At 42.4% G+C, this 108,080-nt stretch overlaps 1 protein-coding gene across 2 annotated transcripts; it reads left to right on the forward strand.

The window, feature by feature from the left end:
* The first annotated feature begins 33,434 nt into the window (after positions 1 to 33,434).
* On the forward strand, positions 33,435 to 105,181 carry CDHR3 (cadherin related family member 3). Of its 2 annotated transcripts, none has more exons than XM_054564079.1 (19): positions 33,435 to 33,480; positions 43,020 to 43,222; positions 56,502 to 56,667; positions 60,048 to 60,145; positions 72,543 to 72,637; positions 73,426 to 73,530; positions 79,020 to 79,168; positions 81,225 to 81,414; positions 87,860 to 88,031; positions 89,307 to 89,409; positions 90,313 to 90,411; positions 92,018 to 92,244; positions 94,138 to 94,309; positions 95,825 to 96,075; positions 97,963 to 98,144; positions 100,211 to 100,224; positions 101,449 to 101,486; positions 103,237 to 103,285; positions 104,790 to 105,181. In XM_054564079.1, exons 1-19 carry the CDS (start codon positions 33,435 to 33,437, stop codon positions 105,092 to 105,094), a joined length of 2,664 nt encoding a protein of 887 aa, XP_054420054.1. In that variant the 3' UTR covers positions 105,095 to 105,181. The 2 variants fall into 2 exon arrangements, with proteins under 2 accessions (XP_054420054.1, XP_054420053.1); XM_054564078.1 differs by having other exon boundaries at positions 101,449 to 101,477.
* The last annotated feature ends 2,899 nt before the right edge of the window (positions 105,182 to 108,080 follow it).

Genomic DNA, 108,080 nt, shown 5'->3' on the forward strand with positions numbered 1-108,080 from the left:
TCCCTCCCTTCCTTCTTTCCTCCCTTACTCCTTTTAAACCATGATTACCACCACAAAACTCATTGTATGCTCATGTCAGACTTCACAAGAGTCATTGTAAAGATTAAGATACAAATGTGAAAGGAAATTTTTAATCAAGTGACTTTGATAATCATAATTTTTAAAAATGTTCAATTGTAGACACTTTAAAACATATACATGTCCATCTAATATAATGAACCCTTTATATCTGTCTCCCAGCTTCAAAAGATGTTCACACATGGTCAGTCTCCTGTTATCTGTCTTCCCAACTCCATTCTTGCTGTCTTCCTCATCCCACCCCAGATTCCTTAACAACCTAAAGGCAGTGAGGCAGAATAGTAAGAAACTAGGAAAATTCCTTGGCAAGTGGAATAGGGAAACTGAGAGAGATAGCTGAACATAATGGCCAAGCAATTTACAGCCAGATGCAGAAGGTCGCCTACCTAGAGAAAACATCCAGGCCACAGTTGTATTTCAGCTCCAGGCCCAGAAAAGCAGCAAAACCAGGTGGGCAAAGCCACCAGCTACAATCATACATGATCCCCTGCCCTGTCACTGACCAATAGTGGAGGCCACAACCCTGAAAGAACACACCTGGAAAACTGATAAATATTTTGCTGAAACCCTCCCTTGAGACCTCCCCTAAGATCCATGTCTGTGAGAGAGAAAAGCTTCAAGACAAAGGACCCAGCATCTTTCCCTCTGACGAGCAGCCCGCACCATTCCCTTCCTCCTCCTCTTCCCTCTCTTCTTCCCCCACAGGTGTGCATCTCCTAAACTCTAAGGGACCCTTAGAACCTTAGAATCAGGGGAGCAATGGGTAGCGGCAGCTCATCCCAGGCTAACCCCCTGAACCTGTCCCCAAGGACCCCTCTTCTCTGACTCCCCAGTGAGCTAAGGCAGCCCAGCCTAGGTTCTCCCATTACTTCTTCTATGCTAAGCCCTTCCTTGTTTCACTCTCCTCAGCTTTAATAAATGCATCCTCATAGTCACCTGGACCATGTTGTGAAATCTTCCCTCCACGAAGTCCAGAACCCATACACTCCGGCCGGCCCTAGGCAGACCCGCTCAGTGCCAGGCCCTGTCCAGTGATGGCATCATCATATTGTTTCATCTGTAAACACTTGAGTAGTATCTCTAAGAGATAAGGTCTATCTTTTTTTGTTTTTTAAATATATTCACAATACTATCATCATATCTAGAAAATAATGGTAACTTGCTTACATTAAAAATATTTGGGCAGTGTTCAAATTTCCTCAATTATCTCATGATTTCTTTTTATTCCTTGGCTTACTCAAATCAGAATCCAAATAAGATCCATACACTGCATTCAGTTGATATGTCCCTTGTCTTTTAAAATATGTTTATTGATTTTAGAGGGGGAGGGGAGAGAAACATTGATATGAGAGTGAAACATCACTTGATTGCCTCACATACATGACCTGACCGGGGATTGAACCCACAGCCTTTTGGGGTAGGGGAAGATGCTCCAACCAGTTGAGCCACACTGGCCCGGATTTTTGTCTTTTTTAATCTATAGACCTCCTTGCCCTCTTCCCCCCCAGCTTGCCATTTATTTATTAAATAAGCTGGGCTATTTGCCTTGTGGAATTTTCAACATTCTTGATTTTGCTGATTGCATCCTCATGCTATTGTTTAACATGTTCCTCTATTGCCTGTAGCTCCTATAAGCTGATAGTTATGTCTGGAGGCCTGTCATCATTATTAGTAACATCAACTTCACTTCTAAGAGGGACAATTTTCGTGCATGGCACCTTGCCACAGTGAGGGAGGTGGGTCCCAAACTCTCCGGAGGCCACAAAAAAAGGGTAATTACTTTTTGGTAATGTCTAGTCCCTGTCAACTTAACACACACACAGAAACCTGACTAGACCCTGTCATTAGGTCCATGTCAGCTAGAATGTGCTGGGCCTTCCCTCTGTGCATGAGAATGAGCGTAGACAGGTGAAAAGAAGGGGAACCTGGGAGTCAAGCAGCCCTAGATTTGAATTTTGATTTTGTCTTTTATTAAGTACTTGCCCTTTCTAGTTACTTAATGTTTTTTGTCTCAGATTCTTTATACATAGGATAATATTTATCTCACCGAGCTGAGAGATGCACCTGAGATGTGGCGTGTTTGTTTCTTTTCCAGCATAAGTTAAAAATAAGAATTTGTATCTAAACCTACAAATCTGTAGGGTTTGTTTAGATCCCTACAAATGCAAATATGGCATTCTCCGCCTTCCTAAATAATAGAGAAAGAAGGTTTTTATGCGTGTACTTAGGAAAGGACACACAGAAAGGGAAAGGATATGAGAACTGGAAATGCTGCTCTCCTTCCTTCTTATAATCAGAAAATCCAGGAAATTCTTTCCAAAGAAAGTATGACCCATTTTAACCTAAAACTTTGCTGTTCTCTGGACTGTGCTAGCTTGAGAACATATTTCTTTTACCAAAAGATGAGTTCACAGTAAATGACTCAGAAACATATGGATGAAATTTCCCTTAAGCCACTCAGGGGATTAGAAATTAAGGAAAAGAGTGCTTGGCAAAATGCATTTGGGGTTTTGCCAAACCTAAACCAACTGAGAAATAGTTAAGACACAAGGCAGATCTAGAATGCTGCCAAGTTTACCCATCTTAGCAGGACAGGGATTTATAATTAGAGCTGCTCAGAAAGCACTGCCTCATGGGGGGCAAAGGACAGAAAAGCCTTTGTCCTTAGCATCTCAACGGGGCTGCTCTTTCCCAGATGGACTTTTTGCAATGTGCACACCCTCTTAAATCATGAGGATCTACAAAGCCACCTCCTGGCCACACGGTTCCACTTCCACACCAGGCCCCCAACATCCTCTACAGGCTTCTTTTGTTTCTAGGCCAGGCTGGCTGTTTCTCGCAGTGAATTCCTGGATGAGGGAGAACAAATCTTGACAGCTCTTCTTGAATTACAGTGAAGAGCAATTTCCTTCTCTGACACAGTTTTTGGGTTTGTTTTCTCTCACCTTTGTCACCTTTCCACATTTCTCTGCTTTCCATGGGTTTCTTTCTCTATAAGAAGAGATTGGATGAGCTGATTTCAAACTGTGCTGTCCGGAGCCTTTTAAAGCCTTGGCTGGGATCGATGGAGAGACTGAGAGGGGCTCTCTGCAGAAAGGCGAGGGGCTCCAGCTTAGGAGTTCAAATGAACCAAGGGCTCTGGGGTCAAACAATTTGAGAATCGTAAGGCTGGACAAAGTCTCATGTCCCTTCTGATGAGAGAGTTTTGGTGTCATATGTCACATTTCTCAGTCTCCACTCCCAACACCAAATACCATTAAAGATGTACACCAGTTTTTCTCTCTAACATTTGGCAGAGTGTGACTGTGGGCCAGGCACTGTGCTAAGCCCTGGGAATTTGGCAATGAACAAAACAAACCTAGTCCCTGCCCCATGGACCTAACAGGCTAATCAGGGAGGCTGGTGTTAAACAAACATATGAACATGCAACTCTAAATCAAGATATATATATTCCATGAAAAACAAAACTGAGGTTGAAGTTTGAGCAGGCCTGCAGTTTGAGAGATACTATAGAATGCTTCCTGTTCAAAACCCCACCTCGCGAGCCTGGCTTGCCACTCTGTAGATTTGCTGATCACTGTTAAGTCATTGAAGCTTCCTGTTAAAAATATACCTCTTCCACTTGACAGAGGAGAGTGAAGAAACACAGCTGGCAGTGCAAAAGGCAAAGAGGACAGACTTGAGAGAAAGATGTGGGGCTTTAAATGGGCGATGACAGAAAGGTTTACTGCTCAGTGGGCCTGGAAGGGAATGAGAGGTTCACAAATGGTGGTGATGCAAAGTGCAAGCAACGGCCATACCATTGACTACCTTCACTTATTTCACAGTTGTATCTAGAACTCAGCTAATTTTTTCCCCCATTTCTCACTGAGTTTATTATATACAGTGTTAACTTATTACTAAATCTTAATCCTATTGCTATGTCTAAAAATTTTTTCTGACGGTATTTGCTCCCGGCACACAAAAGCCCAGGGCTGGACGGTTTCACAGGAGAATTTTACAAAACATTTAAGGAAGAGCTAACCCCTGTCCTTCTCAGACTATTCCAAAAAATCCAAAAGGAGGGAAGACTCCCAACTCTTTTTATGAGGCTAGCATCACCTTAATCCCAAAACCAGATAAAGACCCTACAAAGAAAGAAAACTACAGGCCAATTTCGCTGATTAACATAGATGCTAAAATCCTCAACAAAATATTGGCAAACTGCATCCAGCAATACATTAAAAAGATTATCCACCACGATCAAGTGGGATTCATCCCAGGGATGCAGGGATGGTTCAATATACGGAAGTCAATAAATGTAATACATCACATAAATAAAAGAAAAGACAACCACACGATCATCTCGATAGACGCAGAAAAAGCATTTGATAAGGTATAGCACCCATTTATGATCAAAATACTCAGCAAAATGGGAATAAATGGGGTATTCCTCAATGTAATAAAGGCCATATATGAAAAACCTACAGCCAACATCATACTCAATGGGCAAAAACTGAAAGCTTTCCCACTAAGATTGGGAACATGATAAGGATGTCTGCTTTCACCACTTCTTTTCAACATCGTATTGGAAGTCCTAGCCACAGCAGTCAGACAAGAAAAAGAAATAAAAGGCATCCAAATAGGAAAGGAGGAAGTAAAGCTATCATTGTTTGCAGATGACATGATAGTGTACATAGAAAACCCTGTGGACTCTACCAAAAAACTCCTCAACCTAATAAGTGAATTTGGCAAAACAGCAGGATACAAAGTCAACATTCAGAAATCAAAGGCATTTTTGTACACCAGCAATGAAATAGAAGAAGAAGAAATCAGACAAAAAGTACCATTCAATATAGCAACAAGAAAAATAAAGTACCTAGGAATAAATTTAACCAAGGAGGTAAAAGACCTGTAAGCAGGAAACTATACGACATTGAAGAAAGAAATTAAGGAAGACACAAATAAATGGAAGCATATACCATGCTCATGGATTGGAAGAATTAATATCCTCAAAATGTCCATAACTACCCAAAGCAATTTATAGATTCAACGCAATCCCTATTAAGATACCAATGACATATTTCACAGAAATAGAACAGACATTTCAAAAACATATGGAATCATAAATGACTCCGAATAGCCACAATTTTGAGAAAGAAAAACAAAGTAGGAGGGATCACAATACCAGACATCAAACTGTACTACAAAGCCACTATACTCAAAACAATCTGGTACTGGCACAAGAACAGACCCATAGACCAGTGGAACAGAACAGAAAGCCCAGAAATAAGCCCAGGTCTCTGTGGGCATCTAATATTTGAGAAAGGGGGCAGAAGCATAAAATGGAGCAATAATAGCCTCTTCAACAAATGGTGCTGGGAGAGCTGGGCGGCAACATGCAAAAAATTGAAATTGGATCATCAGCTGACACCATACACAAAAATAAACTCAAGATGGATAAAAGACTTAAATATAAGTCGCAACACCATCAAAGTCCTAGAGGAGAACATTGGCAGGAAACTTTCAGATATCCCACGCAGCAATTTTTTCACTGATATGTCTCCTAAAGTAACGGACATAAAGGAAAGAATAAACACGTGGGACCTCATCAAAATAAGAAGCTTCTGCACAGCTAAAGAAAACATCAGCAAAATGAAAAGGGAGCCAACCGTATGGGACAATATCTTTGCTAATGATACATCAGATAGAGGTTTGATCTCCAAGATATATAAAGAACTCACACGACTCCACTCCAAGAAGACAAATGATCCAATCAAAAAATGGGCAAAGGACCTGGACAGACGCTTTTCCAAGGAGGAGATACAGAAGGCCCAGAGACATTTGAAAGGATGCTCAGCATCACTAGCCATCAGAGAAATGCAGATCAAAACCACCATGAGGTACCACCTCACATCGGTCAGAATGGCCATATTAAACAGATCATCAAACAGCAGGTGCTGGCAAGGCTGTGGAGAAAAGGGAACCCTAGTACACTGTTGGTGGGAATGCAGACTGGCGCAGCCATTGTGGAAAGCAGTGTGGAATTTCTTCAAAAAGCTGAAAATGGAACTGCCTTTTGATCCAATGATTCCCCTGCTCGGACTAAACCCTAAGAATCCCAAAATGCCAATTCAAAAGAACCTATGCACCCCAATGTTCATAGCAGCACAATTTACAATTGCCAAGTGTTGGAAGCAACCTAAATGCCCATCAGTAGATGATTGGATCAAAAAACTATGGTACATTTACACAATGGAATACTACACAGCAGAAAGAAAAAAAGAACTACTATACTTCGTGACAGCATGGATGGAACTAGAGAGCATTATGCTAAGCAAAATAAGCCAGGGGCAAAAGACAAATACCATATGATCTCCCCTATAAGCGGAACCTAACCAACGATACAAAGATGCAAGGAAAATGAGACCAGAAACCCTGAAAAGAAAGGAAACCAACAGAGACAAGAGGGAAGGGGGGGTGGGGCGGGGAAAAGGAAGGGAAGGGGAAAGTCAAGGAACATATAGCAAGGACTCATGGACAAAACCAAAGGGGAAGGGTTGAGAGAGGGAGGAGGGGGCAAGGGAAAGTGGTGGGGGGTAGTCAGAGACAAATGTATTTGAAAAAAATAAATTAAAAAATTTTTTCCGACGGTATTTGCATTGTTTCTACAGTAGGTTAGTGGGCAATATCTACCAGTTTTTGGCGTATGGTGTACCTGACTGCTTATCTTGGCTGGGATGGGAGAGGAACTAGGCAGAGAGAGACTGGTTCATTGGCTTAAAGAGTTAAGACTCCTATGAGGCACTGGATGGCAATATTTCTCCAAATCTAAACTTAGCAAAAGCAAGGACATGTTAAGAGAAGATCAACTCTGTACGGCCGCCAATCCCAACACATTCTATGAAAACTGAACTTGTAGAGAAGATTGAAACCGGAGATGGTGGAAGAGGGATCCTCAGTAGTTCACCTTTCAGGGCCAGTGGTCCATGGAAGGGCTTAGTGGTGTTAACTATGACTACTCTGCCACCACCGCCATCCCAATCATCACCACCACCACCTCCAGCATCACACCCACAATGACTACCACCGTCACAATAATGACCACCACCATCACCATTGTTACTGAACAAAAAAAGGGATTCATCTCCCTGATGCCACCAAAGCCAAGCTTATGAGGCAGATGCTGGTGAAAAAGGAAAGAGGTTTTACTCAGGTGCTGCAGGACCCAGGAGAATTGGGGACTCCTATATCAAAGCTCCCCTCCTCAGCAAAACCATGGAAAAGGTCCAACTGTCCTCAGCAAGACTGAAACAAAAGCCAGTGTCCAGGGTTCCTGCTCCACTTCAAAGTGCAGTCCTTTGGAACCTGCAAGTGGCTGCTAAGTGGTCCAGGTAGCTTAGCTTGCTCCTTGCTGCGGTCCATTTCAGGCTCCCTCCTGGAGGCCACGTGTGGAGCCGGCACAGCTGTGGGCCATGCAGCTGCTAGGACCATAAGGCTGCATGGATGCTCCAGTGAATGTGTCACCTGGTCAGCAATAGAGCAAGAGAGGTTTCCTCTTGGAGGCTATGGGCCACATGGCCTCTAAGGCCAGATGACCCACAGAGAAAACAGGCAAATGCACCATGCAAGTGCAGGTCATGAGCAAGCCAGCCACAAGCTGAGAGTGTTTCTTTGTTCCCCTGGGTCATATATTAGTTTTGAGGTGTGGGATGGACCAAGGTCTTTCTCATGCTTCAGGTAGGTCCATCTCCCAACCAATCCCTTCTTTCCCCAGGCTATACTGATCTCTTTGGTCCAGCACCTCTCTCTGCCACCATTTTGATTTCTATGGCTCATGTGCTTACCTTTCTGGGTCCTACACCCAAACTCACACTGGAAAGTGGGAGGAGGGATTTTCCCTCTATCCAATTATCTTGCTAGCCGTGCACATGCTCAGTGTAAGAACCTCCCCTGCCACCATCTTGGCCAATGGGGGAGACTCCCTTGGCACTCCATCAACTCCATGTCCCCCATGCCTTTGTCCATACATGTGGTGAGTTTTCCACACTTGGGGCCAACTGACAGAGAGTGACTGAACCAAAGACTTAAATGAAAGAACCCTAGAAACCCTGCATGGCTTCTCAGACAGCACTAAAAGCAGCCTCAGTGGGAGCAGCGGGTGTCTGCAGCCAGGAGTAGTGTGTCTGGAATGCACTCAGTTCCCTGGGCAACACAGCCTCACTGGCAGAAGGCCAACCTGACACTGTGCTGCTGAACTCAATGCCCTCAGTGTGACCCCAGGTGTTTGTTAGGGATCCCCAGTCTCCAGGCTATGGATGGTACCAGTTTGTGGCCTGTTAGCAACTGGGCCACACAGGAAGAGGTAAACTAGAATGTATCGCACTTGAATCATCCCCAGTCGGTGGAAAAATTGTCTGCCATGAAACTAGTCACTGGTGCCAAAAAGGTTGGGGACCGCAGGTTCATGAAGCCATTCTTTGGCTGGCTGCATGCCCCTCGTCCGCACCTCTGACACCTGCCTACCACTAATGCTATCACTACCATCACCGCCACTGTATGTAGTTAAAGGTACATATCTTTTCCTTTCTTTTTTATTTGCAAATATATGCTACAACTAGATTAGCAGACTGCTACCTGGTATAGAAACTTAGGAGAATTACTGTAATAAAGAATGATTTGTATTTGATATTAATTTTTTGTAGATAAGTCATTTCTTATCTACTTAAACAATATTTGAAAACAGAGGGTCCTTCTGTGCAGGCTGAAAATATCCTCTGGAGTTTTGTTTGCATTATCAATTTATTTAGCACACTCTTTCTGCTTGGCAGGCACCCCCACTCCCCAGGCCCTATCCTTTTAATTAACAACCTGTCACTGTATTTCAGTGTTTCTGTTGAGGCACACCAACTGAGCCATGGAGAGTCAAAACATATCACTTCACATAAAAACAGCATTTGCTAAACTTCTCATACAATTGGGCTGGTCAGATGGACTGCTTCTTGGGGACCAGCAATTGAACCTAGGTGAGCTTATGTCAAAGACTGGGGATCAAGGTGTGCAGAGGGTGAGGATGGCAAGGGGTGAGGGTAGCAAGGCAGAGTTTTGGACCAAAAGTTGATATCTGGCCACTTATTTTAAGCTGTCTCTTTTGAGCCTTAAAACCCCAGTGCCTTATAGCAGACACCTCACAGAAGTAAATTTTGCATAGGTCCATCCATGTGTTCAATCAACATATAATGATTAGCTTCTAACATATGCCCAGTACATTTCCATGCTCTAGGAATATAGCAATGAGCAAGGCCTCTGCCCTAACAATGCTTACATATTGTCAGAAGAGAAGAACCAATAAAGAAATTGTTAAATATAATTCAGGTTTGATAATTGTCAATAAGAGGAATGAAGCAGGATTTGGACATAATCACAGAAGATGGAATATGTGTGCGAGAGTATGTATGTGTGTTTCTACTGGCTAATTCAGTTTGCTTCATCAAGGAAGATCAAGGAAGGTTCGTTGGAAGGGACAACATTTGAATGGTCAGACCTGAATGAAGCAGAAAAGAGTCATGTGAGTTTCCCTGAGCTAAAATGAAACCACGTATCACCATTATTGTGAACTGACCTAAGCCAGTTTGGTCACGGTACATGCTATTTTGGTCACGGTATGTGCTATTAGGTTCTTGATAGCTGAGGATGGCTACTGAAAGAAAATCAGGGTTAACAACTCCCCTACAACTTTCCTCCAGATTTGTAAAGAAAGCAAATCTCCTATCAAACTCAATAATTCATACAGAAATTTATCATGTTAAGCAGTTTTTTATTATTAGGTTCAAATACTGTAGTATGCACAAATTGACAAACTCAGTGGAGACCCAGAACTCTGTCCCTTTAGGAGCCCTGAGTGAGAGGGTCACTTGAAGTAGAGGCAACAGCATATCAAAGACAGAGTCCTGCTGCACTGAAACTCAGCAACAGGTGAACAGATCTCTTCCTAACCAAGACACAGGCAGTGGACTGCACAGGATCAAGCCTCAGGACCCATGCTTAAGGGTACACACTTGTGATAGTTAATTTTATGTTTCAGCTTGGCTAGACTATAGTGCCCAGTTGCTTGGTCAAACACCAAGGTGTTACTATTACTGTGAAAGCATTTTTAGATGTGATTAACACCCTAAATTAGTAAACTTTGGGTAGGGCAAATAACTCTCCATGATGTGGGTGAGCCTCATCCGATTGGTTGAAGGCTTTAAGAACAAAGACTAAGATATCTTAAAGAAGAAGGAATTCAGACTCCAGATCGCAACATAAAGTTTCCAGTCTTTTGACTCATGAATTGACTCAAGAGTTGCAACAGTAACTCTTACTTGAATTACGAGATTGCCCTTCAGATTTTGAAGTTTCTACCCACCACAGTCACATGAGCTAATTCCTTAATATCCTATCTTCTCTTTCTCTTTCTCCCTTATTGGTTCTGTTTCTGCAGAGAACCCTGACTCATACAGTTTGTAGTAGTGGGAAGTAGGGTGCACCTGTATCAAACACAAAAAATGTAAAAGTAGCTTTGGACTTGGGTAAGAGTAGGGGCTGGACAAATTTAAAGTGCATGATAGAAAAAGCCTGGATTGCCTTGAAGAGACTGTTGGTAGAAATCTGAATGTTAAAGGAGATTCTGGTGAGAGCTCAGAAAGACAAGAACTATAGAGAAAGTCTCTATTGTCTTAGAGAATGCATCTAGCAACATAAACAGAATGTTGCTAGAAATGTGAGTGTTATGGTACTTGTGAGGTTTCAGATATTGGGACACAGACACAGGCAGACATGGAGGCAAGATGATGTGAAAAACACAAGGAGAAGAGAGCCACCCACAAGCCAACGGGAGAGGCTCAGGACAGATGCTTTCCTCACAGCCTTCAGAAGGAGCCAAACCTGCCAGCATCTTGATTTTGGATTTCTAGCCTCCAGAACTGTGTGACAATACGTATCTGCCGTTGAAGCCACCCAATCTGTGGCGCTTTGTTCTGGCAGCCCCAGCACACTGATACAGAGCTATAAGGCTCAGTGGTTTCTTACACTCCATTTGTCACCAGTCAAGCTCTCCAGGAGCAGGTGCTGAGGCAATATGTGGTGTGCAAAATGTTTTGTTAGGGATCAAACCCTGTAAAAGAAAGGGGGAAGGAACCATCATCAGAAACAAATGCAAATGAAAGGAAACCAGCTAGAATATATAGCCTGCTAGTTCTGCTTTATAAAAAAGCTCAAAATAATTGAATATCAGGAAAAGTATAGATGATCATTTACACCTATTACACTTGATTTCCTTTTCTTGTTTATAAAGTGTATGATATAATTGGGGGTTTATTTATCTTCATATGGCTGGAGCTTTATAATCTACAACTTGAAGAGAATTTTTAATGCTAATAACAATATATTATGAATGTTAATAAGATAATAATACAATTTGGTTTGGATAATTTAAGTTAAATAAAATTTAAGGAAAATTTTTCTTAAAAGAAGTGGGAAGGAATCAAGATTGGGTGGAGGGAAAAGTTGAATGATAATACATTTTCAAGGAGGCCTCAAGCAACACGATGTTGAGCTCTGGACTGAATATTGCCCATCGGAGTTGTCTCGCATTGGTCAAAATCACTGGGACTTTGTCTCCACCTGGCTCAGTCACTGGATAAAGTCATTGCCCCAGGAAGGGTGGCCTCTGGCAAGGAGGCTCTGCAACTGAAGCCGACCCTGAAGGAGTGGGCAGTTCGAGGTTTCTGCTGAACGCAGCCGGGCAGTGAGCCCTTCCTTGAAGGGAGGATGTGTCTACACATCTCGTGTCTACCATGCTGCTCATGGACTAGAGAGCAGTACAGAGCTAGAATATTTTAGCCAATCTATATATCTTGAGTACCTTTAATTTCATCAAGAAGAGTCCATTTCTAATATTCATCACACTTGTTAACAATGAACTAATTTCAACAATTAAAATTCATTTCTGACATTCATATACTAATTAACAAAGCCTCAGGTATTCAGTGAGACATGAAACACAGAAGCTCTTCAGGTGGCTGCCTCTAGAGTGTGGCTTTTCTGATGAAATACTGACTGACTACCTTGGAGGAGAATTTTCCATTTAAAGCAGGCTGATGGCCCTTCAAGTAAAAGCTAAAGCCTAAACAAAAGAGCACATATATAATATGACTAATTCTGCCTTACAGAAGTATTTTAAAGTAAGTCACAGACATCCCAACAACTTTCACTTAGATATGCTTGTCCTTGGGTCTTTGACACCTACTCTCTCATCTTGTCCAAGTAAACAGTCTCAGGGATTATTTGGTTGCAAAGAACAGACCCTGCTAGAATTAGTTGGAGTTTAATGGTAGTTAGTGTCAGGATAAAAGGATTTGACAGGCAGCTCCCAGGCACTGAGATTGACAATGAAGGCCCTTTGGACCACTCAGAATGGATCTGGGGTGTTGGGACCCCAGGTTTTCCCTGCCTCTCATGGGCCCCCTGTTCTTCTTCTCTCTCCTTTTCTCTGTGTATCTGCTCCTGTATTCTGCTTTTCTCTGCCTTTCCACTCATTGGCACACTTCCCCAGTCTTGAGTCTACAAAACCACCATCATTTCACCAACTCTCTGTCTCAGGTCAATGTGTTGAGAGAAAAAAAGGAGAAAATACAACTGGCACAACCCTGCCTATGGCCTGGGGTCTCTTGACTTAGCTGAACATTGCTGTGCAGTCACCTGTGGCTAGGGGTACGGTATGAGCAGGGTAAATGAGTCTCTTTCTTCTAGGGTCACTGGAGGACAAATTCCCTAAGAAGAGAGTGAATAAGGGGAGGCTCTGACCAGCATCTCTGACATGGCCATCTCAATGCTAATTACTGGTAGTGTAGTATCTTGACAGAAAATCCCCTCACATGGACACTCCTATACATGTCTATGTGCACATGCACATGTATGTACACACATTGCACGCACACACCACATGTAGTGGATTAAACCAGAGTTACTGCCATGTATTCAAATTATAATATTCAAACATACACATAATGTGTCTTCCTTGATTTGGCTGATAAAGAAATGCCTTGTTGTCTTTCTCTGAAACCTCACCTGCTACAGATACCACCTCCTCAGTTGTAACCCAAAGAATTGATTCTTTCTAAGTGATGGCTACTCCTATGAACTCTGGGTGCCACCCCCATGGATAGAATGGCACTGTCTCCCCCTCACAGATTACACACTGTCAAAGGCTGGGAGTCAAGTAGCTCACAGCAAAGCCTATTCTAGAGTAGACTCTCGGAGGAAACTCTGGCCTCTGTCCCAGCTCTAACAACTAGGCCTCAGCATAAGCTATCAGCTCAGGGATTTGATTCATAAAAGCAGAGCACTCCATTAGCCTGGGTACATAGAAACCTCAGATTGTTCTCAGTGTTTTCTTTCATGCTTATAGCATCATTTGGAATTGCCCAGGGATACTGGTGTGTGAACTAATCTTATCGGCTAAGCATTCTTAAGCAGGCATAGCAGTGAATGGAAGAGAACCCTGTGTCAGCTTCCTAGAGCCACTTGTCTATGTCTAGGCAGAGACAGGGCAGCCCCTGACCAGACTCAACAGGCTCTCTCATTCCCCCTGTTCTTTCCCCTGTGCCTCATATCTTTTCAACAGGGGAAGAGCCTTTTCCCCGGTCAGAGAAAATGCAGAAGTGGAGACAGCTCATGAAGAAAGAACCCTAACAAATTGGTTCTTTTCCAGGCCCCCTTTGTTAAGGGTGATTGTTGGGAAACACCCCACCTGGTTTCAGGGACTGTAGCCTCACCAACAGGCAAGAGGGCCCCAAGGCTGGAAATCAAAGAGGCCTTGGGAAAACAGGCCACTGAGGAGATGAAACCTGTCCCCCTGGCAGGGGTGCAGCCCCTGCCTCCCTCACATCACCCTGCTTGGCCCTGTGATGGTCGGTTGTCAATGATGGGCAAGATTTCTCAAGAGGAGGGATGACCTAAGACAAACATCGGCTGGTACAGGCAGCAGACAAGGACTTGGGGGACATGGAGAAAGGGCAGAAAGGCCCGCACCCCTCTGCTCGGCTCAGGGTCCTCATTCTATTTGAAAGAAGTCTCCTTATCTCTGGGTGGCTCTGCACTGCCTGCCTGGCTCGGGCTAAAGACCGGTAAGGCCCTAAACTGGATAGGGTGGTTACTGGGGACAATCAGGCCTAGAAGTAAGTTCCTTTAAGCATGCTTTGTTCTTCCCTCAAAAGCTATGATAACTGGCTCATACTGGGAAGGTGATTTACATTACTCATAGACCCTGACCTGAGGCAGATCTCTTGTGTTCCTCCAGTTGTTATCTATGATCTCCATTTGTTTTCTGTAAACATAACCTTTTGACATTGATTGATGAGCTTTGCATCTGTGTGCTTATGGTTCCCCTATGAGAACCCCTGTGCATATGAGAACCCCTGTGCATATGGTTCTCAATAAAAGCCTTTGGACACGGGTTCAGGGCCTTCCCCACTAGAGGGAAGAGCCATGTCCCCTTTCCTGGCAAACAGAGCAGTGTTTGCGACGACTCCTGTTTATTCCCTCATCCGTGACAACCCCGGGATGGACTCTGTGGGATTCAGAGTCCCACTCCCTCCTCAGCTGGCTCCAGACAGTGACCCTCAGATCTAGGAGTGCCCCACACTCTCTGCAATGTGTTGCCCCACTGCGACAGGTGAGAATAGGAGATACCTGAGTAAGAACCTATATTATCTATGTCCCCTTCTACATCAAATTCATGTGCCTGGAGACTTCCATAAATAATTATATAAGTGTTTTTTAGAATATTCTCTTCTGAAAAGCCTGTTGGAGAGTTGTCCAAATCTGATGGCACTGAATAAAAACTTTCTTCTTTTCAATGTTACCTCAACCTGGCTGCCTGGGCAAGTATTCTCAAGGTGCCAAAGGGTCCAGACCTGTGTGATTAGGCCAATAGTACCATGTGGCCCAGGAGAACTTCACCAGTGATACGGCAGGGTCACAGGGCTCTCAGCTCCCAGGTGTCTGTCTAGGTCTGTGAGCTATTCCACATGCCAACTTTTCCATGGAGCCCCTTGCTTGAAAAAGAGTCCCATGGCTCTCACACTAGCCCTGCCTTTAGAGGTCACCTTGCTGCCAAGGCCCTGGACTGGCTGGCTCAGACATCTATCTTCATAGCCCCACTTTTCCAGGCTTTTGTCTAGGGATCCACAGGGATTGGGCCTGTTCTTATCTCCTCAAACAAAGCCCACAAAACATTTATTCACCTGCCCCCTTTCCCCACAATCTGGTGTTTGATTGTCAAGTGCAGATAGCCCATTAGGATCCCTGATTTTAAAATACCAAAGAGCCTGTCCCCATCTCTCTGAGAGGCACGAGCACCCATACCCCAGAAACTCGTTCCATTCCTTCTGAAGGAACAACTCTTTTTCACCTGCTTGCTCAGTGATTGACAGTGGGTCTTGGTATACCTGCAAATAACAAACAAACAAAGGAAAGAACAGATCAAAAGCAAACCAGATTTAATTCTCAGTTCTGCAGGTTCTTTCTCTAAACCCCTCCTACATAAAAACACCTTTTCCAGTTACTTTTCTTTCCAAAGACTACAAGAGTAGGAATAAGAGAGAAGAGGTGGTAGGAAAGGGGGTACATTTCTATTTATACAGACACATGTTCTATACAGTCCAATGACTGCAGACAGAGGGACTACCAGTGTAGTGATCTGTAACCCAGACTCTGGAGCCCAGTTGCCCAGGTCTGAATCCTAGCTCTCTCACCTCCTTGATTTGTAACCTTGAGCTAGTTACTGAAATTTTCTGTGGCTTAATGCACAGAAAAATTCAGGAACTATTAATTACTGTTTCATAATGTTGTTATGAGGACTAAACAAGTTAACAATTATTCAGTGTGTAGAAAAGTGTCTGACCCATAGAAATATTGGATAAAATGCTTGTTCTGTTATTATAGGTAACTATAATACAGTATTTCCATTTCTGTCACTATCAACTTGATCATCACAGTTTATAAATGGGGGGGGGAGTCTAAATTATTGTTTATTTGTAATGAATACCTGACTACTTCCAAAAAAAGATTTAAATTGGCTGAACAAATATAATAACTGGACAATTTATTGTTGAGGGCCTTTTTAGTAGTTCTTTTGTAAAGGATAATAATTTTTGACCAGAGAGAAAAACTGCCTTCCTTTTTGTTTGTTTATGGTGCTGGGGTACTTGAAAGCCCTCTAATCCTTAAAAGTGTAGACCTTGATAAAGTAATGGGAATGAGCAGTGCTTGATAACTCTGGTGGAGTGCAAGGATACTGTCTGGAGCACCTATGATGTGCCAGTACTAGACACTGCACAGAAGACCACTTTGATTCTCAAAATCAGCTCTGTAATGGAAAAGGCACTGTTATTCTCATGTTGCAGATGAGGAAGCAAAGTGAGGGGGTTTAGGTGACCTGCCCAATTCACAAAACAGGTAAGTGCAAGGCAAAGTCCAAGACCAAAGGCTTTCTGCTCTGCCCACACCTACCTCCTGACTGGGTAAGACACTTAGCTTTTCCAGATTCTACAGAGGAAAAATTTGAGGAACTGGTACATCCTGAATCCTTACATCTGGATGAGGAAAGATAGCTCTGTTGCCTGGGCATCTGGCAATTTAAGCTTGTGGAATTCACATCAATTTTTGATATGGGAAAGAGGGCATAAACCATGAGCCCAACCTTAATTCAAACACTAAGTGATTATGTATGACAAAGAAATGTAAATGGGGTGGGGTGGGGGCAAGATGGTGGAGGAGAAAGTGGAAGCTGAACTAATCTCCTCCTAGTACCAATCTAGAATTACAGCTAAATTGTAGAGAAATCATCCTGAATAACCAATTGAACATGAGCTGGAGAGAAGCCTTATAACCAAGGGCAGACAGAAGAAACCACTTCACCACAACATGACTGGTAGGGAGTGTGGAGGAGGCAAGAGAGGGCTGGCTGGGCTCCCATGGGCAGCAGCTGAAGTTCTGGAGGGATATTTCAGTGGCCAGGAGGTTCTCCCTTAGAAGTGTGGGGACTAAACCCCAAGCTGGGCTCCTCAGCAAACAACACCAGAGCTGGAAAGGAACCCAGATAATATCCAGATGTGAAAAGCAGCAGAGTTTCTGTCTGCCAGGGAGAGATGGCTGGAGACACAGAGAGTCTCTTAAAGGGCCAAAGCACAAAATTTTGTTTGCATCCACATACCCAGTGCTCTGGCAGAGGTAGGGCAGGGTGGACTAGAGATGCTTGAGGAGAGTCTGGAGCTGGTGGCTCTGAGAGGAGAACTGAAAGAACAGCCACCAGGATCCCTGTGTTCAGTCATTCCCCATACTGCAAGAGCCATCTTCCTCAGGCAGAGCACTCCTCTCCATGTGGCATCAGCCTGAGAGGAAGCAATAGTCCTGCCTGCAGGAACTAATCTGACCCACCCTGTGACCCATCTCAAGTTGAAAGATACACACAGACTAAAAGTAAAGGGGTGGAAAAAGATGTTTCATGCAAATGGAAAAAAAAAAAAAAGCTGGAGTAGCAGTACTTACGAGGAATAGCCAACAAAATAGACTTTAAAACCAAGATATGGTAAGAGACAAAGGAGGACACTACATAATATAAAGAGAACAATTCAACAAGAGGATAAATCCCTAATAAACATTTTAGCACCAACATAGGAGCACTTAAATATGCGAAGCAAATCTTGTTGGACACAAAGGGAGAGGTTGAAAGAAACACAGTCACAGATTTTAACACCCCATTGACTTCAGTGGATAGATCTTCTGGACAGAAAGTCAACAAGGAGACAGCAGCCTTAAATGATATGCTAGATCAAATGAATTTAATTGATATCCTCAGAGCATTTCATCCCAAAGCAGCAGAATATAAATACTTTTCAAGTGCACATGGAACATTTTCTAGGATAGACCACATGTTCGGACATAAAAAAAGTCTCAATAAATTTAAGAAGATTGAAATCATATCAAGCATTTTCTCTGACCACAGTGCTATGAGACTAGAAATCCATGACAAGAACACTGAAAAACATGCAAATATATGAAAGCTAAATAACTTGTTCTTAAACATGAATGGGTCAACAACAAGATCAATGAAGAAATCAAATGATATCTTGAAACAAATGAAAATGAGGACACAACAAATCAAAGTCTTTGGGACACAGGGAAAGCCTTGCTAAGAGGGAAATCCAGAGCATTACAGGCCTATCTCAGAAAAACAAGAAAAAGCTCAAATAAAAAATCAAACTTCACACTTAAAGGAACCTGAAAAAGAACAGCAAACAAAGCCCATAGTGAGTAGAAGAAAGGAAAGGACATAATGAAAATCAGAGCAGAAATAAACAAAATAGAGTCTACAAAAAACCCATACAAAAGGTCAATGAATTCAAGAGATGTTTCTTTGAAAAGATAAACAAGATTGACAAACCTTTTACTAGACTCATCAAGAAAAAAAAGAGAGAGGCCCCAAATAAATAAAGTCAGAAATGAAAGAGGAGAAATAACAACTGGCACCAAAGAAATGTAAAGGGTTGTAAGAAAATATTATGGATAACTACATGGCAACAAACTGGACGACCTGGATGAAATGGATAAATTTATAGAAACATGTAATCTTCCAAATCTAAATGAGGAAGAATCAGATAATCTGAACAATTTATATCTGATGAAATTGAAGCAGCAATCAACAAACTCCAACAAAATATGCTAATAGAAACAAAGAGCAAAGGATGGTTACCAGAGGGGAGGGGAAGGGATTGGGTAAAAGGGGGAATGAGGATATAGTTAATAATATTGTGATAACTTTGCAAGATGACAGACGATTACTAGAACTAGTGGAGTGATCACATTGTGATGTATAAAAATGCCAAATAACTATATTGTAAATTTGAAACTAATGTAACCAATATAAGATTGTATAACAACTATAGTTAAATTAAACATATTAAACAAACAAACAAACAAAAAAACTCCTAACAAACCAAAGCCCTGGACCAGATGACTTCACAGGGGAATTTTATAAAACATTCAAAGAAGAACTAACATCTCTCCTTCTCAAAATATTTCATAAAATTCAAGAGGAAAAAAAGCTTCCAAACTCATTTTACAAGGCCAGCTTTATCCTAATTCCAAAACCAGATAAAGACACTATAAAGAAAGAAAATTATAGGTCAACATCCCTGATGAACAGAGACAATAAAATCCTCAATGAAATATTAGTCAACCAAATACAACAATGCATCAAAAAGTTCATACACCATGATCAAGTGGGATTTATTCTGAATATGCAAGGTTGGTACCACATTCACAAATCAATAAATATGAGTCAGCACATAAACAAAATGAAGGATAGAAACCACATGATAATATCAATAGATACAGAAAAAGCATTTGATAAAATCCAGCACCCATTTATGATTAAAAAAACAACTCTCAGCAAAGTGGGAGTAGAAGAAACATACCTAAACATAATAAAGGCCATATATGACAAACTTACTGCCAGCGTCTACTCAATGGGCAAAAACTACAAGTGTTCCCCTTTAAGACTGGGAACAAGACAGAGATACCCACTTTCCACTCTCTTGTTCAATATAGTACTGGAAGTTTGAGCCATAGAAATTAGACAAGAAGAAGAAATAAAAGGCATCCAAATTGGAAAGAAAGCAGTAAAACTGTAATTGTTGCAGATGACATGATACTGTATGTAGAGAACCCCAAAGATTCCACCAAGAAACTACTAAAACCGATAAATAAGTTCAGCAAAGTAGCAGGATACAAAACTAATATCCAGAAATCAGTTGCATCTTTATATGCCAATAATGAACTAACATAAAGGGAAATTAAACAACTAATACCATTCACAATTGCTTTAAAAAGAATAAAATACCTAGGAAGAAACATTACCAAGAGTGTAAAAGACCTGTGTTTGGAAAATGATAAGACACTGCAGAAAGAAATTGAAGCAGATACAAATAAGTGGAAGCACATACCTTGTTCATGGATAGGATGAATTAACATCATTAAAATGTCCATTCTAGCCAAAGCAATTTATAGATTCAATGCAATCCCTATTAAGATATCAATGATGTTATTCACAGAACTAGAACAAATATTTCAAAAATTTATGTGGAACCACAAAAAGCCCTGCATAGCAACTGTGACCCTGAGAAAGAACATCTTTGGAGAAATCATGCTACCTAATATCAAACGACACTATAAGGCTATATTAATCAAAACAGCATTGTGCTGGCATAAAAACAGAGACATAGATCAATGGGGCAGAATAGAAAGCCCAGAAATAAACCCACACCTTTATAGTCAATTAATAATGGACAGAGGAAGCAAGCACATACAATGGGCTAAAGATAGCTTATTCAATAAATGGTATTGGGAAAACTGGACAGATACATGCAGAAAAGTGAAACTAGACCACCTTCTTACACCATCGTCAAGAAATAATTCAAAATGGATCAAGGACTTAAATGTTAGACCTGAAGCCATAAAAACAGTAGAAGAAAGCATAGGTAGTAAAACCTCAGACATTGTTTGTGGCAATATTTTATTGGATTTATCTCCCCAGGCAAGAGAAACAAAAGAAAAAAATAGACAAATGGGACTATATCAAACTAAAAATTTTTGCACAGCAAAAGAAATTATCAACATAATAAAAAGATAAACCACAGAATGGTAGAACATATCACCAGTACATCTGTTAAGAGGTTAATATTCAAAACTTATAAAGAACTTATGAAACTCAACACCAAAAAAAGGAAACAAACAACCCAATTGAAAAAATGAGCAAAAGACCTGAACAGACACTTCTCCAAAGAGGACATACAGATGGCCAATAGAAAAGATGCTCATCACTAATCATCAATGAAATGCAAATTAAAACCACAATGAGATATCTTGCACCTGCCAGAATGGTTGTCATTAATAAATCAACAAAAACAAGTGCTGGAGAGGATGGAGAGAATAGGGAACCCTTTTGCACTGTTGGTGAGAATGAAGATTGGTGCAGCCACTGTGGAAAGCAGTATGAAGATACCTCAAAACATTAAAAATGAATCAGCTTTTTGACCCAGCTATCCCACTTCTGGGAATATATCTAAAGGAACCCAAAATACTAATTTGAAAGAACATAAGCACCCCTATGTTCATTGCAGCATTATTTACAATATCCAAGATATGGAAGCAGCTCAAGTGTCTATCAGTAGATGAGTGGATAAAACAACTATGGGACACGTCCACAATGGAATACTACTTGGTCGTAAAAAAGAAAAAAGTTTTACCCTTTGTGACAGTGTAGATGGACCTGGAGGAGATGATGCTAAGTAAAATAAGCCAGTCAGAGAAAGGCAAATACTATATGATTTAACTCATATGTGGAATCTAATGAACAAACTGAACTAACAAAGAAAATGTGGACAGACTCATAGAGAGCAGAATGACAGCTATTTGGTGGGAAGGTTAAGGGATGAGGGATTGAGCAAAATAGAAAAAGGACTTATAGACACAGACAACAGTATGGTGATTTTTAGGGGGGATATAAAGAGACCAAATGGTAATAGAAAAAATACAATAAAGATTAAATTAAGAAAAGAAATGTAAACAGGGATTTAATTGATTTATGTGTTTGCAATTGCTGGTTCATTTATTACTGTATCTTCTGTAATAGCCCCTGTCTGTGATCTAGGGACAGGGTTGCTACATAGAACTTTGTCACTAGTTTAAGCTCAGGTCCAACATTTGTTCATTGACTATTTCAATTGTTTAACAAGTTAATGGTGCTGTGGTCTGCACTGGGCTACTGTCAGGAACAAAGCAGACTGGCCCTGCTTCATAGTGCTCACGGTCTGATGGGCTATAAAATGACCCATGAAGAAATATATAGTGAAAATTGTGATAAGAGCCATGATTAAAGGAATGAAAGTGCCTGGTGGAAGAGTGATCAGGAGTGGGTGGTCAGGGAAGGTCTCTTTGAAGAGGAATATTTAATCAGAGATGTGTGAGTTAAAAAGGAGAAAGAGGAGAATATTTTCTGTAATGTAACATACACGTATTAGTCATTTACTGTGTTGCTCCTACTATTATTAACAATAGTTTTTAGAGTAGGAGAAGGATAAGCAGGGCTAAGAATCTGGAGGCCTGCATCTATTTCTGGACCTCTATTAATTGGCTTTGTGAGATAAGGCGTCATTTAAATTGTTTTCTTATCTAGAAAGTGCAAAGCTTACCTAGCACTCAACTAGAACACCTCCATGCTCTGTGTAGCCTTGAAAATTCCATAGTTCTACACAGTTTTTACATTTTCCAGTTGTTTGAGGAAACCTGTGAATATAATCACCTAGAAGTGCAGGAAACTTTTCATGAAGGGTAGATCTGTTAGCTCAGAGGACAGAGAGTTTTCATGTTTTTAATATAGTAGAGGCTTTAAATACAGGTTAAAGAAAGTCCACGGGAACACAGAGGCTGTTTATAGCCCAACTGCTTGAATTGGAACTTATTATTGAATGTGGGTTTTTCCACCATACAAACATACAAAATGCATACACACAAATTTTTCTCATATTAAGAAATAATGTGTCTGACAGATTAACAGCTGAGGGAGACGGTCACAGGTAGTAGATTCCTAGAAGTCTCAAACAGGTTGCCTAAGGTCAGACAGGATCAATGTCTGACATCATCAGAGACAGATCCAGAAATAAAAAATGTGGTCTCCTACCATAGAAGTTCACACCACAAAGTTAGGAAATCAAGACAGATCATTTTAAGAAGCAGAAGCAAAAAGAAGAGTCTCACAAATAATGGGGAGACAAAGAAACACCCTCCAGATGAAGGGAAAGGAGGAATCCTCGCAAATACAACTAAATGAAATAGAGGCAAGTAAACTATCAGATACTGAGTTCCAAACAACGGTTCTAAGAAAGCTCAATGAGGTCAGTGAGCTCAGAGAGAATTACAAAAAACTACAGGGAAACTACGAGGAACTTACTATAAACTATATCAGCATGACAAAGGACATATAAACTGTCAAGAGACAAGAAGAAATGAAGCATATAACTTCTGAATTGAAGAACACAGTAGAAGGAATCAAAAGCAGGCTAGATGAAGCAGAGGATCAAATCAGTGATCTGGAGGATAAGGTAGAAAAAAGCTCTCAGAAAGAGCAAGAAAGTGAAAAAAGACTAAAAAAGAATGAAGAGACATTGAGAGAAATGCAGTACAACCTGAAATGTAATAATATCCATATAATAAGGACACCAGCAGGGGAAGAGGATGAAGAAGGGATAGAGAACCTGTTGAAAAAAGTCATGATGGAAAACGTCCCTAATTTGAGGAAGAAAAAGACACAAGTCCAGGAAGCATGGAGGGTCCCATTTAAGAGGAGCTCAATGAGGCCCACTCCAAGACACATCATCATTAAAATGGCAGCTATCAAAGACAAACAGAGAATCCTAAAGGCAGCAAGGGAGAAAGAGGTTGTAACATATAAGGGAGCCCCTGTACGGCTAGCAGCTGACTTCTCAACAGAAACACTACAAGCCAGAGGGAATGGCAAGAAATATTCCAAGTCATGAAAAGCAAAGGCCAGCAACCAAGACTGCTCTACCCAGTAAGGCTCACAATTAAAATGGAAGGCAAAATAAGGAGGTTCCCAGACAAAAGAAGGCTAAAAGAATACACCTCCTCCAAACCAGCATTGCAAGATATGCTAAAGGGACTGCTTTAAGAAGATGAAGAAAAAGAGTCTATGAATACTCAGTTCCTTTCCCAGTCACCGATACTTGATATTACCAATATTTTTAATACTGATTAATCTGTTTGGGACAATGATGTGTTATTTTAAGTGTTCCTTTATTATTTGTTGAAACTAAACCTGTTTTTTTTTATATCTCTTGCCTCTTTCTATTATTTTTAAAAAGCTTTACATGACTTTTCAGTGTTCTTTATCCATTTTTTGATTAAAGTTTTGTAGAATTTTTTCCCCTAAAAATAAATATTAACCCTTTTCTAGATGTGTGGTAAATACTTTCCTATTCTATCACTAGTCCTTTATTTTTTTATATGTATATTACTGTATAGTCTTAAATGTTTAATATAGTCATATTGTCAATATTTTACTTTATAGCTTCTGGGTTTGAATATTTTTCTTCAGGGTAAGAAAAATATTAGTTTGTATTTTCTCCTTAAACTCCTTAGATTTTACATATTGATTTTTAGTTCACCTAAATATCTGTTGTATAATCTTTCAAGTAATAGTGGTCCATGCATCTTATTTGTTGAGTAAACCTTATTTTCCCCATTGATTCGAAATATCAGTTTAACCATATATTCCATTGTTAGACAGACATATATGTTCATTTCTAGAATGCTCATTATATTTCATTGATCTACTTGATTATTTCTGTGCTGGTGTCATGTTCTTTTAATTGCTGAGACTTTATAATGGATTTAAATTTTTGAATATTTCAGGATGGATTTTGACATAAAAAATAAATAAAATTAACTTGCATTTTTTAAAAAAAGAAAGAAAGAAGGAACTCCTATCTTTTGCGACAAGATGGGTGGAACTGGAGAATATTATGCTAAATGAAATAAGCCAGTCGGTGAAAGACAAATACCATATGATCTCACCTATAACTGGAATCTGTTCAACAAAATAAACTAACGAACAAAATAAACCACAGACATGGAAACACGGAGCAGACTGAAAGTGACCAGAAGGAACGGGGAAGGATGGCAATGGTGAAAAGAAGAAGGGACTAGACAAAGAACATGTATGAATGACCCATGGACATGGACAACAGAGTGGGATTGACTGTGGGAGAGGGGGGCGGGGTGGGATGGGTGGAGGAGGGCAAAGGGGGGAAAATGGAGACAACTGTAATAGAATAAACATGATTTAAAAATGTAAAAATGTAATATGTCTGAGAATTTGAATATTTTTGTGAATTGAACTATTTTGACTGCACAAAGAGTAATTAAAAATGTATTTGATTACAGAAAAAAAATTTAAAGGAAGAAAATCCTAATAAGCCCACAAAAGTAAGAAAAATCAAACATATGACTCTAAATTTTTGTATTGTAAAAACCCATTTTACTATTTATTTGCTTTGAAAATTAAGATTTTTCTTTTGGAGATCAGTTTAAAAATTTTTTTTATTTTAATTTTTGTTTTTAGAGAGAGGGGAAGAGAGAGAGAAAGAGAGATGGAAATATTAATGTGAGAGAGAAACATTGATCAGTTGCCTTCCATACGTACCCTGACCTGGGATAGAACCTGCAAACCAGGCACATGCCCTGACCAGGAATCAATCGGCAACCTTTCAGTGTGCAGAACAATGCCCAACCAATTAAGCCACATCAGCTGGGACTGGATATCAGTTTTAATAAGACATACCTATAAATAATTATGATGAAATTATAAAAATGATTTTCATACGCTATTTATGATTTTTGTTATTTTAAAGTTATGTTTCATGTTCAATAAATCTGGCTATCTGACACTACCCACAGTATCTTGATATACAGGTACATCTATCAAATTTATTTGTGCCCGTGGTTTCAAAAATATTATGTAACGAGACATCTTTGACGATAATATTACCATCCATCAATAAATATGTGTGTCACTTGACAATCGACTATATGGGCTTCGCATGGCAGAAGTCCTTATAAACAAAATAAAAAATCAAATAAACTAGAAAAATATTTGCAATACATTAGAGACAAATGCTAATTTCCTTAACATATCAAGACTTCTTACAAACCAGTAAGAAACATACCAATAATCCAGCAGAAAAATAGTAGAAATAAACAAACAATTCACAGAAAAGGAAATACTATTGATTACGAAATGTTGAAAAAAGATGTTCAACTTTATTCACAAGAAGGGAAATGCAAATTGGACCATTGTCTTTTATCTAACAGATTGGCAAAAAGTAAAATATCTCAAAACACTATGCTGGTAAGAGTTTGGGGGACTCTCCCACACTCTCCCATGGTATTAGTAAGAGTATACATTGGCAAAAACCTCTTTGAAGTCTATGTTGGCAACATTTATAAAAAAGTTAATTGTTCATTTCCTTTGATTCAGCAATTCCATTTTTAGAAACTTAATTGACAGTGTACTCTTACAGGTATGACATTATGTATGTTCAAGGATGTTTATTACAGCATTATTTGTAATTGGAAATATTGTAAACAAAGATCCATCACAAGGGACCAGATAAATAATACAAGGCACATCCATACAACGAACTACTATGCAGTTATGAATAAGAATGAGGCTACTCTACTTGCACTGGTCTGTTAGACTTTCCAAAATATATTAAGACAAGAAAAACTTCAGTACAGAGTATATAATATACTTCTGTTTGTACTAAAGCAATGACTGTATAGATGGGTATATGTTTGTATATGCACAGATTATCTCTATAAGGACCATAAAACTCTGACAATAATGACTGCCTTACCCTGACCAGTGTGGCTCAGTTGGATGGGCGTCACCCTACAAAGCTAAAGCTTGCCAGTTCAATTTCTGGTCAGAGTACATGCCTGGATTGTGGATTTGGTCCCCAGTCAGGGTATGTACAAGAGGCAACCAATTGATATTTTTCTCCCTGACTTTGTTCCTCCCTTACCCTCTCTCTAAAAATAAATAAAATATTTTTTAAAATAATGATTGTCTCTGAGGTGGGAAATAGCTGTGGGGAACAGGAGTGAACAGGAAGTATTGCTTTTGATTGATTACTTTCTTAAACACTTGGAATTTTGTATTGTGTGCATGTATCACCTATCCAAAAAATAGCTTTCTTTTCTTCTTAAAAACGGAACTTCATGGGATGTCAGCTGGTAGAACACCATGAGGTGAACATCATGCTTTTTTCATAGCTCTACACTGTTTAGCCCCTTTGCCTGGAAAGGCTTTCACCCCTCATTTCTCCAGTGCACTCCTGCTCTTGGAAAACTTCTCCAGCAACCCCATTCACAGTCCGGATTCGATTCTATTCCCCAACTCTGCCATGCCTCTCTAGCCCATGCACGCCTCAATCGTGGCACTTGGCCCACCTGATTGTAATGGTGGGCTTTCCAGTTTGTCTCTGGATTAAGTTTGAACTTCTTGATGTGAGAATGCCATGTTAGACATTCCTAGTGCTCACCAAAGTACCTGACTCATAGGCAGCGTCTACAGGAGTGAGAGCTGATGGAATGGATGTAAGGAGTGGTGCTTCTAGAGTGTCGGTTCCCTGTGAGCAGGGGTTTATTCTTCTGTTTTATTCTGTGCTATACGTTAGCATGCACAATGGGGCTTGGCACACAGTAGGTATTTAATATTTGTTGAATGACTACATGAATGCCCCCTGCAGGGAGAAGGAAGGGGAGAAATGAGCTGCTGGAGTGAAGATATTTGAACCAGGTGGTGAAGGGGTGAAGTAGGAGGAGGCCTCCAGCTTGGGGCAGGATGTCTAAGAAGGCCAACAAAAGACACTGGGGGAGGAGCTGGCTTCAAAGCAAAGTTAGATATTTGCCCACAAGAATGGTTTAGCAGCTGTTGTCACCAAGACCAAGATGGTGGCAAGAATCCCTGCCTTCCCCAAGAATGCCTGGGCCAGCAAGCCAGTCCTTGTCATGTCTTTCATTATCAAGGGCCTCAGTATAATTCTGCATGTATTCAACCCGTACACCAATCACTCCATCATGACCAACCAGGCCACACCCTACAACTATCCGGTGCCCTCTGATGATGGGAATGTGCCCATATGCCAGTCACCTTAGGGTCTCCAATGCCCACACTTGTAGTGACTAAAGAAACAGGGTATTTCTGTTGTCAGTGAGGAGTCCCTCTCCCCTGGGATCCCCAATAAATGTATTTAAAAAAACCTCAGAAAAAATGCTCTGGAAGAGTTACCATATTACCAGCAATTACAATCCTAAGTATTTATCCAAGAGAAATAAAAACATCTGTCCATGCAAAAACTGATATAAGAATGTTTATGGCAGCATTGTTCATACTAGCCAAAGAATAGATAAAGCTCGAATGTTTATTAGTGATAAATGGACAAATTAAATGTGAGCTATCTATACAATAGAATAACATTATTCAGCAACAAAAATAAATGAAGTACTGATGTGTGCTACAATATGTGTGAACCTTGAAAACATTATGCTAAGTGAAAGAATTCAATCACATACTGTATGATTCCATTTATAGAAAATGTCCAATATAGGGAAATCTATAGAGATAAAAAGTAGCTTAGTGGTTGCCAGGGGGTGTGGGAGGGAGGTGGAGGAAAATGGGGAGTGACTCCCAGAGGTGTGGTGGGATGAAAATGTTCTGAAATTGATTATGACAATTGTACCCTTTAAACAGGTTATGTTGAATTATATCTCAATAAAGCTGTTATTAAAAATAAGAATGATCTGGCCTGGCCAGTGTGGCTCAGTTGGTTGGGCGTCATTCTGCAAACCAAAAAGTTGCTTGTTCAAATCCTGGTCAGGGCACATACTTGGCCGCGCATTCAGTTCCCAGTCCGGATGTGTGCAAGAGGCAACCAATCGATGTTTCTGTCTCACATCAATGTTTCTCTCCCTCTCTCTTTCCCTCCTGTCCCCTCTCTCTAGACTCAATAAAAGGAAAAAAATTTAAATAAGAATGATTAGGAGTTTATTATGGAGGTGTGAACTAGTCTCAGGCCCATGCTAACTGTCATGCTAGGAGTCAGATGGGGCTAAGGCCCAGGGAAGTCCTAAGTATACAGTCCTCTACCCTGAAAACCAGGGGATGGGCCCTCCTAATGGGTTCTAACAGCTGAAAGGTAGCAGAATATGTCACCACAAAATATTAGTGTAGGGAGTTTATTACATGCCACTCCAGGATATGCCACTTGGGTATACTGATAATTTTGAGATGAGGGCATTTGAAAAATAAAGGCAAGGAAAAGCTTTGTCTGAATTTCTTCATCTGCCTAAAGACAGATCCTCAAAAAAAATTTCTGGGAATTTCCTCAACCAGAGGAGATTCACTCTTATCTCCGGAGAGGAGATACTTATTACTGGACACCACACCCAGACAAATGCTGTCACAACCCACCATACCTCCATCTATTTTCTAAGGATCCGATCTCTTTCCTGAAAGTCATCTGCCCTTTCCTTAGATCATTTACAAAGTCCCACCTATTTCCTTATTAAGTAGGCATTTAAGCTTGAATTCTAAGCAACCTCAAGAGTTATTAATTTTTCTCTGGGTGTCTCCCATGTTTATATGAAGCATACACATTAGTAAACTTCTGTTTGTTTTCCTCCTGTTAATCTGTCTTTTAGTACTCAGGTCTCAGTGCTAGGAACTGAGAAGGGTAGAGGGTAGTTACAGGGCTTGACTTCCAAGCAGACCCTCCCATGATCCTCAGGTCTAGTCAGGGAGTGAGTGTTCCTGGGGTTCTGGAACTGAGGGGAGCTGTGGAACTTTATTTCCTTCCCCACAAGAGCTGAGGAACTCTCCCTGGATGGGTGTTTGGAGTGAGGGAGAGAATGGCACAAGGGAAGGGAGTATAAAGTAAATTTATTAATTACACAATTTTTTGAGCATTAGCTATGGATCTGGCACAATGAAGCAATTGAGATGCAAAGAAGTGTAAGAGCTCCTCTGGCCTGGGAAAGCTTGTCAAGACGGATGTGTGAGAGAACTGCAAGAGGGAGGTGCTAGCACAGTGGCACGCAAGGAAGACTCGGGAGGGGGGCACATTTCCATTCCTTCAGAAGTTTCCTGCGATCATGGGGAGTGTGGGCGTGGCCCTGCGCGCTCTCTTCCTAAGGGGGACCTGTGGTGTGGGGGTGCTTGATGGGCGGAGTCTAGGTGCTATGTCCTAGGGTTTGGGTCCCTGAAAAACATAGTCTCAGTACTGCACTAATGGGAAACATGGACAAAGATATAAAGATGACCGGGTTCACTGGCCAGCCCCTCAATGCCCACAAAACTGCTAAGGAAACTTAATTTAATTGAACATTCATAGCAGTGCTTCTAATTCTCGCCTATAATATTTCAGGTACTTTATAGATTATGTGAGGGCTGTGAACAATCTATCCATAGGAAGTGTGTTTCAAGTTCTAAGTCAATGAATGTTTAGAACACAACTCCTTTACTAGCCATTAGACACTTGCAATAATGAGCGTTCAGGAAAATCTCTTTAAATACAGCAGGGCTTGAACCACTGCTGGGCCAGACATGATATGGCAGAAGGCTTCCAAGGTCTTTCACATAAAGCTGGAGGGATGCCTGCCCCCAAAGCTTCCAGCCCTGTCTTTGTGCCCTGCTTTCATCTCACCCGGCTAAGACCCTGGTAGCACCAGGAGGATGCAGGATGCCAGAAGCCAGGAACAAGAGGGCGAGGGGCTTCAGGGTCCCATTCAGCCTCTGTGTGGTTATGGCCCGGTGGGTCCTTGGTGCTGGGACCACATGCTTTCAGGAGGAGATAGGAGCTGACCAATGCACAACCGCACATAATAATGGCAGAAACAACCTCAGGGCTGGACACAGAAGCTATAATTACAGGAGAAAACCCACAACGAATTCTAGACTGTGGTCCTTTTGATCCTTAGACCAGGGAGGGGAAGGAAGGGGAGACTCATCCTGACCTGGTAAAAATAGGGCAATACAAAGAACACTGTGCAGTCAGGCTGAAAATTAAACAGATGTAAGTTTCTTTAATTCGAAGGTTTAATTATTCTGACGGTTTCCATACCTTCATCTGAACCATTACTTCAGCTTTAATTATGAATAATGAAATGGATTATTTACACTAACTAAGATGACAGAGGAAGCTGAGAGGTGAGAAATTGGTAACTTGGCAACTGTTTATTCATCTTCTTTTTCAGCCCGTGTTTATTAAGTACCTCCTGTGTTTCAGCCTTTGCAATGATCCTATTGATGTCTTATTAGGAAGAAATAGTATCACTATAGCCCATATTGTAGGCCTGTTTCTTTCACTTCATTATCTCATGTACCGCTCTCAATAATACTCCATGGCAGGTATTATTCTTCCTGATTTATAGAAGCACAACTAAGATTTGGAAAGGTTAGGTAATGTGCATAAGGTCACACAGCAAAACCTATGCTCTTTACCACCTAACCTACCTCACACAGAAACCTACCTGTTTATTGCTGGCGGAGTCTAGGTGCTGTGTCCTAGGGTTTGGGTCCCTGAATTTTCAGAATGCTGTTCTGAATCATACTTCCTACTTCATATAGGAAAAGTTAGCTTTTCCTAAGGTAAATGTTGCTTGTTATTTTAAGGAGGCAAGACAGTGATCAAAATTGTACTTTTGAGCCCTGGTGGGGTTGCTCAGTTGGTTGGAGCATTACCCCATACACCAAAAGGCTGCAGATACCCGATCAGGGCATATGCCTAGGTTGCGGTTCAATTCCAGGTCAGGGAGCATCTGGGAGGCAGTTGATCAATCTCTCTCTCTCACATCGATGTTTTCTCTCTCTCTCTCCACTTCTGTCTCTAAAAATCAATAAACAGATCCTTTGGTAAAGATTAAAAAAATGTACTTTTGGGAAATGAGCCCTATAAGTTCCTGAAGGATGCATCAGATGCTACTGAGACAGCCCAGGCCAGAATCCAGGTGGGGCCTTAGGCAGGGTGGTGTCAACAAGACTGGACAAATGAGCTGCAGAATGTACTGCGGAGGCTAGAAGGAGCTGTGAAGGGTTTGGATGTGATGGGCAAGGAAGAAAGACAACCTTGTTGCCCTGAATTTGGAAAGCAGGGAACACGAAGTCCCAGCTTGGCCTCTGACCAGTGGCTTGACCTGGGACAAGTCTCTCATCTTCTCTGAGCCTTACTTTCCCTGTGCCCAAAGGTGGTATGACCAGCTATTTCACATTCTCAATTCTGCTAAATAAGGGCATATAAACTGAAACTTTTTTTTCAGATATTGTTGTCAACCCACTTCTGTTAAATCTCCCTTAGTATCTTGCTTCCTTGTCACTTTTGGTTATTCATGGCCCACCACAGTTTTTAAGGCTTCTATCTCAGACTTGACTTAAATCTCATTCCCTGCCATCCCTCTGCTCTCAGACTGCTGTGATAGGGGGAGCTGGGACTGAGAATTTGGACCCTGGGCAAGTGGTGTGGTCTGGCTGTAAAAGGCCTCCTCTCTCTTTGCACCAGGGTAGAAGGATGAAGAGAGAGAGAAGTGATGAGTGTTGCTCTCAGCTGGTGCTCATTGCTGTCTCTCTCCACTGACTGTGGCAGCTCCCTGGCTCGCCCTGACTAGCTGGCCAGTGGTGTCCAAATTCTGTTTGCTTTGAGGTGCATATGGTCTTCAGAGCTCTTGTAGGAACTCCTGCTGCTCATGCCCCGATGGGGCAGGTCTGGCTCAATGCCCCCTACCCTCCTCCTGTCGCTAGCCTGAGGTGCTGGCTCCCCTCCCCCAGGGAGCAGTTCTCGAGTGAAAGGAGCAGAAGAGAGTCTCCAAGTCCAACTTCCTTCCACTGTGTCCACTACTACTCTTGCTGCACCACACGAAGGGGGCGGGCTGCTCCACAGTCATCCTCTCTCTTTGCCGCCATCACGCCTCTCCAAGTGGAGTCTGGACTCCAGCCCAGCTGTGTTTCGCTCGCCAGGCCTGGAGCCTGGCACAGAGCCGCGTGGGACAGGTAAGCAGCAGATAGGGCAGCACCTGCCCTGAGAGATGGGCACATCTCTCCCCACTGAGCAGAAGCCTTGATATTCCAATAACCTTCCTCCACAGGCCCCTCTGAGCGCTAGAGGGGCAGCGGCAGTGGTGATGGAGGGAGTCAATGCCACCTTGAGGAGGCGTCCATTCCCAACTCTGTGTCCAACTCATCAATTCAGTCAGCAGAAAAATTCCCACTTCCCCACCCCTGCTTCTGAGAAAGACAAAATGCCTGGTTATAGGGTGATTGAGATCGTCATGGGCGACGATGCTCATGTCCAGCTTTTACTGTCATCTCAGTGTCTCCACTCTTTCTTTGCCCTTTGACTTCTCCTTGGAGCTCTCTGTCCGCAGAGTAAGTGTGGAATTTTAGAATGGACTCTGTGCTGACCAAGGCGGCTTGGTTGGCCTCTTAGGTACCCTGCCGTCACAGAAGCAGGTAATCAAAGAACAAACAGTTCTGTGGTATTTAGAGTCTCCCTTAGTTACCACCAAGCCTCTGTTTGATTTCTTGCATAGCAACAAAACCAGGAGGGGAAGGTGAGTGGCATCTGGAATACACTTTGGGTATAAGGTGGCATTCAGCTCCTGGATAATTTGTTGGAAGTGTGCACAGAGGTGAACCATCAGATATGCAGGAAGCAGTCCTTCTTCTGGCTCTCCTGGGTGCCACATCAGGTAGGAGCTCCATTTTGCAGCCTTACTTGCCTGACTCGGTTTACATGATAGTGTGTGATAAAGTCCCAAAAGAGGAAATTACCTCTGGGAGGCCTAGATTAACTGGGGGCTTATCTGCACTGATGGATGAAATGATGTAGCAACAGGAAGCCCCGGGAGGCTAGGGTAGGGTTAACCCAGAGAACAGAGACACCTAGAGAGGCCAGTCTAGTCCATGTTTGTACAGGCTTCACTAACCCTCTGTTGTTAACTGGCCTGAGCTGGAAGTCCTTCCAAGATCCAAAGTTGGGAAAATAATTTTCATAACAGAGCTTAGTGCTATAGGAAAAGAAATATTTTTCTTTACTCTTCTGGGTCCTTTTATCTGGTCTATTAATTAAATTGACATAAGGCAGATTAACAGTAGAAAAACAAATTTAATTATGTACATAGGGGCACCCATAAGAATATGATAACTACAGGCAGTCAGGCAATTGGGCCTCACAACTGAGGGGACACAGAAAGGACTTTGATCTCCAGGCCCTGCTGAGCTCCCCCCAGCCCACCACCCTTAGCTCACATCCTTTGTAGTTATCTTTGGTGATAGCTTTCTTTCTAGACCAGGCCCTCTATCTAAATTATTTTAGAAAGTTAAGGGGGAGAATTTTTTAAAAGCGACTTCTGAATCTTTTGGGTCTTCGATGTCTTCAGCTCAAAATAGTCTGCATTGTCAAAGTGGCACATTCAAGGAAGACTTGTTCTGAGCTGCTTCAGCGTGTATGTCAACTCAGTCTGTGGAGATTCTGGCTTTTCTCTGGAGACTTTTGGGGGCAACTTGAGCTTGGTAAATCATCCTGTGGAAAAACTGAGGTACAGAAGAGCTACTGTCTTACTCTTGAGTAGAGAAAATTCCTTCTGGTGGAAGAGCCAAAGAGTCAACCTCGTTCTTCTTGCACCTCTTCTTTATTCAAGAGCTTCAGAAATCTCAGACGATCTTTTTAATGTTATTAGATTGAATTATTGAAATTGAACTTTTTAAATTAAATCTTGTTTTTGAATAGGTAGTATATGCATAATGTATGGAATTCAATCATGGTAAATTTGCAGATTAATTTAGAGATCATTTACATCTTTGATGAGTTACTTTAGTAAAACAGAGGAGTGTCTTGTACATAGTAAATACTTAGTAAATTTAGTCATTATTATGTATGACATTGATTCTTCCCACCCAAGAACAGCGTTCTAGATACTTGTTTTTCTTCATTTGTTTTCCTCGAGTACTTTAAAATTTTCTTCGTATACATCTTGCACATTCTGATTATGTTTATTTCTAATTCTTTTAATTTTTTTAGCACTTGTAAATATAATTTTTTTCTTTTCTTATGTCTTTTCATTGATATTATAATGTATGGAAGTCTATTAATAAATTATTTTATTGTTTGTAATGGTTTTTCAGTTGATCTCATTCATTTTCCAGGTTTGAAAATAATAAACATTTGTACTTTTTCTTACCTATTTTTCTATCTCACTTCTTTTTCTCATCTAATTACTGGGTTTGTACTTTCAGACTGCTGTTAAACAATGATAAGCACGTACATTCTTCTCTCATTCTCCATTAAGTAGACACTAGCTTTTGGTGTGAAATGCTTTATATGTTAAGAAAATTGCTTTTATTTTTATTTAGGATATTTATTTCTAAATCAAAATGGGATTTTAAATCAAATGCTTTTTCAGGATCTATGGAAATGACCATTTGACTTTCCCCTTTGACCTGCTAATAAGATAAATAAATAACTGGGTTTCCTAATATTGAACATTCTTTAGTCTTAGGCTTTTAGACTCAGCAGAGGGCAGGAGGAACTGTAAATGTGCGTTTGAGCTTTGAGCAGCTCAGAATGTCACCTGAAGTAAACATTTGAGATTTTCCCAGAAACATAGGCTTTTAAGACCATAATCATTTGAGTTAAGAGGTGACATTTATTGTCATTGGGGGAAGAGTGAGGTTGGAAAGAACCCACTGTTTCTTACTGAACATTAGCATTCAGAACTTCATGAGGTGTGTGAAAGGAACTGATCATAAAGATTTGCAAGAAATATTTGAAGTTTCTTATAAAAACCACATTCAGACCCCTTCCTCTCCAAAAAACCATGCACTGTACCATGCTTCTGTTGCTACTGGTTAAATCCTTTTTTTATTTTTATTTTTTGGAAGATCTGCTGTGATGCAAACTGTTTCTCTCTCACCTTTTTCTGTGAGTCTAAGAACCTGACTGGTCCTTTACCATCACCGTCAAACATTCAGGTAACAGAGTCTTGGGAGAGGGGAACTGTCACACCAGCACCTGTCTTCAGGGTATTGGAAGCTGGTATTACTCTAATAATCTCAAATGAAGTAATATTCTCCAGTATGCTCTTTCCTGTCACTAGGGCTAACTCCTGTGCATCCTCCAAGGCCCAACTCAAGCCCCACCATGGAGCCTTCCCAGATTGCCCTAGCTCTTGGTAGGTACTCTTTCTATTGTCGTTGGAACTCCTCTTGCCTACACTTGGAATTCATGCCAAAGGTTTAGAACAGTGCATAAGAGAATTAAGTGCTCAGTGAAAGGCAGCATGAGTTATCATACATAATTCACCTGGTATGTGTCTGTCCTGCCTCCTCAACTGGAATGTTAGTTCTGCAATAACAAGTTTCATATCTCTTATTGCTCTGTGGTCTCCAAGTACCACATACATGCAGGGTATCAAATAAATGTTGTTTTTGTTGACCATCTTCCTTTTTTGGGTCCATCTTTTTTTTTTTTTTTTTTTTTTTTTTTACATTTGCTGATATCCCTAAAATGCAGAAATTTAGATCTTCTTCCTGCTTAATATTGTCACATAAATGAGCTTCTTTCCTTTCTATCTCTTATTAAGATGAAGGAAACGAAACAGTTTCTCTTTGAGATGCAATAGTGTCCCATTCCAACAACAGCTTACAAAGGACAGACCCAGAAGAACACAAGCTAGACAAAAGTCCCAACTAGGCTGGTGGAAGAGTTGAGACAAAACAATCTTCTGTCTCCATCAGCACCAAAGGACCACATGCCATTGCTAGAAGACAGAAGACTTAGCAGACCCCCTTGGTATACTTAAACCCAGAGTACATTGAAGTTGTCTACATTTTGAGAAAGCCTAAAGAGAGCTAGCTCTTTGTATTACCCTCATAGAAATGAAAAGTGCCATAGTGTTTAATGAAAGAAAGGGTCCTTGGGAGCTGGAGAAGCCACATGAACATGAAAATGGTACCAGCTCCATTGACCTGAGTTTTGTCCACCTAGCACCGGGCATGAGACTGTCTCAGGTCTCTCCAGGAAGACCCCCCTAAGCCTGCCATCTGTGCCTGGCCCTCTTCTGGACAGGGCTGGGAAGTAAAAAGGAAGTTCAAGGCTCAGTATTTCATGTTCCCTGAAGACTAGGTACAACCCTTTCATCATTGGAAAAGGCAGGAAAGTTCAGTCCATTCCCAGAAAGTCTTTCTGTCACCAATTAAACCTATATGTGGGGTCCAAAGAACATTGCAAAATGTTTCTACTTTTTCTGCCACACCACTTTCCTGTTTGGAGCGAACTCGGCACAAGAGCAGAAGGCCATCCCTGCTCTCCTTCCATCTCTTTTTGCCTTCCCCATGGCAGTCTGGTTGTCCCCCTCTCACCTCTGGCTCAAACATTAAGTCATCAGAGTCCATCTTCTTTTCTGCCTCTGTGGAATTGAAAGAAGGGTGCAAGAAACCAGCTCCTCTCAGGCCAGCACCAGACACTCTAAGACTGACACAGCTTCTTTTTGCTAATTACGACCTAATGTAATTTACAGAGTCACCATAGTTTCTTCTGCATCCCACTGAGGGCTCCCTTCTGAGCCTTGCCTGGCATTGATCAGACCCCCAAGGGGGTGGGTGAGCATCCCATCCAGAAAAGTATCTACTGCAGAAATAAAAGACATTCATGGACATGGACAACAGTGGGGTGATTGTGGTGGGGAAGGGAAAGAAGTATAAGGGGACTAAATGGTAATGCAAAAAATACAATAAAAGATAAATTAAAAAATAAAAAAAATTAGAGACATAGGAGGATGTTGCATATACTGAAACAACATTCTGTAATGTTTTATAGTTTATCGAGCAAATGCATTTTATTATATGGTACCTGTGCTATGAGAGTGAATTCCACTAGATCTGGAAATAACCTCAGTTGCTTTGCTAAAGTTTCTCTACGGAACTGATCCCTGGTCAAGGCACAAAGCATGCTGGTTAACAGTGCTGCTTTGTGACCATGAGTCCTGGGAATTTGGGAATGGCTCTGCTATAGAGACTAGTTATGTAATAAGATGACACCTACATGACCAGAAAAATATGTTTCCAGCAGAGATTCTCTTTTGGGCTCCCTAGTTCCAAGGTATTTGTGGGTACATTGATGATTCCTGGTCTGAGCAAGTGCATTTTGTCATGGCCCTTCAAGAAAAGAGGACAAAAAGAGCTGGTACCTGGCTTCTCCAGGCCTCATGCTGTGAGGCAGCCTTCAGCTCTGATGCATATCCTTACTTTAAACTATAGATTTATAGGCATTCTCACTTGGGTCCTGTGAGTCTTCTTTAACAATTGCACTCTGTTTAACAACCACTGTTAGTGTAGCACCATAGTCCTGGGAGAGAGAGTTCACTGAGGGCCCCAGAGAAGTTGAGAGACTAGCCCGAGGTCCCACAGTCAAGTAGAGGCAAGGCTCTTTTCACACTCTCTTCTACCTCTATTGCTGCCCTCTTGATTAGTTACTAGAGAGAATGAAGAGGTATTTCCTGAAAGCAGAGGTGTAAGTAGGAGCAGCTGTATCCGGGAGGGAAGGATGGCATCATCCCACGTCCCTGAACCACATTATCACCTTTAGTGTCCAGGGTGCAGGGTGGGAAGCTTCCTCCCCCATAACTGGGGCTGTGGAGGCCTAAGTATTGTAACACGTGCTCCAGGAGCAGATGTTGTTGGTCCATTTCTGGCAAGGCAGAGATTTTGCTCATTTTTAAACAAGTGAGGACATCCCCCATCCAGATCTCAACCACAGCAAGATGTTTCAGTGGGCTCAGTGACTGATGATAAATCTTTGGTGTGCTTTTTCTTTTTTAAAGTGTACGCTTCATGTAATTTTAATTTGATTCTTAATTAAGATGCATGTGTAAGTCAAATCCCATTAAAGCCTCTTTCTTGTTCTCCAGCATTCAGATCACCAAAGAAAGTTCAAATGGCCATCCTCAAAGGGGAAGTGTTTGGTGTCTTAGGAAGGGTAAGCCCCTGGCACCTAACCTTTCTGGTGCCACTGATTAACTAGGTGCCTTTGGACACATCCCTTAAACTTATTTGCATAATGAATGGGTTAAACATTTTGTGATTTTAATAATATTACTAATGCTCTATTCTTAAGGTGTGGCCCAGCCACTAATTATTATTATTATTGCTATTACTGCTGCTACTACTACTTTTTCAAATAACAAGGAAGCTGGAGAAAGTGGGTGTTGAACTAAAAATTGAGAGATCCCAGCTTAGCTACCTTTTTTAAAAAATACATTTCCCCAGTGTGTCTACCACAAAGTTTTTCTAATTCAGTTGCAAGACCCTGTCCCACATGGCCTTGCCCTGGGAGGAGAAGCTACCAGATGAAAGCAGAAGATCTCCAGCAAGAATGCCAGGAGAAAGGGCATCTCTAAGGACACAGTCTGGCGTTATCCATCCACAGGCTAGGCAGTTCCCAGCACAAATTGCTTGAGGGACACTGGATAGATTCACTTCTGGCTCCAAAACATCTCCCTCATTGCCATGTGAAATATGACCATTCAGAGAGGGCTGTGAAAAGCTCTGTTAATGTACGGAGGAAGCATGGAGCTGTGAAGAGTCCTGCCATTGGAGTCAGCAACTTGGACTGAAAGGCTAGTTCTTTATGAAATTAGCTTCTCAAACCCCAGACTTACCAAAGTTATAATTAATACAATAAGATCAATGAATATACTCCCAGCAAAGCAAACTAAGAGCTGTGATCTGAGAATATTTGGGGGGGATAGCTTCTCTAGCCTCCTCAGTTCTCCAAAGGAGACACCAAAGTTGATGGCTATAGTAATCTGCCTGTGTAGTGGGAGGCCATGGAAAGCCCTGAGCAGGGCTTAGCAAGCCTCTCATCCCCGAGCTCACATCCAGCGACCATTCCAGCTCTATTCCTTAGGTTGTTCCAAAATCAGCCTCTTACAGATAACATGATCCAAATCTAACATCTGGCTTGAGGGGCCAGTTTCATACCAAGCCCCAGCACCATCTTACCATATTGTTGCCAGGTTATAGAAAAACTAGGATGCGTCACATGTGCACAGTTCTCTGACAAGCACGGAGTGACGACTGCTGCAGTGAGGATGTGCAGCCTGTTATCTCCAAGACTCAGATGCAGGAGGGCCCTCCACGGCCACTTCCTGAGTGTAATCGCAGATGTGTGAAATGGCAGCAACACCTGCATTGTGTTTAGAAGGGATGAAATCGGGCAGTAAAATAGCTAGCGCAATGCCTGGTGAGTAGGTTCTTAGTAAATGCAAGTAGTTATTTGTTTTAGCAAAGCTATAACTCACCAGGCTATTCTTGAGAAAAACCTAGTGAGTTAAATCTGAGCAGAAACTTCCTTCCTTCTTGGCCCGAGGGGCACAAGTCCCTGAGTGGGAGGGGGCAAGAGAAGTTGGGAAATTGTGTGAGACAAATTGTCAGGCTTTCCTTTTGCTTATGACTGTCCTTGTCCTGCTGAACATGCTCATGAACAGCTTGCTGGGGGTGGGGGGATGGGCAGAGAGGGGTCTGCTGACTTTCATTTGCAGGAAAAGAGGGCATGAGGGAATTATGACTAAAAACTTTGGTTTTAATCCTCATTAAAAATAAATGATTATTTTGTTGATTTTGAAAAACTATTTTTGGGAACATTTTTGTCTCTAAATACTCCAAGTATACTATTTTTCTCCTGGTTTTTATCACAAGAATGGTATAATACTAAAGTCAATTTTTATAGATTTAAAAAAAATCTATATTCACATTTGCTTAAACCTCAGCTGTTTTAATTTATCTGAGTCCTTGCACAATCCTTGTCCATAAACCTGGATAATTCTGTAAGTAAAAATAACTTATGCACAATGCATTTAGTCTCAAATTTAAACAAAATGATTTTAGATTTATGAAAGCTTGTCTCAATGATTGTATTTATATTTCAATTTTTCCTACAGTTTCGTTATTACTTTGCATCTCCAAATTTGAAATAAAAACATTCTCTTAAAAAAGCCAACATTTTTTCCATGTCTCCTTTGTTTCTAGAAATTTTACGCCTTTTAGCAGACAGATGCGTTTGTTACTCTGTCCCTCTCCTCTCATTCCACACGGTTTGTCTCTATTGTCTTATGGTGGCCAATATTGGGACCTGACTGAGAAGTAGCACCTCAGTATAAATTTTGTCTTTGTTACTTAGCACAGTAGTCCCCCTTTTATCTGTAGTTTCACTTTTCACAGTTTCTTTTATCCATGGTTGACTGTGGCCTGAAAATATTAAGTGGAAAAGTCCAGAAATAAAAAATTCATATGTTTTAAATTGTGCACTGTTCTGAGTCGCATGATGAAATAAATTTCACATTATCTGACATTGTCCTGCTCTGCCCCGCCCAGGTCATCACTTTGTCCAGCATCTCCAAGCTTAGACTCGCCCCTTACCCCATTAGTCACTTAACAGCCATATCTTGGGTTATTGTAGTGCTTCTGTTCAAGTAACCCTTATTTTATTTCATATTGGACCCAAACACAGGAGCAGTAATGTCAGCAATTCGGATACACGAAAGAGAAGCCAGTAAAGTGCTTCCTTTAGGTGAAAATGTAAGCACAGTGTAATAAGATATTTTGAGAGAGAAACCACATTTGCATAACTTTTATTACAGTATATTGTTACAGTTTTTCTATGTTATTAGTTATTGTTGGTAATCTCTTACTGTGTCTAATTAATAAATTAATCTTTATCATAGGTATGTATATATAGGAAAATAAGTAGTACGTATAAGGTTTAGACTATCTGTGGTTTCAGGCATCCACTGGGGGTCTTGGACAGTATCCTTGTGGATAGGTTGGGGGCTACTGTATTCACTGTGTGTGCTTTAGCTCATTTCATCATCTGTAAAATGACAATTTTAGTGCTTACCTTAGAGGATTGTTTTGAGGAGTAAATGAGAGAAAAGATTCTATATTATGCATCTATTTGGAACATTGGATACATGGTAAGTTTTTAAATTTTCCTAGTGCTGCCATAACAAATTGCCACAAACTGGATGGCTAAAAACAACAGAAATTCATTATCTCACAGTGTAGGAGGTCAGACATCTGAAATAAAGGTGTTGGTGGGGTTGATTCCTTCTACAGGCTTTCAGGGAGAATCTGTTTGATGCCTACTTCCCAGCTCTAAGCGGTTGCTTGCCATTCCTTGGCTTGTAGTGGCATCATTTCAATTTTTGCCTCTGTCCTTCTTCCTTCTTCCTTCTGGGTGTCTCTCTGTGTCCTGTCCTCATAAGGACACCAGTTTTTGTATTTAGTGCCCTCCTTAATCCGGTATGACCTCCTCTTAACTAATTATTAATACATCTGCAAATACTCTATTTCCAATTAAGACATATTTTAAGGTTCTCAGTGGACATGAATTTTTAGGGGGACACTATTCAACCCCTACCGTACCCATCATATGGAAGTATAAAGGACATGACCTGTTGCTCTCCTCTATATTGGCAACATCTCACAAAGTGTCAAGGAACCCTTAAGATGTCCTGGAGTGTTCCTGGAAGGAGCACACCTTCTCTTAAATGTAAAACTCCCTATCTGCGATGTTGTCCAAAGCAATTCATATGCCTTCTCTAAGTATCTCATTTCCTTCTCTGTGAAACAGGAGTTAATCTACTAAACAAGAAGTACTGGTTGCCTCTCTGCACGACTCCTACAGCACCCAATAATAACAACTAATTATACCTGAGGTAACTTTTGAATGTAGAGAGATCTACCACGATTTTGGAGCTCTTCAGTCATGCACACTCAATTCTCAGATGACCTCATGAATGAAACACAGACACAGAGAAGGAAAATAAACTCTTGTAAACTACTGGGTCCTTGTAAGAGAGAGAATGTAATGGTTAGACTAGATATTTCAAGTGGGTGTCTGTCTGCTAAGGTGAGGGTTCTCTTTCCCTGGCTCTTCACAAAGATTAGGAGAAAAGAGAAGGGAAGCAGGGAGACAAGAGAAAAGCAACAGCTTTATTTGCAGAATGACAAAAGCAGATTTCATGGTTGTTTGGTGGTGATTGTTTTCTTGGCTCCAAGAAGATCTCATATTTCCATTTCCAGGTTTTGGCAATAGTATTCATTCTTGGAGAATGAACAGGTTCCATTGCCTCCCTGAGCTACGAGTTGAAGCACAGAAAAAGTTGTTAAATCCATGTTTCCAGCACAAGGCTTTGGGCCCATGTAATTTTTATCCTTTTTAAATTCACAGGGGGAGAGGGACTATACCTTATTCACTTACCTGCTACAAGTAACGTGGCAGAGAATTCTCCACCTGAGACCTCAGTGCACAAGTTTTCTGTGAAATTATCAGCATCACTGTCACCTGTAATCCCAGGATTTCCCCTGATAATCAACTCCAGTCCCCTCACTGAAGTCTTCAGGGTCAGATGGCTGTCAGGCATCGACTTTGAGGTAAGTACCATCTTACTCCCAATGGGAGTTGTCTGCAAAGAGACGACTTGAAGTTGAGAGGCCTATGGGATTCTAGATCAGTGATTATTTCCTCCTCTTTCCCTAGTTTAATCTCCCCTGTTGTAAGACCCAAAAGTTCTGTTCAGGGCATTGTAGGGCCTTCTGTGCTTTTTTTCTTCATTTAATCCTGTCCAACTGAACATTATGCTCAACTTGTTGCAAATAAATGGCTTGTTTCTTATTGCCAACCATCTTCACATGACATCAGGTATAAGGTGTGTTGACAGTAACTAAATTCTTTGGGTGGGATAGTTTGAGTATTGATCTCTTTAGAAGTTGGGCTCTGATGAACTCGTGTCTGGTGGTTCTGACTTTCCATAATTCTGTGATTTTCCTGAAGGAAATCTATGAGGAGACATTTAATAATGGAAGAACATGCCCTTAGTGAAAATACAAGCCTAAATGTCCAGCCCTACTGTGTGAATGTTTCCTCTTGGATAAGTCAGACCTAATCATTCACGCTGAGGATCCATGGTACCACTGCTCTGTTGTCTAGTTGCTATTTGAGTCTTTCCAAAGCTGTCACACCTCCTAAGGCAGGACAAAACTGCTCATTGCATGTTTTCTCCTGGTAACCCTGGAGTCCTTCAAGGATGTCTTTAGGGTCTAGGTGTGTGGACCTACTTATACTTCAGTATCTCCCACCCCTACCTTTTCCTCAGCTGGCATAGGAACCTCATACAGTTATTATCAGCCTTGCCCCTGGTCCTGCCCACCATTGCCTTGTAGTTCTGGTGGGACCCAGAATGCTCAACCTGCTCGGTTTAGGCATGGTTGCCTTCCTGAGGTGCATACTAGGTGTCCTTAAACTTACTTGATCATTAGAGTCATTATGGAACCCATGACTTGAGGGTCAGAGTGCAGTCATCTGGTAGTCTCAGCACTCCAGGGGTGAGGCCTCGAAGTATGTAGGACGCACACATTAAGAGAGCCTTCACATCAGCATCCAGTGTACACTCCCAGAACCCAGATCCTGGTTCTGACTTACCTGCCCCATGTACTTGTTCCCTTGACATTTAGCTCTTCAGTAACAGCTCTTGAGCATCTGTTCCTATAAACCTTATTAATTGCTTGCACTTAGAGAGCACATATGCTCTCTAAGTGCACCACAAACTCTTAAACAGGCTTTACACATGTTTACTGTTCATTTTTATTTGTATCATTCCATGATTTTATTTATATTATTACCCCCTTTTTACAGATGGAGAAAACAAAGCAAGATAATACACAGGTTAAATGACCTTCCCTGGGTTGTACAAGATATTAGGTAGTTGAGCTGAAATTGAAACACAGGTGGTATGACTTCAGAGCTCTTACCATTCTTTTTTACCTAGCTTTATTGAGATATAATTCACATAGCATATAATTCACCCATTTAAAATATACAATTCAATGGTTTTTACTATATTCACAGACCATCATCACAATCTAATTTTAGAACATTTATATCACTCCAAAATGAAACCCCAAATCCATTAGCAGTCACTCCCCTCCTCCTATTCCCCTCAGTTCCTGACAACTACTAATCTGCTTTCTGCTTTAATGGATTTGCCTATTGTGAATACTTCATATGAATGGAATCATATTGTATATGGTCAATAATGACTGGCTTCTTCCCCATGAGCATAAAGTTTCAAGAATCACACATTTCATAGCATGGATCAGTACTTTACTTCTTTTTAATGACTGAATATTATTTCACTCTATGGTTATACCACCCTTGTCTATCAATTCGTCAGTTGACAGGCATTTGGATTGTTGCCACTTGAGAGTTCTCATTAGCAGTATCTATAGTTTACTGACTTTAATGATGATGATAACCATGCTGCTTCAAATTTGCAGAGATTTCGCCCTGACCAGGTGGCTCATTTGGTTGTACGTCATCCCACAAAGTGAAGGGTTGCTGGTTGAAATCCAGTTGGGGTATATGCCTGAGTTGTGTGTTCAGTCCTCATTTGGGGGGAATGTATGAGAAGGAACTGATCGATGTTTCTCTCTCACACTGATGTTTCTCTCCTTCTCTTTCTCCCTTCCTTCCCCCTTCTGTAAAAATAAGTAAACAAAATCTTTTAAAAAATCAACTTAAAAAAAATTTGCAGAGATTCCAAAGCAGATTCAAATTTTAATCTCTTGAATGTTACTACTAACACTGATAGTATCACTGCTTAATTTTTATTTAAAATTTCTATTTTAGAAATAAGATAACAAAAATACAGCAAGGTTAATTGATTTGTCCAAGATCACATAACCATAAAAGATAAAATAAGAACTTAACTCAGATCTTTTGACTCCCAGTCTTAGCCTCTTTCTCCTACGTGGCCATGTACACCTGTTACTGTTTTGATGAGCCAACCATCTTTTTCTGTGGAACATGCCCTTCCCATGTGCCATGCAATTCAGACAGGGCTGTCAGTCAAGGAAGAATTCCAGCCTGTTCCTGACCTCTAGAAATGATGAATTTCTTAGTCCCTCAACTGATCCAGGCTTAAGTATTCAGCATATTCTCCCACTCCTGATGTCCTCCTGGTACACAGGCTACAACTGACCAGGACCTTGTGTTGATATGAGGATGGGCCACAGGCTTACACATCCTAAAGCTCTTATTAACTATTGGTTGTTATTGAAATCTTGGTTCCAGTCAAGATGGTGGAGTAGGTAAATGCAATGCTCATCTCCTTCCAAGACTACATCAAATTCACAACTAAACTATAGAACAATTAACCTGAAGAACCATTTGGAAACTAGCCGAATGCAACTCCTATAATTAAGGATATAAAGAAGCCATGTGGAGACCAGTAGGAGGGGTGGAGATGCAGAACAGGCTGGTCCCACACACATGCAGGGTGGTTGAGAATCAGGAGGGATATCTTCACCTCTGAGGAGTGAAGGATCCCAACTCCACACTGGGCTCCCCAGTTCAGGGCTCTAGTGCTGTGAAGAGAAGTTCCCACAACAGCTGGCTGTGAAAATCCGTGGAGATTCATCCAGGTGAGACAGTGGGCGCAGTCGTCCACAAACACTTATACTAAGAAACAGAATTGTGTGATGTCAGGGTGAATACTACCATTTTTCCTGTGTTGGGCTATCCCCCCACACAGCCGACAGGCACAGGTGGGTGTCAAATAAGAACCTGCCTTAAACTGGTCAACACTGCTCACTCCACCCTGAGACCCCACTCCACCCAATTTGCACTTTGCCTTTGGCTCTTTCTGTTGCTGTGCCTCATGGTCAGCAGGCCTTGGCTCACACTCTATACTTTCTTCAACATTCTCCAAAATCCACAAGCCCCAGGCAGGCGGCAGCTGACCTCAGGATACCCTGTGCCTCTTGTTAAACTGCCCAAATCCAGCACTGGTGGCAGGGAGCTTTGGTTGCAGCATGGCCTCTCTCATATGCCTCTGGGCCCAGCATAGACAGCTACCAATAGCAGATCACTTTGTAGCTTCTACCAGGTGGCCCATATTTAGGCACAGGTGGACTGACCTTGGCCTGCAATGGACCCCCTTCCAAGAGGCCTCAGAACCAACAAACCCAGTGGATGGCTTCAGATTACAAGAGAGTACCACCTGATTAGCTTCACAAACAGCACACCCAAAGGGCAGTCTCAGCAGGCACCAAAGCCCCACTGGGACAAATCTTGTTCCATGTCTCCACACAACAGCTTCTCCTCTGTGGTTGTGTCCTATCCTCACAGCCCCTCAGCATGGGGGTCAGCCCCACCCACTGATTTACCAATAACAATCAAAGCTAAGCTACATCAGGAGGAACTTCACAAGGGACACTCCTGGAGCACCCATCTTAAGTGACCAGAGAGACTGAGCCACTGAGCCTGAAAAGAACACCTATTACATAAGGCCACCTCACCAAGAAGACTTATCAGATCTACCTAATACATAGAAACAAATGCAGAGAGGTAGCCAAAATGAGGAGACAAAGAAACATGCTACAAATGAAAGAACAGAATAAAACTCCAGGAAAAGCACTAAACAAAATGGAGGCAAGCAATCTACCAAATACAGAGTTGAAAACATCAATAATAAAGATACTCAATGAACTTAGGAGGAGAATGAAATCGGTGAGAACATCAACAAAAAGACAGTAAACAAAAAAAGGACATAAAAACCACAAAAAAAGAACCAATTGAAAGTGAAGAATATAATAACTGAAATGAGAACTACAATAGAAGGAATCAACAACAGATTAGTTGGAGCAAATGATCAAATCAGTGATTTGAAAGATAAGCTGGGAAAAAAATCCAATCAGAACCGCAAAAAGAAAAAGAAATGTTTTTTAAAAGTGAGGGTAGTTAAAAGGATCTCTGGGACATCAAATGTATCAAAATTCACATAATAAGGATACCATAAAAAAGAGAGAGAGCAAGCAAGGGATTTAAAATGTAATTGAAGAAATAATGATGGAAAATTTCCCTAGCTTGGCAAAGGGAATAGACACACAAGTTCCAGTATCACAGAGTTTCAAACAAGATGAACCCCAAAAAACCCATATTAAGATACATTATAATTAAAATGCCAAAAGTTAGAGACAAAGAGTGAATCTTAGCATCAGCAAGAGAAAAACATGGGAGTTTTGGTAAGACTTTCAGTTGATTTCTAAACAGAAACCTTGCAGACCTGAAGGTATTGGCATGAAATATCAAAGCAAGGAAGAGCAAGGATCTACAACCAAGAGCACTCCACACAGCATGGATTTCATTTAGAATTGAAAGGGAAATAAAAAGTTTCCCATGCAAGAAAAAGCTAAGAGAGTTCATCACCATCATACCAGTATTAAAAAAAAATATGTTAAAGGAACTTATTTAAGGAGAAGAAGGAAGGAAAGAACACAAATATGAATAATAAAATGGCAGGCACTACATACCTATCAATAATCACTTTAACAGACTTCCAGTCAAGTAGGAGGCATAGGTAAACACAGCCCACCACCTTGCACAATAGCATCAAAATTACAACTAAAATATAGAACAACTACTACTTAGAACCATCAGAAATTGAGTTAAATGGAAGTCTGACAACTACAGAATTCAAGAAGCCACATTCACCCAGACTGGTAGGAGGGGCAGAGAATGTCAGCTGGTCCAACATTCATATGTGGTGGATAAAAATTTGGGAGGGATATCTTGGGAGCTTGGAGCCCTAGTCCCAATCAGGTACCCCAGCACAAGCTTCCAGTACCAGGAAGATAAGTCCCCATAACTTCTGGCTGTGAAAACCAGTGGGGATTTTGTCTGTGGAAGAAACTTCTGGAGTCCCAAGTGGTTCTTTTTAAAGAGCTCACACATGGAGTTACTCAAACTCACTCCCTCTGAGCTCCAGCACTGGGGTAACAGCATGAAAGGCACCAGTGGCAAACAGGGAGGAACTAACGTGTCTGGCATCAGGGGGAGTGCTGGAGGACAGCTTTCCCCCAGACAGAAAGGCCAACTGAAGCCATGTTCTTTTTCTGAACCTTCCCGCAGCAGAACCACAGAGAGAGCAGGTGAGTGCCATATTTGAGACTCCATCAATCTGGTTAACACTGTTTTCCCTGCCCAGGAGATCACCTGAGGCTCAGTCCCACTCAACTTAGGACTCACTAAACTGTTAACACTGACATTTCCACATGAATGGCTGGTCTTGACTCATGCTTCACAACTTCCCGAATCATATCAAACATGCAACAGCTATCCTCAATAAGCCCCCAGCCCCTGTACCTCTTGCTAAGTAGCCCCAGACCCAACACTAGCAGCACCCAGCCTAGATTCACAACTTGCATTTGCCTGGGAATCACCAAGCCCAGCACAAGAAGCGGGCATCTCAGACTGCTTTATAGCTCATGCAGGGTGGCCCCAGGGCAGAATGCAGGTAGGGGCTGACCTTGGCCTGCACCACCCGAGACAGAGCCTGTGTACCCAGTGGAGATCTATAGACCACATTGGATAACCACCACCCTGACCCAGCTCAGCAGATCCTCCATGGAAGGTGGATGTATGTGGTCACTGGTCACAGCCAGTCATTGAAGCTAACTGTCCTGGGTAAATCCCTCCCATTGACCAACAGCAATCAAAGCTCAACTACAAAAGGAAGGTGTACTCAGTCATAAGAAAGGTGTACCTTGAGTACTCAGCTTGAGGGCCCTATAGGACACTTACTATATTAGGCCACACTGTCAATAGAAAGAGTCATAGCAGCTCTATCTAAAACATAGAAACAAACACAGGAAGCCTGCCAAAATGAGGAGACAAAGAAACATGGCCCAAAGGAAAGAACAGATCAAAACTCCAGAAAAAGAACTAAACGGGATGGAGATAAGCCAACTATCAGATGCAAAGTTTGAAACACTGGTTATACGGACACTCGAGGAACTTAGTGAGAACCTCAACAACATTAAAAAGATCCAATCAGAACCTAAGGATACACTAATTGAAATAAAGAACAATTTACAGGGAAACAACAGTAGAGTGGATGAAGCCAAAAATCAAATCAATGATTTCAAACTTAAGGAAGCAAAAAACAACCAATCAGAACAACAAGGAGAAAAAGAAATTTAAAAAAAAATGAGGATAGTGTAAGCAGCCTCTGGAACAACTTCAAGCATTCCAACATTCACATCATAGGGGTGCCGAAAGGAGAAAAGAAAGAGCAAGAAATTGGAAATCTATTTGAAAAAATAATGAAAGAAACTTCTCTAATTTGGCAAAGGAAATAGACATGGAAAAGTCCAGGAAGCACGGAGAGTTCCAAACAAGATACATGTAAAGAGGCCACTCCAAGAGACACCATAATTAAAATGCCAAAGGTTAAAAATAAAGACAAAGTCTTAACAGCAGCAAGAGAAAAGCAGTTAGTTACCTACAGTAGCATATAAAGAGCTTCCCAGACAAGTAAAACCTAAAGTTCGTCATCACCAACCATTATTATATGAAATATTAAAGAGACTTATTTAAGAAATAGAAGATCAAAACTATGAACAATAAAATGGCAAGGAATACATGTCTATCAACAATTGAAACACACAAGAAGAACAGAGACCGAATCACGGATACAGAGAACATTTCAATAGTTGCCAGATGGGAGCGATGTGTGGGAGAATGGCTGAAGAAGTTAGGGAATTAGGAAGTACAAATTGGTAGTTACAGAATATCCATGGAGCTGTAAACTAAGTAGAGGAAATGGAGTAGCCAAAGAACTTATACGCATGACCCACAGCCATGAACAATGGTGTGGGAATATCTTGAGGGACTGGGGGGTACTGGTTAGAGGTAAGTCTAGAGGGAAAAATAGGGACAACTATAATAACATAATTAATAAAATATAATTTAAAAGGAAAAATAATTACTTTAAATATGAGTGAGTTAAATGCTCAAATCAAGAAACACAGACTGGCTAAATGGATAAGAAAACAAGAACTATACATATGGTGTATAAAAGAGATCCATTTCTGTTCAAAAGACAAACATGCACTGAAAGTAAAAGAATGGAAAGAGATATTTCATGAAAACATAAACAAAAACCAAGCTATCGTAGCAATACTTATACCTGAAAAAATATACTTTAAAACAAAGGTAGAGACAAAGAAGGACATACATAATGATAAATGGATCAATCCCATAAGAGGATATAACCCTTGTAAACATTCATGCAACAAATATAGGTGCACCTGTTTTATAAAGCAAATATTAAAGGACAAAAAGGGAAAGATCAATAGTAATGGTCACAGCAGAGGATTTTAACATCCCATTGACAACAATGGATAGAACTTCCTGGCAGAAAAATCAATAAGGAAACAGTGGCCTTAAATGACACACTAAATCAGATGGATTTACTTGAATTTTCAAAGGATTTCACCTCAAATCAACAGAATATATATATACATGCATATATATATATTCTTTTCAAGTGCACATGGAAGATTTTTTAAGATGGGCCATATGTTAGGACACAAAACAAGTCCCTATTAACTTAAGAAGATTGCAATCATATGTAGTATGTTTTCTGACCACCAAGATATGAAACTGGAAATCAATTACAAGAGGAAAACTGAAAAAATATCCAAACATAGAAAGGCTAAATAACATGGCACTAACAGTGAATGGGTTAAAAATGAGTACAATAAATAAATAAATAAATAAATAAATGATACTTTGAGTAAAAAAAAGTGAAAAGTAAAAACAAAATGACCCCAAATATTTTGGCACCCAATGAAAGCCATTCAAAGAGATAAATTCATAGCAATACAGGCCTAACTAAATAAATAAGAAAAATCTCGAATTAACAATCTTAACTTACACCTTAAAAAACTAGAGAGAACAGTGAACAGAGCCCAAAGTGAGTAGAATAAAGGAGATAATAAAGATCAAGGTGAGAATAAATAAAATAGTCTTTAAAAACAATACAAATGATTGATAAAATCAGGAGCTGATTTTTTGTAAAGATAAACAAGATTGATAAACATTTAACCAGGCTCATCAAGAAAAAAGAGAGGGCCCAAATAAATAAGACCAGAAATGAAAGAAGAGAAGTAACAACTGACATCACAGCTATACAAAGGATTATTAAAAATATAAAAAACTACCTGCCAACAAATAGGACAATCTGGTAGAAATAAGTAAAATCCTAGAAACATATATTCTTCCAAAAATGAATTATGAAGAAAAAGAATCTGAACAGACCAATTACAACTAATGAAATCAAACCAGTAATAATAAAAACTCCCAACAGACAAAAGTCCTGGACAGGATGGCTTCACGTTTGAATTTTACCAAAATTCAAAGAAGAACTAACACCTATCCTTCAGAAATAATTCCAAAAGAATTAGGAAGAAAGTAAACCCCCAAGCTGATTTTAAAAGGGCAGCGTTATCCTAATTCCAAAACCAGATGAAGTCACTACAAAGAAAAAATATGTAGATCAATATCCCTGATAAACATTGATGCTAAAGTCCTCAACAAAATATTAACAAACTGAATTAAGCAATACATTAAAAAGAACATACGTCATGATGAAGTAGAAATTATTCCTGGGATGCAAGATTGGTACAATATCTGCAAATCAATTAATGTCATAAACCACATAAATGAAATAAAGAATAAAATCATGTAATCATATCAATAAATGCAGAAAAAGAATTTGTCAGAATTTATCACCCATTTCTGTTAAAGATTATCAGCAAAAGGGAAATAGAAGGAAGATACCTCAACATAATGAAAACTATATATGACAACAAAATGAAAAAACAACCTGCCCAATGGGAGAGTATATTAGCCAATAATACATCTGATAAGGGGTTAATATCCAAATTTTATAAAGAACTCACACAACTTAATGCCCCAAAACCCAAACAATCCAAAAATAAAAAAGGCAGAGAACCTGAATAGACACTTCTCCAAAGAGGACATACAGATAACTATAAACATGTAAAAAGTTGCTCAAAATTAATAATCATCAGAGAAATGCAAATTAAAACTACAATGAGATCCAACTGTCATAATGACTATTATCACTAAGTCAACAAACAAGAGCTGGTGAGGATGCAGAGGAAAGAGAAGCTTTGTGTCCTCTTGGTGGAAATGAAGACTGGTGCAGCCACTGTGGAAAGCAGTGTAGAGTTACTTCGAAAAATTAAAAATGTAACTGCCTTATGACCCAGTGATTCCACTTCCAAAAGAAATCTAAAACACTAATTTGAAAACATATATGCACTCCTATGTTCACTGCAATATTATTTAAAATAGCCAAGATATGCAAGCAACCTCAATGTCTATCCATAAATGATTGGATAAAGAATGAATGGTACATATATGCAATGGAATAATACTCAACCATGAAAAAGAATGAAATCTTACCACTAGTGACACCATAGATGGATCTAGAGAGTATTATATTAAGTGAAATAAGTCAGACAGAGAAAGACAAATACCATATGATTTCACTTATAGGTGGAATCTAAAGAACAAAACAAACAAAATAGAAATCAACTCATAGATACAACAAACTGATAGTTGCCAGGTGGGAGGGATTCAGGGGGCCTGGGTGAAAAAAGGTGAAGGGCTTAAGAAGTACAAATTGGTAGTTGCCAAATAGTGACTGGGATGTAAAGTACAACTAAAGAAGTATAGTCAATAATATTGTAATACCTTTTTATGGTGCCAGATGGGATACTAGACTTATTGGGGAAATCATTTTGTAAATTATATCAATGTTTAACCACTATGCTGTACCCTTGAAACCAATATAAAATAATATTGAATGTCTAAAGTAATAAAAAAAAAGAATTTGTTGCTTTTCCCTGGGAACTACCGAATCTCATCAAATACCACCTCCAGGGAGATCCTATTCTCCAACACAGACTGCTCACAAGAACAACTCCTGCTTCCTACAGAGCATGGCAATGTTATCTCTGTGGCAGAACCTGGCTCCTACTTAGGCAGCCTTGACGCCCTGCAGGATGACGAGTCTCACAATGAGGTTTTTGAGTCTCTGGCCCAGAGGTCTGGTCAGTGTTGGCCTTGGGACTCGGTCGTTAAGGCCTTCCTGAGGGTGACTTCTGAATCATACCATCTGCTGAGACTTCTGGTGAAGGTGGGGTGGGGGTGGAGGATTAATAATGCTGACGATAATGATAACTCACATTTATGGAGTATTTGCTATATGCTACGAATTCCCCTGAACACTACAACAACACTATAAAGTGGTGTACTATTATTATTGGCATGTTAAAGGTGGGGACACAGGCATAGAGAGGTTGAGCAACTTGCCCAAATTCTTATAGCTAACTGGTGGCAAACCTGAGATTTGAGATCAGGTAGGCTGGTCCCCAGAACCCTTGCTCATAGCCCCCACACTCTGCTGGCTCCCCATTACCCAGAAAGAGAGGTGTCAGAGCCTCATTCAGCCCATGTGGCTGGCTGATTATCAGTTAGGGGGTTTTCCTCTGGAGAGTACCAACAAGGATAGCTCTGAGAAACCAAGGAGATGTGACAGCAGGCTCGGCAGGTACAAAGACTGGAGTTCTCTGAGGTCAAGTGGAAGCCATGCCTGCCCCTGTGTCTGTTGCCCATCTCTGAGCTTGATATCTCTCTATCCTCATCTAATATCATGAACACTGTGGACCCTATAAATGTACTCAGCCTTGTCCAGAAAGACTTCACACTAAATACTAAAAACAAACACTATCTTTCACCAAAACTGCAGTCAGTTGCCCGCAACCAAATCAAGACTCCCCCTACTCCCAGCTGTGGCCTTTGGAATTCCTTCCCGTCCCTGTTCCAGTCTCCTTATGTGTGAAATGAGGGGAAGTTCTACCAACCTATGGTTGTTGTGATGATTAAATAAAATACTCCACAAAATGGCTTTCAAGAGCCTGGCACACAAACATTTAATAAATGCTGGTAACAACAACAAGAAAAACAACTTTCCCATCTCTGTTGATAGCAACCCATTTCTTTGGTTCCAAGATATAATATCTTTGACACTTTTTTGACTGTTCTGTTTCCTTCCTCTGGAGTTCAAGCTAGTTCCCAAGGGAAAGGGGCTATCTGTAGGTAGCATTGTCATAGAGGGTTTGCCCACGCCTGGGGTTCAGGAGAAGACTACTGGCTTAGCCAGAAGCTAGGGCATAAATCAGGACACAGAGTGGACTGTCCTGATAGAGGGGGCTGCTCTGGGAAACATACATTTACTAAACAGATTTTTTTACTGACTAACAATAAAAAAAAAAAAAACCCATACAAAACAGCATTGCCTGAGAGTTTGCTCAGTACCAAGAGTGATCTAAATATTCCTTGGGTTAACTCATTTAAACCTCACAACAATCAGATGAAGTACATAATTTTATTACCCTCATTTTATAGATGGGATAATTGAGGCATAGAAAGGTAAAATAATGGGAAGGCTGGGCTTTTTTAAAGCTAGTCAGTCTGGCTCTGGAGTTTATGCTCTAGACCCCTATGTTATGCTGCCTCTTATTTTTAATGTACTAACCACAGACATATGTCATTTCCACTTGTGAGGATACCACACCGCCCTGTCTCATGGGTAGAGAAAAAGCTATCTCACTTTCCCTCTCAACCCTCCTCTTTATGTTCTCCCTTCACTGCACACACTTGTTCATATCTTTGGCTGTTCTGTCTTCTCTTAACTAATCCAGATCTTGCAAAGTCAAATACAGTACCCACTACCTCTTCCATGAAGTCTTCCCTGACTAAACACAGCTCACAGTGAGCTTTATTCCCTCTGATTTTCCGCAGATTTCTGACCTAGGTTTTGAAGTGATGTTCCCAAGTTACTTCAAGGTCACACAGAAGTTTGGTGGTGGAAATGGGATTGGAGTTAAGTGCTCTCCTCACTACAGAATACTGAATGCATTGCTGTCTGGCCCAAGTTGTATGAGTAACCAAAAGGTTCTATTTGCATACTTAAGACAGTTATGAAATTTAGTCCTTGATGCCCCAAAGGAGTTGGGGCCTTTTGTGAGCTCACAGGCAAGGATGTGCATACAGATAGGAGAGCTCACAGGCTGCCCTCCTGTCAGCCTCAGCAGGCCCCTCCCACCATGGGCCACTGGGTTCCTGATACCGACAGTCTAGATTCTGGTGATGTCTCTCGGGCCCTGTCTCTTGCTGTCCCTCCCATAACTCCAAAACAATTGTTGTTCAGAGGACAATTTTCCAGCAGTGAGAGAATGTGCAGAGAGGCCCACACACAAAAAACTATTTATGTTAGTAAATATCATTCATTATTTCTGCAGACATGTGCTTCTTCCCTTGTTTACTCTTGGAAGTGGCCTTGGGAAAACTAACATGGAGTGATGGGTCCAGATGTAATTTAATAGCCATCTCAGGAAAGTGCAGCATCCCATTCTTAAAGGCTAGAAAATCCAAGTATATGCAGGGTCGCTAAGGGACTTGTCTGGGAGCCTACTCTAAGTAGTGATAGGTTTTTTAATTCTTGTGTTACATTTCTAGTCAGTGGAACCAGAATGTCTCCTGAATATTTTTCTTTTTTATGAAAAGCAGCATCATATGCAGCAGCCCCTTTAGTGGAGGTGTCCTGGGGCTTACGTTGGAAGGACAAAGGCAAACAACCCGTTCCTCTGACAGTGAGTGAAAGATGGTTTCCAGGATGTGGGTTGCTTTCTTGCTAATAAATATGTTTGCAAAATGCACGCATGCAAAGCAGACCTTCTTTCACATGGTTACTAAGAATTCTACATTTACTTTTAGGTTGTCACCACTGGGAAGCAACAACTAGATTTTGAAACAGGACCGAACATATTTGATTTGCAGATTTATGTTAAGGATTACGTTGGTGTCACGGACCTACAGGTTCTAACTGTCCAGGTAACAGATGTGAATGAGCCGCCTCAGTTCCTAGGCAACTTGGCAAAAGGTAAGATACACAGGGGTGTGCAATGTAGCCCAGACGGTGGGATCAGGGATGACCCTGAGGGATGGAGCAAAACAGAAAAGTAAATAAACAAGCAGCTGTTTCCCTGGAAAAAGCAGCTGCTTGATGAGCAGGGAATAAATTAAGTGTCCTCCAGTCCAGGATTCCCAATAATAATTCTCAACAATTTACAAAGCCCTTTATATCTGTGGTTTCTCTTGGGCCTCTCCTAGTTCTGGGGAGGAAAAGGAGGTCAGGACCTCAAGTGGACCATTCTGAAGGAATCTGGGCCCGGCCCAGCGGGCTCATCACTGTGTACCATTGGTCACTGACTGAATTGTTCATTCTCCCCATGGATGCTGACCCCTTGAGAGCATAGTGTGCCTGAAGTCTCCTATAGAGTGGGGACAATACTTGAAGGGATGGGAACAGAGTAACTTCCTGCATAATCTCCCCCAGGCTCATGCCTTTGAATGCCATCCATATTGACAACTTTTAAGTCTACTGTTTTAGTTCAGACTCTCTCCTGAACTCCACTCAAACATCCAAGTATCTTACCACTAACATCACCACTTGGATATCTAATAGACATCTGTAATAGAAATATATCTATTTGGTCTTCTTCCTGTTCCTGACACAAAGCCCCTAAAACCCTTGGATTTCCAATGATGAGAGTGATAAAAGTATGCTTTGTTATGTTAATGGTGTGATGTCCGGAATGCCCCTAAGTCACCTGAGCATGGCAATGGTGGCCAGTGGAGCCAATCTTGGGATTTGAGGGTTGGAACTTTCAGTACCCTCCACTCCCACATACTCTCCCACCCACCACCACCGCAGCCGAAGGGAGAGAAGGTGGAATTTGAATTCAATTACAAATAGCCAATGGTTTAATTAATTGTGCCCATATATTGAAGCTTCTACAAAATGCAAAAGGGGTTCAGAGAGCTTCTAGGTTGGTGGAGATCCAGGGAGAGTGGCATGCCCAGAGATCTTGGAAGATTTGTGCCCTAAGCACCTCTTCCATCTGGCTGTTCCTGAGCTATATCCTTTTACAGTAAACCATTACTCTAGTAAGTAAAATGTTTCCCTGAGTTCTGTGATCCCCTCTAGCAAATTAATCAAGCTCAATAAGGGTGTTTGGGGAAGCTTAGGTTTATAGCTGATGGGTCAGAAGCATAGGTGACAAACTGGACTTGAATTGAGTTGAATTCTCAGCTGATGTCAGAGAATTTCTTGGTGTCAGAATGTGGCATCTCAAACTCAAAGCGCTTCAAAATCAAACTCATGATTCCCACTTCATCCTCTGACCCCCACCATCCCCACCACGAAGCTGGTTTTCCTGTCTTTCTCATTTTAATTAATGGCAACTCTATCACTCTTGCTTGGACCAAAACTTAGAAGTCAACCTTGACTTCTTTCTGTCTTTCACACCTAACATGAAATCCATTAGGAAACGTTACCTTCTAAATCTATGCAGAATCCAATGAGTCCGTAGCCTCTCCACTACTAACTCCATGGTGCAAGTAACCCTGAATTACTGCAATGGTTTGCTCACTGCAAACCCTTGCCCTTGTAATTTTATTCACTTTATAAATAAGAAAACAAGCTCAGAGAAGTTATTGGGTTATCTCAGCTAGTAAGTAATGGAATCAAAACTCAAACCCTCTGCTCTGCCCTTGCCCCCTACAGTTGATTCTCCATCCAGTGGCCAGAGAGATCCTCTTAAACATCAGTTAAATCAAGGTATTCCTCTGCTTAAAACACTATAAGAACCTCTCATCTCACCCAAAAGGAGAGCCAGAATCTTTATAGGCCCCATCAAGTCTGTCAAGCCCATACAGCCCTCACCCTCTACCATGCTGTCTCCCACATGTTTTCCCTTTACCCCCTCTTCTCCAGCAGTCCTGGCCTCCTCACCAATTTGTGAGTACCCCAGGCATGGCCTACTTTGGCATCTTGGCATTTGTTATTTCCTCTGTCCCTTCCCCTATATCTCTATAGCTCCTCCTCGTTTCTTTAAGAACCTTAATTCAAATGTCAGCGAACTTTTCATAACCACTCTATTTAACATTGCAACCCAACTCACAACACTGCTTTCCCTGATTTTTCTCCATGACATTGTTCAGTAACATTCACACATTTTACTCATTATTTTATTATCTATATCTTCCCACTAGAATTCAAGCTCATGAGAGCAGGGTTTTGTGTTTTGTGAACTGCTATATTCCCAATGGGTAGATCAGTGTTTGCTATGGAGAACTCAGTAAACGGTTTTGTTTGTTTGTTTGTTTGTTTTTTTAATGAAAGCATGAGCAGTGATAAAGTGAATGAAAACTGAAGCTCAGTTGTAAGATGGCTTGGTTTAGAGTTTTGATTCCATTATTTACTAGCTGAGATAACCCAATAACTTCTTTGAGCCTGTTTTCTTATTTATAAAGTGAATAAAATTACAACATCTACTTTCTAGAGCTGTTGTGAATACTAAAGGAGAAAACATACAGGGTGGAGCAAAAGTAGGTTTATAGTTATTCATATGGAAAATAATATAATAGCTATTAAATCATAATACCAGAATAAACTCTGTGTTTTGTGTACTTACAACTGTAAACCTGTTTTGCCCCACCCTGTACGTTAAGTCCTCAGCACAGTGCCTTAGAAAAGAGTGAATGTTAGTGTTCTCAGTCATCTCTTGCACAGAGAGATTCTCAGAGAGAGAGAGGCCAGAGCAGAGACCATGGTGACCCTGGGCAGGGCTGGTGGTACCAAGTGGCATGGCCTGATCCTCCCTCTCCCTGACCGCTAAAAACTCTGAAGGAGATGAAATCAAATTTTGCTCCCTTTCCTGAGCCTCTCTCTTGCAGCCCTCTCTCCCCACTTATTCTATCTCCTCTCTGTTCCACTATAAGGCCTCTCATTTCAGGGACTCATTTCTGATGAGATGCTACGTACACTTCGAGGGATGACCTTAGCTCAGTTTAGGAGGAATTCACAGATTAACGGGATCTTGAACATGGAGTAGCCTCACCCTGCAGGTTCCTGCCCGTGGTTACTTTCAAACTCTCTGCCTTTATCACCTTCCTCTCTCCCACCAAACAACAGTGCCTTAGGTCGCCTCTCATTGGAAGACATGTGTGAAGACTTGATACCAGCTTGGCCAACCTTAATGCTTTATTAATTCGCATAAAAGAATCCACTCCTGCAAGATGGCCGCGGTCTCACTTGCGGCCTTTATTGTTGCTGCCCCCTTCCCCACAGTGCCAATGCACTTTATTTTCATGGCTGTGTTTGGTTTCCTTTGGATTACTTCAGCAGCCTTCATTTTGGAATTTCTCATTTGTTTTATCTAATAAAATGTTTTTATTCCACTGTGGACATGGGTGTAGGTCTAGACCTCTACATAGTGGAAGGAACAAACCCTGGATTCATTTACCAGGTTGAGGCCTTTGATCCAGAAGACACAAGTCAAAATATACTCCTCAGTGTAAGTCTGTTTGTTGAACTGGAGGTGGGCTGACCCAGAAACCTGGCATCTCGGCAGGGTGGGCTTGGGCAGTGGCAATGGGAGAAATATGGTGCCTGCTGTCAAAGCATAGAGGACAGGGGAGGTGGAAATGGGTAGTGGGGCTCTCGAGTCAGATACCCCAGATTGGATTCATGGCTCTGTGGGATCTCGGACAAGTTCTTAGCCTCTCTGAGCTTCCATTTCTTTGCCTGTCAAGTAAATGCACCTACCTCAGTAGGGGTACTATAAGTATTAGAGAATGCATGTAAATCCACTTAGGACAATGCCTGCCTGGCATATTAAAATTGCTCAATATTTTTTAATTCTAAGGTGATAAAAATCCAGCTATATTATTTTTAAAATAAGCATAAAATATGTACCCCAAAGGCATTAATACTTCCCTTCTAGAGATGAAGCCAAGCTGTTTGTAGCCAAGTTAAAAAAAAACACATTAAAAGCAAGTCCCAGGAATTCCAAGAAAAGGAGGGCTTCCATAGAGAAATGTAGGAGATTGGGTCCGGGAGACCCAATCTGAGACAACTGATTTCTCTTCTCGGTTAATCAGTTTCCTTGATGGAACTGTCAGTGGAACCCTTGTAAACCTCAGTCAAAGAAGCCTCTTAGCTTGAGCAAGGATGCCTCAGCTCCCAGATCTTCCCACCAAACTGGTCTTGTGCAACCCTGCAGCTGACAGCCCAGGCGGGAGAGAATAATACCAGTAGACTAACTTTGGAGTAGGCAACCCTCCCGCAAACCCTGCCTCTGAAATATAACACTCAGGGAATTGGTGACACCAGGAACCTGTTTCTTCTGTTTGCTGCTGGTTTGTAGCTTCAACAGGACTACTTTTTCTGAGGAGGAAATGAGCCTTGGGAATAAATTCTAGAACCAATATCATGTAGTCTACAGTTGCCAAAACAAAACTGTTTAAGATTATTGGACAAATCTTTTTTAAAATTATATTTTATTGATTATGCTATTACAGTTGTCCCAATTTCCCCCTTTTTTCCCCTCCACCCAGCACCCCGCTCCCTCAGGCAATCCCCACACCATTGTTTATGTCCATGGGTCGTGTGTATAAGTTCTTTGGCTACTCCATTTCCTATATTGTATTTTACAGCCCCATGGCTATTCTGTAACTCCCTATTTGTATTTCTTAATCCCCCCACCTCTTCAGCCATTCCCCCACACACCCCTCCCACCTGGCAACCATCAAAATGTTCTCTGAATCCATGGTTCTGTCTCTGTTCTTCATGTTCCTTAATTTGTTTTTTAGATTCAATTGTTAATAGACATGTATCTGTTGCCATTTTATTGTTCATTGTTTTGACCTTCTGTTTCTTAGATAAGTCCCATTAACATTTAATATAATAATGGTTTGGTGATGATGAACTCCTTTAGTTCTTTTCTTGTCTGGAAAGCTCTTTATTTGCCCTTGATTCTAAATGATAGCTTTGCTGGGTAGAGCAACCTTGGCTTTAGGTCTCTGCTTTTCATGACTTTGAATGTTTCTTGCCAATTGCTTCTAGCCTGCAAAGTTTCTTTTGGGAAATTAGCTGACAGTCTTATGGGTATTCTACTCTAGGCAACTAACTTTTCTCTTGCTACTTTTAAGATTCTCTCTTTATCTTTAACCTTTGGCATTTTACTTACAATGTGTCTTGGGGTGGGCCTCTTTGTAACCATCTTATTTGGGACTCTTTGTGCTTCCTGGACTTGTATATCTACTATTTCATCACCAAATTAGGGAAGTTTTCTCTAATTACTTTTTCAAGTAGACTTCTAATTTCTTGCTCATTCTCTTCTTCTGACACCTTTACAATGTGAATGTTGGAATACTTGTAGTTGTCCCAGAGGCTGCTGACATTATCCTCATTTTCTTTTTTTATTCCTTTTTCTTCTAGTTGTTCTGATTGTTTTTTGCTTCCTTATCACTGATTTGCTTCCAAATCACTGATTCGATTCTCAGCTTCATCCACTCTACTCTTGTTTCTCTGTAAATTGTTCTTTATTTCAGTTAGTGTTTCCTTCATTTCTGACTGGATTTTTTTATGCTCTTGAGGTCCTCACCAAATTCCTTAAGCATCCTTATAACAAGTGTTTTGAACTCTGCCTCTGATAGATTGCTTATCTCCATTTTGTTTAGTTCTTTTTCTGGAGTTTTGATCTGTTCTTTCTTTTGGGCCGTGTTTCTTTGTCTCCTCATTTGAAAGTCTCCCTGTGTTTGTTTCTATGTATTAGGTACAGCTGCTATGACTCTCTGTCTTAGTAGTGTGGGCTAATGTAGTAGGTATCCTGCAGAGTCTAGTGGCACAGCCTTCCCTATCACCCAAGATGGGTACTTGAGGTAAACCCTTCATGTGGGCTGAGTACTGCTTCCTCTTGTAGTTGAGACTTGGTTGCTTTTGGCAGCTCGATGGGAGGGATTTACCCAGGCCAATCAGCTTCAAGGAATGGCTGTGACCACTGACCACCAACCTTCATCCTCTGTGGAGAATCATCTGTGCAGGGGCAGGGTGATGATGCTCTTATGCGGTCTGTAGCTGTCCATTGGGTGCACAGGCTCTGGGGTTTCCTGAGGGGTGCAGACCAAGGTCAGCCTTCCTCCCCAACCCTGTGTTCTGCCTGGGCCTACCCTGCATGAGATATAAAGCAATCTGATGTGGCTGCTACTTGTGCTGGGTTGGTGATTTCCAGGCAAATACAGCTGTGAATCTAAGCTGGTTGTTGCTAGTGCCAGGCGTGGGGCCACTTAGCAAGAGATATGGGGGCTGGGGGTTCACTAAGCCTGGTTGTTGCTTGTTGATTGGATTTAGGAAGTTGGGAAGCATGAGCAAAGACCAGCCATTCATATGGAAAAGCCACTGTTAACAGCTTGGGTGGGCCTATAAATTGGGTGTGATGGAGTCTCAGGTGATCTCCAGAGTGGGGCAAACAGTGTTAGCTAGGTTGATGGAGTCTCAGATATGGCACCCACCTGCTGGCTTTGTGGGTCTCTGCGGGGAGGGCTCAGAAGAGACAATGGCCTCTGCCCACCTTTCTGTCTGGGAGGAAGCTGTCCTCCAGTTCTCTCCCTGATGCCTGACACTTCAGTTCCTCCCTGTTTACCACTGATGCCTTTTAAGCTGCTACTCCAGTGCTGGAGCTCAGAGGGTATGAGTCTGAGTAAGTTTGTCTGTGGGTTCTTTAAGAGGAACTGATTGGGACTCCAGAAGTTTCTTCCATTGACTCAATCCCCACTGGTGTTTACAGTCTGAAGTTATGGGGACACATCCTCCTGGTAGTGGAACCCTGGGCTGAGGGAACTTGTGTGGGGCTGGGACTCCTCATTCCTAAGACATCCCTCCCAAATTTTTATCCACCACATGTGGATGTGGGCACGAGCCTGTGCCCCTCCTACCAGTCTGGATGGATGTGGTTTCTTTAATTCTGTAGATGTCAGACTTCCATTCAATTCAATATATGATGGTTCTGAGTGATTGTTGTCATATATTTTAGTTGTAATTTTCATGTAGTTGTGAGAGAGAGTGAGCCATGCTTACCTAGGCTCTCATCTTTACTGGAAGTTGGGACACATCTTAATTTAGGGAAACGTTGATGGTATTATTAGAAGCTATCCTTCTATAAAAAAATAAAAACAACTGTTAACAGGTCCAAAAAACAATGGAGAAAAAAAGGGGAGACTATTCAGGTAATAGTTCCCAATCTGGTTCTTGATTGGACCAATTTTATGTAAACCAGGAATCCAGATTGCACAGCAGTAATTGGTCAGCATCACACACTCTGATCAGTCATTATGGAGCAGTTCTGACTGGTCGGTGCAGATGAAAATGAGGATATAGCTGCAAGGTTCCAATTGGATGTGTGAGGTCTTAGTTCATTGGTTGAAAGCCAAAGCTAGGAACTGTCTTATAAGAGTGGGCTCAAACAGTAGGGGCACAGCACAAGTGGTTGAAAACAGTCTGAGATTCTTCCTGGTGTGCAGAGTATGTGAGAGTCTTTGTCAGCCGATGACCATTAGACTCTCATTATTTATAAAATTTGGGCCCTCCATTGACTGTGGGGAGTCTATCTCAGCAGATAAATGTCTATTCTGGGGTCACATCAAATGAATCTTTCAGGATCCACACAACCCATTCATCTATTTAAGATTCTATTCGCATGAATAAGCAAATGAATATAGAAACACTTAATGGGTCTGTACTATGTGCTAAGAGCAATACTAGGTCCTTTAATGCAATCTTATTAATAACGTATTTGTTATATCAGTTACAAATATGTTTGGAAATAACAGAAAACTTAACCACAGTGGCTGTTAAAGGATTTTTTTCTCCTATAACAAGAAGTCCAGAGGCAAGCAAACAGTCCAGAGCTGGCAAAACTGCTGCCATCAGAAACCTGGGCACTTCATATCTTTTTGCTCTTCCAACCAGAACATATTAAATTTGTCCTCTTTTTCTTCACTTATAAGATGTTTACAAGATGGCCGCTGTGCCTCCAGACTTTACCTCTAAGTTCTGGGTAGGAGGAAAAAGAAGGAAAAGAAGAAGTGGCAGAAGAAGAAGAGGAAGGAAGGAAGGAAGGAGGGAAGGAAGGAAGGAAGGAAGGAGGGAAGGAAGGAAGGAAGGAGGGAAGGAAGGAAGGAAGGAGGGAAGGAAGGAAGGAAGGAAGGAAGGAAGGAAGGAAGGAAGGAAGGACGAAAGAGAGAACGAAAGAAAGAAAGAGAGAAAGAAAGAAGGGAAGAAAGAAGGAAAGAAAGACATGAAGGAAGGAAGGAAGGAAGGAAGGAAGGAAGGAAGGAAGGAAGGAAGGAAGGAAGGAAGGAAGGAAAAGGGAAAAAGAAAGAGGTAGAGAGGGAACCAGCTAGGCCAGTCTATGCCTTTCTTGGTAGGAAAACAAAGGCCCTCTTGGAAGCCCTAACCACAGGACTTCTGCTTGTTTCTCACTGTCTAGAACTCTGTCCTGGGGCCACTGTTACTTGATGGTGACAAGGAAAAAGGGATTTTGGATAGAGATTAGGTCAGCAACCCAAATATATACACTTATACTTTTAGTTCATTTCAACATATACCAAGAATCCACTATGTGCCAGGCTTTCTATTAGCTAGTTTAAATACAAAAATGACTAAGACACATTTTTGTACCTCAAGAAGTTCAGTCTAGATAGGAGATACTCATGCATAACCCAAATAATTATAATTCAATAAGATAATTACCGTAAAGTTTGTACAAGACATAGCGTGGGCAAAGTAGAATGAATCTCAGATGTGAAGAAAAATATTTATTTTTAAATATCCATTTTTTTTTTTTTACTGTATCATTCCAAATTATGCAGAAGGAACAGGGTCATGGCCCCTTTAAAAACACCTTTAGATCAGATCATTCCTTTCAGATGAAGGGAAATGCCTAGCTGGGGAGCAATGCAGTAGGTTTTGTTCCCTTAAAAAAAGACGTATTGCCATCAAAAAAAGGGCTGAGAGCAGCTGCAGGGGCGTGGAACCTGGAACTGAGCGGCTTTTGCAGCGTCTGTAGGAGTTGTTTGAGGAGGGAGCACTTCCAGTTGCAGCAGAAAGTGTTAATGAAGTATTTGACACCTGTGCTGGAACTAACAGCTGCACAGAAAGTTGAGAGCCAGCCTACAGGAGCAGTGAACATAATCTAGAAGGAACCTTTCTCAGACTAGGAAAAGGTAATAACAGTTTAGGAGGTAACATATGATGATGGTCTTTGTACTTCGACATTTTATTTTGGGCTCTCGGGGGTACTAAATGACATATTTTGCTCTATACACGGAGAAAGGAGATGGGTTAATTTGCTATTGATCAAATCCGTGCTTCTCAACCTTTCAGCTATAAACTGAAACCACCAGAGAAACTTAAAAAACAAACAAACGAAAAAACCCCAGATGTCTGAATCCCACCCCAGAAAAGTCCGATGTGATTGGTCTGGACTGTGGCCCAGGTGTCAGGCTTTGAAAGTCCCTAAGTGATCTCATGCACAGACAGGGCTGAGAAGTCTCTTGGAGTTTTGGATTCTGTGGATCAAGGGTGGGCCTGGGAATCTGGGTATTTGCCAAATACCATGGGCAACTCTCTTGGTCAGAAAGGCTTGGAACACTGGTTTATGAATGTTTCTCAGAGGGTGTTCAGGCCCCTGTATGAGAACATATATAGGCTGCTTTAAAAATGCAGATTCTTAGACACTGCATCAAAATGTGAATTGGAACACACGTCCTGGGTGATTCTGATGCACTCCATCCTTTGAGAACCACTGAACTGAACAACCAACTACAGGCTTCAATAAACACCAAAGCATGTACATGAAGCCATCTACGCCTGGTTCATGCCTGTCATCTTACCTGGTGGGTTCCAGGAGTTACTTTGCTGGTGGCAGCAACTAGAGGAGGAAAAATGAATTAAAACTAGTTCTAGGACATCTCCATAAACTTCAACTCCTTTAAAATGACAAATCCTACAACCCTTTTCCAGCTTAATGAAGTGAAACTGTCACAGATGATATAAAATTGGGGCTAATTCGGAAACCACTGGGATTTGCTTCCTTATTTTTGGAGAAATTTAAAGAGCATGTGGTTGTATGTTGTTGGGACCAGCACTCCCCAACAGAGTTGGAATGCAAGCCAGAAAAGAGTGCTGCATGTGTAATTTTAAATGTTCTAGTAGCCCCATTTAAAAAGTAAAATGAGACAGGTGAAATTCATCTTAATATAGTTTAATCAATATATCTGAACTATTATCATTTCAACATATAATCAACATAAAATCGATTCATGGAATATTTTGCATCCTTTGTTTTACAGTAAGTCTTCAGACTCATTGTGTATTTGCACATGCAGCTCATCTCCTTTCAGACCGGCCACATCGCAAATGCTCAGTGGTCACAGGTGCCTGTGGCTAGTGGCTTCTGTGTTGGACGGTGCAGGCTTTGATCCAGCGTCAGCACTCCTTCCCTGCATGCCTTCTGTGTTGTGATGGGGTGCAGGTGATGCATGCCCAGAGCTAGGCATCAGTGGTGGACTCAGAATGTAAAGACGCACAGGATGGTCCGTATGTGAATAATTATATGTACCAGCATTTCTTCCCTGGGCTTTCTCCACATCCTGAAGGAGGCTCCTTGCAACCCAACCCCTCCCACCCACCTACTCCCCCACTCCCCGCTCTCCCTCTGCTTGGAAGTGGCCACTGTAACTGCTGCACAGCCTCCTCTGAGACTCTAAGGACGTTAATCAGTTTCGCAGCTGGAGGCAAAGTGATCTAGTGCAGCAATTCCTCCATTAAGGGGCTTTCTCTTGGCCTTTCCATTAGGGAAGGACTTTCGCATAAAGTGAAATGTGCTTTGTCTTCACCAGGGCAGACAAAGGATTAAATTAAAAGAGCAATAACCTTGCTAGTAGCTGGGCTACCAGGAGGACAGCAGGGAAAGTAATTCTCTCTCCACCTCCATCTTGCTCATGGCTCTGAGAAGTGGCATCTGGCTGTGTCTTTTAATGTTCTTGAATGTAAAGTAATCGTCATGCGATGGAACTTTTCAGACCCATTGAGCACTCCTTATTTCTGGATGAGGAAGGGAAGTGAGGCTCTCACCTGGGTCAGGTAACTCTAGTGAGAACTGAGTTCTCTGCCCCAACTCCTGCTCATCCCCTCCTCCTGTGTTCTGGCAAATTTTGTCTTTGGTGTCCACCCCTCTCTTTCCTGAGTGACAGCACACCCTTCCTGTTCCTCACACACTTCCACTCCCCCGCCCCACCCGCACATACAGATACATACCACGCATTCAACACCCCCCTGGCATCTATCTGTTATTTGGGAGCCACCACTGAAGTCTTTGCAAGATGCACTCTGCTCCAGGTTGTTGTTAAAATGCTCAAGAAAGGACAACTCCCACTCCAAATACATCACCACTGATGACTGTTTACACTTTGGGAAAGACACTTTTTGAATAGATGGGGAACGTTGTCCTTAAGATTAGTGAAGTCTTGCCCTGGCTGGTGTGGCTCGGTTCATTGGAGCGTTGTTCCATACCCGAAAGGTTGCAGGTTCGATTCCCCTATCAGGGCACATGCCTAGATTGTGTGTTCGATCCCTGGTCCGGGCACCTACGGGAGGCAACCAATCTATGTTTCTCTGTCACATAGGTATTTTGCTCTCTCCCACTCCCTCTCTCCCTTCCTACACTTGATCTTAGCCAAAAGGCCAAGAAGTGATCTCCTTTCCTTTCTCTAAAAGCAATGGGAAAGAAAAATGTCTTCAGGTGAGGATTAAAAAAAAAAAAAAAAAAGGATTAGTGAAGCCTAAATCAAAGACCAAGACCCAGGCTGATTATTAAAAAAAAGAATGACAAATGAGAGAATAGATTCTGCAGCTTTATCAGTAAAGGATTGTTATCTATAGTATTTTGCATTTATAAATGCAGTTCTCTTAGAAGAACATTCAAATACTCACCTATAACCCACTTCACTTATCTTCATAACAATATAACATGAATAGGCCAAGTTAAAAGCTTGATGTAAGTTTTTTGTTTTTTAATAGTAATTTTTTTCTTCTAAACACCCTTCCCTCCCACTCCTGGATCCACCTCCCACCTCTGAGCTGGGATAAGGGTGGGAAAAGAGGAAAAGAGAGGAACTGAGGCTTTTATAAAATATTCAGCTTACAATGAAAAATATGATAGGACTGTGGCATCACATTTATAAATTATGACAGCTCTGTTGGAAGGTGGTGCCCTGTGATGTTTTTCCTCTGGTGGGTCTCGGGGTCTGTTCTCAGTGGCTCACAAAGTCATTGGCACTGCCCGAACTTGGGAGGAATAAGGGTCCTTCCTTCCCTATGGAGACTTGGGCCCTGGAAGTTGGGTGCTCTGTTCTTAGGAGACAGGAGGATGAATTCTTGTTCAGTTCCATCTCAGGCCTGAAAGCAACTTATGGCTGCAAACGGGCACAGGTCGACTCATTATTTGCCTGTGACTCCAACTGCAGTGGGGGAGCCAGCCCGGAGGTGGCGTGCCCTCTCCAGGGAGCCTGACATTTCAGGAAACTGGGCCAGCTCCTTCTCACCCTCCTTTCTCCCTAAACCAATGGCACCATAAAGGGTGAATGGGGCAGGAAGCACGGCTCCTCGTCTTCCACACTGAAGCTTTTGTGTCGGTGAGCAAACCACAGCTGCCAAGGGGCTGCAAATGGAGAAACCTGGGGTGGTGGTAAAGGAATATTCCCAGCGGGGAAACTGCAGAGCTTGTCTGACAAGCATTTGTTAACCGAATTGATCTGATTACTCAGGACTTTTCTTAGCCAGTATTGGAGCAGAGAGGGGCTGCAGTTGCTTTTCATTCTACTTAATTTCTGTTTTCCAAGAATGAATATCAAAGGAGTAGCTTTGATTAAACAAGCCTTTAAAAAGGGGAAAGAATGCCAGGTTTTACAGAAAGGTTTTTGAGTTGCTGGCAAATGGCCACATGACACAATATTTTTAGTCAATGGATATTATCTCCTTTTTAAGTACAAAACTGCTATTCCCATTAACACAAGCTCATAGGTTCAGGAATAAAGGAAATTAGCCTGGTGCTAATAGAAAAAAGATACCAGGATTCCAGGAAATCAGGCTTTTAATAAAAATTAAGAAGAAACTTCCCATGTTCCTGGTTCTACAGTTTCACCCTTTCCATCTGCTGCTGCTGCTGCTGCTTTGGTCGTTTCTCAGACCATAGACAGAACCCCAGAAGATTTCATAATGAAGCCAGGCATTTCCAAATTCAAACAGTTTTTTAAAGAAGTTTGGCAAGATTTTTGTGGTTGTATTTTCAAAGCTTTTTTTAAAAAAAAGATTTTAAGAGTCTTTAAGGTGGGAATGGTAGTGTCAGATGGGAAATAGGCAAGAAGAAAACCCCAAAATTTAACATTTAACAAAAACGTATGTGTTGGGCACTAGGGCTATAGCAGTGAATAAAATGAAGCCTTTCCTTCATGGATCTGACATTCTAACTGGGTAGCAAAGTTAACATATATTGAGGGCTTACCACGTACCAGGCACTGTTCTAGAACTTTATGCTATCACCCCCTGGGGAATGCCCTATTTTATTACTCTTTGTTGCACAAGCTTTCACAGCTGAAAAGTGGTAGAACTGGGATTCAGATTCAGCAGTCTAGCTCCTAAGCCACTGAACTTAACTCCACGGCCCCAACTCGTGCCTCTTACATCCCAGATGTGTCTAAGAGTCTTCCTTCTCTCTTCCCATCGCATTCTGTTTATCTCTTCTGGAGTACCTCTCCCACATCATCTTCGTATGTTCCCTTAGCTGACCATAAACTTTTGGAGAGCAGGGTCTGACTGTCATCCCTGTACCCCAGGACTTGCACTGTTGGGGACCATCCAGAACTGGGGACCTATGTCCTACAGCATTTCGAACCACATTCCCAGTTAGGTGCATGTGGTAAATGCCCTCCCTTGGGTCTATAAACCATCGTATCACACCCAGTGTGAGAATTCTCTGTAGGGAAGGTTCTGCTCAAACACATGGAGCTGCTCTGTGTGCAGGCAGCTTCAAGTCTAGACCATTGCTGACCAGGCTGTGAGCTGCAGAGTTGGTGGGGGCTTGGTATTTAAACATCACTCCTCTGAGCACTGCCAATGTGCTTATGCAATTTGGCGGAGGGGGCTGGAAGGAGGGCATTCCTTGGTATTGCCCAAATATTTCCTCTCAAAAGTGGGTAAGGACCCCCTAAGTGACCAGCAAGAAAGACTTAGTAAAATACCCCCTACAGTAGAATGCTGTGCTATCATTAACCAGCCAGCCTGTAAACTAAGGTTTAAGACTATGTTCAAAATGTTCAAGCTAAGTGAAAAGCACAAGATATTATAATTTTGATTAGAACATCATCCCAATTTTTGGGAGGGTGTATGCTTGCATAGAAAAGAACAGAAGGTTATCCATGAAAATAATGAGCTGTTACAGGTGACTATAATTGAGTTACTTTTTTATACTTTTCTGGCTTTCCCAATTTTTGTGTAAAATATATGTTCATTACAACTAGGAAAATGTTATTAAATAGTAAAAGGAAAGTAAACACTTTAAAAAATGGTTTAAAGACATTATATTGGCCCTGAAGGAGACCTTTAATATCTTTTCTGTGCATCCTCTCTCCTCCTGTGGGGAGCTCAGCTGCAATGACAACATCAAATCTCTGGGTTGGAATCCTTGGCTGGTGTTTCCTGTGATTCTAGACTTCAGGGGTCATGGCTGTGGTTGCAAAACCTCCACTGATGATCTTCGGAGATTTAAGGCCTGGAGGAGAAATCATCCTTCATCCTTGTAGGAAATAATGGAAACTTCTAACTTTAATGCGAGCAAATGAATATATACATGTGAGCCTCAAGTGTGCCTGTGGCCCTTCCCATTTTACAGCTTGCATTGGGATTTAATCCTCACCATAACACAAATGAGGAGATAGTGGCATCATCCCTAAATTACAGGCAAAGAAGAGACTTGTCCCAGTCAGAACTTGGATTCTGATCCTGGTCCTTTCCCTCCATGGTTGACTCTATCTTAGGAGCAAGGACTCTATCTTGATGAGCACTGTAGAGAGCACAGGGGTGGTCCTCCTATGGGCTGGCTCTTTGTGGGCTAGGCAAATAAGCCTATGTTTCTGTCAGAGCAAGAGGTCCTGCACAGAGGGTCATTAGAGAGCTGGTCTGGCCACTGGAAGCCACGGAGGACGAAGACTCTCAAGTCCCTCAGACATGGGGAGACTTGACCAATGGCTACAACTCTTGATCGGATTTTAAACAGCTCTTCTCTGTCTCCCAAACCAGCTTCAAACTTGGACTCTGTTAAGTTTCATTCTCTCTCCTTCCTGTTGCCCTTCCTTCATTTCAATGAATGATGCTTATGAACATTTTTGCACCCCCCACTACATCCTAAGTTTGGTTAAGGGTAAAGACCAGATTTTCTTCACTTCAGTATTGTCCTATTATCTAATGCATGGCAGCTGTGCTTAAATAATGTTGGCTAAAGCCAGCAGCAGTCTTGAGAAGCAGAAGTGAGAGTGCAGTGACAGGGATGAGAAGACTGGACTCAGAAGCAGAATGCCTAGACAGGGAGCGTTTCATATGCATTCTGTAATTTAAGCAGGATCCAGTGACCAGTTTCTCAGGGTGTGGCAAATCAGGGTCAGAGGCTCAGACCAAGAGATCTGGAAGTGTCTTGATTCAAGACCATTAAGTCTGAGAACTGCCAATTTGAACATTATCCTGATGCATCAAGAATGTCCTATGGGCCAAATATATAAAATGAGAACTGAATAGACTTGTCTTCTGGAGAAAGATGCGTAAGTGTGCTTAAATTCTTTTTTTCCCTTGTCTTTTAGTATTTCCTGATTTCTTCCTCAGACAGCTTCAGAATGTCTGCGAATGGGACCCTCTTCTCCACAACAGAATTTGACTTTGAGGAAGGACATAACAGGTAGCCTTTGCCAGTGACCTTGCTTGGAGTTCCTTTATCTGAGGGTCAAGGAGCATAGAGCAGCCTGAGGAAGCTGGGGAGGCCCTGAGCAGTTTGCTGCCTTTCCACCAGGATCAGAGGGCAGTGAGCCCTGAAGGGAATAAGGTGGGAATCTGGAAGGCCTCCTTCCCCATTCAGAATCTTCCTCTGCCAATAATAAGGATGAAGGTGTGTGAGAGGGCACTGCAAGTATCAGGAGGATTGCCTCAGATGCCCTGCTGGCTTGGGAGAAGCAGCTGCCAGAGCTATTTGCTAAAATGAAAGCAGCAGGGTAGAGGTGAGCAGGCCTCTGAGAAAAGAGGTAGGGGGGGGGCCAGGGTTTGAGGATGAAAACACACAGGACTTGGGGTCAACCCAGGTTTGGCTCTTGACTCTGCATGGGATGTGAGAACAAGGGCTAGTTACTCAGTCCATGGGAGCCTCGGTTTCCTCTCATGGGTATAATCCACACTTTGCAGAGATGTTGTGAGGAACAATGGAGACAGAGTGTGCAACTTGGTGGCACAAGCAGCCACTTGGTGTGGTGATGGCTGCGAATGATAACTGCAGGACAAGAAATGCAAGAGTGGGGTTTTAGAGGCAGGGAAAGAAGGATGGGCACAACAGGTCTGACTCTGCAGGAGCATCTGGAGCAGGTTGCAGAAAGCGAACAGGCTCTTTCCTCCCTCCTACCACCCCATTTTTCCCACCTCATTTTGAGGTGGTGTTGGCAAAGCTTGATTCCCTCACCTAGGATGTTCCCTTGACAGCTACCATCTCGTTGTGGAAGTGAGAGATAGCCAAGGGCTCAGAGCCGCCACATCGCTGCAGGTGAACATTGTGAACATCAACGATGAACTTCCTCGCTTTACCAGGTAGGCCTGGGGGCAGTCAGGCTCCATGGGCCATAGGCACATCTCTCTCAGGTGGAAGAGCTTCCTGGAGCCTTCTCAGACAAATTTAATACAAGAAAGAGCAGTGTCCTTCTCTGGCCTGGAGAAGGGATGAGGCCTAAGATCTTCAGTGTCCTTTGCCTGGGCCTTTGGACTTCCATCTTCCACCTTTGCTCCCTCTGTCTCTGTACCCCCATGTTCATATGCACCACTGGATTGTGGGTATGGTAGAAAGGGGCAGACACGATGCCCCTGGTGAGTGGCTTGCCACTGGGCTAATGGGCAATGTAAATATAGTAGTCCCCTCTTATCCACTGTTTGGCTTTTCGTGGTTTCAGTTACCTGGGGTCAACTGCAGACTGAAAATATTAAATGGAAAATTCCAGAAATAAACAATTCATACATTTCAATTGCAGACAGTTCTGAGTAACGTGATGAAATCTCATGTCTGCTCCATCCCACCTGGCACATGAATCATCCCTTTGTCCTGCTTATCCATGCTGTACATGATCTCCCCACCCCCTTAGTCACTTAGTAGCTGTCTGTCTTATCAGAGAGACCAATGATTTTCAACCGATGTACTACAAGAATTTTTAAAACATGCAATACTTGACTATTTAATCAGAGGCACTGACCTCTTTTCCCTTAGACTGTCAAATAAAAAAATGACAACAGCCAACACGGCAGTAGCCATCTGGTGTGAATGAATCAATGTTATATCTATTTTTTTTTGTCAGATTGGCAAAAAATACATTCTTGATGTGCCCCAGAATTTTTCCATGAGATGAATAATGTTGAAAATCACTGAGATAAACTGTCATGGTATCTCAGTGCTTGTGTTCAAGTAACTATTATTTTACTTAATAAGGGCCCCAAAGCACAAGGGTAGTGATGCTGGCAATTCGGATATGTCAAAGAGAAGCCATAACGCGCTTCCTTTAAGTAAAAAGGTCAAAGTTCTTGATTTAAAAAGGAAAGAAAAACAATCATATGCTGTGGTAGGAACCAATATAATATCTACAGTAGGAACAAATCCTTTATCTGTGAAATTGCCTCATTTATAAGTTATACTTTATCATAATTATTTATGTATAGGAAAAGCATGGGATATACAGGGTTTGAAACTATCCGTGGGGGGTCTTAGACTGTATTCCCTGCAAATAGGGTGAGACTACTGTATGAGGCAGGTACTTTTATAATAGAGTGCTCAACTCTAATAATAGCATAATCCTGGAGCCTACATCATCAGTCAGGACTCCATAAAGCCCACTCATAGAGCGTTACCCTCTCCGAGCGAGGAGAGGGCTATTTCGATGGTGCCTCAGGGGCCTGCCCGCTGCTGGGTGCTCTGAGTTGCTTCCTCCTATGGTGGATCCAGTGAAGAGACCTGGCTGTCTGGAAGCTCCTACATCCACCAGAGATGAGGAAGGGTAAGTGAATTTGGAAGAGGCAGCCAATGGGAATGTGTCCGGGACCAGCTCAGGCAGAAAGAGGAGACCCGAACTTGTCATAGATAAGGATTTAGGAGTGGAAGCTGGGATTCTGAGATAGCACATGACCCAGCAAACAGCTTGTCTTACTGTATAAGACTCTGCCTGCCCCAGTCGCTAAGGAGAACTCAGAGGCCAGTCACAATGGAACTGACAAAATTACCTGCTTCGGGTTAACTGCATTAATAGCTGTGAATAAATTCAGCTTAGAAGACACCCAACAAAAAGCCATGGGGCCCAGAACTATGCAGAATGCTTGCAAAAATATTCTGAAATTGGGAGGTACAAGGCCACCCTATTCTCAAGCTACCCTGGTGCCTTTTGGCAAAACACACTAACTACACCTGTGAAACTTCTGGATTTTAACATAGCCTACAGCCCAGTTGCTGGGGGTTGATGTGGAGGGAACAGTAGCAGATATACTCCTACATAATGTTTCCCATTGATGTCTGTTGCCTCGGTAAGCTCAAAGGCATGATGCAGTGCATTTCTGCTGGGTTCCTTCAGGAGCACAGTGCAGGCAGTTTATAAATAGTTATGACATCCCAGCCTGGATTTAGACTCAACCATTGGCCCACACAGCTCTGAGGATTCACCCATAACCCCCAGAGGAAGGTGATGGCTATGGGGCTGAAGCTGACGCATTCAGTAGCCCTTCCTACGCTCCCATACTGTGAGGTGGGGAAGTAAGCTAATGGGGTTGCAAAGGGGCAGAACTTGTAAACCATCTGGTTTGGACTCTGTCTTCCAAAATAAAGCAGTTGACCTCAGCAGAAAGACAACATGACTGTGGCTGGTTGTTGAGTCCCCAGAAATCAGTCTGGAACTCTGGTTTTCACTTTTGGTTTGAGAGATGAATCTGTTAGGCTCTATCCCAGACAGTGAGCATGGCCTACGTGGCCATCTAACCATTTTATAGTGTTCCATGGATATTGGTAGGAATGGGTCTGTGAGAGCCTGTGTTCTAGAAGGAAGATGGGGAAGCATGGTTCCCCTGACATTGCTCAGGCTGCTCAGTCACAGCCAGCCTCAACCCTCAGCCACCCACGATTTGAAAGAGTTTGCTTATTTTCAAACAAGGTGCTGACTTTGAAGGCTTTCGCGGTTCAACCATGACCCTTCTTCTCCTCAAATCAGTCCAGGACTAACCATAAATTGCTTTTCAGTATTAACAAAATTAAATCCTTAAACTGAGTCAAGTACACTGAATTTGAGTGAAATAAATATATAAAATGTGAAAACAACTCTTCTATCTTTACTGTTTGTTAAGGTTCTACAATTACTACAACCAAAGTAAGTACTATATCTGTTGTTGAAAAGTGTCTCACCATTTTATCTCTGGGTGGTGACAAACATCTGAATGCTTTATGGACTCATGAGTGCACTCTAGGATTCTGCTATTATTCAAGTTGAACACTTGATTATAAAAGTACTGCACTTGTATTTACTCTCTACATGGCAAGCACAATGCTTGCTATTTTTGCAGAACACTGTTCCTCCCCTTCTGCCCATTTCTGTTGTATTTACTCACAGTCCTTTCAGCCTGGTGCCTGGCAGTGTGGGCACACTTTTTGCACTTACTGAATATTTATTCATAGTGATGAAGCCATCACAGTCACCTAGAAGTCACCCCTTTCCCCATGAGTGTGGCCAATGGCCCTTGTCTATCCATTGTTCAGGCTCTGAAAATCCTATGTTATGAGAAAAAGGTGCAGCAATGTAACTGGTATCAGAGCCTTAGCTTTTGGGGAGGCTGCAAGTCTCCTGGTTCCACTGTGCTTTGAATGGATCTTAACTGTGGTCTAAGGGTAACATCTTTACAATAAATGATATTTTATTCATACTTGGGTCTTGGATCACCAAACCAAATAAACAAAGATTTTCTATTCTGCCAGGCTCAGTGTCAGATCAGCCAAGGGGAGAATGTTTTTGCCTGAGGAGCTGTGCCATCACCAATAGCCTGACCAGTCCCCTTCACAGGGACCCGATTTCCTGGGGCCTCCAGCACAGACGAGACGCACCTGCAGGAGAGGATGTCTTAAATGGCTGTGCTCCTTCATTGTGATGGGGGGGGGGGGCTGTCCTGTGACTTGTGAGATGTTTAGCAGCATCCCTGGCCTCTACTCCTGATATGCCAATAGCAGCCTCCTCCCCTAGTATGACAGCTGAGATAATCACCCCTGTGGGAACCACTGCCTTAGGGAAGGAGAGATGGTGGGAGGGAGGGGATTCTCCCAAGGTGTTCTGGGTGTGTCCTACGAGAGTCTGGGGGTCTGTGCTTATCACTGCTGGAGACTCCTTGTAGTAGTGCTGCACACTTTAAAGTGCATATCAGTCCCTGGACATTTATGAAAATGCAGATTCTGACTTCATGTGTTGGCATGGGCCGAGGCCTGTACCCACAGGGAGACTGTTAGACATGCAGGGACCATTATTGGAGTAGCAGGGGCCAGGCTGTGATGGTGGCACAGTTGTGTTAGTGATCCCTTTGTAATCAAAGAAAAAAATATAACAGGTTAGAAACAGGGGCTCTCAGGTGATGGACATAAGAGCTTTGTGCAGCCTTAGGAGCCGGGCCGCCCCCTCTCTCCTCTGGCTCTGGATTGGTTCCTGCCACTCTGCATTCTTGCCCCCCCCCCCACTTCTCTAATCCTGAACCCAGCAGTGGGCACACAGCACCAATCCCCTGAGAAGGGGGTGTGCGAGGTAAGTAAATGGATTAATAGGCTGCTTCAGTGGGACACTGGGTGGGGAGAAGTCCAGAGCACCAGGGTGGCTTCTTGATCTGAACAAGATGACTGTTTCCCAACAAGGGAATGCGCTGACAGGAGGTCACTTCGTGAGTCGGGGTAGGCCCAGGGTGCAGGGAGGAGCCCTGGCTGGGGAGAGCCTGGGCCCGGCCTTTCTTTGCCTGCCTCTGACTCTAGCTGGAGTTCCCTTCTTTTTCCTCCCCCTGGCCTCACCTGCCCTCCAGGGATGATGAGACAAACCTGCAGAAATATTCTGAGCTGGGGAAATAAATGTCATCATTTAGATCTGAGGTGTAGTCTTCCCTCTTAAAGAAGATCCCACGTGGGTAAAGCCACAGTTAGGAAACTGGCAAATTAGAGGTGACTGTTTGCCCCACTGAAACGATTTTCCCTCAGCAAAAGGACTTCCTGCGGAGTTATTTTAAACAATAAGCCTCCCTTGGTGCATTCAGAATTATTCAATTTACCCAAGTTGTGTAGTTAAAACTTCAAACCTATCTGTCTTATTATGAGCCTTTTCCAAAGGCAGCGGAGGTCTGAGGAAAATGGGTAAATTGGCAATTTGAAGCTATTTGGCAGAAGCCATCCTTGGAGGGCAGGATTCTGGCCTTGGCTTCTGCCAAGGGTTTCATTTCTTCATTCAGAGAGCTGACCTCATGATTAATGCTACTTGGGAAGATACACAAGTTCTGTGTATAAATTCTGCCTCCTAAAGCAAAGGGAAAAAAGGGCAAGGAAGAAATAAAAACTGAGCAGAGACCCTAGAATAAAGAGGGTTTACAATTTATCTGACTTTTGGTGGCTGCCATGTGATGGGAGCCAGGAATCTAGTTCTGGACATTATATTCAGATGGATTTTAAAAATCATTCAGAGGACTTTGCACAAGAATTGGGGGAAAGAGAGAAGATGGCTGGACAGACGAACTATCAATTTTTTTTTAAGTTAATGCTGATCTGAAATGGCATCAGGTGTGGGTGAAGTCAGAGACCGTGACCGATGAAATCACTGCAGTAACAGCACGGTGCTTTCTTTGCATCTACAGGGATATGATCTTTGGAAATACAAAAGCCAGTCTCCTGTCCTTTCAGCTGCTGAGTTCTCCCTCTGAGCTTGTTGATGCAACTTCAACAGCTCAGAGTTATATTTAGCTTTAACAAAAATACCCACCTCCCAGACTCCACCCTCCTGTGCCCCTAAAAATGAGCTATGTCTGCCGTATTTCTGTTCCAGTCTATCGCGAGAGTATGTGATTCTGGAGGAGCTGGCTCCAGGAACCGTCGTGGCCAATATCACAGCTGAGGACCCTGATGATCCTGGCTTTACCAGTTTCCTCCTCTACAGCATCACTACTCTCAACAGCTATTTCATGATAAATCAGTGTAAGTCACTCACACTCACATCATCTATGTGCACCCTTTAATTTAGCCATCCATTTGGATAGTTTTTCAAATATTTTATGTGTCTTCTGATCTGGGAATGCCTTTCTAGAATATCATTATTGAACGGGGTTATAAGCATATTAAAATAAGCTGGTGTGGGGTTTGGGGAAACTAAATATATCAACAGATGTATCACCGTTTCACTGTTAAGGCAGGTTCTTATGTAAGGATGGGTGAGTTCATTATCCTGAAGGTACTTTTAAGTGTTCTGGAGACAGGGTCTAAACCAGCGTTGTCCAATAGAAATAAAATAGAAGCTGCACAAGTCATTTTAAAGTCTCTAGTGTCCCCATTTTTTAAAAAGATTTTATTTATTTTTAGAGAGAGGGGAAGGGAGGGAGAAAGACAGGGAGAGAAGAATCAATGTGCTAGAGAGATATTGATCAGTTGCCTATCGCATAGTTATGATAGGGACTTGGCTTGCAACCCAGGCTTGTGCCCTGACTGGGAATCAAACTGGTGACCTTTTGGTTTGCAGAACAATGTCCAACCCACTGAACCACACCAGTCAGGGCTAGTAGCCGCATTTTAAAAAAGTAAAAAAAAAAGTGAAATTAATTTTAAAGGCATTTTAGCTAACCTAACAGATCCAAATATCATTTTAACATGTAGTTAATACTTAAAGTTACGAACGAAATATTTTATATTATTGTTTTTTTGTACCAAGTTTTTGAAGTTTGTTGTGTGTTTTATATTTACTGCAAATCTCAGTTTGAACTAGCCACATTTGAAGTGCTAACCAAAATGTGACTAGTGGTTACAGTATTGGACCACGCTGATCTAGATCAATTTGCTGTGTTGCTGGGTATTATCTTCCCATCTAAGTACCCCAGTGCAGAGAAGGAGACTTTCTTTTTCCTACAATATCCATCTTTTATTAGGGTCTTAGTACATAGCAGGCTCTATGCTGAGTGGTCCACAATGCACTCCATCTCAGGTACTCAGCATGGCAACCCAAGGAACTATCATAATCTGCATTTGACAGATGAGGAAACTGAGGCTTAGAGAGAGACTCAGCTTAAGCAACTTGTCCAAGGTCTCAGAGCTCGTAGGTTGTGAGTACAAGAGACAAACTGCAGCTGCCCCACTCCAGCTCTTACCCTCTTCACCACCCCAGGCTGTGTCACCTAAGTTCTTATCACATCACCAGAGAAAGGCTTCTCTTTACATAATGGTTTTGTGGAGGCCAGCATTAAACAATCCCAGAAAGACAATGTATTATTTGCCCCATAGGCTTTAGGGCGAAGGATACCCGCCCCTGAAGAGACAGGCAAAGGCGATACTTGTGCTCTACCTCCCGAAACTTCCTAATGCGCTGTCATCACAGACCCACTCAACCGACACTACAGGGACAAACAACCGTGGTTTAAATTCTGTTCACTCTACTATGGCATAATTGAACTTTTAACAAATACAGAGTTTTGAGGGGAACATATTTAAGACTCTTTGGTCACAGGTAACAGAAATTAAGGCAAGTCAAGCCAAGCAAGAGGGAAAAATAAAAATAGGGGCACTTATCAATAGGATACCAGGTATCTCATGAGCAAGAGTGGGGCAGTCAGGACCTGGAGAGGATGGGAACCAGCCAGGCTGCAGTGACCTCAGCAGCTAGAGTTCTGGCCTCTTACTTGAAGCTCTACTGCTAACCTGATTGGTTACCCAGTTTATGTCTCTCAGCTACAGGTTTTCCAGTAAGGGAACCAGGGGGTCAGGCTGGAGTTGCCTGCCTACCAGTCACTCAACTATGGGCAAATGCTGCTGCTAAGAGCCCAATTAATTTTCTGAGGGCAGAAAATACTAGAAGGGTCAGATACCCCAATTAATGCCTAATACAGGAACTTAAACATGAGTTTTGAAAAATGTGTTTGTATGAGGATATTCACTGTGTAAGCCAGTTCTAATATCAGAATGTTTTTTTCAGTTTACTACAAGTCTCCATCTGCCTGTACTCTTCATTTCTCTCCAAAAAGTCATGTTCTAACCTTTGCTTTCCTAGTGACTGGTACCATCCAAGTGGCCCGCAGGCTAGACCGAGATGCAGGTGAATTAAGACAGAATCCTGTCATTTCTCTGGAAGTTCTGGTGAAGGACAGACCTTTTGGGGGTCAGGAAAATCGCATGCAGATAACCTTCCTGGTGGAAGACATTAATGACAACCCTGCTACTTGCACCAAGTTCACCTTCAGGTATTCACATCCTGAGACCTGTGAGGAAGCCTCCTCAGTGGTCCTCAGTGCTTTGGCCTCGCTGGTTATCCTCAGGTGAAGCTGAAGAATTATGGGCATTGGGACATAGCTCACGAAAATAAGTAGATTTGAATCGTTCAATTTAGTTGTTAGGTTTTCCTTTCAGTATCCTTTTTCTTGCCTCTCTTTCATTTTCTTTCCTCCTCATTGTCTCCCTTCTTCACTTTCTTACTTGATTAAAAACTATTTTTATTTTGTTCTCTTCTACAACATGTTCATCTCTTTTGGTGAAAAGTACCATGGGGACTTGTTAGACCATCTCTGGGCTGTGCCTTTCCTTTATTTATTGCTACTCATGGCAAGATGGTGCTGTTAGTTAGCAGTTAAAATAGATAGTTGAGACTTAGAATTAGTAACTAGGAGCTCCTAGAGAAACACATCACCAGTAATGTGAGTAAATTGAACTAAGTATTTACTTAAAACAAAACAAAACAAAACAAAACATGTAATTCACTTTACACAGCTCAGTTGCATGTAAACAAAAGGCAATAGAAAGGGGGAAATGCAGATATAAGAGGGATGCAAGTTATTTTGTGTATTTTGATCTGTTGTTTGCCTCACAATCTGTTCATCATTATTTTAAAATAAAGTCCCTTGTTATTGTGGGTTAATATGCCTTTTTGAAAACAGTACTGTTGCCCTGGCTGGGTGGCTCAGTTGGTTGGAGCATTGTCTCTTGCACTGAAAGTTCACCTGCTCAATTCCCTGCCAGGGCACATACCTAGGTTGTGGGTTCAATCCCCAGTTGCGGCATATACAGGAGGCAGCCAATCGATGCTTCTCTCCCCCACCCATCTCTAAAAATCAATGAATGCTGAGAATTAAAATAAAAAAAAAAGAAACTCTATGTTACAGCATAAGTTGATCCAAATAGTCTTCTAAAAAAAAAGAAAGAAAACAGTACTATCTTTCTACTAAATAGTTGTCTAAATGCCACAAGATTAGTAATTCCCTGGGTTAGGTTCATCTCCACGGTGGTTTCAGAATAGCTAGCTCTAGTCTGAAAGTGGCTGCTCCTGGAGCTAGGCTGAAGACCAGAGTAGGTCTCATTTTCAGATGTCCACATGGAGACAGCCTCCCGAGTTTATCAGTTTATCCTTGACTGGCTTTGCAAGTTGACTTTTTAAACTCCCGGTGACATTGGACACAGACATAATATATAGCATGGCTGTGCAAGGACAAAGGACCTAGACAGAGATTGTCTAGGGCAAGCAATAGAAATATAAATTCCTTTATTATGCTGATGAATGTCTCCCTGTTCTCCCAATTGGCATTCCCATCGTAATGCTAATGTTAAGTGTGGCTTGAGTCTGATATCAAAACTGTTAAACCCTGTTGTGGACACATTTCATCACCTCTTCAAATCCAGCCTCCAGACTCCCTACCCTGTTCTGTATGGTTATCAACTGGCTCCCTTACCCTGCAGCTTCTGATTGGCCAGTGGAAAGTGGGGGTGTGAAGTCAAGGTATTTATCCCCCGACTCCCTCCCTGTCACCTGGAAGAGTCTCCCTACCTCCTGAGGGTCTCAGTTTCTATAAGGCAGCACTTGGCAGACAGTACTATCACCCCTAGGTTCCAGTTTCAGGAACTGTTCCTGCACTGGCTCCTCCAGGTCTAGAAATGGTAAGGAAGCTCCATTCTTACTAGTTTGGAGATACTGCACCATCCCTTGAGATTTCCATATACCCTGTGTATAATAATCCCTTGACTAAAGCTACTCTAGAATTATCCTAATTTGTCATCTGCTTAGTCAATAATAGCCTTTGCCATGTGATAGGTTCCTATCCCAAACCTAACCTCAGAGTCTGTTTGATGGGTGGAGATGGACAGTTTGCCATGGATAGTTAGCATTGTCACATCTACACCTTTACATGCATAAATCATACCCATTTCTGTTCAGAGAAGCCTGGGCCCTGTGGATGTAATAAAGATGACAGCAGAGTAGTACTTCTGCTTTCTTTGAAAATCTAAATCTATGCTAGCTTCTTGGGTGGTTCCTGTGCATCCTAGGAAATTCCTTTCCTCATATGCTCCTCTTCCAGGCCTTGCTGCTCTTCTTGAGTTCCCCTGCCCTGCAAGGTGGGAAATAGGGGTTGAGGAGTAAGAGCCCTGGGTATCAGTGACTGGGGAAACTGCGTTCTCTCCCACGTGCCTCGTCAGCTTTCTCCCCTTGGTGCAGCTGTGTTCCGTGCTGTGGCTCCTGCAGTCTGGAGTTCCCTGATGTGTGGGATGACAGTCTGCAGACTGCACTCCACATGGGATGGTAAAACCACATTTTGAATATCCTAAACCATCCAGGCAAGCCCATGCGGAGTCCGTCTCTTGATAATGTTCTCTCCAAATTAGCCCTGAAGTTCAATGCCAGACAGTAAGTGGACTAATTGCATTTATTACTGAAGGTAACTCTAAATAGAGTTCAAGTCCCTCTTCAGTTTTTCAGTGAGAGTAACTCAGAGCCATCCCGCGAAGCCAAGATATGAGGAGGGACAACAAAAGGGCTCCTTCCCTTGCAGTCCTGGAAGTGAGGGTCTTTAGTCCAAAACCCTGCCTTGTTTGCATACTCCAGGGGCTGGGAAACCCTGACTCTGCATCACCCACTATACTTCCAACCTTACCACTTTCCACATTACCACCATGCCAGAGCTGAAGCACACAGGCAGGTCAAAAGCACACCAAACAGCAGACTGGGTGCTGCCACCATCTCTAACAGCACTTGTTCCTGAATATTTACTCCTTCAGAGCTCTTGGTGCATCCCTGCATTGGAGTTTGGGAGATCAGTAGAAGAGGGTGGGAGGAGGCAGGGCTGCATGCCTGGCCCCTGCTGCCCTGTGAGTCTTGGCTCTCAGGCTGGGCCCAGATGGAAACAGCCTTTGGGCCGAGGCCCCTGCTTTTCCCAGGCTGGTGATGAATGAGCCCAGGGACCTGATGGAGGCGTCAAAGGCCCATGACAGCCACCCACCTCCCCACCCCATCCCTACCCTGCTCTGCTTGTAAACTATCAGGCTGAAAGTGCTTCACAAGCTGTCTGTGAGCCATAGGCAGAGAAGGTTGGCTGATTCAGAATGCTGCTGGGCCAGTCACCTTCGCCTGGGGAGGGAGACCTGGTCAGATGGCTGGGAGTGGGTGCAGCCTGCCTTTGAGGCAGGGTTTGATGAATGAGGGGGAGTGGTTTTCTGAGTCAAGTGTTTAGGAGAAAAAATACCAAGTGTCAGAGAAGAATGAAAAGAACATGCCAGGCAGCCCTGAGGGGCTGCGTGTGGAGGCCTCTTTCTGCAGTGCATGAATCTTGAATCTTCTGGCTTCAGACCCTGCATTCTTTGGATGATGCAACCTCCTGGCCTCTGAAGAGTTAGAATCAAAGCTCAGGTTCCCAAACCATCTGCGGGCCTGGAGAGTCACTGATTCATGGAACTTGAAGTAATATTTACAGTGACTATAACACAGACAATAGAGAATTGTGTCTGTATGCATCAACTTTCATGGACAGGTCTTGAAACCACTCTAAATCATTCTTTCTTCATCTATATAATGGGGGCCAGAATACAAACCTTTTGGAGATGAAGGAATTAGAGATAGTATTTTTAAAATGCTTGCTATGATACAGCATATGGTCGGGGTTTAATAAATGGCATATATTCTAAGTGCTTATGAATAAAACCATGACATTGTGTATGCAAGACAGGAATGGAAATGTTTGGGCTCCAATCCTGCTGAAACACAAAGGCAAACTTTGCCAGTGAGGCATCATGGAGAGTCAGTTACACCTGTCAGAAGAAGTGCTTTCCAGGAAGCAAACCCAGTTATCCTTAGCAGCCTAAGACCCTCCTTGCTGTCAGACTTTGCTACACATTTGCTGAGCCCAGAGCCCATTTTCGCTGCCATTAAGAGATGATGTGAAATATAGAAGGGAGCATAATTTGGTTGCAGAGAGAGGTGATAGTACAGAGGATTAAAGAATTTAACACATGTTAGTCTGGGTGCTGTGAGAACAGGACACCAAGACAGAATTCAATGTTGAAGGTGTTTATTAAGAAAAATGCCTACAGAAGAAAATGAGAGAGCTAGACAAGGCTGGGAGAGTCCACAGGCCACAGTGTCTGACCTGAGAGAAGGAAAGAGGGAGGGAGGGAGGAAGGGAGGGAGGGAGGAGGGTTGAACCGAAATATTCTAGCTGGCTCTGCAGTCTATGGAAAGTGTGGCTAGGGCACTGGGGAGTCCTGGAGCCAAAGTCAGCTGTCATAGGATGTGAGTGAGTCTGCTTTAATATCTCTGCCACGCCCAGTCATGGGCACATGGCCTCACTGCAAATATAGCAATGGATTTCAGATCATAGCAGCTGGGATTTGTGGTCAGTTATGTTCCTGTGACTGAAGGTCTTCCAGGCACATTCTCAGGGTAGCCACAATACACTTTTGTAAGGAATTCTGCCCAAGGCAAAATATGATTGAAGATAGGTAGGAAAAAACCCCAGGCAAATAAACAAACAACCCCCAAACCAAACACCAGCCACAAATTCCTCCCTGCCTGTATGTATTCCCTGGCATAGTGTGATTTCACCATTCCTCCCATCAAGAGATGGGTTTCTCTTTCTATTCCTTGAATCTGTACTTGACCACATCAATTGCTTTGGCTGTTGGAACATTCACAAATGTAGCACAGCAGAGACCTGAAAGATATATGTGCACTGGGACTTGTCCTCTTTTGCTACTTTTGGAAACCTGAAATGTTCACGTGAACAGCCTCAGCTAGTCTCCTGGAGGATGAGAGACAGCAAGAAACAGAGACCTACCACTTTCCTACCACCAGACATGTGAACAAGGCCATCCTAGACCACCAAGTCCCAGCCAAGCTGCCAGGGACCACAGCGACCAGCCAAGCTGGACTAGAACCTAAAGAACTAATGAACAGCCCTTAATGTTTTAAGACATAATAAATGTCTGTTGTTTTAAGCCACTAAGTTTTGAGCTGATTTGTTATGTAGCAAAAACTAAATAACATCATTTATGCCCATTTTATAGATGGAAAAACTGAAACATGGGAGTACAATATGATAGTCTCTCAATGAACTAGAGGCTCAAGATGTTACTCTTCCTCAGTCTTCCATACCGAGCTGGGCTTGACCAGTTAGCTCTAGTTTGGGGACAGCTGTACTCATTTATGCTGTTTGCCCAGACCCTGGAGTCATTGGAGACTGGGACCCCCCAATTTGGTCTTAATAAACCTCTATTAAATGAATGATACTAAGGTATTAGGAGGCCTTTCTATGACATTAAACTATTAGAACACAAGTGGAGGAATTCCCGATCTTCAAAGTATGGAAGATGATGGTGCAAGGGTTTCCCCTAACCAGATTACAAACTTCTATAGGCAGAAAAAGAACTTATTTCTCTTATATTCTTCTTTATACTATTTTTCACTACTGTGCAAGTCTCTTAAGTTACCAATCAGCCATTCAACAAATATTAATTGAGCATGTCCAGAACAAAGCTGATAAAGATCTCTGCTCTTGTAGAGCTTACAATCTAGTGGGGGAAAAGATGATAAACAGGATAAATAGTTAAGCTATATAGTATACTAGAAAATAATAAGTGCCAAGAATTAAAAATAAAGGAGGGAGGACTGGCCAGGTGGCTCAGTTTGTTGGAGCATTTTCCCTGTACACAAAGAGGTTGCAGGTTCAATCCCTGGTCAGGGAATGTACAGGTGGCAACCAACTGATGCTTCTCTCTCTCAAAAAAAAATCAACAAACATATCCTCATGTGAGGATTAAAGATTATAACAATAAACAAAAAAAAAATAAAGTGGTGAATGGGAGAGGGAACAAAGGGCAGGGGCCATTCACATTTTAGATAGGGTAGCCAGATAGCCTTCTGAGAAGGTGGCATTGGATTCAAGACTAAAGAAAGTGAAAAAAGCAGCCATGTGGTCATTGGTGGAAAGGGCATCCCACAGTAAGTAGAATGGCCCTGAGGCCAGAGTCTGGGGAGTGTTCAAGAGCCCAGGGGCAAGAGTAGAGGGAACAAGGAGAAGTGTTAGTAGATGATAAGTTCAGACAAGTAAGGTCAAGGGGTGGTGGTGCACATCAAGGGTCCCGTAGGTCAAAGTGAGGACTTGAGTGAAATGAGGAGCCACTTGAGATTTAGGAGTAGAGGAGTGACCTGACCTGACAACATTTTAATAGGGTGCCTCTGGCTGGTGTGTTAAGAACAGTCTGAGAGGAGGACAGGGCAGAGCTTGGACTCCAGTTAGGCAGTTACTGCAATAACCATGGACTTGCTTTGAATTGAAATTAAAGCAGAGATGTCTAGCCTAGGGTCTGTGTCAGAAGGAACACTCCATCACCATTTGTTGATGAAAATATTGAATCATGTCTCTTCGCCAGCATTATGGTGCCTGAAAGAGCAGCCAAGAGGACGTTGCTTCTGGACCTGAACACAGTCTGCTTTGATGATGACAGCGAAGCACCAAACAGCCAATTCAACTTCACCACACCCTCTGCAGTGGGGAGCCGTGGCAGATTTTTACAGGATCCAGCTGGCTCTGGGAAAATTGTGGTCAGTTAATGGTCATTGCATCATTGGAAGGGCATGGGGGAAGCTGGTCTAACATGCATAGTGCTTTTGCTGGCCCAGAGAGAGAAATTTCCAAGGTAACTCCCGCTCTGCGTGGCTGTGACTGACGAACTTTATAGTGATTCTGTTTTCCCCATTTGCTCTTTATTTTGCCCAAGTCCTGGGAATCGTCTGTTATGCGTAGTTATGCCTGGGGTGCTAAGGACTGAATTCTTTCTTGTATAGCTGCAGTTGGCTGTGCCTGCTTAACTGCCTCTATAGTCACATTAGTGCCCTCTGAGCTCAGCACTCTTGTGTATTTGAGTGCTCCTTCCTGGCCCATGGAAGTGTGAAGTAAGAGAAAGCAGGTTCAGGGCCATGAGTGTGTCATGCTAAACTCAGTCTTGGAGAACCACTGCAGACCCAAAGGGAAATGAGAGAACAAGGCTGTTTAGGTAACCTCACTCTGCAGCATCTCCACAGAGGCAAAGCAGAATTGGAAGAAGGATGAGCATAAACAGCAGGTCTCAATGAGCTGTATGAGTCCTTTACCTATGGGGTTCCCACTGGAGGGTATTGGTAAGGAGGAGGGAAAAATGGAACGGCAGAGGGCAGAGGTTGGAGGGCAATGGTCCTTGTTGAGGGGTCTTTGCATCAGAGATAAAGCTTCAGGGAAAAGAGCGAGCAGCCCACTAGGAGGCATCCTCCTACCCACCTCCTTCTCTACCTCCCATCCCAAGCCCTTCTTAGATCCCCAAGAAAGTCTTACCAATTTTACTCATAGTGCCAGCTAAAAAATAATCTTTCATTTTTTTCTGATTAGAAAATTAGTTCATGCTCACTGTAGGAAATATAGAAAACACAGAAAAGCATTACCATTCAGTGATAACCACTATTAAAATTTTGATATATTTCTCTCTTCTTCATTGTATATAGATTTTATGTATATTCTATATATATGCATAAGTACTTTAAATGATGGAACTATCTCTGCATATTGGATCCATATTGCGCTTCTTTTCAACTAACTGGAAGTCTTGAGTCTATGCTGTTTGGCAATAGTGCTTGATAAACATCTTTAAACATAGATTCTTTCAAATAAATTCTCAGAGTCAGCAAAGGTATGGACATAACTTTTTAAAGCTCCTTATACAGTCAAAATGCTCTCCAGAAAAGTTTTCCAGTTTACATGTCTACTAACAGATATGAAAATGTCTTCATCAGTTGAATTGCAAAGATTGCTTTTCTTTGTAACCTGATATATCTGTTTTAATTCAGTTGATTGGTGATCTAGATTATGAAAATCCAAGTAATCTAGCAGCCGGCAATAAATACACTGTGACAATCCAGGTGCAGGATGTTGCTCACCCTTACTATAAAAGCAAGTATCATTTGACTTATTTCCTAAGGCATCTTCCTTGAATAGCAATGACTAGACTACTAGGCAATACTCAGTATTGGGCTAGGTATTTGTGTTAAAGAGGAGACTTCAAAAAAATCCAAACACTTGGGAACCAGCCCAGATTCCTCTTGTCTGTCACCAAGCACATTGAATTGGTCTCCAAGTCCCTTCTTCTGTGTCACCTCCTAAAACTTCAAGCTTCTGCTGTCTACCCCTTGCCCAACCCACATCCCACTAGTACTGCTCTAATGTAGAACTTCCTCTTTCTTGGCTGAATTACAACATTGAGAGTCTTTAAGGATCTGTCTGACACTAGTCTTGCCCCTTTCCAAAGCATTCTCTGCATTTCTGACAGTGATTTTTAGGAAATGCAAATGCCACCATATTACTTCCTTGCTTAAAGCCCTTGAGTGTCTCCCTTTAACTGTCAAGTTGAAGATCAAACTCTTTGGCTTGGCACACAAGGACTTTCATCATCCAGCCCCTGCCTAACTCTAGCTCCAGCTCCAGTCGCTTACTTCTAACCCCATTTTTTTTCTAACTAGGTCAAACAGCCTTCGGATTTTCTGAGTTTTATATTTTGGTATCCATGCACATGCCTAGAATCGCACCCCCACATTTCCCCCTCCTCTCATTATCCAGCTCTGTTTACCTTTGTGAGACTCACTGCTTCTGGCTTTCTCAGTGACCTGTACATATGTTCTTCAGAAGGCAACTTGCCCTCAGCATCTCAAAGGCAGGAACTGCCAGATCTTAATTCACTTTGTATCCCCAATATTTTGCACAGAACCTGTTACACAGAAGATGTTTTAAAAATTTTTAATAAACAAGTGAATGAAAATAGAATATTGAGATTTAAATTTTTCCTATTTCTGTTTTTAGATAACATCTATATTTATATCCTAACAAGCCCAGAAAATGAGTTTCCTCTTGTCTTTGATCAGCCGTCCTATAAATTTGACATATCAGAAATAAGGCCAGGTAAGTAATAGACAAGAAACAGGCCACAGTGCTCTTGACAGACTCCATCCAGATGCACATTCAGCAGAGGAGAAGCTCCCTTCCAGATGCCCTAAGTGGTGTTGTGCACCACAACTCACAGCTGAATCGTGTTTATTGCATCTCTTATTTCTCTTTAAATTGTCCTCACTGCTGAGGAGCCCTTCAGGTGAACTCTAGGTTTTGAAAACTGTTGTTTAAACGGCATTTCTCTGAACACCTGGTCACTGCCTTGTCCGTGTGCCTGATTCCCCTAATCCTCTGCTGTCGTAGCCGGAGTTTTCCCTTGGTCTCCACTGTGATTTTTATCCAGCTCATTCAGAGAATTGAAATTTAAAAATAGAAAAAAGTTTTCCCCTTTCTAGAGTTCCTCCATTTAAAAACAGAATAAAGACATTTTCTCTCCCTTAATAGGAGTCACTGGGGGCCTCTTTCTTTTTGCCCTTCAGGAAGAATGGTAATGCTTTTTTTTTTTTGCTCTTCCAGGAAGAGCCTGGATTTTTGCAGGCTCTTCCCCTTTAAACAAAGGACTCCCCACTTCCAGGGTCAGTTTCTCCCCATCTCCTCCAGTTTGGAAGCAGTCCTATCACCTCCAGTATAATCAAACTTCACCACAGTTTTTGATCCTTTTATCATGGATACTTCTATATTTAAAATAAACAAACAAAAAACCCAAACCAAAACACTCCTAAAATTATCTCCTCTCCATTTTATTCTCTCTTTAGGAGGGTCTCTATTTCCTGACATTAAGTTTTAAACAAAACGCCAAAAGAGGGTCTAAAGGAAAAGCTTTTAATTCTTTATCCTTTACCCAGTGAATAACAAATGCAGTAGGAATAAGCTTTTTATAAATTCAAAGAACTTACGGTTATTGATCACCTACTTTGAGTCAAGCTTTTAGTGCTGGGGTTACATAGAAGGTTTCTGTCCTTGAGGAGTATAATTTATGAAAAAGGTCTTCCACAAAACAAGCGAGCCAGAACTCCAGCAGCCCCACCACCAAGATTTGTAAAATAAAAAAGCAGTATTAAAAAATCTATACTCTGTAATATAATGTCTAATCACTGGCATGTGCACTTGAAACCAATATAATATAGTATGTCAACTAATTAAAAAATAAAAAATGATTAAATTTAAAAAAATCTATACTCTGTAATCCTCAATTGCTAAACTCTTAAAAATTGTTTATTTTTCATCTAATGTATAAGAGCAATTCATGCTCATTATAGAAAATGTGAAAAATACAAAAAAAAGATTTTTAGAAAACGTTGCTACAAAAAGATGTATGTGTGAGAATGTTCTTTGCAGTGTTGTTTATGATAGCATAATGATTGACATCATGGGAGTCTATATAAAGGCATGAATTGTCTCTTCCACCTCGCAGTACAGCTTGGGTCATAGGATCAGTGACCTAGTGGGAGTTCATTAGCAAAATTTGAATTTAATAGAACTGATGATATAAAACAAAGAGTTGGAACAGCAAGGGGGCCTCCAAAGCCTTTCTGCCCATGGCAGAGAGAATATCTGCTCCTGGATCTTCCCTGCAACCCCCAAAGCAGGACTAATCTAAGGTACTTTATTCTTCCAGCTGGAACCCTGTTTGGAAGGGTGCGAGCCACGGACAACGACTTCCCCCAGAGCAGCATTGTGTACTCCATCTCTACCGGAGGGGCCAGCCTCCAGTACACAAACATATTTTGGATTAATCCCAAAACGGGAGAACTCAAGCTGGTGACTAAAGTGGACTATGAAACAACCCCCATCTATACTCTCAGAATCCAGGCCACCAACAATGAGGACACAAACGCAGTCAATGTGAGTGAGTCAGTCCCTCCAGCTCCCTCCAGGTGTGGCTGTAGTAATAAGAAATCCTAACAGGGCACATCCTCCAGATGTGACAGGAAATGACTAGTGTTACTCAGGACAGCACAACTGGACACGCAGAGCAGTGCCCAGAAAATAAAGACTGATACCCAAGTGTGTGTGTGACTGGGAGGAGTGCTGAGATTGATGACCACTCTGTGGGACAAGTGTCCCCTTGTTGCCCTTTAAATCTCCCTGGGCTGATGGTGAGATGCACGCAGCCAGAAATGGGGTGTGGTTTTGTTGCTATGCATTCCCTCCTCCCATCACACCAGATGGGGTTGTTCTTAAAATGATGTGGCTTGACTGGGGCTATACTGCTTCTCAACCTTTGATGTTGAGAATCTGGTTAAATGTAGATTCTGAGTCCGCTGGTCTGAGCAGAGCCGAGGCATTCCTAACACGCTTCCAAGTGGTACCCCTACAACTGGTCCAGGGCCACCCTTTGAATAACAAGGTTTAACAGGTCTGTGCTTTCAGTGGTTAGGATTATCTGAGGGTAATATGATGGCCACAAGGACAGAACTATTTCTTGCTCTTTCCCATTAGTAAAGCGAAAAAGCGTAAGGCAAAATGAACTCTCAGCTAGCAGCAGGCAGCCCTGTGTGATAGAGAGAAAGACTGGTTCAGAATCAGAAGACAGAGTTCATTTCTCAACTTTAATCCCAATTTTCCAACGGGGTCTGAGCCATGCTTATCTTCACGTCCCAATTTCTTGATCTCTTAAATGAAGAGTCACCTGTTCACCCAACACCTGACTAGTCCAGTTCCTCTCATGACTTGCTTTGAATTAACAGGATGATGGTTTTAATGATGCGTGAGGCTCAGCATTGCCTGCTGAGGAAGAGATATGTTAAGTTGGAGATAATTGTAGTGTTTGTTAGGCTGGCTTTTTGAGAAAATGAATGGACTCCACTTTGGGAGCTAACTAGAGTGAACATTTCAATTTATTCCTGGGCTCAGAAATTGCTGAAATCGCCAAATTTCAAAGGTAGAATAAATTCAACTCAAAATTCATAAGCTTTTAAAAAGGGTGATGATCACATAAGTCCCTTTCAGGGCTGACATTCTATGATTCTGTGCTGGCAGGTGTCCCAGTCCATATTCCAATTCACCAGGCATAAAAGACAGCGATGAAAGAGAATAGGCTGGCCCTGCTTGTGAAAGGTGAGCACCACCAGCTTAGTGCATTCTAATAGCCCAGGTTGCAGATGAGATCCCAGCTTAGCCAGGTCCACTTGTTCCATCCCAATGGTTCTTGACCCTAGTTGCCTATTAGAATCAGCTGGGGAACAATAAAAAATAGTACCTGGGCCCCACCCTGCAGGGAGTCCAATTCATTTGGTCTGGAGTGTGCCTAAGATGGGAGAGCCAGGACTGAGAATCATTGCTCTATAGTTAAATATGCAGCTTCCAATTCCCAAGGGCAGTGAGCAAGGAAGCATAGAGGGCCACAGTAAATTCATAGCTGTTACTGGAAAAGCAAGTCAGCATTACCTGAGGATGAGCCCTATATGTCTAGGTGCATATATGTGAGACTATGTGAATGTATACATGTATTAAGCACATGTGCACACACACAGTGTAGAAGTTATTAGCATAGGACTTGGAGTAGGACAGACCTGTATTCAAATCCCAGTTCTGGCACTCACCAGCTAAATGGCCTTAGGTCAATTGTCTAATCTAAGCCTCAGTTTCCTCATTTGTAAAATGAGAATGATCATATTATCTATCCCAGGAAAGGTTAAATGAGCTAGACCATGAAAGTGCTGAGCCCAGGGCCTGGCTCAGTAAGCACTCTGCAACTTTTAGCTACTAACAATGGCCACCTTCTTGCTGTTCTAGGTTACTATTAATATCCTGGAAGAAAATGATGAAAAGCCAATTTGCATCCCAAACTCTTATTTCCTGGCCATCCCAGTGGATCTGAAAGTTGGCACAAATATTCAAAATTTCAAGCTGATGTGTACTGATCGTGATTCCAGCCCCAGGTCCTTTCGTTACTCCATTGGCCCAGGTACCTCACCTGACATCGACAGGTCTGGCCTGGCTCGTGGGGTCGGAGGCCTCACTGCTGGTCAGGGAGAATGGGGTGGGGAGTGCGATCACACCTGATCTTGGTGTAGTGTGTGTGGGTGGGAGACTATAAATGAGGATGGCAAGATGAGGAGTGCAACTGTCCCAGGGCCCGCCACCCCGCCATCCTCCTCGCGGCTTCTCCTTCTTCTCACCTAACTCCTCCCAGGTTCCCACACAAGGCTGCCCATAGGCCCAAGGGAGGGTGGACCATGCAGATGGTGACCCCCTAATTTCCATGCTGTTGTATGATTCGTGAATCATATTACTGCAGTTTAATTTTTTTTTTTTAAATCCAATTGCTCAACCTGCAAGCTTATAGTGGGAGCAAGGAATCCCAGTCCTCTCTCTGGATAATAATAGATTAATTAGATTAAATGCATTTTGAAATGTATCCTCAGGAATTCTCTTCTGCTCCATTCATTTTCTCTCTTTAAAAATATAACATTGCACGGGGGCGAGAGGAGGGTGGAGAGGGAAAGAGCACCCCTCCATGGAAATGAGACCAAAATAGCTCGTCTAATGTAGTGTTGGGGCCAGAGATTTAAACCCAAACAAGCAGAGCAATTCCAAGTGAAAGACTAAAAACCCATCTTGGCCGCCCGCTGAGCCCTGGCGACCATGAACTCTGAACAGTAGGAAGCCTCTTGAGTAGCCTGTGTCACAAAACCAGGGGCAGAGACCGCTCTGAGACTGCAGTTGTTGAAGATGGAAATAATCCATACTGAGAACCCCCAGGCCTTTATGGAGCACTTCACTGCTAAGGGAGTAAAAATTGCATCATCTCCTGCTCCATTTACTAGTTTTCAGTCGGTAATGAGTCTGGAGCCACCAGAGGAATGAGCAAGAGCTGCTTGGCGGGCAGCCTTCCTGAAGCCTTCCTGCCCTGTTCCCTGAGCTGTGAGCCCTGAGCCCTAACAGGCTGCGGGGGAGGGGGAATGGGGTAGATTCAGGAGGCTCTGGGACTGTAATCCCTGCAAAGCCAGAAGGCACCTTCCCTGGGGGGGAACACCAGGGACAAATATCACTAGCTCTGCATGACCCACCAGCTTCCACAAAAAACATGAAGTGTCCTCTACCCTCTTGTGCCCACTTATTGGTTTGAGTACAAGGTGTACATGGTTCGAAATAAATGCTGCATGAGAAGGACTGGCTAGAGAGGCTGCACCAGGGTTATTAAATCTCTCTGCAAGGTACTGGCCCTGCTGCTGAGACAGGTGTGCTGTTATCCTATTCTGCTCTTATTCTTGTTGCAGCAACGCTGGTTGTGAGCAGAGTTTCTTTATACTAATGAAATTTCTGGTGCAGCTAAGGTCAATATTGTAACCCCGGTGCATCAGAAATAGTCTACACCAGAGGTATGGACGTTTGCAGAAAAGACTGTTTTATTCTAGACCTTTATTTCTCACATCCTTTTCTTACTTTGCCCCAAATCCTTGTCTCAAATCTCTTATAGGCAATGTCAACAGTCATTTCACCTTTTCTCCCAATGCTGGCTCCAACGTTACACGGCTGCTCCTTGCGACCCACTTTGACTATACTGGTGGGCTTGATAAGATCTGGGACTACAGACTACTTGTCTACATAACTGATGACAACTTGCTGTCTGGCAGGAAGAAAGCTGAGGCTCTGGTTGAAACAGGAACTGTGACACTGAGTATTAGTGTCATTCCTCACCCAACCACGATTGTCGCCATGACCACCAGGGTAAGGGTTTTGGGACCTGGACTCCTCGGTTACATTCTTGTGATTAATATCATGGAGCCCTTCGACCCAGGAGAAATGTTGGATAGACTGAAAAGAGTTGAGGTGTTAGGATATTGCCAGAAATGGCAAACATAGGCATGGTTTGAGTAGTCACTGGGCAGTAGATAGAGATCTGGGTGAGACCTGAGACTGGTAAGTTAATGGTTCTGCCATTTCCTCTTCTGGCAACTACAGGTGTGCATTTATGTAGGAACTTTGTGTTAGATGGGGTATTGGCTAGTTGTGGTTCTTGTGGCACAGGAGACAATTTCCATGAGCACGTGGCCAGTTGCTACATCCACAACCCCTTCTCAGCCCACTCTTAAGAGCTATGGCAGAGCTATGTCTGTGAAAGCAGGTAGCCGCCAGGCACTCTTCTTCTGAAGAGTTATGACGCACCAACCTGTACCCTACTCCTCATCTTCATTCCATTAAAATTCATTCATGCAATCTACAAATATTGACTTAATATCTATAATATGCCAATCATTTTGGTGAACAAGCCCAAAATGATCTTTGCTCTCATGAAACTTATAATGTGGGGCAGTAGTTCTCAAAGTGTGCATCACCTGTAAATTTGTTAGTTATGCATATTCTCGGGCCCATTCCAGAATATTAGAGTTATACCTCAGCCACGATCATCACTGCAACCTCACGGAAAGGAGGTTGGAAACTGGAATCCCCAACTACATCTCCAGACCTAACAAATCAGGAACTCTGCAGTGGGACCCAGCAATCTGTGTTCTTAACAAGGCTTCCAGGAGGCTCTGATGTGTGCTAAAGTTTGAGAGCCACCGATTTAGAGGGGTGACAGGTTACAATACATGCAATTTAATAAAGGCATGTGATTTAATAAAATAACTACAAATTGTGGTAAATGATAGGAAGAAAAATAAGTGGGTGCCAACACAGAACGAGTGTTGTTATAGAAGGGAGATTACAGAAGGGAGATTCTGTAATCTGACAACGGGATTATCTCCCCCTGGGCCGTGGAAGAACTGGCTTGTACTTGTGTTGACTTTTTGTCCCCTTTCCTCCTGTTCCTAGTAAAAGTTATGCCCTTGGTTGGCAGCCCCATACTTGTAGTACACCCGAGAAAAGGTAATCAAAGCCTCAGAAAACCATCTATGACAGATAGTCAAATTTTGCTTCTCAAAGTCTTACCAAGAGCAGATTAATGTTCATCTCCATGTTCCTGAGCCACTCTCACCCCAGTGAATGGAGGCATGAGGTAACCTTAAGGGTTTTCTTTGTACTCAGAGACAGTAAGCTCCTCTGAGTAAGGAATTGCTACTTTTCTGGGGCTTACAACATGACCCAATTGTGGCATCTCCACTCCTGGAATCTCCATAACTTGTTTATCTGTCTCCCACGTTAAGAAGCAAATGCTGAACTTCGGGTTTCACTGTGATATCAGCCCACTCATCTGGCAGTGCAGCTTGTAGTGAGTGAACACTGACAAACCTGCAAAATGTTACAAAAACAACTTCCATGGCTCATGCCTTCCCAGTGAGAGACAATGGCTATATTAGTCCCTGGGTTATGCCATGATTTGGCAGGAAAAAAAAGCCAATGGAATTTTTTAACTTTTGGGAAGGAGAAGAAAGACAGAGAAAATTAGGCCTGGAGTTGCTTTTCAGTTCCCTTAATTTTCTGGGTTTTGATCTAATAGAAGTCTGGAAAGGCTATAAATAAGGTGATGGATTGAAGCAGCAAGAACTATGAGCACACAGATGTCCAATTTATAGAACAAAAACAAAGAGTGAAATACACACTCAACATAGGGGGAGTGCTGACGTCAGGACCCCACCGTCCGCCGCTCACCTGCCTCCCTCTCTGTCATTCAAGCCCAGGGTCACCCACCAGATCCTGAGGAAAAACGTTTATTCTCCATCAGCGTGGTACGTGTCTTTTGTCATTACTTTGGGCTCCATATTGCTTCTGATTTTCCTGGTGACTCTGATGGTCCAGTTGGCCAAAGCCATCCACAGACACTGTCCCTGCAAGACTGGGAAGCACAAGAAACCTCTGTAAGTTTCCAGTGGGCTGGGTCCTTTCCACCACTTCCTTTGGGACACTATTTCCAGTGATGTCAGTAGAAGGAAAGGTAGAGATTTAGGATTTCTTTATGGGGTAGAGAGGGTACTTGATGTGAAGGGAGGAAAAGGACATATGGAGAAAGAATCCTAGCTCCCCTTAGTCCTGGTGTATCCTTTTTATCACCTTCTGTGTCAGGAAACTGACGCTTTGGTTTTCCTCGGCACCTGCCCTATCTTTGATGTGTTCTCAAAGAAACTGGGGCTTCAGACTCTTGGTGACTTGCTCTGAATACACGCTTCAGAAAAAAGCTCAGTTGTGAGTAGTGTTAGAATACATGGTGTTCTTATTTGCAGAATATTTAAAGGATGGGATGGAATTAGAGGAAGCCCACAAAACTGATAAGGAAATTGAGCTCCAGTGATTAGATTGGGCTTGTCCTTTTGCATCTGGCCCTGATCTCTCACTCTCCAGGGCTGTAAGCACAGCCCTGTGTTCTCTCCCTCCCATTCTCTTCTGCTCACTAACGTGCCACTTACTGTGACACCCTGCGAAGTCCCTTTTACTGGCTAAAGTGAAATACTAGAGTGATGTGAAGAGAGCACTAAATTGTTACAAGCTTCCCCCAGAGCCAGTTTCTTGAGTTTCAGGAGCTCTTACAATGACAGCATGATGGTTCTGAGCTTGGGCTTTGGAGTTAGACAAGGCCTGGGTTCAAATCATAGCTCTACCATTTTCTAGGTATATGGCTTTCGACCTCTGTAAATCTCAATGTCCTTATTTGAAAACTAAACAACTAAATGAACAAATGCAAAGAAAGCACTTAGCATTGTTTCTGATATGAATGCTTAGATAGGCAATTTTTAAAAATCTTGTTGCAATACTTTTCATGGCTCATTGAGCTCAGGATTCTAGATTCTCAGTTTAGCTATCAGCCCAAGAATCTTGGGGTATTGGAGCTTGAGTTTTAAAATTTCTCATGGGCGAAAAGAAGGGGTAATGAGACTCATGTGCCTTTTAAAGATATTTTGAAGATTAACTAGTACTAACAAATAATTTAAAATCTGTAGATGAAGGACAGTATAAAACTATAAGGCATTAGCATAAATATATACTTTGCATTTTGCCATATTTATTGGGGAAGTTCGTTGCTATTGGCAACCTTGGCTTCAAGGTAAGAAATCCCTGAGCATCTGCTGAAATTAAAAAAGGCATTTTTGTTTGGACTCTACTCACAAATTGATTTTAAAAATTTGGCTCCAAAAGAGTGATGCTTAAGCTTGTAAGGATGGTGGTACTCTGTAATGGGATTTGGGCAGAAGTTTTTCAAGAAAGTCAGTCCTCTAATAGATGTTGCAACTTAAATACAATTTATGGTTAAATGTTAAATATGCATCTTGAACCTCTTTGCTTTAACTTATTTTCTAAATATTAATCTTTTTCAACATGGTTGACTTAAAAAAGAAAAACTAGCTAGTAATTCAGACTCAGACCTCGTCTCTCTGGTCATTAGTTTTACCAAATGGCAGCCAACATTTGCTCAATAGCAAAATAGAATAAAGTTAGAGTCACAGTATTATAGAATTCAAGGTTATCATGGAAAGGGTCTTAGAGTCCAAGCACAGCTCTTTATGCTACAGGAAACCAGGGTTTAATGGCTAGCCCTTGAACCTTCCTGCTGTGAGCTAAACCTTCTGCTCAGCTAGATTCTAGGGAGAAAAATGGGGCAGGCAGAATTGTTAGGCAGTCTGACTGAGGTTGTTATGGCCTCATCCAGGTTTGTCAGAGAAGATGTATTCCCTGAAGTTCTATAAAGCAATATTCCCAATTTATCAAACTCTCAGACCCTCCTTAGTCCCAAACCAAGAGTGATGAAACCACTCTGTTTGGAGCAGGAGTGGGGGCCCAACTTTCAATCTAGTCCCCATCCTTGACCCTTTTCAATCACCTCTTGAATCCCAGGGAACACAGCTGCCCAAAGGCTCCCATGTTGTCTTGAGTGTACGAGTGAAGACTGCTCTCAGGTTAATTCTTGTCCATCTCTTTTTTCTTCCCATAGGGTGAAGAAAGGAGGTACGTATGGTACCTATTCCCTTTGTTTGTTGCTGTTGCTATTGTTGTTATTACCATTTTTGCTCACTCTGTTGTACTGTATGAAAGGACTTGAACTTGGCAGAGAATCAGGATGCAGTCCTGTCTTGGTGGGGTTTTAGCTACATCATCCATGGGTGGAATGACACTGAGGGCAGGTGTAGCTGGGGAAAAGGAACGTCAGGGTGCACGGTGCCATTGACCCACTCAAATTGCTCAGTTTGGTCCTTCCTGTTTCCTACCCAGAGTCGCCTCTAATCAGCTCAACTTAAGCACCTATTAGTCTGTTCCCCACCAAGTGGGACAGGAATGAAAAATTCTCTGTGTGTTGAACAGCTAGTATCTACTCTCTGTTCCACACAGAGGGATGTGACCCCTCCTGAGGCTGGCTAATGCTCTGTTTTTGGACAGATGCCTCTTTTTAAAGAACAAGTAATACTTTATCCTGATATTCTAGTGGATTTGACTATTTCACAAGTTATTTAGGTCAGTCTGGTTAGACTCGGGGGCTGGGTGCTGTCAGGCGGGCTCGGAGAACTGAATGATTTTAGGGAGGTTGGTGAATTGAACAAACTCCATCTGACCAACTCCAAGCCTGAGGAGATGTCGCACCCAGCACCCAAAGTTGTTGCCTTGAGGAGAATCCACACTATGGGGAGAGAAAACACAAAGAATCAGAATGTGTGTTTTTAAAAAATGATTGTTTCAGTCACTCCAGTCATAGGTATATGTGTCTGACATGCACAAGGCACATCTAAGCAGGATTAGAAATTTAATTATAATGGTTACTAATCATATCAAATAGGATGATTTTAATAAATGAGATTTTCACAAACTGTCCCCCACCCTAGTAAGTTTTTTAAAAGGGCATCGGGAGTGGATACAAAGAATCCCCCCATTATGAACAAATATATTAACCCAATCTTTCTGTCATTTAAAAACTAATTTCCTACATCCAATAATAACAGTAAGCTGGAAAAAGAACAGAAAAAAACTTATTTTTAGTTCTGCGTACGTGTGTGTATATGTCTGTTTTTCTGAGATGGAAAGCTGTCAACAAACATGTCTACAGACAGAAAATTTTTTTGCCGTGCCTGACATACTGACTTCAAAATCTGTTTAAGAGAAATCCCATTGTGGAGGTAGCATTTTAAGGTCAATTTAATGTCCAAGAAGCTTAACTCCCGCCTGTTCTATTCCCTGCAGAAGTGAAGAATACAGAGGGAGAAGTTGCGGTAAGTACGGCTGGCCGTGGGACGCCCGGCTTGGGTGGCGAGCTGTGGGAGCTCCTGTACCCCTCTGAGGCAGGCCCTGCCACCGCCTCCCGGGTGCGTTTATCATTCAGGGAGATGCTTGTATTTGGCCACTGGAACAGATTGCTGTGTGACGAGCTCCTGATAGAATTTGTTCCCTCCACTGAACATGTCTACTGATATATTTGCCAAAGAACTGGATTTCATAAATATTGAATAGTGGTATTTATTATCTACACAAGCTCTCCAGGAGACTGAGTTGGAGGAGAGGAGCTTAAAGACCAGAACTAAAGCTTTAGCCTTCAATGGGATTTATTTTTCCTTTGCCCTTCCATAACCTTGTGGAAAAAGTGATAGAGAAAGAGCAGTGCTTGGGGCTGGGATTGCTTCTGCCCACGTAGCCAGATGACCTTGCAGGTTCTATCATCCTCTTTAAGCTTCCGAGTCCTCATCTGTGAGATGGGAGTGAGAACACCTGTCCTGAGAATAACAGGTGGAGAGATATTTTGAAAAATATTAAGAGTCACACAAAATGCAAAGTGTGATGGCTGGAGAGTTACTCCCACCTTACTTCCTTGTTTTTCTTTTACTGAGTGTGATCCACCCACTGGAGAGTGATGGTATTTGAAGGTGACCCCCGCCAGCTCTCCCTCCCCCCAATAATAGGACTTAGTCATGATCCAAGACCCGTAACTTTGGGGAATGAAAAGCACAATCAGGAAGACAATCCAGCGGACTGGAATGTTTGCTTCAGGCGGACCAACTAAGTGTTTATATGTACTGGTCAGTATACAAATGAGAGGAGGAGGTCTTATTGTCTAAAGCAAGTACCCCTCATTTAGAGACTGCCTCAGAATTATGTAATATTAAGTTAATCAATTAAATAAATAAATTTCCATGACCATAAAAAGTGGGTTTCCTGAGCTGATCAAAGGGATGAAACCCGTACAGTCTCCATTTCCTTTTTCTTCAGGGCTGGGGAGCTATGGACAAGTGAGTGAGTGATGACTTATGTGATAAAATCTGGGTGTTGAAGGGTCCACTAAATCCCAACACTGTCCTCATTAGCATGCTGAAGAGTGGCACCATTGGAAGGCACATTGTGAAGGAAGCGGGTGTTTCCATGTGGCCAGAGGTCAGGTCTTGGAGTGTGGCAGAGAATAGGGATCAGGGCAAGAAAAGGAGATGGAACACAGAGCTTAGATAAGACAGCCAGACCCTGATGCAACATCACACTGGCCTAGGCAGAGGGACACAGCCAGAGCTCAGGGTGGGAGCACATTTGTGCTCCTCTGTGCCTGCCCAACAGTGGGCTTAGGCAATACAGAGCTTAGCTGGTGGTGTGCAGATTTCTGCTCTTCCTTCTGTGCAGCTTAGATATCCTGGTCTCAGTACACTTTTCCTACCCCCAAGTCTGGATGACATGTCTTCCTCTCACTCCCACCCGCACCTCCACGGCATCCTATATCCTGTCCCCCCGCCGCACCCCGCTCATGGAGCTATTATCACTCTACATTGTAGTGTCTGTCTGTCAGTGGCTTCTACTTGATGGCAAGCTCTGTGTGGGCAGTAGCCACTCTTAACCTTGTTCCCTGCTATGTCCCCAGCATCTGGCACACTGCCTATTGAGTTAATAAATGCCAAGAAGTCCCTGGGTCAGAAACTCAGGCTGTGAAGGTGAGTGGGGCCTGTGAGGAGGAGCATAGGATTGTGCTTGAAGTTGTCTCTTTTTTCTCCTTAGGAAACAATCCAGATGAGTACAGTCTTTGATGGTGAAGTCATAGACCCAGGTAATTAAGTGACAATGCCACCCATAAGGGTGCTTTGCACATTGCAGGCTGGTGGAACCGTGGGGACCTTATCTAATTTCATGCTCTTAACTCAGTTCTGATTCGTTTGGTTATGTTTCCTATGCAGTGTGTGCCATTCTAGACAACAATACAAAGTGAGATCAGCTCTGAACTGAGCTGGCTTGCAGATCCTTGTGGTCGTGTGTGAGGCCTCAGAGGGTTCCCACCTCCAGGCTCCTTTTCAAGGACCGTGCCTCCGTCTAGCCTCCCTTTCCAAACCACAAACCAATTCAAGGAAATCAATGAATACAAGAACCCACATTTTCTCCCTATTGATGGGATTCAACCCCCACCCTGATCCTTTCTGAATGCTTCCAACACCATCCTATTTGGTAGTGAGAGATACGGAGAAATGGCAAGCTTGGCTTCTTTTTTTCCTAGATCAGGGCCAAGAATTTCTTCTTGGTTGGCAAGATGAACATAAGGTAAAGCTGGCCTCCAGAGCTCTCATCACCCCCATGAAATCAGCTCCAAATTTAGCTCCTTTACACACATCCCTCCACTTACAAAGGCTCAATTATAGAACATGAATAAAGAGAAGGAAACCAAATTCAGGAGGCAAGTGTGCTGGCTCCCTGCCACGCTCACATGCAAGCGGCTTGGTCCTCCTCGGAAGGAGGATGGCTCCTCTCCAGGAGAGGCTGCTGCTGCTGCTGGAATTAAATTTCCCTCTATTATTAGGCACTTGTTACCATAATGTGCCCACATTAGCATAAGTGCTGGTAGGATCCTCAGCGGAGAGGCCACTCATGTTGCAGGGAAATGGCAGGAGCAGGGGTCCGCCTGAAACTCCGAGGTAAGAGCTAGGGAGCACCAAGGCCATGACTCTGCACTTGTGTGTTTGAGAAAAAGAAAAAGAAGAAATGGGCCAACTGGACTAATATGAACAGACACTTCAGTTGGCGTCTGCTGGCTCTGACACAATAAAAATGGCTCTGTTGCATCATCTCAACTGGGACCCGATTTGGGTGTCTGTGTCTACAAATCTTCGCCAACCTACCATAAGTAAAAGTCAAAGTCTTCTCCTCCTTCCTTGGTGACTTCCTTTTAATAGCAGGGATTCAGAGGTCTTTTAAAACAAATCAGAATGAAATGGGTAACCCCAATAGAAAGTGAACCTAATTTATCCGAAGCTCCTGTGGAGTTCCAGATGTACGTGGACTTCTAATCTTGCAGCTGAGACGAGATGGCCTTGACTCTCCTGAACCTTTCTATCCACGGAGGCATGGTATTTGCTACATGTGTGGTCAGAGGGGCACAGCTCGCAGGAAGAGCAGGCTAGTGATGACTGCACTGTTCGCAAGCATGCTTTCTCTCTCCGCGATTCACACCGCCTAACATGCTTCTTCTTCTCCTGGGGTGAGGACAGAGCAGGGTGGAGATGGGGAGGAGAGTATCAATTGAATTCCTTTGTTTACATGGTCATTGTATTTTTCCTCTTTAGTCACTGGGGCAAAATATGAATTCAACTCTAAAAGTGGAGCCAGAAAGTGGAAGGATCCCTTAATGCAAATGCCAAAGTGGAAAGGGTCCAGCCCCCAGGGAGCCGCCCCTACCAGAGCTCTGTCTGCCGAAGAGACTGGGCCACCGAGGAGCACTGACAAGGAGGGAAATGGGCTGCGTGGCACTGCACAGGCTGAGGATGCAGGCCCAGGGTCCAGGCCCCAGGATGGCAAGCCAGGTGCCCCGAAGAACAGAGACCCAGCCCTCACAAGCAGGGCTTCTCACAAACCACACCCAGCAGAGTAAACAGTGTCTGCTTGCAGGCCCCACGGAAGAGCACCAGGGAGGAACCTTGACTGCCTGTGGGATGCTGCCTCACCCTAAATTTTCTGAGGGCAAATGAGGGGCCATAGGTGTGAAAATGTGGCCTGAAGGGACTTGGAGATCAAGGGTCCCAAATGGGATGTTTGAAATGGCACAAAGGGGTTTGGGTGCACAGCTGCCTTTTTCTGAGACAGCACAGGAGAAATTTCTCTCAGGTATCTGTGCTTCTGATTACATGAACTGTTAACTTTTGGGTGCAGAGTTGTTGTGTTTCTTTTCTGTTGACCGTTAGGAAGCTCCCTTCATTCATCCCTAGAAAGAACACAGAACTTCCTGACATTAATGCTGAGGAGCACCTGCAGATCTGACGTCTTCTTATTTTTCTGCCTTCATTTTAGTATTGCTTAGAATTCTTCACTTGTAAATATAGTTCAACACCATACACCTTTGTAAGTCACCTTAAATCTTATTCAAATGAAGCCATGCAGTGAAAAAAATAGATGAATAAATAATGTTATTCTTCTGAGAGGAAGAAATCGATAAATACCTTCTTTTATTTTTTATTGCCGTATAACTTATATTTAATAATGTTCATAGACCTAAGCTATTCAGCTCGATAATAGACTCCTCCCAGAGGCAGGATGATCTTTGTCATCACCGTTGAGTTTTGCCTCTTTGAATTTCATATAAATGGAATCACACAGATGTGCTCTTCTGTATCTGTCTTCTTTTGCTCAGCGTATCACATCTGTGAGATTCATCCATGTCGTCCTGCACATCAGCAGGCCAGGTCTCTTCACTGCTGTGGTGGCTGCTTTAAGTTTTTCACTATTAGAAATTCCAGTGCTATGAACTTTCTCGTGCATGGCTTCTGGTGAGCATAAGCATGTGTTTCCTTGGAGCATATTCCTAGGAGCGGACTTGTTAGGACCATTGCTGGAATCTGCTGAGAATTCCAAAGTTGATGGCTCCACTCTACACTTCCACCAGCAGTGACTGAGAGTTCTGATTGTTTTCCTTCCTTGTCAACACTTGGTGTTGTCGGTCCTTTTAATTATAGCCATCTGGATTAAATTTTTTCTTGAAATAAAGTCACTCTTTTTCTTAAAGCCAAAAACCAACCTAACAACCTCTCTGCCCTGCTCCTCCCCTGCCTCCTGAGATTGGAGGGAACTGCAGGAGTCAGGTAAGGACACCATGCAAAGTTCTATTAACCATACAACTGGGTGTGAGCAGTGAACTGAAAATAAACCATACCATGATGGGATAGGAAGCAGAACTTCTCAGCGTGTGCCTAGTGGAGAATGAGCAATCTTTGTTTTACTTCCATGTTCTACTCCCCAGTTGCTGAGGCATTAGTCCAATTAGCTACAAGATAGGACCAGGTGAGAGTCTATTAGGAGCAACAGCCCCTTCCCAGTTGAGGAGCCAGATAAGAACTCCCCACAATGGCCTGTAGGGGGCAGACAGGATCCATCCTGCAAATGCAGAACTTAAGGGAGCAGCTGCTAGTTTCTTGTGTGCCTGTGCACCAGTGTGACTTCTCAAGAAAAAGAAACATTTTAAATATGTCCTGTCCTGGCCTAGAGCAGGCAATGATTTATCAGTAAGGGTTGGTTGCCAGGGAACTCCCTTGAATAAGTTTAAATTTTACAGAAGAAGGCAGAGCTGTTCATTTGTGGAGGTTCAAGTGGGTGAAGTGGTTGATTACCCATTTAAAACTCCGAAAGTCTGTGGAGCCCTGAGTAAAACACCTTCCTCAGAAGCTCTCAGCCTCGATGCAAGTAAAATGAGGCTCCTAGAAGGCTGAAGGGGGACCTAATAACTGTTTATGAGCCCATTAAGGATGATTAGAAGAAGGGCGGTGAGCAGCTGTTTTCCCTTCTTCAGTGATGACAGGGCTAGAGGGAATTGTGCTTCTCGGCCAGAAAAAGAGATTTAAGTTAAGAACAGGGAGGGATTTCCTGAAGGCTGTGCTCTGCTTGAAGAGCTCACTTTCCTCCTTGGCGATAGGCAGGAGGAGCTGCTTGTCTGCCCGGCCCCAATCTGTAAACCCTGAGGAGCTCAAGACATGAGGTCAGGGTTGCACCAGCAGGCTTTGGCCAAGAGAAACTCTGCCTTTTCTTTTGTATATTTGACTATGTTATTAGTAGAAATCAGAAGTGTGAGGTCCAGGGTCGAGGCCATTGGTTTCTAACATTTACTGGGTTTAGGGAAAAAAGTAATCTGAATGAAATGAAGCCAGGGACCGCTGTGGATCTTGTGAAAGTTTCCCCCCATTTCTTTCCCAAGGGCTTACACATGAACAAATTTATTGTAGCTAATGTTGACCTGACTGATTTTGAGTCATTATAAAATCGGGGCAAAGATGTTCACGGATTAGACCACAGAGGGATCCCTACTTATTGAGGAATTTAAAACCACATGGTGAATTCTCAAGTTTGAGCTTTCTGTTGTGCTTAGTAGGAGGCAGGAACCAGGGACCACACCTCTGCCTGTCTTAAAATCACATGTGGCTCGGTAACAGAATCTGGGCAATGACTCTTTCGCTCCTCGGAGCCCCCTTTCACACCTGTGGTTCTATTGTTTGCCTTTTTATGATATATGTTTTGCAATGGCTGAGAAAGTTAAAGCAACAAAATGAGTGAATATAGAAAATGATCACTATTAAAATGTAGCGTTTCTCCTTTCGAACTTCATGTGTGTGTTTATACCTCCCATTCATTCAATAAATATTTGTGGAGCATGTACTGCGTGCCAGGTGTTGACTCTTTAGTAAACAGCAGCTCAAACCCCTTCCCTTGAGGAGCTTACATTTTGTCTGCTACAGCTGGATGCAGCTTGCTCATAAGCCATCCCCAAAGGTTCTATTTCTAGTTCCATTCTAGCCTATTTATCTCTTGGTTCCTTGAGTGTTCTATCCAAAAGGTAAATTAACCAAAACCTGGAATCTCCTTTCTGAAAGACC

Source organism: Pteronotus mesoamericanus, unplaced genomic scaffold (assembly GCF_021234165.1).
Source record: "Pteronotus mesoamericanus isolate MK-2021 breed Mesoamerican mustached bat unplaced genomic scaffold, CSHL_Meso_final scaffold_85, whole genome shotgun sequence".
NCBI classification, from domain to species: Eukaryota; Metazoa; Chordata; class Mammalia; order Chiroptera; family Mormoopidae; genus Pteronotus; species Pteronotus mesoamericanus.

Coding starts and splice junctions, on each gene's coding strand:
- CDHR3 (XM_054564079.1), top strand. CDS start 33,435: ATGCAGGAAGCAGTCCTTCTTCTGGCTCTCCTGGGTGCCACATCAG. Junction 43,223..56,501: donor TGTCAGGCATCGACTTTGAG/GTAAGTACCATC, acceptor ATTTACTTTTAG/GTTGTCACCACTGGGAAGCA. Junction 103,286..104,789: donor TGGTGAAGTCATAGACCCAG/GTAATTAAGTGA, acceptor TTTCCTCTTTAG/TCACTGGGGCAAAATATGAA.